The sequence below is a fragment of the Pleurodeles waltl genome, chromosome 6 (genome assembly GCF_031143425.1).
Source record: "Pleurodeles waltl isolate 20211129_DDA chromosome 6, aPleWal1.hap1.20221129, whole genome shotgun sequence".
Taxonomy (NCBI): Eukaryota; Metazoa; Chordata; class Amphibia; order Caudata; family Salamandridae; genus Pleurodeles; species Pleurodeles waltl.
Genome location: NC_090445.1, coordinates 206,499,436 through 206,643,614, shown reverse-complemented (window position 1 = coordinate 206,643,614; position 144,179 = coordinate 206,499,436). Strand labels below are relative to the sequence as shown.

The 144,179-nt window shown below is 48.3% G+C and overlaps 1 protein-coding gene across 4 annotated transcripts; it reads left to right on the top strand.

The window, feature by feature from the left end:
- The first annotated feature begins 81,618 nt into the window (after positions 1–81,618).
- LOC138299537 (peptide YY-like) lies at positions 81,619–132,765 on the top strand. Of its 4 annotated transcripts, none has more exons than XM_069237843.1 (4): positions 81,619–81,735; positions 112,315–112,502; positions 127,775–127,858; positions 132,297–132,765. In XM_069237843.1, exons 2-4 carry the CDS (start codon positions 112,315–112,317, stop codon positions 132,319–132,321), a joined length of 297 nt encoding a protein of 98 aa, XP_069093944.1. In that variant the 5' UTR covers positions 81,619–81,735; the 3' UTR covers positions 132,322–132,765. The 4 variants fall into 4 exon arrangements, with proteins under 4 accessions (XP_069093944.1, XP_069093945.1, XP_069093942.1 ...); XM_069237844.1 differs by lacking the exon at positions 81,619–81,735 and adding an exon at positions 109,263–109,517; XM_069237841.1 differs by lacking the exon at positions 81,619–81,735 and adding an exon at positions 109,263–109,615.
- The last annotated feature ends 11,414 nt before the right edge of the window (positions 132,766–144,179 follow it).

The following is a 144,179-nucleotide window of genomic DNA, read 5'->3' as shown; positions in this document are numbered from 1 at the left end:
TCTCCCATTGATTTACATTGGAAACCCGACGTGTGTTTGCACACTGCACCCGGCCGCCCCCGTGCTGCTGAGGGTGTAATTTCTGTGCTAACTTGTGTCCCCCCCAGTGCCCTACAAAACCCCCCTGGTCTGCCCTCCGAAGACGCAGGTACTTACCTGCTGGCAGACTGGAACCGGGGCACACCCTTCTCCATTGAAGCCTATGCGTTTTGGGCACCACTTTGAACTCTGCACCTGAGCGGCCCTGAGCTGCTGGTGTGGTAACTTTGGGGTTGCTCTGAACCCCCAACGGTGGGCTACCTTGGACCCAAACTTGAACCCCGTAGGTGGTTTGCTTACCTGCAAAAACTAACAAACACTTACTCCCCCTAGGAACTGTGAAAATTGCAGTGTCTAGTGTTAAAATAGCTATATGTGATTTATGTGAAAAGTATATATGCTATTGTGATTATTCAAAGTTCCTAAAGTACCTACCTGCATTTGAAGTATTACATGTAAAATTTGAACCTGTGGGTCTTAAAATAAACTAAGAAAATATATTTTTTTATACAAAAACCTATTGGCCTGGAATTGTCTTTGAGTGTGTGTTCCTCATTTATTGCCTGTGTGTGTACAACAAATGCTTAACACTACTCCTTTGATAAGCCTACTGCTCGACCACACTACCACAAAATAGAGCATTAGAATTATCTCTTTTTGCCACTATCTTACCTCTAAGGGGAACCCTTGGACTCTGTGCATACTATTCCTTACTTTGAAATAGTGCATACATAGCCAACTTCCTACAAGTAGTCTATTAATATTCCCCAACAGACCCCAGAAATCAGTCACAGGGGCAGGAATGTAGTGATCTGTAGCAGCCAGGGACCTGGCCAACTAAGACAGGGACGCCAGGGAGATAGTAATTCTGTGCAGCAGCAGACAATATACCTGTGTGTCCATATAAAGGTCTCGGATGGCAAATATTTGTTCTGAAACATTAAACTGTACATTAAACTGAAACATAACATTACCCCCCAAACTACTCCACCTCACTCTTCCACCCCAGAAGCATCTGTTGCCCAACAAAACCCCTTGGAACAAGACAACATAAGGAACATGGCAGGGTATTAGTTGTTGGCTTCTTCATATACAGGATTTAGTCTCACGTAGTGCCACAGCAGTTATTAATAAAACCAGAGAAAACGTATGTGCAAGTAAATTTTCCACACCATATTGGCTGTCGACATCTCAGAACTCTCTCAAAGCCCAACAGAAGCCACCCCTGCATCCTGGCTCAAGCTCTCCATCCATGTCTCCAGAATTGGGTTCCATAGGTACTCCCTGGGCAGTGGGTGCACAGAGTTGACTAACAGAGTTGGGTCAAGAAGGAATTCTGCCTGTTTTATCTGAGCTGGGTGATTGCTCAAGTAGGCCATAGTCTCTGCAGGATTGTGTTCTCCTCTGTGATCTCGGCTGGGAAAATCCAACGCCTTCCGGCTCTGCTCCCCTGGATCTCCGACAAGACAGGAAGACGCATCACAGATCCTTTTATTGGCCGCCCAATCCTTGAAACTACTAAGCGGTTTCAATTAAGTGGGCCTGTGAGTTACTGTTAGACCTGTCAATGTTAGGGTGGTGTTCCCCAAACGTTCTGCCTTTTCCCCTCTTGTTTTGCTGAATTTGTTTGGTTGGCTTTAGGTGTCTTTGCACTTTCCCACTGGTAACCAGTGCTGAAGTGCTTATGCTCACTCCCTAAAACATGATAAAATTGGCCTATGCCTGATAGGCCAATTTAATTTACATATACGCCCCTAATAAAGTGGTAAACCATATACCCAGGGCCAGTGAATTAAATGCTACGACTGGACCTGCAACACTGATTGTGCAACCCACTAAAGTAAGTGGTAAAATAAATCTTTTGCCAAGCCTATCCACCTTTTGAATACATATGATTTACCTTTAGGTTAGGGCCTAAACAGCCCATAGGGCAGGGTGCATTGCATTTAAAAGGTTGGACATGTACTTTTAAGTTTTACATGTCCTGGTAGTGAAAAACAAACACATTCGTTTTTCATTACTGTGGGGCCTATCTCTCCCATAATATAACACCGGATTACTTTATTACATTTAATAAGTGATCATTTTTGTTTGGGAGCAGATAGAAATGTCATGTTTGGTGCAAAGGAATTGTAATTTAAAATTATTTTTAATGCTTAAGTCGGGTCTTAAGTCACAAATCTGCAAATGCCACCTTTAGAAAGTTGGCTTTTCTTGTCCTAACCATTTGGTGCCTGCAGCCTGCTTCACATGACTAGGCATAGTTGGCAGCTGGTTTCTGTGTATTCGTCCCAGACATCCACTGTTAGAAATGAGGTATCTAGTTGGGAGTGGTTTGCACCCTGTCAAGTAGGGATCACTCTAGTCAGGGTAAGGAAGTCACACAGCTAAGATAACCCCTACTCATGCCCCTGGTATCTTGGCTCAAGCAGTTAGGCTTATCTCAGAGGCAGAAACAGAGTGAAAACACTATAAAAGGACTCCACACCATTTTAGAAAAATAGCCATTATTTATCTGAGTAAAACAAGACCAAAAAGACAAAATTCCAACATACACAAGTCAAGATATTACTTTTTAGAAGTATAAACAAGTCTCAATCCATATGAATCAATTAATGTGTCTCGTTAGCACGAAGTACCTGGGGTGCGTCAAAAACAAAGATGATGCGGGCCACAGGGGATGTGAGGCACCGGAAAAACAAAGCGATATGTCAGTCCCTTACTACACAGGGGAGGTGATGCGTCAATTCTTTCCTCGCAGGTGAGACGATGCGTTGGTTCCATACTGGCTAGGGAGGTGATGCACTGATTCTTTCCTCGCAGGAAAGGCAATGCATCAATTTCTGGACATGGGGCCTCGGTTCCTTTCTGTGGTGCAGGGTCGATGAAAAAATGACACACAGGAACAATGTGTGGAAAATGTGCTGTTTTGATGGGACTGCGGTGAATCAGGCGCTGCATCGATTCTGCAGCCACGAGACAGGCACTGTGTCGATTCTCCAGCCGCAGTGCCGGCACTGCGTCTATTCTTCCGGCACGTAGATGACTTGATCACCAGCTTGCACTTCCAATAGCCCAGGAGCTGGAGTTGGCACTACTTGGCAAGTTAGGACTCTCAACAGAAGAGTCTAGGCACTGGCAGATTAAGTCTTTGATGTCCCTGAGACTTCTAAAAAGGAGAAAAACTAAGTCCAAACCCTTAGAGAACCTTTGGAAGCAGGATGTAGAAAGCCACATTCAGTCCTTTCACTCCCAGGACAAAAGCAGCAAGTAGCAGGCCAGCACAACAAAGCAACAGGCAGGGTGGCAGTCCCTCCTACAGCACCAAGCTCTTCTTCCTGCCAGAATTTCCTCAGTCCCAAAGGATTTTAACTATGTGATGTCGGAGGTCCAGTATGTATATCCATTTCTGACTTTGAAGTATGCAGACTTCAAGGAGACGTCTTTGTGGTGCACAAGGCCCTGTCTTTCCCTGCGCTGGCCCCAGAGACAGTCCAGGGTTTTGGAGACTGCTTTGTGTGAGGGCAGGCACAGCCCTATTCAGGTGCAAGTGTCAGCTCCTCCCACCACTCTAGCTCAGGAAGGCTCATCAGCCTGGAGATGGGCCATCAGGATATGCAGGACAAAACTCAGCCCCCTTTGTGTGACTGTCTAGAGTGAATGTACAAATAGCCCAACTGTCATCCTGACCCAGAATGGTTTAGCAACAAAATGCCCACTCTCTAAAAGTTGCATTTTCAAACTTACAATTCAAAAAAACAACTTCACAAAATGATGTATTTTTAAATTGTGAGTTCAGTGACCCCAAACTCCATATCTCTATCTGCTCCTAATGGGAAATTACACTTAAAAGATATTTCAAGGCAATTTTCAAGTTACTCTCTGGGAGAGATAGGCCTTGCAAACCAAATTTATTAGTATTTCACTATCAGGACATGAAAACACACCATTACATGTCCTACCTTTTAAATGTGCTGCACCCTGCACAAAGGGCTGTCTTGGGCCACCTTTAGGAGTGACTTACACGTAGTAAAAGGGAAAGTTTGGGCCTGGTAAATGGTTGCACTTGCCAGGTCGAAATGGCAATTTAAAACTGCACACACGAACACTGCAGTGGCAGGTCTGAGACGTGTTTACAGGGCTACTCATGTAGGTGGCACAATCAGTGCTGCAGGCCTACTAGTAGAATTTGATTTACAGTCCCTTGGCACACATGGTGCACTTTGCCAGGGACTCACTAGTAAATCAAATATGCCCATCATGGATAAACCAATCTCTCATACAATTTAGACAGAGAGCATTTGCACTTTAGCACTGGTCATCTGGGGTGAAGTACCCAGAGTCCTAAAACCAGAAAAAAATGAAATGCAACACACAGTCAAAAACAGGATGTCAGAGGCAAAATGTTTGGGGATAACCCTTCAAAAAGGGCTATTTCCATCAGCCACACAATAGAAGGACTGGTTGATGGCAGGATGGGCCGTCCTGGCAGGAAGGGGGGCGGAGCTGTGCACTTCAAGCAGCTGCCTCAGCACACACACAAAGAGCTTCTCACTAGTCTTTTGTGACCCCAGACCTAGTGGAACCTGGGCCGGGAGGCAGGAAACACCAACACTATCTGTGGAGGGAAAACAATGGAAGATTTGTTTACTTCAAACTTTTCACTAGGTATAAAACAGGCCCACTCTTCAGTTTACTTCTGGACCTGCAGAGGATTCTCAGAGGATTCTGTGGCCTGCTGTGTACTTCAGAGGACTGCCATGGTGCACCAAGAGGATTGTCCTGTTGCCTGAAGCTTGTCCTGTGCTCTCCGAGAACTGCCCTGCTGCTTGAGACCTGCTTCTCAGCTTGAACTCAGGACTTCAAGAGTGGCTCCAAGGGCTAGTTAGTTGACCTCCTAATCAGAGCCTAAGTAGATAGAAAAGGCTTCCACCATCCTGAACCGGAACCTTGAACTCTTGTAAGTGGTGCTAAAGGTGTCCAGACAGTCCAAATCCAAAACCTGTGACTTCAAATTTTTTCAGCCAAAAAGTGCACTGAGAGGAGGCAGGGACTTACCTGCTTGCGGATCTACCCAAGGCACATCGCCAGTCAGCCTGACTTTGTGGTTGCTTCTGCTATGTTATTCAACTTGTAGAGGGGTATCTAGCCCCATTGGCTACAGCTTGAAACTTCATCCACAGGAGATTTTTGACTTCCAAAAAAAAGATGTTTGAGGAATGGGGTTACTCAGTCACAAACATAACGGATATCCATATTACGATTCCATTTTACCTTATGGAACTCGTAATACATTGGACTGGATATCTGTCACATTTGTGATGGAGTGACCCATCTGCCAAACACTAAATCAGACCCTAAGGCCCATATTTATACTTTTTTTCACCACATTTGTGTCATTTTTTTACATAAAAGCGACACAAACGTACAAAATATAATTGTATTTTGTAAGTTTGCGCCGCTTTTGCGTAAAAAAAAATGCTGCAAATGCGGCGCAAAAAAGATATAGATATGGGCCAGAGGCCCTCATTATGACATCGGCGGTCCTTTTCCAAGACCGCCGATGCCACAGGCACCAACATACCGCCAGTGCTGGCGGTATGTTTGGCACTACATTATAACATTTCCGCTGGGCCAACGGAAATGTCACCACAACATTGAAGCCAGCTCTTAATGGAGCCGGCGGCAATGTTGAGGTGCGTCGGGTGCAGCAGCACCCATCGCGCATTCCACTGCCTGAAATTCGGGCCGTGGAATGCGCGATGGGGCTGTGCATGGGGGCCCCTGCAGTGCCCATGTCAAGTGCATGGGTACGTGTTGACAATTGACAATTGATGGATGACAACTAATGGATAAAGACAATTGAAGGATAATTGGAGAAGTAGTGATGACAATAATAAGTGGTGATCTTGATTGAAATACGCAATAAGACAATGGATGACTTAATCATGGGGAATTTGGAATGTAATTTCGAGAGAATTGTATGAAGAAATTTTGGACTTAATAAACACAAATTGATGGACTCTGGAACTAAATCGACAACAAAGATAATTAAGAGTTTGTTTTTTGCCACAGATTGGATGTAGATATTGTCGATGCATTTGTAATAATTTATAATGACTTGTTTTTGTTTACTGTACTTATATTGGTGGAGATTAACAATTCATGCGAGTGCTGGTATATTTGGAATGTATTGGATAACATTGGTTATCGTATAGGGCGGCGTTCTTGGGGATGGAGCTCTAACATAGCAGCACCGTGAAATATTGTAGGGTTAAGATATGGTGATATGGAGCGCCAGATACCCTTTTCACCCATAATCAATAAGGTGCTCATAGCTCATGAGAGAAGCCTGAGGGAGCAGGGCATCAGAGCTAAGCAAGCAGAGTCCAGGGAGAGGTGAGAGTCACATACCTCAAGACTTGGTGCCCAGCTATGTGGAGGGAGATGACAAAGACAAATGGTTTCCTATCTGTGAGATAGCCCTTAAAATGCAAAAAAGTCCCAGGGAGTGATTGGGGAGCAAGCTTGTGAAAACATATGCCCACAGTGGGAGAGACACTCTTCTAACACTCGAGATTAGGGAGGTGAATGAAGTATGCCCCCATAAAAGCCATTTGACTTGCCACATTTGGTTGATCCCTGAGAGGTACCACCTCATGTTCAGGGACTCCCAAACCCATCTTGGGTAGGTTTCTTGAACTACTTCAGCAAGGTACTGAGTGAGTGTGTGAGGGGCAGCAAAGTTGATATTTTATTGGGCTGTATAATCTGATTTTGTCATATCACATACTCAATACCTGTTTTACAGAGCTGCACCAGCCCCCGACTGAAAGTAAGCTCACTGACCTTAGGGAGCTTGCTAAAGAGGTTGATTTCTGAGTCAACACTAGAGTGCCCAAAAAGGTGTCTGAGGGGAGGGTTTTTTTCCCAAAAGGGTGGTCAGAGACCTCACCAGAAGAAAAAGAGGGGGGAGAAAAATAAAAATAAGAAGTTCTCTCAAGGTCCCTGAAAAAGTTTACGGTGGAAGGAAACCCAGCCTCAATCTGACCCAAAGAACAATAGCTTCTTTGATAAAAATACACATACCTTTGTCGCAAAGTGCCACAAGTGCTATAAGTACAGTCACTCACTGGTAGGCAAACTCCTTAGCTCAGCTGTGGTTAGAGGGGCATGATGCACGCTTGCCCCCTTCTCAAGACAGATGAAAGAAGAGGGGGGCAGCATGAACAGCTGGGGATCACCAACAATTCAGGGCCCGATCAGTGTCCATGCATACCAGGGGGATTTCAGAAGTAGCCCTCAAGAGGAAGAGAGACAAAACAGGTGAGTTTGGGGGAGTGCTTAATTTGAGCCAGTGGCTTCCGTTGTTTAGCACAGGCACTTAATTCTTAGCACCTGTGCTTGTGACAGTCTGCCACATGGCGGCACTGTCTGCCACATTCAAGTAGGAGTACAACAGCTGTTCATTAATTTAATATACATGAATAATCACCAACATGGGCCACTAAAGACTTTCTTATAGCTTTGAGGGCCTTGAAGAATATGAATAGTCACACTTGTAGGTATGTGATGGTTGGTAGTTGTGTAGGTAATGTCATTGACGACGACCCTGGCACTTATTGTTATACAAGTTAACCACTGGTTTGGGGGGCTGAGTCAGGTGTCCAGCTTACTAGCCCAGGCACAGGTCATTCGATCAGACCCAGAATTTCACAATGTTCCCCATGTCTGGCCAAGGGTTAGGGGAAAGGACCTCCCCCGGGTGGTGATGCAGGGTGCACCCTGATTATAGCTGTGGGTGGTTTACTGTTCCAGGTTCCCCCACAAGTAGCCCCCCAAAGTCTAGGTCCAGCTTCAACCAGCACAACTCAGATAGTGTTCACGTAAGCATGGCAGCCAGGCTGAGAAGCCCTTGGGGGTGCTGGGAATCCCACTCACCACCTGAGAGGGAGAGAAGTTTAGTCATGGAGGGTGCCACATGTTACCCCCGGCTTAGTTGATCCACACTAGTTGTCGTGCCTGCCAAGGCCAACCATGACCTGAATCTCAGTCCTCACAAGGGGTCCTTCATCTCACATCTTCACCCCGCAGCATGGCCAGGCTGCAGTCCCTGCCAGCAGCCTGGGGAATCAGGATGTCCGCAAAGGGGGCAAGGGCACCAAGGCCCACAAGGCCTTTAGGGATCTCATAGTCAACCCCAGAGACTAGGCCACAGAGCTGGGCACCGCTCCCATTCAACACCCAGAAGCTGCAATCGGTAAGAAAAGCATCTACGAGATATCAGGGGCCCCAGAAGCCACAAGGGTTGCAGTAGAACAGCAAAATTGCTATGGTGCTGCCAGATGAAGTAGGATTCCTTAGGAGGACCTGGAGCATTACTAAAAAGCACCCCTCTTCTTGGCTGCATTGGGCACACCCAAATCTTTTTTTTTCTTTTCCTAATGTTTTTCAGGATATTTTACTGTTAGAAATGGGCTCTTTGGTTGGCAGTCAGGTTACCCCCTGTCCAAGCAAGGACCGTCACTCTAGTCAGGGTAAAAGAGAATCACCATCAGCTAATCCCTGCTTGCCCCCTTGGTAGCTTGGCACGAGCAGTAGGCTTAACTTCAGAGCGCTAGGTGTAAAGTATTTGTACCAACACACACAGTAACTTAATGAAATCACGACAAAATGACACAACACAGGTTTAGAAAAATGGGAAATATTTATCTAAACAAAACAAGACCAAAACAACAAAAATCCACAATGCAGAAGTCAAGTTATCACTAAAAAATGCAAAAAGTGTGTTCATGTAATTTTAAACACACACTAACACTGTTAGCGTGAAAATGTACCTTGGGTGCGTCAAAAATAACCCTGCATGGACGACTGTGTGTGTCAAAAAGGGCTTGCAATGCGTCGATTTCACTCACGGGCGAGACTTTGGGTCGCTTCTCCTTTCGTCGGGTCGGGCGCGTCTTTTCTTCTCTCCGCAGGCGAGCGATGCGTTGATCCGGGTCCGGGCAGGCCTTGTGTTGTTTTTACACGCCCAGCGGTACTTGAATCAGAAATCCAGCCCCACGATGATCCGAAAACCCCTCAGCGCGGGTTGCGATCTCACGATCCTCCGTCAGCGATGCTGTGTGTCATTTCTCCAGCCCCGGGCATCAATCTTTGGGTCGCATTGCAGGCGAGCATTGATTTTCAGCCGAGAAGCCGGCGGCGCATCAATTTTTCAGCCGCAGATCAGAGTTGCGTCAATCTTTTCCCCGCACGCCATTCTGTGCGTGGATTTCTTCCTCTTAGGCTGCCAGCTTCTTCTTTCAGGGTCCCAGGAACTGGATGGGCACCACTTGGCAGAGTAGGGGTCTCTCCAGAGACCCCAGGTGCTGGCAGAGAGAAGTCTTTGCTGTCCCTGAGACTTCGAACAACAGGAGGCAAGCTCTAAATCAAGCCCTTGGAGATCTTCACAAGATGGAAGGCACACAAAGTCCAGTCTTTGCCCTCTTACTCTGGCAGAAGCAGCAACTGCAGGATAGCTCCACAAAGCACAGTCACAGACAGGGCAGCTCTTCTTCCTCAGCTCTTCAGCTCTTCTCCAGACAGAGGTTCCCCTTGGTTTCCAGAAGTGTTCTAAAGTCTGTGGTTTTGGGTGCCCTTCTTATACCAATTTTCTCCTTTGAAGTAGGCTTACTTCAAAGCAAAGTCTCTCTTGATTGTGAAATCCTGCCTTGCCCAGGCCAGGCCCCAGACAGTCAGCAGGGGGTTGGAGACTACATTGTGTGAAGGCAGGCACAGCCCTTTCAGGTGTGAGTGACCACTTCTCCCCTCCCTCCTAGCACAGATGGGTCATCAGGAAATGCAGACTACACCCCAGCTCCCTTTGTGTCACTGTCTAGTGAGAGGTGCAACCAGCCTAACTGTCAAACTGACCCAGACAGGAAATCCACAAATAGGCAGCGTCAAGAAATGGTATAAGCGGGAAAATGCTTACTTTCTAAAAGTGGCATTTTCAAACACACAATCCTAAAATCAACTTTACTAAAAGATGTATTTTTAAATTGTGAGTTCAGAGACCCCAAGCTCCACATGTCCATCTGCTCCTAAAGGGAATCTACACTTTAATCAGATTTAAAGGTAACCCCCATGTTAACCTATGAGAGGGACAGGCCTTGCAACACAGAAAAACAAATTTAGCAGTATTACACATTACTATATGTCCTACCTTAACCATACACTGCACCCTGCCCTTGGAGCTACCTAGGGCCAACCTTAGGGGTGCCTTACATGTAAGAAAAGGGAAGGGTTAGGCCTGGCAAGTGGGTACACTTGCCAAGTTGAATTTAGAGTTAAAACACACAGGCACTGCAGTGGCAGATCTGAGACATGATTACAGAGCTACGTATTTGGGTGGCACAACCAGTGCTGCAGGCCCACTAGTAGCATTTGATTTACAGGCCCTGGGCACCTCTAGTGCACTGTACAAGGGACTTACTAATAAATCAAATATGCCAATCATGGATATACCAATTACATACACATTATGTAAAGGAGCACTTGCACTTTAGCACTGGTTAGCAGTGGTAAAGTGCCCAGAGTAACAAAAACAGAAAAATCAGAGTCCAGCATACGTCAACAACCTGGGAAACAGAGGCAAAAAGTTAAGGGAGGCCACGCCAAGGATGAAAAATCTAACATTTACCATTCTACAGTGGCCATCAACCATCATTGAATGGTAAATCAATGTTATATTATGTCAAAAACAATTCTAAAATGACCACCCCCTGTGTGTGCATGCGCAGGAAACCACCTTGTAATCCTCTTAGTTATACTTTATGACAGAACAATTACAAGGTAACCAACCACAAATGTCCAGCTAGGTGCACAAACAAGCGAACGTTTTTAAATGTTTTTTGACACAAAGGTGGTCATTACAACCCTGGCGGTCGGTGTTAAAGTGGCGGTAAGACCGCCAACAGGCTGGCGGTAAAAAATGTGCAATTACGACCGTGGCGGAAACCGCCAACAAAGACAGCCACTTTAACACTCCAACCGCCAACGCAGTACAAACAAACAGCGCGGCGGTCACCGCCAACAGACAGGCGGGAGACAATGTACAACCCACACTATTATGACAGGGCAATCCGCTGCCTTCTCCAGGGCAGATTCACCGCGGATAAAAACACGGTGGAAACAGGAATTCCGAAGGGAAAACGCTCACCTCTACACACCCCACGAGGACGCCATGGACCCGGAACTCCAAATTCTACCTGCAATAGTCTTCCTGCTCCTCTACCAGGAGCACGAACGCTGGCGGCGAAAACCACGGTGAGTACTGCACCTACGACACAGGGGGGGCAAAAAACAGGGAGACACACATGCAACACCCCCACCCTCACCCACTACAACACGCATACTAATGCATATTAATACATCACAGTTACATCCCCCAAACCCCCTGGAAGAATGCAAAGACAATAGAAAATGAGTGTAACCATTGTAATATATTAAAAGCAAGTATGCAGAAATATATATTTACACCATGTACATAATATATACCAAGCATAGTAGTCCAGGTAGTGCTCTAAGAAAGTCCGTGGAACACTGGGACCACACGGTATGGGCAAGGCCCACACAAGATCCCCGACCATGACGGAGAGAACACTGCAGGGGCATCATAGAGCAACTAAACAGGCACCTCAAGGGGAGGGAAAGAGGGGGCACCTCAGCTGCTTGAGTGCACAACGCCAAATCCACGAAGGGGCCACATGCCCACTGTTCCATCCTGGGGAGTGCAAAGCCACAGTCTCTCAAGTCTCTACAGTGGGTGGCTTGCCCACTGCCATATTCTGGGGAGTGCAAAGCCACAGTCTCTCAAGTCTCTACAGTGGGTGGGTTGCCCACTGTTCAATCCTGGGGAGTGCAAAGCCATAGTCTCTCAAGTCTCTACAGTGGGTGGTTTGCCCACTGTTCAATCCTGGGGAGTGCAAAGCCACAGTCTCTCAAGTCTCTACAGTGGGTGGCTTGCCCACTGCCATATCCTGGGGAGTGCAAAGCCACAGTCTCACAAGTGGATAACAGTCTCCACTGGTTCTGGAGGGGGCATGGTGCCCAGAGTGCTTCATCCTGCCAAGGATTGGGGTAGTGGATGCTTTCTCCACTGGTTCTGGATGGGGCGTGGTGCCCAGAGTGCTTCACCCTGCTAGGTAGTGGATGACAGTCTCCACTGGTTCTGGAGGGGGCATGGTGCCCAGAGTGCTTTATCCTGCTAAGGACAGAGGTAGTGGATGACAGTCTCCACTGCTTCTGGAGGGGGCATGGTGCCCAGAGTGCTTCATCCTGCCAAGGATTGTGGCAGTGTATACTTTTCTCCACTGGTTCTGGAGGGGGCAGGGTGCCCAGTGTGTTTCTTCCTGCTAAGGATTGGGGTAGTGGATGCTTTTCTCCACTGGTTCTGGAGGGGGCATGGTGCCCAGAGTGCTTCATCCTGCTAAGGACAGAGGTAGTGGATGACAGCCTCCACTGGTTCTGGAGGGGGCATGATGCCCAGAGTGCATCATTCACCCCGTGACGGACTCAGTTGCGTCAGTGCCCTTGCCGCCTATGGGCCAGCGGTGCTTGAGATGGCGGTGCCCTGTTCAGCGGTGCTTGAGACGGTGGTGCCCTGTTCAGCGGTGCTTGAGTTGGCGGTGCCCTGTTCAGTGGTGCTTGAGACGGCGGTGCCCTGTTCAGCAGTGCTTGAGACGGCGGTGCTCTGTTCAGCGGTGCTTGAGACGGCGGTGCCCTGTTCAGCGGTGCTTGAGACGGCGGTGCCCTGTTCAGCGGTGCTTGAGACGGCGGTGCCCTGTGCAGCGGTGCTTGAGACGGCGGTGCCCTGTGCAGCGGTGCTTGAGACGGCGGTGCCCTGTTCAGTGGTGCTCGAGTTGGCGGTGCCCTGTTCAGCAGTGCCTGCGACGGCGGTGCCCTGTGCAGCTGTGCTTGAGATGGCGGTGCCCTGTTCAGCTGTGCTTGAGATGGCGGTCTCCATTGCAGGGTCTCAGCTGCTGGCAGTCCTTCATGGCCCAGCGGGGCTTGTGCTGGCTGTCCTTCATGGCCCAGCGGGCTTTTGCTGGCGGTCCTTCATGACCCAGCGGGGCCAGTGCTGGCGGTCCTTCATGGCCCAGCGGGGCTTTTGCTGGCGGTCCTTCATGGCCCAGCTGGGCTTTTGCTGGCGGTCCTTCATGGCCCAGCGGAATGTAGTGATCTGTAGCAGCCAGGGACCTGGCCAACTAAGACAGGGACGCCAGGGAGATAGTAATTCTGTGCAGCAGCAGACAATATACCTGTGTGTCCATATAAAGGTCTCGGATGGCAAATATTTGTTCTGAAACATTAAACTGTACATTAAACTGAAACATAACATTACCCCCCAAACTACTCCACCTCACACTTCCACCCCAGAAGCATCTGTTGCCCAACAAAACCCCTTGGAACAAGACAACATAAGGAACATGGCAGGGTATTAGTTGTTGGCTTCTTCATATACAGGATTTAGTCTCACGTAGTGCCACAGCAGTTATTAATAAAACCAGAGAAAACGTATGTGCAAGTAAATTTTCCACACCATATTGGCTGTCGACATCTCAGAACTCTCTCAAAGCCCAACAGAAGCCACCCCTGCATCCTGGCTCAAGCTCTCCATCCATGTCTCCAGAATTGGGTTCCATAGGTACTCCCTGGGCAGTGGGTGCACAGAGTTGACTAACAGAGTTGGGTCAAGAAGGAATTCTGCCTGTTTTATCTGAGCTGGGTGATTGCTCAAGTAGGCCATAGTCTCTGCAGGATTGTGTTCTCCTCTGTGATCTCGGCTGGGAAAATCCAACGCCTTCCGGCTCTGCTCCCCTGGATCTCCGACAAGACAGGAAGACGCATCACAGATCCTTTTATTGGCCGCCCAATCCTTGAAACTACTAAGCGGTTTCAATTAAGTGGGCCTGTGAGTTACTGTTAGACCTGTCAATGTTAGGGTGGTGTTCCCCAAACGTTCTGCCTTTTCCCCTCTTGTTTTGCTGAATTTGTTTGGTTGGCTTTAGGTGTCTTTGCACTTTCCCACTGGTAACCAGTGCTGAAGTGCTTATGCTCACTCCCTAAAACATGATAAAATTGGCCTATGCCTGATAGGCCAATTTAATTTACATATACGCCCCTAATAAAGTGGTAAACCATATACCCAGGGCCAGTGAATTAAATGCTACGACTGGACCTGCAACACTGATTGTGCAACCCACTAAAGTAAGTGGTAAAATAAATCTTTTGCCAAGCCTATCCACCTTTTGAATACATATGATTTACCTTTAGGTTAGGGCCTAAACAGCCCATAGGGCAGGGTGCATTGCATTTAAAAGGTTGGACATGTACTTTTAAGTTTTACATGTCCTGGTAGTGAAAAACAAACACATTCGTTTTTCATTACTGTGGGGCCTATCTCTCCCATAATATAACACCGGATTACTTTATTACATTTAATAAGTGATCATTTTTGTTTGGGAGCAGATAGAAATGTCATGTTTGGTGCAAAGGAATTGTAATTTAAAATTATTTTTAATGCTTAAGTCGGGTCTTAAGTCACAAATCTGCAAATGCCACCTTTAGAAAGTTGGCTTTTCTTGTCCTAACCATTTGGTGCCTGCAGCCTGCTTCACATGACTAGGCATAGTTGGCAGCTGGTTTCTGTGTATTCGTCCCAGACATCCACTGTTAGAAATGAGGTATCTAGTTGGGAGTGGTTTGCACCCTGTCAAGTAGGGATCACTCTAGTCAGGGTAAGGAAGTCACACAGCTAAGATAACCCCTACTCATGCCCCTGGTATCTTGGCTCAAGCAGTTAGGCTTATCTCAGAGGCAGAAACAGAGTGAAAACACTATAAAAGGACTCCACACCATTTTAGAAAAATAGCCATTATTTATCTGAGTAAAACAAGACCAAAAAGACAAAATTCCAACATACACAAGTCAAGATATTACTTTTTAGAAGTATAAACAAGTCTCAATCCATATGAATCAATTAATGTGTCTCGTTAGCACGAAGTACCTGGGGTGCGTCAAAAACAAAGATGATGCGGGCCACAGGGGATGTGAGGCACCGGAAAAACAAAGCGATATGTCAGTCCCTTACTACACAGGGGAGGTGATGCGTCAATTCTTTCCTCGCAGGTGAGACGATGCGTTGGTTCCATACTGGCTAGGGAGGTGATGCACTGATTCTTTCCTCGCAGGAAAGGCAATGCATCAATTTCTGGACATGGGGCCTCGGTTCCTTTCTGTGGTGCAGGGTCGATGAAAAAATGACACACAGGAACAATGTGTGGAAAATGTGCTGTTTTGATGGGACTGCGGTGAATCAGGCGCTGCATCGATTCTGCAGCCACGAGACAGGCACTGTGTCGATTCTCCAGCCGCAGTGCCGGCACTGCGTCTATTCTTCCGGCACGTAGATGACTTGATCACCAGCTTGCACTTCCAATAGCCCAGGAGCTGGAGTTGGCACTACTTGGCAAGTTAGGACTCTCAACAGAAGAGTCTAGGCACTGGCAGATTAAGTCTTTGATGTCCCTGAGACTTCTAAAAAGGAGAAAAACTAAGTCCAAACCCTTAGAGAACCTTTGGAAGCAGGATGTAGAAAGCCACATTCAGTCCTTTCACTCCCAGGACAAAAGCAGCAAGTAGCAGGCCAGCACAACAAAGCAACAGGCAGGGTGGCAGTCCCTCCTACAGCACCAAGCTCTTCTTCCTGCCAGAATTTCCTCAGTCCCAAAGGATTTTAACTATGTGATGTCGGAGGTCCAGTATGTATATCCATTTCTGACTTTGAAGTATGCAGACTTCAAGGAGACGTCTTTGTGGTGCACAAGGCCCTGTCTTTCCCTGCGCTGGCCCCAGAGACAGTCCAGGGTTTTGGAGACTGCTTTGTGTGAGGGCAGGCACAGCCCTATTCAGGTGCAAGTGTCAGCTCCTCCCACCACTCTAGCTCAGGAAGGCTCATCAGCCTGGAGATGGGCCATCAGGATATGCAGGACAAAACTCAGCCCCCTTTGTGTGACTGTCTAGAGTGAATGTACAAATAGCCCAACTGTCATCCTGACCCAGAATGGTTTAGCAACAAAATGCCCACTCTCTAAAAGTTGCATTTTCAAACTTACAATTCAAAAAAACAACTTCACAAAATGATGTATTTTTAAATTGTGAGTTCAGTGACCCCAAACTCCATATCTCTATCTGCTCCTAATGGGAAATTACACTTAAAAGATATTTCAAGGCAAATTTCAAGTTACTCTCTGGGAGAGATAGGCCTTGCAAACCAAATTTATTAGTATTTCACTATCAGGACATGAAAACACACCATTACATGTCCTACCTTTTAAATGCGCTGCACCCTGCACAAAGGGCTGTCTTGGGCCACCTTTAGGAGTGACTTACACGTAGTAAAAGGGAAAGTTTGGGCCTGGTAAATGGTTGCACTTGCCAGGTCGAAATGGCAATTTAAAACTGCACACACGAACACTGCAGTGGCAGGTCTGAGACGTGTTTACAGGGCTACTCATGTAGGTGGCACAATCAGTGCTGCAGGCCTACTAGTAGAATTTGATTTACAGTCCCTTGGCACACATGGTGCACTTTGCCAGGGACTCACTAGTAAATCAAATATGCCCATCATGGATAAACCAATCTCTCATACAATTTAGACAGAGAGCATTTGCACTTTAGCACTGGTCATCTGGGGTGAAGTACCCAGAGTCCTAAAACCAGAAAAAAATGAAATGCAACACACAGTCAAAAACAGGATGTCAGAGGCAAAATGTTTGGGGATAACCCTTCAAAAAGGGCTATTTCCATCAGCCACACAATAGAAGGACTGGTTGATGGCAGGATGGGCCGTCCTGGCAGGAAGGGGGGCGGAGCTGTGCACTTCAAGCAGCTGCCTCAGCACACACACAAAGAGCTTCTCACTAGTCTTTTGTGACCCCAGACCTAGTGGAACCTGGGCCGGGAGGCAGGAAACACCAACACTATCTGTGGAGGGAAAACAATGGAAGATTTGTTTACTTCAAACTTTTCACTAGGTATAAAACAGGCCCACTCTTCAGTTTACTTCTGGACCTGCAGAGGATTCTCAGAGGATTCTGTGGCCTGCTGTGTACTTCAGAGGACTGCCATGGTGCACCAAGAGGATTGTCCTGTTGCCTGAAGCTTGTCCTGTGCTCTCCGAGAACTGCCCTGCTGCTTGAGACCTGCTTCTCAGCTTGAACTCAGGACTTCAAGAGTGGCTCCAAGGGCTAGTCAGTTGACCTCCTAATCAGAGCCTAAGTAGATAGAAAAGGCTTCCACCATCCTGAACCGGAACCTTGAACTCTTGTAAGTGGTGCTAAAGGTGTCCAGACAGTCCAAATCCAAAACCTGTGACTTCAAATTTTTTCAGCCAAAAAGTGCACTGAGAGGAGGCAGGGACTTACCTGCTTGCGGATCTACCCAAGGCACATCGCCAGTCAGCCTGACTTTGTGGTTGCTTCTGCTATGTTATTCAACTTGTAGAGGGGTATCTAGCCCCATTGGCTACAGCTTGAAACTTCATCCACAGGAGATTTTTGACTTCCAAAAAAAAGATGTTTGAGGAATGGGGTTACTCAGTCACAAACATAACGGATATCCATATAACGATTCCATTTTACCTTATGGAACTCGTAATACATTGGACTGGATATCTGACACATTTGTGATGGAGTGACCCATCTGCCAAACACTAAATCAGACCCTAAGGCCCATATTTATACTTTTTTTCACCACATTTGTGTCATTTTTTTACATAAAAGCGACACAAACGTACAAAATATAATTGTATTTTGTAAGTTTGCGCCGCTTTTGCGTAAAAAAAAATGCTGCAAATGCGGCGCAAAAAAGATATAGATATGGGCCAGAGGCCCTCATTATGACATCGGCGGTCCTTTTCCAAGACCGCCGATGCCACAGGCACCAACATACCGCCAGTGCTGGCGGTATGTTTGGCACTACATTATAACATTTCCGCTGGGCCAACGGAAATGTCACCACAACATTGAAGCCAGCTCTTAATGGAGCCGGCGGCAATGTTGAGGTGCGTCGGGTGCAGCAGCACCCATCGCGCATTCCACTGCCTGAAATTCGGGCCGTGGAATGCGCGATGGGGCTGTGCATGGGGGCCCCTGCAGTGCCCATGTCAAGTGCATGGGTACGTGTTGACAATTGACAATTGATGGATGACAACTAATGGATAAAGACAATTGAAGGATAATTGGAGAAGTAGTGATGACAATAATAAGTGGTGATCTTGATTGAAATACGCAATAAGACAATGGATGACTTAATCATGGGGAATTTGGAATGTAATTTCGAGAGAATTGTATGAAGAAATTTTGGACTTAATAAACACAAATTGATGGACTCTGGAACTAAATCGACAACAAAGATAATTAAGAGTTTGTTTTTTGCCACAGATTGGATGTAGATATTGTCGATGCATTTGTAATAATTTATAATGACTTGTTTTTGTTTACTGTACTTATATTGGTGGAGATTAACAATTCATGCGAGTGCTGGTATATTTGGAATGTATTGGATAACATTGGTTATCGTATAGGGCGGCGTTCTTGGGGATGGAGCTCTAACATAGCAGCACCGTGAAATATTGTAGGGTTAAGATATGGTGATATGGAGCGCCAGATACCCTTTTCACCCATAATCAATAAGGTGCTCATAGCTCATGAGAGAAGCCTGAGGGAGCAGGGCATCAGAGCTAAGCAAGCAGAGTCCAGGGAGAGGTGAGAGTCACATACCTCAAGTCTTGGTGCCCAGCTATGTGGAGGGAGATGACAAAGACAAATGGTTTCCTATCTGTGAGATAGCCCTTAAAATGCAAAAAAGTCCCAGGGGGTGATTGGGGAGCAAGCTTGTGAAAATATATGCCCACAGTGGGAGAGACACTCTTCTAACACTCGAGATTAGGGAGGTGAATGAAGTATGCCCCCATAAAAGCCATTTGACTTGCCACATTTGGTTGATCCCTGAGAGGTACCACCTCATGTTCAGGGACTCCCAAACCCATCTTGGGTAGGTTTCTTGAACTACTTCAGCAAGGTACTGAGTGAGTGTGTGAGGGGCAGCAAAGTTGATATTTTATTGGGCTGTATAATCTGATTTTGTCATATCACATACTCAATACCTGTTTTACAGAGCTGCACCAGCCCCCGACTGAAAGTAAGCTCACTGACCTTAGGGAGCTTGCTAAAGAGGTTGATTTCTGAGTCAACACTAGAGTGCCCAAAAAGGTGTCTGAGGGGAGGGTTTTTTTCCCAAAAGGGTGGTCAGAGACCTCACCAGAAGAAAAAGAGGGGGGAGAAAAATAAAAATAAGAAGTTCTCTCAAGGTCCCTGAAAAAGTTTACGGTGGAAGGAAACCCAGCCTCAATCTGACCCAAAGAACAATAGCTTCTTTGATAAAAATACACATACCTTTGTCGCAAAGTGCCACAAGTGCTATAAGTACAGTCACTCACTGGTAGGCAAACTCCTTAGCTCAGCTGTGGTTAGAGGGGCATGATGCACGCTTGCCCCCTTCTCAAGACAGATGAAAGAAGAGGGGGGCAGCATGAACAGCTGGGGATCACCAACAATTCAGGGCCCGATCAGTGTCCATGCATACCAGGGGGATTTCAGAAGTAGCCCTCAAGAGGAAGAGAGACAAAACAGGTGAGTTTGGGGGAGTGCTTAATTTGAGCCAGTGGCTTCCGTTGTTTAGCACAGGCACTTAATTCTTAGCACCTGTGCTTGTGACAGTCTGCCACATGGCGGCACTGTCTGCCACATTCAAGTAGGAGTACAACAGCTGTTCATTAATTTAATATACATGAATAATCACCAACATGGGCCACTAAAGACTTTCTTATAGCTTTGAGGGCCTTGAAGAATATGAATAGTCACACTTGTAGGTATGTGATGGTTGGTAGTTGTGTAGGTAATGTCATTGACGACGACCCTGGCACTTATTGTTATACAAGTTAACCACTGGTTTGGGGGGCTGAGTCAGGTGTCCAGCTTACTAGCCCAGGCACAGGTCATTCGATCAGACCCAGAATTTCACAATGTTCCCCATGTCTGGCCAAGGGTTAGGGGAAAGGACCTCCCCCGGGTGGTGATGCAGGGTGCACCCTGATTATAGCTGTGGGTGGTTTACTGTTCCAGGTTCCCCCACAAGTAGCCCCCCAAAGTCTAGGTCCAGCTTCAACCAGCACAACTCAGATAGTGTTCACGTAAGCATGGCAGCCAGGCTGAGAAGCCCTTGGGGGTGCTGGGAATCCCACTCACCACCTGAGAGGGAGAGAAGTTTAGTCCTGGAGGGTGCCACATGTTACCCCCGGCTTAGTTGATCCACACTAGTTGTCGGTGCCTGCCAAGGCCAACCATGACCTGAATCTCAGTCCTCACAAGGGGTCCTTCATCTCACATCTTCACCCCGCAGCATGGCCAGGCTGCAGTCCCTACCAGCAGCCTGGGGAATCAGGATGTCCGCAAAGGGGGCAAGGGCACCAAGGCCCACAAGGCCTTTAGGGATCTCATAGTCAACCCCAGAGACTAGGCCACAGAGCTGGGCACCGCTCCCATTCAACACCCAGAAGCTGCAATCGGTAAGAAAAGCATCTACGAGATATCAGGGGCCACAGAAGCCACAAGGGTTGCAGTAGAACAGCAAAATTGCTATGGTGCTGCCAGATGAAGTAGGATTCCTTAGGAGGACCTGGAGCATTACTAAAAAGCACCCCTCTTCTTGGCTGCATTGGGCACACCCAAATCTTTTTTTTTCTTTTCCTAATGTTTTTCAGGATATTTTACTGTTAGAAATGGGCTCTTTGGTTGGCAGTCAGGTTACCCCCTGTCCAAGCAAGGACCGTCACTCTAGTCAGGGTAAAAGAGAATCACCATCAGCTAATCCCTGCTTGCCCCCTTGGTAGCTTGGCACGAGCAGTAGGCTTAACTTCAGAGCGCTAGGTGTAAAGTATTTGTACCAACACACACAGTAACTTAATGAAATCACGACAAAATGACACAACACAGGTTTAGAAAAATGGGAAATATTTATCTAAACAAAACAAGACCAAAACAACAAAAATCCACAATGCAGAAGTCAAGTTATCACTAAAAAATGCAAAAAGTGTGTTCATGTAATTTTAAACACACACTAACACTGTTAGCGTGAAAATGTACCTTGGGTGCGTCAAAAATAACCCTGCATGGACGACTGTGTGTGTCAAAAAGGGCTTGCAATGCGTCGATTTCACTCACGAGCGAGACTTTGGGTCGCTTCTCCTTTCATCGGGTCGGGCGCGTCTTTTCTTCTCTCCGCAGGCGAGCGATGCGTTGATCCGGGTCCGGGCAGGCCTTGTGTTGTTTTTACACGCCCAGCGGTACTTGAATCAGAAATCCAGCCCCACGATGATCCGAAAACCCCTCAGCGCGGGTTGCGATCTCACGATCCTCCGTCAGCGATGCTGTGTGTCATTTCTCCAGCCCCGGGCATCAATCTTTGGGTTGCATTGCAGGCGAGCATTGATTTTCAGCCGAGAAGCCGGCGGCGCATCAATTTTTCAGCCGCAGATCAGAGTTGCGTCAATCTTTTCCCCGCACGCCATTCTGTGCGTGGATTTCTTCCTCTTAGGCTGCCAGCTTCTTCTTTCAGGGTCCCAGGAACTGGATGGGCACCACTTGGCAGAGTAGGGGTCTCTCCAGAGACCCCAGGTGCTGGCAGAGAGAAGTCTTTGCTGTCCCTGAGACTTCGAACAACAGGAGGCAAGCTCTAAATCAAGCCCTTGGAGATCTTCACAAGATGGAAGGCACACAAAGTCCAGTCTTTGCCCTCTTACTCTGGCAGAAGCAGCAACTGCAGGATAGCTCCACAAAGCACAGTCACAGACAGGGCAGCTCTTCTTCCTCAGCTCTTCAGCTCTTCTCCAGACAGAGGTTCCCCTTGGTTTCCAGAAGTGTTCTAAAGTCTGTGGTTTTGGGTGCCCTTCTTATACCAATGTTCTCCTTTGAAGTAGGCTTACTTCAAAGCAAAGTCTCTCTTGATTGTGAAATCCTGCCTTGCCCAGGCCAGGCCCCAGACAGTCAGCAGGGGGTTGGAGACTACATTGTGTGAAGGCAGGCACAGCCCTTTCAGGTGTGAGTGACCACTTCTCCCCTCCCTCCTAGCACAGATGGGTCATCAGGAAATGCAGACTACACCCCAGCTCCCTTTGTGTCACTGTCTAGTGAGAGGTGCAACCAGCCTAACTGTCAAACTGACCCAGACAGGAAATCCACAAATAGGCAGCGTCAAGAAATGGTATAAGCGGGAAAATGCTTACTTTCTAAAAGTGGCATTTTCAAACACACAATCCTAAAATCAACTTTACTAAAAGATGTATTTTTAAATTGTGAGTTCAGAGACCCCAAGCTCCACATGTCCATCTGCTCCTAAAGGGAATCTACACTTTAATCAGATTTAAAGGTAACCCCCATGTTAACCTATGAGAGGGACAGGCCTTGCAACACAGAAAAACAAATTTAGCAGTATTACACATTACTATATGTCCTACCTTAACCATACACTGCACCCTGCCCTTGGAGCTACCTAGGGCCAACCTTAGGGGTGCCTTACATGTAAGAAAAGGGAAGGGTTAGGCCTGGCAAGTGGGTACACTTGCCAAGTTGAATTTAGAGTTAAAACACACAGGCACTGCAGTGGCAGATCTGAGACATGATTACAGAGCTACGTATTTGGGTGGCACAACCAGTGCTGCAGGCCCACTAGTAGCATTTGATTTACAGGCCCTGGGCACCTCTAGTGCACTGTACAAGGGACTTACTAATAAATCAAATATGCCAATCATGGATATACCAATTACATACACATTATGTAAAGGAGCACTTGCACTTTAGCACTGGTTAGCAGTGGTAAAGTGCCCAGAGTAACAAAAACAGAAAAATCAGAGTCCAGCATACGTCAACAACCTGGGAAACAGAGGCAAAAAGTTAAGGGAGACCACGCCAAGGATGAAAAATCTAACATTTACCATTCTACAGTGGCCATCAACCATCATTGAATGGTAAATCAATGTTATATTATGTCAAAAACAATTCTAAAATGACCACCCCCTGTGTGTGCATGCGCAGGAAACCACCTTGTAATCCTCTTAGTTATACTTTATGACAGAACAATTACAAGGTAACCAACCACAAATGTCCAGCTAGGTGCACAAACAAGCGAACGTTTTTAAATGTTTTTTGACACAAAGGTGGTCATTACAACCCTGGCGGTCGGTGTTAAAGTGGCGGTAAGACCGCCAACAGGCTGGCGGTAAAAAATGTGCAATTACGACCGTGGCGGAAACCGCCAACAAAGACAGCCACTTTAACACTACAACCGCCAACGCAGTACAAACAAACAGCGCGGCGGTCACCGCCAACAGACAGGCGGGAGACAATGTACAACCCACACTATTATGACAGGGCAATCCGCTGCCTTCTCCAGGGCGGATTCACCGCGGATAAAAACACGGTGGAAACAGGAATTCCGAAGGGAAAACGCTCACCTCTACACACCCCACGAGGACGCCATGGACCCGGAACTCCAAATTCTACCTGCAATAGTCTTCCTGCTCCTCTACCAGGAGCACGAACGCTGGCGGCGAAGACCACGGTGAGTACTGCACCTACGACACAGGGGGGGCAAAAAACAGGGAGACACACATGCAACACCCCCACCCTCACCCACTACAACACGCATACTAATGCATATTAATACATCACAGTTACATCCCCCAAACCCCCTGGAAGACAATAGAAAATGAGTGTAACCATTGTAATATATTAAAAGCAAGTATGCAGAAATATATATTTACACCATGTACATAATATATACCAAGCATAGTAGTCCAGGTAGTGCTCTAAGAAAGTCCGTGGAACACTGGGACCACACGGTATGGGCGAGGCCCACACAAGATCCCCGACCATGACGGAGAGAACACTGCAGGGGCATCATAGGGGCATCATAGAGCAACTAAACAGGCACCTCAAGGGGAGGGAAAGAGGGGGCACCTCAGCTGCTTGAGTGCACGACGCCAAATCCACGAAGGGGCCACATGCCCACTGTTCCATCCTGGGGAGTGCAAAGCCACAGTCTCTCAAGTCTCTACAGTGGGTGGCTTGCCCACTGCCATATTCTGGGGAGTGCAAAGCCACAGTCTCTCAAGTCTCTACAGTGGGTGGGTTGCCCACTGTTCAATCCTGGGGAGTGCAAAGCCATAGTCTCTCAAGTCTCTACAGTGGGTGGTTTGCCCACTGTTCAATCCTGGGGAGTGCAAAGCCACAGTCTCTCAAGTCTCTACAGTGGGTGGCTTGCCCACTGCCATATCCTGGGGAGTGCAAAGCCACAGTCTCACAAGTGGATAACAGTCTCCACTGGTTCTGGAGGGGGCATGGTGCCCAGAGTGCTTCATCCTGCCAAGGATTGGGGTAGTGGATGCTTTCTCCACTGGTTCTGGATGGGGCGTGGTGCCCAGAGTGCTTCACCCTGCTAGGTAGTGGATGACAGTCTCCACTGGTTCTGGAGGGGGCATGGTGCCCAGAGTGCTTTATCCTGCTAAGGACAGAGGTAGTGGATGACAGTCTCCACTGCTTCTGGAGGGGGCATGGTGCCCAGAGTGCTTCATCCTGCCAAGGATTGTGGCAGTGTATACTTTTCTCCACTGGTTCTGGAGGGGGCAGGGTGCCCAGTGTGTTTCTTCCTGCTAAGGATTGGGGTAGTGGATGCTTTTCTCCACTGGTTCTGGAGGGGGCATGGTGCCCAGAGTGCTTCATCCTGCTAAGGACAGAGGTAGTGGATGACAGCCTCCACTGGTTCTGGAGGGGGCATGATGCCCAGAGTGCATCATTCACCCCGTGACGGACTCAGTTGCGTCAGTGCCCTTGCCGCCAATGGGCCAGCGGTGCTTGAGATGGCGGTGCCCTGTTCAGCGGTGCTTGAGACGGTGGTGCCCTGTTCAGCGGTGCTTGAGTTGGCGGTGCCCTGTTCAGTGGTGCTTGAGACGGCGGTGCCCTGTTCAGCAGTGCTTGAGACGGCGGTGCTCTGTTCAGCGGTGCTTGAGACGGCGGTGCCCTGTTCAGCGGTGCTTGAGACGGCGGTGCCCTGTTCAGCGGTGCTTGAGACGGCGGTGCCCTGTGCAGCGGTGCTTGAGACGGCGGTGCCCTGTGCAGCGGTGCTTGAGACGGCGGTGCCCTGTTCAGTGGTGCTCGAGTTGGCGGTGCCCTGTTCAGCAGTGGCTGCGACGGCGGTGCCCTGTGCAGCTGTGCTTGAGATGGCGGTGCCCTGTTCAGCTGTGCTTGAGATGGCGGTCTCCATTGCAGGGTCTCAGCTGCTGGCAGTCCTTCATGGCCCAGCGGGGCTTGTGCTGGCTGTCCTTCATGGCCCAGCGGGCTTTTGCTGGCGGTCCTTCATGACCCAGTGGGGCCAGTGCTGGCGGTCCTTCATGGCCCAGCGGGGCTTTTGCTGGCGGTCCTTCATGGCCCAGCTGGGCTTTTGCTGGCGGTCCTTCATGGCCCAGCGGGGCTAGTGCTGGCGGTCCTTCATGGCCCAGTGGGGCTTTTGCTGGCGGTCTTTCATGGCCCAGTGGGGCTTTTGCTGGCGGTCCTTTAGGGCCCAGCAGGGCTAGTGCTGGCGGTGGTCTCCTGGGCAGCTGGGCTGGTGCTGGCGGTGGCCTCCTGGGCAGGTGGGCTGGTGCTGGCGGTGGCCTCCTGGGCAGGTGGGCTGGTGCTGGCCTCCTGGGCAGCTGTGCTGGTGCTGGCGGTGGCCTCCTGGGCAGCTGGGCTGGTGCTGGCGGTGGCCTCCTAGGATGCTGGGCTGGTGCTGGCGGGCCCCTCCAGGGCAGGTTGGCTAGTGCTGGTGGTCCTGTCCTGGGCAGCTGGGCTTGTGCTGGAGGTGGGCTCCTGGGCATCGGGGATGATGGCGGTCTTCTCCACCGTGCTGCTCTTCCCAGACTTGCCGGGTTTCTTGTGGCCCTTCCCCACCTTGGAAGGTGTCACAGCTGACTCCACACTCCCACAGGGACCCCTGGGAGCGGCTTTGTTGGCTAGAGTCTTCCCCCTCTCCCGCTGGGCACTGGCCAACTTCTGATGATTCACAGGTGGGGGACTGTCTGTGCTGTGGCTCCTTGCCACACTGGCTGCCCTGGTGGCCGGTGCACTCCAGATTCCGGAGACTACAGGCACCACTGGTCCCGGAGATGTTGTGGCTGAGGTGCTAGTTTGGGACCTAGGAGACGGACGGGGTGGGGGAGGTGTGGGAAAGTGGTCAAGGGTGGACAGGAAAAGTTTTTTGGACACACTGGGACGGGTAGCTGGAGGGGGTTTGGGAGTGGAGGAAGAGGTGGTGGTTGTAGAAGGTGTACTTTTGGTGACTTTGGGTGAAGGTGCATGCGCTGGAGGCTGTCGTGAGGTGGATGGCTATTGGGTGGGTGTGTGCCAGCGTTTGTGTATCTTGGGAGGGGGCGTCACAGACACACTGGGAGAGGACACAGGGGACGTGTGAATGGTAGTGGGGGTGGTGACTGCACGTGAGCGGGGTGTGGTGGTGGGTGTGCTGGAGAGGGACATAGTGGCTGTAGAGGTAGTGCATGCAGGTGTGAGTGTAGACGAGACTGGGAGGGAGGAGGGAGACGAGGTGGAGGGGGGACACAGTGGAGGCAGTGGATGTTGGTGTGTCTGCATGTGTGTGATGCTTCCGTGAGTGCCTGTGGGATGTGTGGTGCTTATGTTTGCCAGAGCTTCCCTTGTGTGTTGACGTGTGTGCATGCTGGTCTGTAGGTGTGCTTGGGATAGGCTGAGGTACAGGGGATTGGGTCTGGATGGAGGAAGTTGGAGGGGGGAGGCTAGAGACGGGGACAATGGCTGCCATCAGTGCTGAGGCCAGAGTCTGAAAAGCTTGCTGAAGGGCCGCCTGACCAGAAAGAATGCCCTCCAGGAATGCATTTGTTTGTTGCAACTGCCTCTCTACACCCTGGATGGCATTCAAAATGGTAGACTGCCCAACAGTGAGGGACCTGAGGAGGTCAATGGCCTCCTCACTGAGGGCAGCAGGGGTGACTGGGGCAGGGCCTGAGGTGCCTGGGGCGAAGGTGATGCCCACCCTCATGGGTGAGCGGGCACGGGGCAATGGCTGAGGGGCTGCTGGGAGGGCGGTGCTGGTAGGGGGCATGGCGGCTGTACCTGTAGATGCGGGGGGCACAGATGTTGCCGCCACCACAAGGGAGCTCCCATCAGAGGACGAGTCTGTGTCACTGGTGTCAGCTCCTGTCACCGCCGTGGAGCTCCCCTCGCCCTCCGTCCCACTGGTGTACTCCGACTCTGTTGTCTCGCCCTCCAGGGCCATGTGGGATGCAGCTCCCTCCTGCTGCTCCGTTGCCACTGCTCCTCCGCCTGATGATGCTAATGCACACAAGAACAGGGAGACCACAAAAAGGGGGGGACGACAGAAGAAAGAAATGTTGAGTGCATGCATTACCGCTACCTTTGGCGGACACGACAGACACAGAAGCCCCCTGCACTACACTGCGCTCTTGGGGTCCACTGTTCAATTCCTGGGAAATGGCCTACAAGGCTATGGACGACATCTGCACACATAGATGACACAGGGGCATGACTAGGTGTACTTGGCACTCTACAGAGGTGGGGTGGGGTGCCACATGGCCTGCCTTACGGAGGGGCCTTGCCTACGGAACTCGCTCTGGCCTAGGGAAACCCACAGCCCACCTCCCCCACCCAGACACCTCCACTGCGCGCAAAGTCAGCAGAATGAGAGTGTACTCACCCCCTTGTGGCTGCTGTGATGCCCTCAAGCGCCCATCCAACTCCAGGTAAGCCACCGCCAGGATCCTGAACATCAGGGGGGTCATGGTGCGACAGGCACCCCTCCCACGTTGGGAGGCCATCCCCAGCTGAGCCTCCGTCGTCTTCTTGCTCCAGCAGCGAATGTCCTCCCATCTTTTCCGGCAGTGGGTGCTCCGTCTGTGGTAGACCCCCAGGGTCCGGACGTCCTTGGCGATGGCACACCAAACATCTTTTTTCTGGCGGGCGCTGACCTACATGAAATGTACAGGGGAAAAAGAGAAGTTATTACCAACTGCACCATCAAACTGATTGACCCCATCCCTACCCTTGCCATGTGGCACATGCATTCACCGTATTTCATGCACGCAGCACTCTCCCCCCTTCCTTCTTACATCCAGTCCTCTTCACACAGGCATAGCCCATACAACAAGCTCCCTGTGTACTTACCTGTTTGTCTGGAGGACCGTAGAGTAGCGGGTACTGGGGGAGGACCCCATCCACGAGCTTCTCCAACTCCTCCGATGTGAAGGCAGGGGCCCTTTCCCCAGACACTCGAGCCATTGTCTCTTCCAGACCGCGGTCACAGCAGCACATGAGGTAGGTCCTCTCCTGTCGAAGATCAGGTATCGAGTGATTGAACAGATAGAAAATGGCGGTCACGTCCACGGCGGTGCAGACTCTACACACATACAGGCCATCTTTTGTGTATGAATGGTGTTCTGTGTAAACTGTGGGTACGTACCTCTGAGTTGTTTGACTCTGTGCTCGCCGTTGTCCTTCATAGGCACCGTCCGTTGGGACATGTGAGGAGATGGCGGCATCCTCCGGTGTACCAACCGTTGGTGGACCTGACGACAATGGAGGAGCGACATGTGATTATCACATACAGGCTTGACCGTGCCACAATCCAGGAACTCGAAAAACCCAGTTGGAGCCAGACCTGATGTCAGCAATCCGCCATCCCACAGGAATCCCCCCTCAAGTGCAGGTGCTGTCAGTGCTCCATTTCCTTGCAAGTGGGTCTTTTCAAACAACAGTGGCCATAGCATCAGGGATGTCCCAGCCTATGTTTTCCAACGTATTGTCCAGAGTGTTGTCTGCCCTTCTGAAGCACATGCGGAGCTACATCGTTTTTCCTCAGGTGGAGGATTTGCCTACAGTGAAAGGTGATTTCTATGCCCTGGGACACATCCCCAACATCATAGGTGCCATTGATGGGACCCATGTGGCTTTGGTCCCCCCCCACAGGAGTGAACAGGTGTACAGAAACCGGAAGAGTTATCATTCGATGAATGTACAGATGGTATGTTTGGCAGACCAGTACATCTCCCATATGAATGCCATGTTCCCTGGCTCAGTGCATGACGCCTACATCATGCGGAATAGCAGCATCCCTTATGTGATGGGTCAACTCCAGAGGCACCGTGTGTGGCTATTAGGTGAGCACCTGGAAGCAAGTCAGTGGGAATGGTTGTCTGGGTCTGGGGATATCCCTCCAGGTTAGTGCGTGTCTAACAGTTGTCCCTCACCATTTGCAAGTGACTCTGGTTACCCCAGCCTGTCATGGCTACTGAACCTAGTGAGGAATCCCAGGACAAGGGCAGAGGAACGCTACAATGAGGCCCATGGGCAAACTAGGAGGGTGATCGAGCGGACCTTCGGCCTACTGAAGGCCAGGTTCAGGTGCCTCCATATGACAGGTGGATCCCTATTCTACTCACCAAAGAAGGTGTGCCAGATCATCGTGGCCTGCTGTACGCTTCACAACTTGGCTTTGCGACAACAGGTGCCTTTTTTGCAGGAGGATGGTCCAGATGGCGGTGTTGTGGCAGCTGTGGAGCCTGTGGACAGTGAAGACGAGGAAGCAGAGGAAGAAGACATAAACAACAGCGACTCAGTGATCCAGCAATATTTCCAGTGAGACACAGGTAAGAGTACAGACCTGCCTACTACATGTACTTTAACACTACTACCTCTCTACTGTGTGTCGTTTTCACCCAGAGTATGGTCACTGAGTTGTCACTTTCCCTACGGTTTCACAGATGTGGGTCCCACTGTGTGACATCTGCTTAGATTCCTCATGGACTAGAGCTGTGTGACATAGGTATGTTGACATTACAATTGAAAGAGCATTTTGTCACTGTAATTGCTAATACACTATTTCGAAATCACAGACAGACTCCAGATTGTTGTGTGCTTTAAGTGTGTTTATTTAAGTGCTCAATATTGGAGGGGGTAGTGAAATGGTGAGGGGTGATGGGGGAGGAATGTCCATGGCAGAGTCCAGTCTATTAGTCTCACAGGTGCATTGCCCATATGGGCATAGGAAGTGGAGCTGGGGCAGTTTAAGTATGGACAGGGTGACAAAGTGGGACAGTAGGATGACAATCAGGGTGGTCTCATTTCTTGGTGGGGGTCTTGGCATCGTGCTCTGTCTTTGTCCTGGATCTCATGGACCGTTTGCGGGGTGGTTCTCCCTCTGCAGGGGGTGGGGTGCTGGTGTGGTGGTCCTGTGGCGGGGCGTCCTGTCCACTAGCGCCGGCGGAGGTGATGGGCAGTTCATCATCCATGCTAGTATCAGGGGCCCCTTGTAGTGCCACAGTGTCCCTCCTGGTGTTGAGTACTTCCTTCAGCACCCCTACGATGGTGCCCAAGTTGGAGCTGATGGTTCTGAGTTCCTCCCTGAAGCCCATATACTGTTCCTCCTGCAGGCGCTGGGTCTCCTGAAACTTGGCCAGTACCATTGCCATCATCTCCTGGGAGTGGTGGTAGGCTCCCATGATGGAGGAGAGGGCTTCGTGGAGAGTGGGTTCCCTTGGCCTGTCCGCCCGTGTCGCACAGCAGCCCTCCCAGTTCCCCTGTGTTCCTGGGCCTCCGTCCCCTGGACTGTGTGCCCACTGCCACTGCCCCCAGGTCCCTGTTGTTGTTGGGGTGGTGGGTTATCCTGGGTTCCCTGTAGTGGTGGACACACAGCTGATTGACGTGTCCTGGGGACAGAGGTATGGGCCTGCTGGGTGGGTGCTGTGCTTTTGTTTCCAGAGGGGGGAAGGTCTGTGGTGGCCTGTGACTGGGTGAGGGGAACCGACTGTCCCGAGGTCCCCGATGGGCCTGGCCTGTCATCTAGATCCAGTTGGACAGAGCTGCTGTCATCAGTGTGGACCTCTTCTGTTGGTGGTGTGGACATGTGTGGACCCTCCTGTCCTGTGACGTTGGGTAGGGGTCCTGCAGGGGTATAAAAGGATGGTTATTACATCTGTGTGTGTCATAGTGTGCAATGGGCGGGTGACCGTGTACCCCAGTGCTTGCATTCCTGTGTGGGCCCTTGTGTGATGATGGTTTAGGGGGTTGTATGGGTATGTGCAGTGGGCATGCTTTAGTGATGGGTGTCCATGCTTTGTTGTTGCATGCAGGGCTTGGTGTTGGGAAGGGTGGTTTGTGATGTTGGGACATATGTGAGGAGTTGGGGTGCTGGGGGTGAGGGTGGGGGTATGTGCTGGCATGCAGGTAGGGTGGGGGATGTAATAATTAAGATTTGTCTTACCAGAGTCCATTCCTCCACCTACTGCTGCGAGGCCCTCAGGATGCAGAATCACCAAGACCTCCTCCTCCCATGTTGTTAGTTGTGGGGGAGGAGGTGGGGGAACGCTGCCAGTCCGCTGAACCGCCTGGTGGTGTCTTGAGACCATGGAACGCAACTTCCCCCATAGGTCGTTCCACCTCTTCCTGATGTCCTCCCGATTTCTTGGGTGCTGTCCCACTGCGTTGACCCTGTCCACTATTCTTCGCCATAGCTCCATCTTCCTTGCTATTGAGGTGTGCTGCACCTGTGATCCGAATAGCTGTGGCTCTACCCGGACGATTTCCTCCACCATGACCCTGAGCTCCTCTTCCAAGAACCTGGGGTGTCTTTGCCGTGCCATGGGGTGGTGTAGGTGATGTGTGGGGTGGAGTGTGTGGTGATAAGTGTGCTGATATGTAGTGGTGTGTTGTGTGAGGTGCGTGGAAGTTCTGTGGGTGATGGTGTTGTGTGCCTGTGGATGCTGTTGTTCTTGCTGGTGCTGTCTCTCTCTGGCCTTCTTTCGGAATTTTTTGTCGAAGGGGTTTGTGGGTGATGTGGGTGTGTGTTTTATATTCTAATGGGTGTTTGGGAGTGGTGTGTGTATGTGTATCAGGTGTGTGTATTTCAAATTTTCCAATGTGGTAGTGTTTTGTAAGAGTGTGTGTATTTTGAGCGCGGCGGTGTGTACCGCCAATGGAATACCGCGGTTGAAAGACCGCAGCGTGGATTCGTGTGTCGTGATAGTGTGGGTGTTTTTCTGTTTACGTGACGGTGGAGGTTTTGTTTTCGCCAGTTTATCACTGACCTTTGGTGTGGCGGACTTGTGTGGGTGTCTGAATTTTGGCGGATTCCAAAATGTGGGTCATAATAGCTGTGGCGGAATTCCGCGGCCGCGGTGGTGTGTTGGCGGTCTTCTGCACGGCGGTAGGTGGCTTTTACCGCCAATGTTGTAATGAGGGACAAAGTATTCCCAAAAAATCGGGTGCCATGAAAATGCATGAGCTGCCATCTTTAAATGTTGTTTGTTGTTCTATATGACATGGTCAGGCACACATGGGCAGCCATTTTTGAATGTTTTTTGTCATAAGGTAAAACTAAAAACATTCAAAAGTGGCTGTCCATGGTTCTTTGTAGATGCACATGACTGGACGGCCACCCTGGAACATTTTTTGTTTAAGGTGTCCCAAAGCAAATAAGTATTAACTAAGCCAATAGCTCTGTAGCCAGATCTGAACCGCAAGACCTAATTGCTTTACTAATGCTTGTTATAAAGTATTAATATTATATAATAATATAAGTTTTAGGTATAATACATTATATGCTTGCCTGATAGAAGGATGGAGGCATTTTACCTTGTTGCTGTATAGCCTGAGAAAATTTTGTCAAGTATGACATCTGCAAGATGTTTCTCTAACTCTGATATTTCACTCTAAATTCTGAGTGTATAAAATTATCGAAAATGTATTTTCTTGGAGAAAATAGCTTTCTTTCAAGTCTACAAGCTTGAGCTTTTGCTAGCATGTTTGTTTTGTTAGCTTTTTTTGTTGTTGTTAGCTGTTCAGAACTCCTGTAACAATTTAATAATCACATCCTTTACAATCCATTCTCATCCTTAGGGGTGTTTGATTCCTCTCCTGAATTGTGTTCACCATTAGAATTCAAGAAATTGCTAGTTTCATTATCTATCTGCTGCCTCACCATATTACCTTCTGATGGGGATAGGAGGGCATCCCTTTCTTATGGATTACCCGAGTCTTCAGCCTATGATTGCTAATTGGCCTATTTTAGGTGCCATATTCTGACTCCAGTTGAGCTCCCCTTTTGGATCATGTGAGAAAACAGGATTTTTGCAGGTTTCACGCCACTTTTTACCCCCCTTTGGACTGTTAGCTTCCTGGGTTTTTTTAACTCTTGAGAGTGCACTGAGGCCTGCTGTCCAGACCTCAGGGGCAGTGTTCAGTCCCTATACAGTACAAAAGTTATGTTGAATTGGGTGTCCCCAATTGGCAAGTCCTGACTTACTTACAAGTCCCTAGCATATGGTACCCAGGTACCCAGGACATGAAAGGCAGAGTGTCTGCATTGGTTGTGCCACCCTGTGTGTGACAAAGTGAAAATATGGCTCCAGCCTGCCACTGCAGACTGGAAAGGCAGTGTCACACTGTCAGTTTGGCTTTGCCTTGGCCATTAATGACAAATTCCCGAAGTCCCTCAATAGTTCATGTAAGTCTCCTCTAAGGAAGGCCTATCAAGCCCTATGGCAATGAGCTGTATATTTCTAAACAAGATATATAGGGGGTCATTACAACATTGGCGGTAAAAGCCGCTTACCGCCGTGCAGAAGACCGCCAACACACCGCCGCGGCCGCGGAATTCCGCCACAGCTATTATGACCCACAGCTCGGAATCCGATAAAAATTCAGACACCCACAGAAGTCCGCCACACCAAAGGTCAGTGATAAACTGGCGAAAACAAATCCTCCACCGTCACACCAACAGAAACACGCCCATGCTATCACGACCCACGAATCCACGTGGCGGTCTTTCAACCGCGGTATTCCATTGGCGGTACACACCGCCGCGCTCAAAATACACACACATCTCCAAAACACCGCCACATTGGACAATTCGAAATACACACACCTGATACACATACACACACCACTCCCACACACTCAATACTATATAAAACACACACCCACATCACCCACAAACCCTTACGTCCAAAAATGTAGACGAAGGCCAGAGAGACAGCACAGCATAGACAACCCCACCATACAGAGGCACACAACACCATCACCCACACTACTTCCACGCACAAAACACCACACACCACTACATTTCACCACACTCATCACCCCATACACCACCCCACACATCACCTACACCACCCCATGGCACGGCAAAGACACCCCAGGTTCTCGGAGGCGGAGCTCAGGGTCATGGTGGAGGATATCGTACGGGTAGAGCCACAGCTATTTGGAGCACAGGTGCAGCACACCTCCATTGCTAGGAAGATGGAGCTATGGCGAAGAATAGTCAACAGGGTCAACGCAGTGGGACAGCACCCAAGAAATCGGGACGACATCAGGAAGAGGTGGAACGACCTACGGGGGAAGGTGCGTTCCGTGGTCTCCAGGCACAACATCGCGGTACAGCGGACTGGCGGCGGACCCCCACCTCCTCCCCCACAACTAACAACATGGGAGGAGCAGGTCTTGACTATCATGCATCCTGAGGGCCTCGGAGGAGTCGGTGGAGGAATGGACTCTGGTAAGTCAAATCTTAACTATCATATCCCCCACCCTACCTGCATGCTATCACAGACCCCCAACCTCACCCCCTCCCCTGTCACTCCAACTCCTTACATATGTACTACTAACACAAACCACCCATCCCAACACCAAGCCCTGCATGACACAACAAAGCATGGACACCCATCACTAAAGCATGCCCACTGCACATACCCATAACCCCCCCCTCAACCATCATCACACAAGCCCACACTCCAGGAATGCTAGCACTGGGGTACATGGTCACCCACCCATTGCACACCATGACACACACAGATGCAATAATCATGCTTTTATACCCCTGTAGGACCACTACCCAACGTCACCAGACAGGAGGGTCCAGACATCTCTACCCCACCCACAGACGAGGCCCACAGTGATGACAGCAGCTCTGTCCAACTGGATCCAGATGACCAGCCCGGACCATCGTGGGCCTCGGGACAGTCGGTTCCCCACACCCAGTCACAGGCCGCCACAGACCTTCCACCCTCTGGTAACACCAGCACAGCACCCACCCAGCGGGCCCATACCTCCGTACCCAGGACACGTCAATCAGCTGTGTGTCCACCACTATAGGGAACCCAGGATAACCCACCACCCCAACAACAACAGGGACCTGGGGGCAGTGGTAGTGGGCACACGGTCCAGGGGACGGAGGCACAGGAACACAGGGGAACTGGGAGGGCTGCTGTGCGACAGGGGGTGGACAGGCCTAGGGAACCCACTCTCCACGAGGCCCTCTCCACCATCATGGGAGCATACCACCACTGCCAGGAGACAAAGGCAACGGTACTGGCCAAGTTTCAAGAGACCCAGCGCCTGCAGGAGGAACAGTATTTGGGCTTCAGGGAGGAACTCAGAACCATCAGCACTGCCCTGGGCACCATCATAGGGGTGCTGAAGGAGATACTTAACACCAGGAGGGACACCGTGGCACTCCAAGGGGCCCCTGACACTAGCATGGACGAAGAACTGCCCACCACCTCCGCCGGCGCTAGTGGACAGGAGGCACCGCCACAGGACCACCACACCAGAACCCCACCCCACCCCCTGCAGACGGAGAACCACCATGCAAGCGGTCCCTGAGATCCAGGAACAGGACAGAGCACGATGCCAAGACCCCCGCCAAGAAATGAGACCACCCTAATTGTCATCCCACTGTCCCACTTTGTAACCCTGTCCATATTGGAACTGCCCCAGCTCCACTTCCTATGCCCATATGTGAGACTAATAGACTGGACTCTGCCATGGACATTCCTCCACCATCACCCATCACCATTTTACCACCCCTCTCCAATATTTAGCACTGCAATAAACACCCTTGAGGCGCAAAACAATCTGGAGTCAGTCTGTGATTTTGAAAATGTGTATTAGCAATGACAGTGACAAAATCCGTTCTCAAATGTAATGTCAACATACCTATGTCACACATCTCAAGTCCATGAGGAATCTAAGCAGATGACACACGTTGGTAACCACACCTGTGAAACCGTAATGGAAATGTACAACTCAGTTACCATATACTGGCTGAAATCGACAGACAGGATAGAGGTAGAAGTGTTAAAGTACTTGTAGTAGGCAGGAATGTGTTCTCACCTGTGTGTCACTGGAAATATTGCTGAATAACTGAGTCCCTGTTGTCAATGTCTTTTTCCTCTGCTTCCTCCTCATCACTGTCCACAGGCTCCACAGCTGCCACAACACCGTCATCTGGACCATCCTCCTGCAGAAAAGGCACATGTTGGCGCAAAGCCAGATTGTGAAGCATACAGGAGGCCACGATGATCTGGCACACCTTCCTTGGTGAGTAGAATAGGGAACCACCTGTCATATGGAGGCACCTGAACCTGGCCTTCAGGAGGCCGAAGGTGCGTTCGATCACCCTCCTAGTCAGCCCATGGGCCTCATTGTAGCGTTCCTCTGCCCTGGTCCTGGGTTTCCTCACTGGGGTCAGTAGCCATGACAGGTTGGGGTAACCAGAGTCCCCTAATAACCACACCCGGTGCCTCTGGAGTTGACCCATTACATAAGGGATGCTGCTATTCCGCAGGATGTAGGCGTCATGCACGGAGCCAGGGAACATAGCATTTACATGGGAGATGTACTGGTCTGCCAAACATACCATCTGTACATTCATCGAATGATAACTCTTCCGGTTCCTGTACACCTGTTCACTCCTGTGGGGGGGGGACCAGAGCTACATGGGTCCCATCAATGGCACCTATGATCTTAGGGATATGTCCAAGGGCATAGAAGTCACCTTTCACTGTAGGCAAATCCTCCACCTGAGGGAAAACGATGTAGCTCCGCATGTGTTTCAGCAGGGCAGACAACACTCTGGACAACACGTTGGAAAACATAGGCTTGGACATCCCTGATGCCATGGCCACTGTTGTTTGAAATGACCCACTTGCAAGGAAATAGAGCACTGATAGCACCTGCACTTGAGGGGGGATCGATGTGGGATGGCGGATTGCTGACATCAGGTCTGGCTCCAACTGGGTACACAGTTCCTGGATTGTGGCACGGTCAAACCTGTAGGTGATGATTAAATGTCGCTCCTCCATTGTCAACAGGTCCACCAGCGGTCGGTACACCGGAGGATTCCGCCATCTCCTCACATGTCCCAGTGGACGGTGCCTAGGAAGGACAACAGCGACCACAGAGTCAAACAACTCAGAGGTATGTACCCACAGTCTACACAGAACACGAAACATAATCCAAAAAGTTGCCTGAATGTGTGTTGAGTCTAGGCCTAGGTATGTATGACGCAGCTGATAATGAAGCCATGTGGGCCCCTGAAATGGCGGCTGCCTGACCTCTGAAGTGGGACAATGGGATGTGAGGTAACTGCGCTGGCATTGTACACCATCACGGTAGGCGGTAGAAGACCGCGGCGCAATGCTGCATTGATTAACATTGGACCCTATGGGTCCCAGGAGCCAATGACGAAGTGCGCCGGCGGTGATGATATGCACCGCCGCGGACGTCACTGCCGTGGACGTGACTGCCATTTTCTATCTGTTGAATCACTCTATACCTGATCTTCGACAGGAGAGGACCTACACTGCAAGTGCTGCTGTGACCTCGGTCTGGAAGAGACAATGGCTTGTGCGTCTGGGGAAAGGGCCCCTGCCTTCACTGCAGAGGAGTTTGAGAAGCTCGTCGATGGGGTCCTCCCCAGTACACGCTACTCTACGGTCCTCCAGACCAACAGGTAAGTACACAGTGAGCACGTTGTATGGGCTATGCCTGAGTGTAGAGGGCTGGTTGTAAGAAAGAAGGGGCCACAGTTCTGCGTGCATGAAGGACTGTGAATGCATGTGCCACATGGCATGGCTAGGGATGTGGGCCACTCACTTCGACGGTGCAGTTGCTAATGACTTCTCTTCTTCACCTGTACATTTCATGTAGGTCAGCGCCCACCAGAAGAAGGATATTTGGTGTGCCATCGCCAAGGACGTCCGGACCCTGGGGGTCCACCAGAGATGGAGCACCCACTGCCGTAAAAGATGGGAGGACATTCGCCGCTGGAGCAAGAAGACGGCGGAGGCTCAGCTGGGGATGGCCTCCCAACGTGGGAGGGGTGCCCGTCGCACCATGACCCCCCTGATGTTCCAGATCCTGGCGGTGGCCTACCCTGAGTTGGATGGGCGCTTGAGGGCATCACAGCAGACACAAGGGGGTGAGTACAACATCATTCTGCGGACTTTGCGTGCAGTGAAGGTGTCTGGGTGGGGGAGGAGGGCTGTGGGTTCCCCTAGGCCAGGGCGAGTTCCGTAGGCTAGGCCCCTCCGTAATGCAGGCCATGTGGCACTCCACCCCACCTCTGTAGAGTGCCAAGTACAGGTATACATGCCCCTGTGTCATCTATGTGTGCAGATGTCGACCATAGCCATGTAGGCCATATCCCAGGTACTGCATCTGTAGAGCCCAACAGCGCGGCGTAGTGCAGGGGGCTGCTGTGTCTGTATTGTCCACCAACGGTAGCGGTAAGCCATGCACTCAACCTGTCTTTCTTCTGTCGCCCCCCCCCCCTTTTTGTGGTCTCCCTGTTCTTGTGTGCATCAGCAACATCAGGCGGAGGTACAGTGGCACGGGAGAACGAGGGAGCTGCATCCCACATGGCCATGGAGGGCCACACCACGGACTCTGAATACACCAGTGGGATGGAGGGCGAGGGGAGCTTCACGGCGGTCACAGGATCTGCAACCAGCGACACGGACTCGTCCTCTGATGGGAGCTCCCTTGTGGTGGTGGCAAAATCTGTGCCCCCCACTTCTACAGGTACAGCCACCACCCCCCCTAACAGCACCGCCCTCCCAGCAGCCCCTCAGCCTTCGCCCCGTGCCCGCTCACCCAGGAGGGTGGGCATCACCTTCGCCCCAGGCACCTCAGCCCCTGCCCCTGTCACCTCTGCTGCCCTCAGTGAGGAGGCCATTGACCTCCTCAGGTCACTCACTGTTGGGCAGTCTACCATTTTGAATGCCATCCAGGGTGTAGAAAGAGAATTGCAACACACAAATGCATTCCTGGAGGGCATTCATTCTTGTCAGGCTGCCCTTCATCGAACCCTGCAAACTCTGGCCTCAGCACTGATGGCAGCCATTGTCCCTGTGTCTAGCCTCCCCCCTCCAACTTCCTCCACCCAGACCCAATCCCCTGTACCCCAGTCTATCCCAAGCACACCATCAGACCAGCATGCACACACGTCAACACACAAGGGAAGCTCAGGCAAACATAAGCACCACACATCCCACAGGCACTCACGCAAGCATCACACACATACAGACACAGCAACATCCACTGCCTCCACTGTGTCCCCCTCCTCGTCGTCTCCCTCCTCCCTCCCAGTCTCGTCTACACTCTCACCTGCATGCACTACCACCACAGCCACTAGGTACCGCACCAGCACACCCACCACCACACCCCGCTCACCCGCACTCACCACCCCACTACCATTTACACGTCCCCTGTGTCCTCTCCCAGTGTGTCTGTGACGCCCCCTCCCAAAGTACACAAACGCGGGCACACACCCACCCAACATACATCCACCTCACGACAGCCTCCAGCGCATGCACCTGCACCAAAAGCCACAAAAGTTACACCTCCTACAACCACCTCCTCTTCCTCCACTCCCAGACCCCTTCCAGCTACCCGTCCCAGTGTTCCTGAGAAACTTTTCATGACCTCTTTCCCACCCCCCCTCCAATTCATAGGTCCCGTACTAGCACCTCAGCCAAAAAATCTCTGGGACCAGTGGTGCCTGTTGTTACAGGTATGTGGAGTCCACCGGGCACCAGGGCAGCCAGTGTGACACGGAGCCACAGCACAGCCAGTCCCCCCCTGTGAAGCACCAGAAGTTGGACAGTGCCCGGCGGGAGTGGGGGAAGACTCCAGCCAGCAAAGCCGCTCACAAGGGTCCCGGGGGGAGTGTCAACTCAGCTGTGACTCCTCCCAAGGTGGGAAAGGGGCAGAAGAAATCGCCAAAGTCTGGGAGGAGCAGCACGGCGGAGAAGACCGCCATCATCCCCGCTGCCCAGGAGGCCACCTCCAGAGACAGTGCCCAGGAGGGCAGCCCCATCGTCACTGGCTAGGAGGCCGCCGTCAGAGTCAGTGCCCAGAAGGGCAGCCCGATCGTCAGTGGCCAGGAGGCCACCACCAGAGTCAGTGCCCAGGAGGGCAGCCCGATCGTCAGTGGCCAGGAGGCCACCGCCAGCCACAGCCCAGCTGCCCAGGAGGGCCCCGGCAGCCACAGCCCAGCTGCCCAATGAAGGACCGCCAGCCCCAGCCCAGTTGGGCAATGAAGGTCCGCCATGGCAAGCACCGCTGAACAGGGCAAGCACCGCTGAACAGGGCAAAGACCGCCATGTCAAGCACCGCTGAACAGGGCAAGCACCGCTGAACAGGGCTAAGACCGCCATGTCAAGCACCGCTGAACAGGTCAGAAACTACAAACTCAAGCATCGCAGAACAGGGCAAGCACCGCTGAACAGGGCAAAGACCGCCATGGCAAGCACCGCTAGCCCATGAGCGGCAGGGGCAGTGACGCAACTGGGACCGTCACGGGGAGAGTGATGCACTCTGGGCACCAGTCCCCCTCCAGAACCAGTGGAGACATGCATCCACTACGTCTGTCCTTAACAGGATGAAGCACTCTGGGCACCAGTCCCCCTCCAGAACCAGTGGAGACATGCATCCACTCAGTCTATCCTTGGCAGGAGGAAGCACTCTGGGCACCAGTCCCCCTCCAGAACCAGTGGAAAGATCCATCCACTACCTCTGTCCTTCACAGGATGATGCACTCTGGGCACCAGTCCCCCTCCAGAACCAGTGGAGACATGCATCCACTACCTCTGTCCTTAACAGGATGAAGCACTCTGGGCACCAGTCCCCCTCCAGAACCAGTGGAGACTGTTATCCACTTGAGGGACTGTGGCTTTGCACTCCCCAGGATGGTACAGTGGGCAACCCACCCACTGTAGAGACTTGAGAGACTGTGGCTTTGCACTCCCCAGGATGGTACAGTGGGCAAACCACCCACTGTAGAGTCTTGAGAGACCGTGGCTTTGAACTCCCCAGGATACAGCAGTGGGCATGGAGCCCCCTCGTGGATCTGGTGTGGTGCACTCATCCGGCTGAGGTGCCCCCCCTTCCCTTCCCCCTGAGGTGCCTGTTGTATTTCTATCTGATGCCCCGGCAGTGTTCTCTCCGTTTTGATCAGGTATCTGATGTGGGCCTCGCCCATGCATTTTGGGCCCAGTGGTCCACGGACAATGATTGGTGCATTACCTGCACTACTAATCGTGATGTATATTTTGTTTAATGTGTATATATATATATATATATGTATATATTTGCTTACTGTATTTTGATATATTACAATGGTTCTACTAATTTCCTTTTGTCTTTGCATTCTTCCGGGGGGGTTGGGGGTTGTTACTGTAATGTTTGGATAGGCATTGGTGTGTGTGTTGTAGTGGGTGAGGGTCGGGGTGGGGGTGGGGGTGTTGCGTGTGTGTGTCCTTGACTTTTGCTTCCCCCTCCCCTATGTCGTAGGTGCAGTACTCACTGTTGTGTTCGCCGCCGGCGTTGATGATGGTCGTATAGGAGCAGGAAGACTATCGCAGGGAGGATTTGGAGTTCCGGTTCTATGGTGTCGTCTTTCCTCGTGGGGTGTGTAGAGGTGAGCGTTTTCCCTTTGAAATGGCTGTTTCCGCCGTGTTTTTATCCGCGGGAAATCCGCCCCGGAAAAGGTGGCGGATTGGTAGGTTGTGATACTGTGGGCGGTACATTGTCTCCTGCCTGTCTGTTGGCGGTGACCGCCAAGCTGTTTGTCTGTACCGCCGTGGCGGTCGGAGTGTTAAAGTGGCTGTCTTTGTTGGCCGTTTCCGCCACGGTAATAATTCCCATTTATTTACCGCCGGCCTGTTTGCGGTCTTACCGCCGCTTTAACACCGTCTGCCAGGGTTGTAATGACCCCCATAGTTTCATATATGTCTTAGCAGCAAAACTCTAAAAGTTGTCATTTTGCTGAGGAAAGTTAGTAGCCCCATTGCCTAATACAGAATTACTGGCTGGCATCTGAGCCCGGCTAACTTCTGAATGGGACTAACTAACTGGGTGCTCTACGGTATCAAATAAATTGTGGCATTAAATGTGATTGGATGGTCAAGTTGGCATTTATGTCCCTTTTAAAGTTAAGCAACCTCCAAAGAGTTGTCACTCTGTCTCCCAGCTAGTCTAGTGGCCTCACAAAGGCCTTGGCACACAGAGAGCTTTCTGCCCACTGAAGAAGACATGTGAACAGCTCCCAGGATCGGGAACAAAGGCAGTTGCTGCAGAGTGAGCTGTGACATCCTCCCCCAGGATTGCCACTCGGATGTTAGCCCCAAAAAAGCCACCTTTGAAGGGCAGATGGTGATAACACTCCTGAGCAGGCTGCCTTTTGTTCCTGTAGACAAGCTGGAGACAGGGACAGAGAGGGAAACCCAGTGTTAGAACCAGGCTTCACATGGGCGTGTAGTCCTTAGGTAGCGTACATCTGGGGTGGGCTACCAAGCACCTGACAACAAGGAAAGCTCTTACCATGTTGGAAGGGGCAAGAATATTGCACTCTAGGATAGCCAGGTGCCACACCAGACAGGAACTTTGTCACCCAAGAGGAGGGGACCTACTAGCCCATTGGCTATTGACAGCATTGTCCCCATGGGGCACTTTTGTGTGATAAATATGGCACCCCTGGCACCCTCGAACTCAGTACACCATGGATTTGGAGAAAGGAGTGAAGGAGGACCATTCTGCTGGCGCTGAATGTGCATAAAGAGAGGCTGCACCATCAGAAGAACTGCACCTGGTGCATTTTGGGCTAGTGCAGTTTGGATTGTGTCTGTAGCTCCTGGATCAGGCAAAAGTTGATTCCCAGCCCCAAATTGAAGCAGTGTCTACAAGGGTCCATCAGCAGGCCCCCTGAAATAGCACCAGTGACATCAAAGCTGGAAGAGCCCAAACCGCCAAGTTGGTAGTCACTGCAGAGGTTTTGCCACTACCATACACCAGGCACTTCAAGAGACTTATCTGAGAATGAAAAAAGTTGCACTCCTGTATGCTGGACCCATTGGTGTTGTCCGTTTTTGGAAGTGTCGCCCAAGCGAGAAGCTAGCCCCCACCAAAGATTTGCAGCCTGACACCACTGTGTCGCGAGAACCGAACGTCTGCCACAGCTGCCCTTCTACCATTGCAAAGTGGACCTCCAGGGACCCCAAGTTTAGTGACCAAAGTTGTCCCACCTCACTCGTGGACCAAGGGCTCGTCCAGAACTTACCAGGACCACTTCGTTGTGGTCGTTACTGGTTGTCTCCTAAAGGCTGGAACTGGACTGGAAAAGGCTCTTGTGTCCAGGTCAATAGTATCCTTACTGGCCTTCTAGACCTCTGCCCTCTCGCAATTGGTCGCCCAACTTGGGTCGGAGTTGCTGGACTAATTCTTTCAAATGTTCAAATGTTTACAAACTTTTTGTTGACCAATCCTTGTTTGTGACTGCATTTAAAAGTGAGGATATCTTCTGAAATCTTTATCTCCAGAACCCTCTGGTGGATTTTGTTCACCAAAGACTCTAAAAATGAATACAAATATAATGTATTTTTATAAATTGATGTCTCCTTTCTTTTGTTTACCATGACCTTCTTATTTCATTGTTTGATGCTGTTAGATGCTTTGCACATAGTTTCTTTCCTACACTTTACTGCTTGCAGGCACAGGATTGAGCTTAAGTTTAAGTAAACAAGCCTGACTGCACCGAAGATGGTACTTGTGAGTGTACTGTACGATAAGGCCCCACAGCCATATCATATAGTACACCCAAATCCTTACAAATCAACTTTGAATCCAGTTAGATCTCTCCTTTTGGATCAACTTTGCATTCTTGAGGTGGTGCATATGTGTTTCTAGCAATATTATTTTTCCAAAAGGCTGTTGGGATAGAATGAAACTAGAAGGAGTATCCCCTATGTCCCTCTGCTTCTTCAGGGAAGCCTGCTCTGTTTATGAATAATAAGGTAGTTAGAAAGTCCATACCACTAGGGAGTGCCAGACGCTGGAGCTGTAGTGTTCACCCTTTCTCTGAAGTATATGTTTTTTTTTTTTTACTTAGAAACAGTATCTCTGGATCTCAGCTAACAAGACATTATGGAATAAACTTGGCGATACCTGAAAGTGATTAACCCCCCTAAAATAGAATTACTGCTCCCGAACCCAACTCGCTACTTAACCATTTCCGCACCGGCCTTCATGCGTTGTCACACCAATTGTTCAATCAACCCTCCCAGAGGCCCAACAAAACCCTCACCTAGTGTTAGGTAATCACCTTCCTATCTCTTCCCCCTACCTTCTCCCGTTCTACGGTCCTCTTCTACCCTCTCTACATCTTCCCTTTCGTAATTTCCCTTTCTTTCTTTCATTCCTTTCCCACTCCACGTTTGTGCGACACATAAACCATTGTCAACTAAGATCCCATACTCTGTACACTGTTTCCTGCGCCTAACATGACTAATGCTATTTGTCAAGATATCATTTGTGAACGTTTTGTTACTTATGATGACATGCCAACCGTTTGTTCACACTTTTTCTCAGTAAAACTTTTGAAATTAAAAAAATAAGACATGCTATGTGGGGTCTGGTGAATTTTTTGAGCACGTCCCAGTAACAATGTCTGATTTGTGTGCTTTTCAATGTTCATTATTGAGAAATTATGAATCATTACTACGGTGATCATTATCATTTATTACCCACCAGCGGGCTCTGCCAACATAGGGGGTCATTCCGACCCTGGCGGTCAAAGACCGCCAGGGCCGCGAATGGAGGAAGCACCGCCAACAGGCTGGCGGTGCTTCCCTGCCCATTCTGACCGCGGCGGTAAAGCCACGGTCAGAAAACCGGGTCCGGCGGTTTCCCACCGGATTTCCCCCGGCTGGGCAAATCCGCCAGGGCAGCGCTGCAAGCAGCGCTGCCCAGGGGATTCTGACCCCCTTCCTGCCAGCCTGTTTCTGGCGGTTTACACCGCCAGGAAGAGGCTGGCGGGAACGGGTGTCCTGGGGCCCCTGGGGGCCCCTGCACTGCCCATGCCACTGGCAGGGCCCCAGCCTGCTTTTCACTGTCTGCTTTGCAGACAGTGAAAAGCGCGACGGGGGCAACTGTACCCGTCGCACCCCCGCAACACCGCCGGCTCCATTCGGAGCCGGCTTCTGTGTTGCAGGGCTCCTTCCCGCTGGGCCGGCAACCGCCGCCCGCCGGGGTCAGAATGACCCCCATAGTTGGTTCAGATGTTCCTAGCGAACACTGCCAGGTATCTGCAAATTGGTTTATTGATTACACATAGCTACATAAGTATCCTTCATTAGTTTCACTGTAGAAACACACATCGGACATGTTCACACCTACACACACACACATACAAAATACTTAAACACACTACACGGATGAGTCTCTGTAGGACGCTGGTCTGCTCAGAAATGTTATTTGTCTAGTCTTGTCGGGTTTTACTAGCACTGATCCTAACAGTGTGTTGAACAAACACAATATACACCCACACTCAGACAAACACAAAGATCATTCCCGCCAGGAACTAAAGCTTTTCAAGCTCAATCCAACTCCAAGCACGGCCGACAACTGTCTCCTGGTAGAACCCTGGCTCACTCTTTCTTCATATATTCGATCAACCAACCAGAAAGGACATGTATCCACAGTTTGCACAAATGTCATGGCACACACACTCCTCTCTTAACAAAGACAGAAGATAAATGAAGCACCAATCTAGGATGCCACACAGCCTTTCACATCTGTGTTATTGTATTTTTAATTATTTACTTCTAAAAGGTGTCTTGGGTTTCTAATGACATTTCTTCGAGTACTGGTTATGAGTCTTAACTTATATAGGATTGTCAGAATCTGAGTACTGGTCCCAAAAAGGATCTGAATGACCCAATTAAATGGTGAAGCCTTTTAGCACAGCCTGCCTCTAATTCCTTAGTTTCCTGTAGCAGCTCTAAGTCATTGTTCTACATTTTCAAAACAATGTTCACAGCGAGGGTGTAAAAATTGTAAAATAATAAGTTATCTTTTGCAAAAGCTCACAAGATTTAAATCTCAAATCAGTAATGCTGTCTCTCTACTGGGGCATAGTGTAGCCTTCCAATAATATTTGATAATTTGTTTTAATTTCCCTATTCCATTTTCTGCCTTGGAAATATTGGCACTTTTCTGAATATACACAACTCTATAGCCATCATTACGATTCTGGTGGTCACTAGACCGCCAGACTTGCAGTGGTGGTCAGGACCACCACAGCTGTGGCGGTCCAAACTGCCACACTACGACTCTGGCAGTCCAACCGCCAGAATACCGATGCCTCCGCTGGGAACGGTGATCCCGATGGGTTGACAGTGGCAGAGGTCAGAATCAGCCGGGGTAGCGCTGCATTCTCCACCAGCCTTTTCATGGCGGTTTCACCACCATGAAAAGGCTGGGAAGCCACAAGGGGGCCCCAGCATTGCCCATGCACTTGGCATGGGCAGTGCCGGAGTTCCCCTGCCCAGCACCCTTGCCATGTTCTCTGTCTGCTGTGCAGAAAGTGAGCATTGCAAGGGTGCTGGTGCCCCATGCAGGCGGTAGCATTGCCGCTGACACGATTACGAGCCGGTGACAATGCTGCTGCCTCTTTCCTGCCCCGCTGATGGGCAGAGACCTTGGTTTCCACCCGTCAGCCCAGTGGGAATGTCATAATAGGTCCGACTGGGAGGTCGCCAGTAAGACGGCAACCTCCCCATCTGAAGTTTGGAAGACCGGAAGACCCGTCCGCCAAACTCATAATCAGGCTTTTTAAGACTTTAATTTCCACCCATCAAATTCTGGATGTTGGACCTTTACTGGGTAGTCCATGCACATATCTGAATGTTTTTGTGACCTCCCGTCTTCTACCTTTATATATTGTACATGCCTGCTTTGCCACTTCCAGTACTTCTATTGCTTGACTTCTCTGTACCAGCAAACCCACCTACTCGCAACAGGACTTACCAGTTCTTTTTTCTTTGATTAATTTTCTGTCCACTGGTCAGTCCTCTGCAACTAGAACGTAGGTACGTACATGCATTTAGTGGCGTGAAAGTGATCAGAGCCATTTGTTACAGTTCAGTATCTTATCCTTTACACTATCCTTTACAGAATAGATGGGTATAAGTGTCTTTTAGAAAAATACATTTTGCGTATTAGCCTAACATGGTTACTGTAATATTTGTTTGTTACTTTTAGACCTGATTTCAAAGAGGTATATTGCTTTGAAAGTAATACTTCAGCAGTAATGTGTTATATTTTTGCGAAATCCTAGTAAGAAACATAATCAAAGAACTTCAATCAATCATTCACTGATTTGTAAAGTGTGGCAAATCACCTTTGAGGGTCTCAACACATTGGGGCTGATTTCTGCATCATGGTGAACTGTTCACTTGAACAGCCAGGTCTTGAGTTCATTCCTCAATTGCCAGAGCAATGAGGCGGACCTTAGGTGCAGAGGAAGGTGGTTCCAAGTTTTGCCCACCAGGTGTGAGAAGGAGCGTCCTCTGTTGTTTCTTCGGTGAATTTGGGGGGTGTTAGAAATGGGGTCTTTGATTGGCAGTCAGGTTCCCCCCTGTCCAAGGAAGGACCCTCACTCTAGTCAGGGTAAGTCACACACAATCCAAATTATCCTGTGCCCACCCTCTGGTAGCTTGGCACTGAGCAGGCAGGCCTAACTTAGAAGGCAATGTGCAAAGTATTTGTGCAATAAATCATGCAATAACACAGCAGAACACCACAAAAATACACCACACTGTGTTTAGAAAAATATATAATATTTATCTGATAAGATGCAGGTCAGAACGATTAAAATGCAATAAGTATATGTTGAGATATCACTGTAAAAGTGATATAAAGTGTCTTTAGTCTTTTAAAAGCAATAAATGTCTCTTTCAAGCACAAAGTAACTGGTTCGCGTTCAAAATCTCTGCAAAGAACCGCAGAAGAGGAGATGCATGGAAAACAAGGAGGTGTGCGTCAATTTCTCGGGCCGCACATGGTGATGCGTCTAGTTTTCACGCAGGGACGTCTGTGTGTCAATTTCTGACGCTTAGTCGTGGATCCTCTTCGGGTTGCGGGGTTTTCAGATGCCCTGGGGATGATGCGTAGATTTACTGCACTGACAGGACGAAGTCAAAGGGGCTGCGTCGATCCGGTGGGTGTTGCGTAGAAATTTCTACCTCACGGCAGGCGCTGCGTCCATTCTTCTCTGGAAGTCGGGCTGCGTCGTTCCGGCTCAGCTGTGCGTCGATCCAGTGGGCAGTGTGTCTAATTTCCAGATGCTACGCTGGCACTGCATCGATCTTCTCGTTGCGAAGTCGGGCTGCGTCGCTCTGGTTCCAGCGTGTGGTGAATTTTTCACTGCGGTGCAGTCTGTGCATCGTTTCTGGCAGGCTGTGCTTCGATTATCACTGCGCAAGGAGTCCTTCTTGTAGAGATGAAGTCTTTTTGGTACTGAGACTTCAAGGAACAGGAGGCAAGCTCTATCCAAGCCCTTGGAGAGCACTTCTCAGCACAGCCAGAGAGCAGCAAGGCAGCAGAGCAACAGCAAGGCAGCAGTCCTTCACAGAAAGCAGTCAGGTGAGTCCTTTGGGCTGCCAGGCAGTTCTATTGGGCAGGTTGCAGATTCTGGTTCAGGTTCTCCTCTCCAGGAAGTGTCTGAGTTGGTAGGGGCAGAGGCCCTGTTTAAATTCCCAAATGTGCCTTTGAAGTGGGGGAGACTTCAAAGAGTGGCTTAGAAGTGCACAAGGTCCCCTTTCAGTTCAATCCTGTCTGCCAGGGTCCCAGTAGGGGGTGTGGCAGTCCTTTGTGTGAGGGCAGTCTACTGTCCTTTGACATGTAAGTGTCAGGCCCTCCACCCTCCCAGCTCAGGAAGACCCATTTAAAATGCAGATGTATGCAAGTGAGGCTGAGTATCCTGTGTTTGGGGTGTGTCTGAGTGAATGCACCAGGGAGCTGTCAGCTGAACCCAGGCAGATGTGGATTGTAAGGCACAGAAGGATTTAAGTGCAGAGAAATGTTCACTTACTAAAAGTGGAATTTCTAAAATAGTAATATTAAATCCAACTTCACCAGTCAGCAGGATTTTTTATCACCATTCTGGCCATACTAAACATGACCACCCTGCTCCTTTCAGATCAGCAGCTACCACTCAAACAGTATATGAGGGTAGCCCCAATGTTAGCCTATGAATGGAGTAGGCCTCACAGCAGTGTAAAAACGAATTTAGGAGTTTTACACTACCAGGACATGTAAACTACACAGGTACATGTCCTGCCTTTTGCCTACACACCACCCTGCCCTATGGGTTACCTAGGCCATACCTTAGGGGTGTCTTATATGTAGAGAAGGGGGGTTTTAGGCTTGGCAAGTACTTTTAAATGCCTAGTTGAATTGGCATTGAAACTGCACACACAGGCCTTGCAATGGCAGGCATGAACCAAGGTTTAGGAGCTACTTAAGTGGGTGGCACAATCAGTGCTGCAGGCCTACTAGTAGCATTTAATCTACAGGCCCTGGGCACATATAGTGCACTTTACTAGGGACTTATAAGTACATTAAATAATCCAATTGGGTATGATCCAATGTTATCATGTTTAAAAGGAGAGAGCATATGCACTTTATCACTGGTTAGCAGTGGTAAAGTTCGCAGAGTCTTAAAACCAGCAAAAACAGTATCTAAAATGTGGAGGGAGGGAGCGAGGCAGGCAAAATGTTAGGGGTGACCACCCTAAGGCTGTCATGTCTAACAGGGGGTGTCTGCGAGGAAGAGGGAGGTGAATCGTAGGTGTCAGGTCAGTTGTTGGAAAGTCATCCGTTTGTTGATGTATGCTGGTCCTTCATTGTGCCGGGCCTTGTATCATGCAAGATCTTAAACTGGCATCTCTTCTGGATCAGGAGCCAGTGTAGCTTCTGGAGGTGGGGTGTGATGTGGGTCCAGCTGGGGAGGTTGGGGATGATTATTGCAGCTGAGTTTTGTATAGTCTGTAGTCTTTTCAGGGGGGATGCAGTGATTCCTATGTAGAGGGCCTGCATAACGGTCCTAGTGTTGACTAGGAGCCACCTGAATAACTTCAATGTGGTACTCATAACTGCCCAATTAATTATAGTCTAAGTGGTAGATATTCCTGGTAAGAATCAGTGCCTCATTAAGGGATTAGTATTGCTACTAACTCCATTTGGCTCCAACTTGCCACAATGAAATTAAATCCAAAAACTGATGAACAAGGATGAGTATAGAACTGTTCATGAAATGCATTTGACCAGAATTATCCATAGCTCGTAAAGCTCTGGAAGGACATTGCTTGTCATACAATACTTCCATTACCAGGGTAAAAAATAAAGAGGATATCAGGAAGCTGGGAGAGTATTTCTATTTAGTTTACTTGTCCACTTTGTGTCTTTAAGCACAATCTACAGTAAATGTTTCTGCAAAATATTTAGCAAGACTACTCACTTTAACTACAGGAACAGAGGGATTATTTTATGTGACTTAAAACTTGTTAAAACATTAAAATCATAATTTTGCAATGTTTCTAAATCTAGTTTTGAAATTGCTAAATCTGTTTGAATTCTCAAACTATTTTTTAGATGTTTTGGGGCCAGTCATTTGAGGACACTGAAATTAGTTACTTTGAGGAGAGCAATTGTGAGGAGTGTTGTTTTGAGGCAGTAGCCAATTTTGGGATAATTAAGCAATAATTTAATTACACTGTGTTAGACCTGGCATCAGTGGTGGGGTCTACCCTTTCTTTTTGGCCTCTGCTTCCCATGTTGTTGACTGTGTGCTGGACTCTGTTTTTGCTACTCTGGGCACTTTACTACTGCTGACCAGTGCTAAAGTGCAAGTGCTCCTGTGTAAATTATATGTGTAATTGCTTTTCCATGATTGGCATATTTGATTTACTAGTAAGTCCCTAGTAAAGTGCACTAGAGGTGCCCAGGGCCTGTAAATCAACTGCTACTAGTGGGCCTGTCGCACTGGTTAGTGCCACCCACATAGGTAGCTCTGTAAACATCTCTCAGACCTGCCACTGCAGTGTCTGTGTGTGCAGTTTTAAACTGCCAATTCGAACTGGCAAATGTACCCACTTGTCAGGCCAAAACCTTCCCTTTTCATACATGTAATGCACCCATTAGGTAGGCCCTAGGTAGCCCCATGGGCCGGGTGCAGTGTATGTTAAAGGTGGAATATGTCCCGATGTGTTTTACATGTCCCCACAGTGAAATACTGCCAAATTCGTTTTTCACTGTTGCAAGGCCTATCTCTCCCATAGGTTAACATGGGGGCTGCCTTTAAAAAAACTTTTAAATGCAGTTTCCCTTTCGGAGCAGATGGAAATTTGACGTTTGGTGTCTCTGAACTCACGATTTAAAAATACATCTTTTGGTAAAGTTGGCTTTTAAATTGTCAGTTTGAAAATGCCACTTTTAGAAAGTGGGCATTTGCTTGCTTAAACCATTCTGTGACTCTGCCTGTTTGTGGATTCCCTGTCTGGGTCAAACTGACAGTTAAGCTGTTTGTGAATCCCCTCTAGACATTGAGGGAGTTGGGGTGTAGCCTGCATATCCTGATGGGCATCTGAGCTAGAGTTGAGGGAGGAGTGGTCACTTACACCTGAATGGGCTGTGTCTGCCCTCACACAATGCAGCCTCCAACCCCCTGGTGTGTGTCTGGAGCCAGGCCTAGACAAGGCAGGATCCTATGAACAACAGAGACTTTCCTTTGAAGTTTTCCTACTTCAAAGGCACAAAGGGGTATAAGTAGTGGATCCAAAACCCCAGATTTTTAGATTACTTTTGGAATCAAGAGGAACCTCTGACAAGGAGAAGAGCTGAAGAGCTGGAGGAGGAGTATTGCCCCTTTGCCTGTGACTGTGCTTTGCTGGGTTGGCCTGCAGTTGCTGGTTCTGTCTGAAAGAGGACAAAGACTGACGTTGTTGTGCATTCCTGCTTGAGAAGAATCGCCAAGGGCTTGAACTGAGCTTGCCTCCTGTTTTGAAGTTTCAGGGCCATCAAAGACTTCCTCTGCCAGCACCTGGATTCTCTGCTGAGACTCCTGCCCTGCCAAGTGGTGCCCTACCCTTCCCTGGGCCCTTGAGAGGTGAAGTTGGCAGAACAAGGAATTAAATCCATGCACAGAATGCCATGCAGGGACATTTTTGACACACCAACTGCAACGTGGCTGAAAAAAGACGCGCCACGTGCTTCACTGCTCAAATCAACACTCCACCAGCATTGCGGCTGGGAGATTGATGCATCACTGCTGGAGAAACAACACAACACCTGCTTGCGGCTGCTGAAAACAACACAAACCCCACACAGTGTGTTTTTTTGACACCGTGCGACCAGATTTCTCACACATCATTGCTGGGTGTCAAAATCATCGTGAACCTGCGCAGATCCGAGGTGCCCTGTCCCGAAATCCACGCATCGCTCTCTTGCGAGCGGTGTCATGTATATGTTAAAAAGGTTCGGGCTGAGGGACAATCCCTGTAGTACTCTGCATATCAGTTTCTTGGTCTCTGATGTGAAGGGTTGCAGCCTGACCCTTTGGGTTCTTCCCGTGAGGAAGGAACTGATCATGTATGCCAGTCTTATGGCTTCTTCTAATTATGATGTTATGAGAGACAGTGTCAAAGGCTGCAGAGAGGTCAAGCAGGATGAGGGCTGCTGTTTCTCCTTGGTCAAGGATGATTCAAATGTCATTGGTGGCAACTATGAGTGCTGTTTTGGTGCTGTGGTTCTTTCTGAATCCTCATTTAGTGTTGTCTACATGATGGTGAAGTTTGAGGTGAGTTGTGAGTTGCTTGTTGATGGCCTTCTCAATCACTTTGGCTGTATAAGGAAGAAGAGAGATGGGTCGAAGGCTGCTCAGTTGGTTCAGGTCAGCCGTGCGCTTCTTGAGGAGGACGTTGATTTCTGCAAGTTTATATTTATCCAGAAAAGTGGTAGACGTGATGGAGGTGTTGATGATGTGGGTTAGGGTGGTGCTGATTGGTGATATCCCCCGGCTGTGGATGTGGTATGGGCATGGGTTTGTTGGGGCCCCTGAGTTGATGATCTGCATGACTGCCACTGTAGTGTTTCTGGTAAAGATTGTCCATTCAGGGAGGTTGCCATCTTGGTTAATAGTGTGTAGGTTAGCAATGAGTTCTCTAGGATTGGATTGGTGTGCACAGTTGTTGTAGGTGTTTGCGAGTTTGTTGTGGAAGAAGTTGGATAGGTTGTTGCAGAGTTGTTGGGAGGAAGCAATGTTGGTGACAGTGACTGAAGGCGAGGTGAAATCCTCAATGATCGAGAAGATCTCCATGGTGCTGTAGGAGCTTCTTTTGATGCAGTCCACTAGTACTTTTTTCTTGGTGTCTCTTATTTGCTGGTTACAATGTCTGAGTGCAATCTTGTAGGTAGTTCTGTCAGTGGTTTCATGACTGGCTTTCCATTTCCTTTTGAGTTTTTTACAGTGTTGTTTGCTGTCCTGGAGGTCTTCTGTGTACCAGCAGGTCTGCTTGCATGATCTACTATGCTTGTTGAGTTTGATGGGTGTGAGCGAGTCAGCGCAGTTCTGGATCTAGTTGTTGAAGTTGTTGATTTCCTTGTTGAGGTGGTCTGTGGGGCTAGGTTGATTCATGCGTACGGTGCTGAGCCACTCTGCTTCTGTGATTTTGCCCCAGCTGTGGCTTCGATTGCTGAACCTGGTAGGGATGTTGACTTGAGGTGTGTTGATTTGGAAGTGGATTATGGAGTAGTCGGTTTACATAAAGAGTGTGGTGGAGTTGTATTTGATGCTGACACTTGTGGTGAAGGTGGGATCTAGTGTGTGTGGGTTTTTAGACAACCTTGGTGAGTCCTATGTTGTATAAGCTTTCAAGGAGTTCTGTGGAGCAGGGCTCATTTTGGTCTTCCAGGTGAAAGTTGAGGTCACTGAGAAGAATGTAGGCTCCAGAAGCGATGAAGTGTGGAGGGATGAAGTTGGTGAAGGTGGCTCGTGGTCCATATGGTCCATAGGCGAGGGTTCCTTTCAGGGTGAAGTTTTCTGAGATTAGCAGTTTAAAGTGCAGCAGTTCCATGAATGGGGTGGCGTTCTCTGTGGGTGTTGTGCCCTTGATAGATTCATTGTAGATGATAGTGAGTCCTCCTACTGGATTATGAAGGTTGTCCTGTTGAGCGATCTTGTAGACCACTGGGATTGCTCTGGCTATGTCGGGAGCCGGTGAGGGGTTGAGCTAGGTCTACGGGATGAAGGGGATGTCAGGGGCTACTCAGCATGTTCCATATTTTGGTGTGTGATTGCTGAGTGATCGTGTGTTGAGACGCATCCATGAGAGTGGGTGCTGACTTATGGGCAGGGTGGTAGTGTAGACACTGTTTTTGCTTGTGTGGTGTGTGTGTTGGGTGGGGGTGTTGAGGGCATTGTTAGTATTTGTGTGGAGGGGTGTGGCTGCCTGAGAACTGTCAGTGGATGTAGTTGAAAGCTCATATCTTTGTGTGGAGAGCAGCAGTTGGGGGAACGACCTAAGGAATGCTGCAGAGTATTGCTGGGCAGAATCGGAACAGGGTTGCTGGCTCTTGGTGTGGTCAAGGCATGTACCGGCACAGGCAGGCATGCCAGCTTTGCACCTGCTTCACGCATCCAATGTGTCTCCATGTTGCAGCTGCAATTAAGTAGGACCCGGGAAGGGGAGTGCAGGATGCCATAATGTCATTTCCTGTGCTGATGGGTGATGGGAAATGAAATACTCCTGCTGGACTTCTTTAATAGATGGTTTTGGCAGGAAAACCAGTAATGACACTTCCTGTCCAGATGTATGAAGGGAAATTGTGATGTGAACTTCCTGCTCACCGCACCAAACTCACATATGTGCCACCTGGTTTACCTAAGAAGAGTGAGGACCCAACCTTTGCCTACCCAATTCATCTCAAGAGGAAAGACTTGATGAACAAACTTGAACTGAGTGTGCATTTGACTGTTAGAGATCTGAAAAACTGCAACTGGGCTTAATTGCATTTTTCATGATTTCCAGACAAAGGGGACCTGCCTGAAAGAGTACCACTTAGGAGGGAGTGGTAGACAGGAATCAGACACCAAGAAACAGGATAATACCAAGGGACACCATTTTGTGCATTAAATCACTTTGTGTGGTGTTTTTAGTTAGTACTGAGTGATTAAAAGTACTTTCTTTCCCTTAAAAGTCGAGCACTAGGCTGGATATTAAAGTTATTGTGCCTGTTGTTTGATTGCTGAGTTCTTAGCTCGGGCACCTCATGCAACCCCCTGAAATACCTTGCTCTCCCCCAGCTACCCCGAGAGTCAAGTGTGGAAAGGGTTTACATGGCCCCGTTTTCAGAGTCATAGTAGGTTAAGACCAAGAACACGACCCTAGTGACGATGTAAACCACTAAGTTCGAGACAAAATAGCTTCAGTTTGCCCCATGGACCCCTGAACAGGGTCTGACAAGCCTCTTTTAACATTGCATAATGTAATTCTAAATATTTGGTAAGTTTGGTCTTTAACATGTACACTATGTTGTTGCTTGCTTTAGTTCTCTATCATACTGCAATTCCTAACATCCTTCTTGGTGGAAACTTGCATCTCTGGTAGCATGAAACACAGTTCATAGTCCTGGTCATCGGATATGTAACACTCTATGATGTTTTATGGTTATGTATATTGGTGCTTCTTGAACTTCATAATATCTCATTAGACTGAATTGTTGTTCTAGCCATGCACATTTTACCTTGTAAGTTAGCACCCAATGGATAATCTTTCACTCTTCTTTATAGTTGTCACATGAGTAGAGATGTACAGAGCATAGATTTAGTTATATAATTCCCGTAGGTTGGCGTTTTTGCTTCAGTATTTTGCACACAAACGTACACCCTGATCTGCATGATTAATCAGATTGATCTGATACATACAGTCTCCTTCTTGTGTGTTCCTTCATCTACCCCTTTTCCTGGTGGGGAGGCGATGTACACATTTTCTTATAATTGTATTGACTTAATGGTGCTTGGTCCTCCTTAATGATGGATAGCGCCTAAAATCATACAATATGTAAACATAAAATGACCTAAGATGAGGTAATCATGAATATTGTCTTGTCAATTTAGGAAGATGAGATACGATTTGGGGAATTAACCAGAGGAAGTTCTAGGATATCACCAAAAGGGGGAGTAGTATGTCTGGGAATGTCGTAAAGGTATCACAAAACACAAGAATATTTGTTTTCCCAGTTAACGTATAACTTTAGAGACAACAGCATACCCATGAGATGTACCCAATCTTGAAATGAGGGATCTAGGACCGACTCCCTCAATATATTCGCCAAATTAAAAAACATTAAGTTACTATTCCCATCGAAAGGTCAGAAAGATTGCTTTCATTATAACTAAATAGCATTTAACTCTATTTTGAGGTCTGGGAGGTCACTAACTTGATATGACCTTGCTTTGTCAATCTTCCTTTGGTTTTAGCCACGATAAAAGGGAAAGGGGAAAAATGTTTTGTACATTTATAAATGCTCTGCGTTTGGTCTTTGCAATACCAGGCAGTAGAAAATATAATAGAGCAGATGTTAAAAAAGGAAAACACGAAGCGCATTATGAAGTCTGAAATTTCAATAAAATGGGATGGCATTTGAGATGGTTTCTTTATCCTCCTAACAAGACAACTCCAGAGCAAATTGGTTGCTTAATACAGGTGAAGGGTTTTGGACAGTTAGAACATGCAATCTATATAAATGATTATCCTTTCCCTTCTGGATATCCTCTGCATTAGCAGTGATTGAGAAGCTGTAAAGTGCAATGGTGCGGAAAAGGACCCTTTCTAAAGTATAATACTAGATAACTGACATGATTTATCTGTTGGATGCCAAAGAGATAACATTTTAGAAGCCGGACAACAGGTTACTTTGCAATTCTAAATACGGGCAATTATATTGATGTACGAAATGAATGCACAATGTCAATTACACAGTGAGAAAGAGTGGGTCTGACTATACAGCTTGTTGGGTATTGTTATCTGTGATTTCATAGGTCGGTTATCAAATGTATGTTTTTACTAAAAAGTAGTTTTAGTAGGCCCTAAAAGTAAGCTGCCTGGTCCTGTCTTGGCTTGGGTAGCATAACTAACAACGGGATTCCGGAGGTTGTGGGGGTCATTTAACAGAAACAGGGACTTTTAAGAAGTCATTGTTATGTAGTGCCTTGAATTTGCAGGTGAGGAGTTTGAATTGTGCTTTTTTGTGAATGGGTAGCCAAGGGAGCTCTGCGGTGTTATGTGAGTGTGGTTTGGGCGGTTCAGAGTGTTTCTGGCAGCCGAGCTCTGAATGGCCTGCAGCCTCCTGGTGAGGTTTTTGTTGTTAGGAGCATAGAGGATGTTCCCATAGTTCAGCTTGCTTGTGACCATGGCGTGCATGATGATTTTCTGGTTGCTGTTTGGGAGCCACTTCAAAATATTCCTCTGCATCTTCAGGGCAAGGAAGCATGAGGCGGTAACGCCATTGACTTAGGCGGTTATGTTGAGTTTGCTGTTGCAGAGGTTCTTGGTGTGAGTGGTCGGGGTAGGTATCAGTTGTAACTCTGTTGGCCAAAAGGTGGAGTCCCACAGTGATGTTCTCTCTCCAAAGATCATGATTTCAGTCTTGTCCGAGTTTCAGCTTTAGACAGTTGCAGCCTCATTATGAGGCTGACGGGCCTAGGGCCATCCGCCTCACGGTTGCGGTCGGACAGCTGCACTCCAGGCTGTCCGACTGCCAAATTACGACATGTTTCCCGATGTGGTGACGGCAGTTGGGGTTGTACTCACCCAGGGCTGCACAGAACTCAGAGCCGCCTGGCTGATTACAACCCCACTTTCCTCCAGCCTTTTCATGGCTTGGACCCCACCACGAAAAGCCTGGCAGAAAGCCTAAGTGGGGGGTCAAAGGGGAGCCTCTGAACTGCCAATGGCATGGGCAGTGCAGGGGCCCACTGCCTGACGTTATTGAAATGCGCTCTGTCTGCACTGTAGACAGTGCGCATTCCAAGGGTGCTGGAGTGCTAGGATAATGGCCTTGGCTCCCTTAAAGGGAGCCTGGCAGGAACGCGTAATGCAATGTTCCCGCAGGTCAGCTCGGCGGGAACATAGTAATACGCTCGGGAGGACGTCACCACCATGGCAGTGACACCCTCCCCTCCCCACAGCTTTGGAAGTCCCGTGGAGGGACCACCAAAGTCATAATGAGGCCCTAGGTCTTCCTCCAGTGGGCGATTTCAGCCATTCAGGCATTGAACTTGATTTGGGTACTGGGCGTCTTGCCCATGAGGGAGAGAATGAGTTGCTTGTTGTCTGTGTAGAAGACATTGATATTGTGAAAGCGGTAGATGTTTGCTTGAGGAATCATGCATGAGTTGAAGAGGGTTGGCTCACGGTGGGTCCTTGCTGAACTCCGCTGAGAAGGTTGCATGCATCTGAGGTATAGGATGCGAGGCTGACTGGATCCTTCCAGCCAGGAAGAAGCCAATACATCGGAGTACATGTCCTTGGATTCCATTGTTTTGTAGGCGTTGGATGAGGATGGGGTAGGAGACTGTGTCAAAAATGCTGCGGGGAGGTCCAGGAGGATGAGAGCCGCCGTGTCTTCTTTATCCAGAGTCATGCGGATGTCATTTATGGCAGCGATCAGGGCAGTTTCTGTGCTGTGGTTGGTTCTGAAGCCAGACTGAGAGGTAGTGATTAGTTGGTGATCGTTGAGGTATTCAGTGAAGTGTAGGTTGATGATTTTCTCTAAAAAGATAAGCATAAAAACAATGTTTTCCAAAGCTAGCACATTTAGTAATTTTGGTACTGTACATGAGCACACAGATTGTCCTACAAATGGGCACAGAATATTGAAAACTCTCACAATCTATGGGAATGCCAAGTTCATAAGCTATAAGCTTAGTATATTCGTAGACAGGAGTAAAGAGCATTATTCTTTGATCTTCTGATGTTGAAAAATGAAAATATTTGCAATGGTGCACTATAATTACCTAACATTTTGCCAGTTTGTAATTTCATTAGGTATGCAAATCTAAAAGTATGTGAGCTTACACATAGATGTGTAACGTGTTACCTATACTTTGGCAGAGTTTCACAAGAATGCCATCTTCTGAAACAAAAGCTGCCAAAAGGAGAGATGGTTAAAAAAAATGCTGTCAAATTCAGGTTAATGTACGAACGAAATATGCGTATTTTGATCATTCATTGGCAGGCAAGTAGGTAATATATTGATCGGACAAATATGATTAGACAGTCATAGACGGGCAAGGCACCAGAGAGGTTTGGGAAAGGAAAATAACTGCACTTTAATGACAGAGGATAGGGGGAAAACTAGGAGTTGCCCACGAGGTTACAGGAGACAGTGGCTTAACGAAACTTGAGGGCCCCCCCTCTGCAAAGTACATGCAAAGTACATGGAGCCCCCCCCCCCCCAGAACTTACTCAGGCGCTGAGGGGTCCTCCTGGAGCTCAGGGGCCCCCGCAACGGGGGGCTACAGGGGCCTTCCTCACACCACTGATAGAAAACACACATGGTGAGGAGGCAGAGAAGCACACATTCTGTAACAATACTAAGCTCAAAAGACAGCAGTGTGGGTGCTGGGTCTTTCTCAGCACAGCAGAAATATTCGAGTCATACACTTGCCAGGCAAGTTTTTATTTAATTTAAAGTTGAAGCCCCTTTGTGCATAGTCCCTATTTTCTGCATCCATTCACTGCCTTCAGAGCCTTAGGGAATAGTAAGCTCAGAGCAAATCAGCTACAGAAAGATCACTGACTGAAGGGTGTTGGACTACCCATCAGATATTACAGCCAAAGAGATGTGAAGGAGTCAGAGATTGGTCATGTTTCATTAGTTGCCCGTCATCTTGTGTGGTGGCTGCCTTTGATGTGGATTTCGTAAACATACATATCAATCTCTGGGCACATTGCTGTTACAAAGAGCCTCTCTCATAAAAGCCCCAGTAAGACTACACCGTTAAAATACATGCACATGCCTAAATCATCTAAACATTTATTGAGAGCTTACAAATTGATATACAGTAACATGTGCTGTAGCTTCTCTATGGTTCATATGCAAGATTTTATACATCATTTATAGATAAACTTGATTCCTTCAAACCAACCCTGCAGGACATAATGGGGGTTATTCTAACTTTGGAGGAGTGTTAATCCGTCCCAAAAGTGACGGTAAAGTGACGGATATACCACCAGCCGTATTACGAGTTCCATAGGATATAATGGACTCGTAATACGGCTGGTGGTAAATCCGTCACTTTTCCGTCACTTTTGGGACGGATTAACACCTCCTCCAAAGTTAGAATAACCCCCAATGTGCCTACATATTACCATACATACATTTCGAAGACAGTGCAGGTGTCCCAATGTAGCTTGATGCATCACCATCATAAGATGTCATCTTAATTTAAATGTGATATAGCAACTGAGGGGCCGAATTAGAGTTTAATGGCAAGGGTACTCCGTCACAACGGCAACGGAGAACCCTTCCCATGACACGGAAAGTTGGCTCGCCTCATTCAGAGATGGACAGACCTTCATTATGTCAATGGCAGAGATTACTCCATCTCTGCCGGCCCGACAGAGTAAGGGCTGTCAGAGGTTCGGCCACGTGTCTGTCCATCTAATTTACAGTGGATAAAGTGGACAACCATACGGCCAGTATTTACTGTCCGTCACTCCCAGATGAAACCTGATGGTGACAGACCGCAAAAATGCAAAATGCCCCCCTCGCCGTATGAGAAAACTCCCTTGATGACGAGGCACTGTTTTTTTTTATTTTGCAAAACAAAATCCCACTTTGGGTTTTTGTGTAGGAAAGTAGAAAAAAAACTTTGTAAGTTTGCAATACAGCTCTGTAATGTTGAAGGAGCCGTCAAGGAAACTTACAATGCCTTGCTAGGAGCCGCCGTGACTCCATTTCCTTCCAATGCTAGAGATGTCTGCTAGGCCAGCGGGTAGCTCAGAATGTGGCAGGCGGGGACTCCGCCAGGGCGGCAGAGTACTTTACTCCATCACCCTGACGGAGTACACTACCCTCCGTCAAACTCTAAATCAGGCAGCTAATTTGATGAAGTCACCGGAACTATATATTCCACAGTAATCCATATCATTTGAAATCTGTTGTAGTTAAAGATATGTCTCACTTTGCACTACTTTAAAAACTGCAGAGTAAAATAATTTTCAGCTACAGTGTTTTTTCATGCTTGGCTATTTCTTAGTTTAGAAATAGCTAAATTAAGCACCTTCATTTTTTATTCCTTTCAGTTCCCAGTAGTTTGTATTACGTTTAAAATGATGTGTTTTGCTGACTGCAACTGGTCTGTTCAGCTGCAAGATGCCGGCTCATCTGCGCATGTTTCTCACGGCATTATGGAATTGGATTCTACCGGTTGTATTCATCCCATCCGAATGTCGTTATCAAATTAAACTGTTGTTAGTTCTATGTTTTTGTGTAAAGAAACAAAATTTGTTTTCTGGAAAAAGTGTGATTAGGACACAAATCTTGGGTTATAACCTGTGCATTTTTGGATATCAACGTTCGCTGTGCTGTTTTTGCCATGCTTGGGATATTGGTTTTAAAAATGTAATATCAGTGACTGACCAAAAAAAGAGGCTGATTACCTACACCAGTGTTTCTACCCCTAATAAAGGTAACACGATCTACGAGCAATAATCATGCATCTTTCCAGTTCAACATGACAAAACAATTATTTTAAACGTGAGTGTTGTCATTATCTGAATATCCTTCTTTTTGAAATCTCAAAGATACACTTCTGTAAAATATGTTTGGGCTGCAATGACTATCTAGGTTCATGCGTTGGGTCTGGGTTTGTCAAACTATTGAAAAGTAAAAATATGTTTTGCTTTCAGAATAATTAGCAACCATACCAATAATCTCCACTGAAGTTCGTTAATTGCAAAGGTGTCTCACACATATTCATTGTGGATGTTATAACCAGTGAGACAACAAGCTCAATCAAATGCAAAACCCACTGGTTGGATGCTATTGATAACCAGATAGAAAGAACTGGTAAATTCGAGTCTTTCTGAGAAACAATAGGCATTTGAAGGACATTTAATTGTGATAATCTGTATCATGATCTGTCATTAATGACTTTGGGATACACCACTTTTTGACCATTCCGAGAAAGGTGGTCCAGAGATGGGGCAGTTGTCAAAAGGTCATCTAATAATTTTGTTTGACCATTGATTGTTGTTTTAAAGTTCCTGGTGGTTCTGTATAGGAAAGTGACCCAACATCCAGCGGCGTAACAAAGCCCACAGCAGCCCTGCGGTGTGGGGGAGGAGGGCACTGAGCTCTAGGGGGCCCCTCAGCACAGTACACTCTGCACGGGCAGCAGTCCCCTGACTGGGTCTTGGGGGGGGGGCCCTACAAGTACTTTGCAGAGGGGGCCCGTAAGGCTTTGTTACGCCACTGTCAGCATCATCAGCTATGGGAGCTAATGGTTGAACTTATCGCCCCAATGTCGCTGCTCGTGACACCTGTGGGCTGCATTGTAAACTCGATGATTAAACCAATGTGCACTCTGATCTCTTAAACGTAGGTATGTAGTTTCCTTTTGTTAGTTTCAGTCTCTGAGGGTATGTCCCCATGCATTAACACATTACAGCCTCACGTTCTCTTAAAAAGGTACAGTAAAAAGAAGTACGTCAACCAGCATCCGTGTCAGCGACCATGTGGTGTTACTTCATCTCTTATTACTGTGGGAATCAGCAGTCACATGATATCAAATACACTACCCCAAGGATTTTTATGCACTGACATGACTGTAGGTGTCCTCTGTTTCCGTGCAAAAGAAACATGTCCGTGACTTATACTGTGTTTGGCGGCCAGAAGAACTCCCTCCATTGGAGCACTTTCTGCCAATATATGGTCCAGACATGTACGATTATGGCGCCAAGCTCTGTATGCAACCTGCATTGCAACACTGGCAACGCCTAAAACCCAATTGTCCAATGGACTCACCCCTTCCATTCTCAGTGTGCAATGGAGCTGTGGACTTCATTCGTGCAAACTTATTTGTAACTCGTCTCAAAAATCGATCAAAGTAAACAAAATGATAAAAAAAGCAACATAGAAAATACCGTTCTGAATAAAATTAACCAGAGCATCAAAGATAAAAAATATGGCTCATAGCAAACGCCAATAAATGTTTTGGAGCCGGTAAATTTGCATAATCTGAGTCGAAGAAGAGCATGCACAACGGAGGTGGGGATGTGTGCTCGAGTGTTATACAACTATTAGAGAAAGAGGTGACGGTGGAAGTGGACGCCATTTTATGGACTCTGTCTCAAGGGTTCCAGTAATCTCTGTCTGTGTAACGCTGCAAAAAAAACTGTTTTGCATTTTCTGATGTTTGTTACCAGTTGCATTTACTTGGCTCCTGCCTTTAGGAAAGAAGAAAAATGTGAAGCCTGATGGGATGCTTCCGTTCTTGATATTTAATTAGTTCAATTTTTCTTAGTCACAAGTCATGTCGGTTGCTTGTGTAGACAGCAGGGCCTTCTATCTCTTCTTAGGACACTTATTCACGTGCACGTCTGTGCGTTTACGTAACTCTGGCGTTGGTGCTCACCAAGTAGGCCTGGAGTAGGAGGGGCTTGAAGGACGGTTGCAGCGAGACGGTGTCAACAATGGGGGGCTGAAGGTAGAGAACTAAAAGATGATGAGAGGACCCTCATTACAAGTTGCATGATACTGGCGGGGTGGAAACTCAGCACACAGAATTAAGGTTACCATGCAATAAGACAAGAAGGAGGAAGAGAAAGATGGGAAAAAACCAGAGAGACAAAGAAAGATGCAGGGATGAAAAAGAACCCAAAGGAGTGAGATAAAGGGGCAGAAAGCATCTGATGGCGAATAAAAGGGGCATTCAGGACTAGGCAGCCTAGGTATTTGGCACTCCGACATTCAATGGTGTTGGACGTGGCCTTCTTGAGCAAAACTTTGCGGTCCCACAAATTAACCACTGTTTTCATGTCAGGTATATTGTCAATGGTTCTCATACACCGCCAGCTCATGTTAATGGCGCTGGCGCATTGCCATTCATGTTTCATGGGGGAGGGCCTGTTGTTCTAATTATGAGGGAACATCTGAGAGTGTGTTGTGGGACATTTTGAAACAATTGATTCAAACTTTTGTCTGGCAATTGGGTAGGGCATTTCATGATTTGAGGGCATTCCATGTTGATCTTGCATCACTGTAATGGGATTATGCATATTTGGGATGCATTTTATGAGAATCAAATATTCACATTACATGGTGATTTCTTAAGGTGTTCATACTAGTGGGTGGCGGTATGTCGTCGTGATTACACTACGACCACTTTTAGAAATAATGGTGGCTTCCCATGATAATCTGATGACTGTGTCATGTTGAGTATAAAATCACATCTCATGAAGGTATGTAGGTTATTTTCTTTTGAATCCGGAGAACAGTTATGGAGATTTTGCTGTGAATTTGTCCTACAGTTTATTGGAGCATGCCATGCTTTTATTATTATTTCATAATTGTTATGGGACACATTTTATTGCATTAGTAGATCTAGGGTATTATGTGATACCTGTATGTGGGTGTTCTGTGGTGATTTTTTTTTTTACTATGTTCAAACTTTGAGGACAATGTATAATCATTTGAGGGGTTCACTAGTTATCTGAAAGACCTGATCACCCAGTTCACAACTTCACATCCACGATGTGCCTGGTCAGATGCCTACAATATCTACACTGGAGCTAGTAGTGCTTCCATGGAGATATAATAAGCGAGCCATCAAACCTTATAATGGCTGGTTTACGTCTGCCTGCTAGTAGAGAGGTTGGCTCTTCAGCAGGCAAAGAGAAAATGGCTCGATCCACAACTCTGGAAGAAAAGGGATGTCAAAGAGCTCAACTTTGATGCTAACACAAAGGGGGTCATTCTGACCTCGGCGGTAAAAGGCGCTTACCGCCGATCAGAAGACCGCCATAACACCGCCACGGCCGCGGAAAGCCGCCACGGTCATTCTGACCCACAACGGCCAAACCTCCAAAAATCCGACCTCCACTGCAGCCCGCCACATCAGCGGGCAGCGATAAACTGGAGATGACCAAACCTCCACCGTCACGCCAACAGAAAAACGCCCATGCCATTACGACCCACGAATCAACGCGGCGGGCTTTCCAACGCGGTATTCCATTGGCGGTACACACCGCCGCGGTCAAAATACACACACAGCACCAAAACACAGCCACATTGGACAATTACAAATACACACACCTGATACACATACACAACCCACTCCCACACAATCAATCAACTATAAAACACACCCCCACATCACCCACAAACCCCTACGACCACAATTACTGAGAGAAGGAGAGAGAGACACAGCAGACAATCCATAGCAATACACACTGAGGCACACTACACCATCACACACACCACATAGTAGCACAAAGCACCACACACCAACATACTCATCATCACATACACCACCCCACACCTCACCCACACCACCCCATGGCACCCCAAAGGCACCCACGCTTTTTGGACCAAGAACTCCGGGTCATGGTGGAGGAAATCCTAAGAGTGGAACCCCAGCTCTTCGGCTCACAGGTGCAGCACACCAGTATAGCTAGGAAGGCGGAGCTATGGCAGCGGATCGTGGACAGGGTCAACGCGGTGGGACAGCATCCCAGGAATAGGGAGGACATCCGCAAACGATGGAACGACCTACGGGGGAAGGTCCGATCGATGGTCTCCAGGCACAACATCGCGGTCCAGAAGACTGGCGGCGGACCCCCACCCACCCCTCCCGAATTTACATCATGGGAGCAAGAGGTCTTCAACATCCTGCATCCTCAGGGCCTCGCAGGAGTAGCCGGAGAAATGGACTCTGGTAAGTCCAATCTCAACTACTAGATCCCCCCCACCCCACCAGCATGCCAACCCACACCCCCACCCTCACCCCCAACCCCCCAGCACACATCCTCCCTGACAATGTCTCACCAGCACAACCCACCCATCCCAACACCAACTCCTGCATGCCAACACAATCCATGGACACCCATCACCCAAGCATGACCACTGCACTTACCCCCCCCCCACTAACTACCCTCACAACACCTCCCTCAAGGGAATGCCTGCACTGGGGGACGAGGGCACCCATAACACGCACGCTATTGCACACACAGAAACAATAACCAAACTCTCTTACCCCATGCAGGACCCGAACGCCAAAACACCAGCCAGGAGGGTCCAGAAATGTCCATCCCACCCCCGGAACAGGCCCACAGTGAGGACAGCAGCTCTGTCGACACTGAACCTGATGACCAGCCCGGACCATCGGGGACCTCTGGGCAGTCGGTTCCCCTCACCCAGACACAGGCCACACCAGACCCGACCCCCTCTGCCAACACCAGCACAGCTCCCACCCAGCGGGCCCATGCCTCTGTCTCTAGGACACGTCAATCAGCAGTGTGTCTGCCACTACAGGGCACCCAGGCTAACCCAACACCCCAACAACAACAGGGACCTGGGGGCAGTGGGAGCGGGCACACCGTCCAGGAGACAGAGGCCGGGGGAAACCGGGCAGCTCAGAGGACTGCTGTGCGACAGGGGGGGGAGGAGAGGCCCAGGGAACCCACTCTCCAAGAGGCCCTCACCACCATCATGGGGGCCTACCACCACTCCCAAGAGACGATGGCGACGGTACTGGCCAGGTTCACGGAGATCCAGGCACAGCAGGAGGAACGCTACATGGGGTTCAGGGAGGAGCTGAGAATCATCGGGACCGCAATGGGGACCATCATCCTGGCCCTCAACAGGATAGAAGACGCGTTGCGGGACCATGTGGCACCACACAGGGCCCCTGTCACTAGCCCGGACCAGGAACAGCCTACCACCTCCGCCGGCGCTAGTGGACAGGAGGCCCCAACACCACGGCAGGCCACCAGAACCCCACCTCCTCCTGAAGAACAACCACCCCGTAAGAGAAGCCTGAGATCCAAAAAAAAGACAGAGTAGGATGTCAAGACCCCCGCCAGCAGGACATACCCCCTGAACTCTTCCCACTGTCCCACATTGCCACCCTGTCCAACCATGAACTGCCTCTGCTCCATCCTTCCACAGGCAAAAGGACAATGCACCTGTGAGACTGAGAACTGGACTCTGCCATGGACATTACTCCACCCCCACCCATCACCCTTATAATCACATGTACCAATATCTAGCCCTGTAAATAAATCACATATTGCACACAAATCAGTTTGGAGTCATGCTGTATAATTAGCAAATGTATTACATATTACTGTTCAATATCTGTTCTGTCAATTAGTGATGACAACATACCAATGTCAATACGCTGTAGTTCATGGGCAAACCAAGCAGAAGTCAGGCACTGAGTCATACAGCACTGAGAAGGGAAGGGAAAAACAAAAATTACCCAAAAAGATCTGGTGGGAACTACAGAAAGTACAGATGCAGAAGGCTAGAAGCAATTGTGAAATGGCGTGGGTGATTCTTACCTGGGTGTTACTGGAAATACTGTTATATCACTCTGTCCCTATTGTCTGTGTCGTCCTCTGAGTCTTCCTCCTTTCACTCTCCACAGGCTCCACAGCTTCTACAACACCACCATCTGGACCATCCTCCTGCAGGAAAGGCACCTGGCGTCGCAAAGCCAGGTTGTGAAGCATACAGCACGCCACGATGATATGGCACACCTTCTTTGGTGAGTACATTAGGGATCCACCTGTCATATGCAGGCACCTAAACCTGGCCTTCAGGAGGCCAAAGGTTCGCTCAATCACCCTCCTAGTACGCCCATGGGCCTCATTGTACCGTTCCTCTGCCCTTGTCCGGGGATTCCTCACTGGGGTCAGTAGCCATGGCAGGTTGGGGTAACCAGAGTCACCTATTAGCCACACACGTTGTCTCTGTAGCTGCTCCATCACATAGGGGATGCTGCTATTTCGCATCACATACGCGTCATGCACTGACCCTGGGAACTTGGCATTTACATGGGAGATGTACTGGTCAGCCAAACAGACCACCTGGACATTCATCGGTACGCACAGCCGCGGGCGTGACCGCCATTTCTATCTGCTTAATCACTCGAGACCTGATCAACCACAGGAGAGGACCTATACTGCAAGTGCTGCTGTGACCTCGGTCTGGAAGATACAATGGCTGCTGTGACTGGGGAAAGGGCCCCTGCCTTCACGTCTGAAGAGTTGGAGAAGCTCGTGGATGGGGTCCTCCCCCAGTATGCGCTACTGTACGGTCCTCCAGACCAACAAGTGAGTACACCGGGTGCACATGGAATGGGCTATGCCTGTGTGGATTGGGGTGGATGTAAGTTGGTGGGGTGGGGGGCGAATGAGGAGTGCAACGCCCGACAGATGAGAGCATGTGCCATATGGCAAAGTTGGTGGGGGGGGCCAATCACATCTAACATGCAGGTCATTCATGATTTCCTCCTTTCCACCCTGTACATATCAAATAGGTCAGCGCCCATCAGAAGATCGAGATTTGGCGTGCCATTGCCAAGGAAGTCCGGAACTTGGGGGTCCACAGCAGACGGGGCACCCACTGCCGCAAGAGGTGGGAGGACATCCGCCGCGGAACAAGGAAGACCGCAGAAACACTTCTGGGGATGGCCTCCCAACCTAGGAGGGGGGCCAGTTGCACCATGACCCCCTTGATGTCCCGGATCCTGGCGGTGGCCTACCCTGAATTGGATGGGCGCTTTAAGACATCACAGCAGACACAAGGGGGTGAGTATCAGCACATTCTCCTATCTTTCTGCGCAGTGGAGGCGTCTGGGTGGGGGAGGAGGGCTGTGGGTGACATTAGGCCAGGGCGCTTTCTGTAGTGTAGTCCTCTCCCTTAGGCATGGCCCTGTGCCCCCGGCCCCCACCTCGGTAGGGTGACAAGTACAGCCATTGAAGGTCCAGCATCTCCCATGTGCGCGTTTGACGTCTCTTGGCCTGTTGTCTTAGTCAGTAGTACTGAGTAGTGTACCCCGAATGCGCGGCTTAGTGCATTAGGCACCTGTGTCTGTCCTCTCCGCCAACGGTGTTGACATTGCATGCACTCAACCTGGTCTTCTTTTTTCTCCCCCCACCCTTTCTCTTCATCTTCTTGTGCATGTGTGCATTAGCATCATCAGGCGGAGGAGATTTGGCATCGGAGCACGAGGGAGCTGCAGGACACAAGGCCCCGGTGGGCCCAGGAACAGACACCGAGGGCACCAGTGATCCGGAGGGCGAGGGGAGCACCACGACGGGGACCGCTGGTGAGAGCAGCGAAAGCGACACGTCCTCGGATGGGAGCTCCCTAGGGGTGGCGGCAACATCCGTGCCCCCCGCCTCTACAGGTACAGCCGCCACCCAGCGCACCAGCCCCGCCCTCCCAGCAGCCCCTCAGTCTTCGCTCCGTGCCGGTTCGCCCAGGAAGGCGCGCGTCTCCTTCGCCCTAGGCACCTCAGCCCCTGCCCCTGTTGCCCCTGCTGCCCTCAGTGCGGAGCTCATTGACCTGGTAAGGACGCTCATTGTTGGGCAGACGACCCTTTTGAATGCCATCCAGGGTGTGCAAAGGGAGGTGCAACAGAGCAATGCGTACCTGGAGGGCATTCATTCGGGTCAGGCTGCCCATCAACGAGCGTTCACTGCTCTGGCCTCAGCACTGACGGCAGCCATTGTCCCTGTTTCCAGCCTCCCTCTTCTTACTGCCTCCAGCCTTTCTCTGTCTCCTGTTCCTCAGCCTATCCCATCCACACCATCAGACCAGCCTGCACACACCTCAACACCCAAGAGCAGCTCATCCAAACACAAGCACCACAGATCCCACAAACACTCACCCAAGCAACACCCAGATGCAGACATGCCAACAGCCACTGCCACCCCTGTGTCCCCCTCCTCCTCGTCTCCCTCCTCCCTCCCTGTGACGTCTACACTCACACCTGCATGCACCCCAACATCAGCCAGTGCTTCCATCACCACCTCACCCTCCAGTACAGTCCACACTCGTGCAGTCACCACCCCCACTGCCATTTACACGTCCCCTGTGTCCTCTCCCACTGTGTCTGTCACCCCCTCTTCCAAGACACACAAACGCAGGCAGACACCCACCCAACAGCCATCCACCTCACGACAGCCTACAGCACCAGCACCTTCACCCAAAGACAGCACACCTGACTCTCCTACAACCACGCCCTCTACCTCCACTTCCATCTCCACTTCTCCTACCCTTTACCTTGGCCCTAAAAAACTTTTCCTGGCTAACCTTAACCTCTTTCCCCCCGATGAGCTCCCCCATCCATCTTCAAAGAGTCCCAAGAGCACCGCAGCCACCACCAGCCCAGCTTCGGGTGTCACTGTTGTGCCTGGGTTCTGGAGCCCACCCTTTGCCAGCAGTGACACATCGATCAGCAGCAAGGACACGTCCAGCCCCCCCCCCGGCAAGAGGACCCGCAAAAACAAGGGCCGCCGTGCGAGGACCGACAGGGCTGCCCCCAAGGAGCAATGTGCGGCCACTTCACCACCCACACCATCTAGGAGAGGCAAGGGCCCGAGAGCCCCATCAAAGGAGCGGAAGGGCAGCAGGAGCGCGGAGAAGGTGGACCCCACATGCCACATCCCAGCTGGGAAGGAGGACACTAAGGAGGCCAGGAGTCTGTCCCCGAAGGGTCCAGAAACGTCACGGTCCGAGGGCAACTGAGCAGGGAGTCCAGGCCAGGTCTGGCTCCCTTGACCTGCTGGATGAGCACCGCTGAACAGGGCCCGCCGTGCAGAAGAGCACCGCTGAACAGGGCCCCGCCGTGGAGTAGAGCACCGCTGAACAGGGCCCGCGGTGAAGAAGAGCACCGCTGAACAGGGCCCCGCCGTTGAGATAGGCACCGCTGAACAGGGCCCGCGGTGCAGAAGAGCACCGCTGAACAGGGCCCGCCGTGGAGATAGGCACCGCTGAACAGGGCCCGCGGTGCAGAAGAGCACCGCTGAACAGGGCCCGCCGTGGAGTAGAGCACCGCTGAACAGGGCCCGCCGTGCAGAAGAGCACCGCTGAACAGGGCCCCGCCGTGGAGTAGAGCACCGCTGAACAGGGTCCGCGGTGCAGAAGAGCACCGCTGAACAGGGCCCCGCCGTGGAGAAGAGCACCGCTGAACAGGGCCCCGCCGTGGAGAAGAGCACCGCTGAACAGGGCCCCGCCGTGGAGAAGAGCACCGCTGAACAGGGCCCCGCCGTGGAGATAGGCACCGCTGAACAGGGCCCGCGGTGCAGAAGAGCACCGCTGAACAGGGCCCGCTGTGGAGAAGAGCACCGCTGAACAGGGCCCGCGGTGCAGAAGAGCACCGCTGAACAGGGCCCGCCGTGGAGAAGAGCACCGCTGAACAGGGCCCCGCCGTGGAGAAGAGCACCGCTGAACAGGGCCCCGCCATCTCAAGCACCGCTCCGCTGGGCCCTTCCTCTCAAGCACCGCTCCGCTGGGCCCTTCATCTCAAGCACCGCTCCGCTGGGCCCTTCCTCTCAAGCACCGCTCCGCTGGGCACCGCCGTCTCAAGCACCGCTCCGCTGGGCCCTTCCTCTCAAGCACCGCTACGCTGGGCACCGCCGTCTCAAGCACCGCTCCGCTGGGCCCTTCATCTCAAGCACCGCTCCGCTGGGCCCTTCCTCTCAAGCACCGCTCCGCTGGGCCCCGCCATCTCAAGCACCGCTCCGCTGGGCCCTTCCTCTCAAGCACCGCTCCGCTGGGCACCGCCGTCTCAAGCACCGCTCCGCTGGGCCCTTCCTCTCAAGCACTGCTACGCTGGGCACCGCCGTCTCAAGCACCGCTCCGCTGGGCCCTTCCTCTCAAGCACCGCTACGCTGGGCACCGCCGTCTCAAGCACCGCTCCGCTGGGCCCTTCATCTCAAGCACCGCTCCGCTGGGCCCTTCCTCTCAAGCACCGCTCCGCTGGGCCCCGCCATCTCAAGCACCGCTCCGCTGGGCCCTTCCTCTCAAGCACCGCTACGCTGGGCACCGCCGTCTCAAGCACCGCTCCGCTGGGCCCTTCCTCTCAAGCACCGCTCCGCTGGGCCCTTCCTCTCAAGCACCGCTACGCTGGGCACCGCCGTCTCAAGCACCGCTCCGCTGGGCCCTTCATCTCAAGCACCGCTACGCTGGGCCCTTCCTCTCAAGCACCGCTACGCTGGGCACCACCGTCTCAAGCATCGCTACGCTGGGCACCACCGTCTCAAGCACCGCTCCGCTGGGCCCTTCATCTCAAGCACCGCTCCGCTGGGCCCTTCCTCTCAAGCACCGCTCCGCTGGGCCCCGCCATCTCAAGCACCGCTCCGCTGGGCCCTTCCTCTCAAGCACCGCTATGCTGGGCACCGCCGTCTCAAGCACCGCTCCGCTGGGCCCTTCCTCTCAAGCACCGCTACGCTGGGCACCGCCGTCTCAAGCACCGCTCCGCTGGGCCCTTCCTCTCAAGCACCGCTACGCTGGGCACCGCCGTCTCAAGCACCGCTCAGCTGGGCCCTTCATCTCAAGCACCGCTCCGCTGGGCCCTTCCTCTCAAGCACCGCTCCGCTGAGCCCCGCCATCTCAAGCACCGCTCCGCTGGGCCCTTCCTCTCAAGCACCGCTACGCTGGGCACCGCCGTCTCAAGCACCGCTCCGCTGGGCCCTTCCTCTCAAGCACCGCTACGCTGGGCACCGCCGTCTCAAGCACCGCTCCGCTGGGCCCTTCATCTCAAGCACCGCTCCGCTGGGCCCTTCCTCTCAAGCACCGCTCCGCTGGGCCCCGCCATCTCAAGCACCGCTCCGCTGGGCCCTTCCTCTCAAGCACCGCTCCGCTGGGCACCGCCGTCTCAAGCACCGCTCCGCTGGGCCCTTCCTCTCAAGCACCGCTACGCTGGGCACCGCCGTCTCAAGCACCGCTCCGCTGGGCACTTCATCTCAAGCACCGCTCCGCTGGGCCCTTCCTCTCAAGCACCGCTCCGCTGGGCCCTTCCTCTCAAGCACCGCTCCGCTGGGCACCGCCGTCTCAAGCACCGCTCCGCTGGGCCCTTCCTCTCAAGCACCGCTACGCTGGGCACCGCCGTCTCAAGCACAGCTCCGCTGGGCCCTTCATCTCAAGCACCGCTCCGCTGGGCCCTTCCTCTCAAGCACCGCTACGCTGGGCACCGCCGTCTCAAGCACCGCTCCGCTGGGCCCTTCCTCTCAAGCACCGCTACGCTGGGCACCGCCGTCTCAAGCACCGCTCCGCTGGGCCCTTCATCTCAAGCACCGCTCCGCTGGGCCCTTCCTCTCAAGCACCGCTCCGCTGAGCCCCGCCATCTCAAGCACCGCTCCGCTGGGCCCTTCCTCTCAAGCACCGCTACGCTGGGCACCGCCGTCTCAAGCACCGCTCCGCTGGGCCCTTCCTCTCAAGCACCGCTACGCTGGGCACCGCCGTCTCAAGCACTGCTCCGCTGGGCCCTTCATCTCAAGCACCGCTCCGCTGGGCCCTTCCTCTCAAGCACCGCTCCGCTGGGCCCCGCCATCTCAAGCACCGCTCCGCTGGGCCCTTCCTCTCAAGCACCGCTCCGCTGGGCACCGCCGTCTCAAGCACCGCTCCGCTGGGCCCTTCCTCTCAAGCACCGCTACGCTGGGCACCGCCGTCTCAAGCACCGCTCCGCTGGGCACTTCATCTCAAGCACCGCTCCGCTGGGCCCTTCCTCTCAAGCACCGCTCCGCTGGGCCCTTCCTCTCAAGCACCGCTCCGCTGGGCACCGCCGTCTCAAGCACCGCTCCGCTGGGCCCTTCCTCTCAAGCACCGCTACGCTGGGCACCGCCGTCTCAAGCACCGCTCCGCTGGGCCCTTCATCTCAAGCACCGCTCCGCTGGGCCCTTCCTCTCAAGCACCGCTACGCTGGGCACCGCCGTCTCAAGCACCGCTCCGCTGGGCCCTTCCTCTCAAGCACCGCTCCGCTGGGCCCCGCCATCTCAAGCACCGCTCCGCTGGGCCCTTCCTCTCAAGCACCGCTCCGCTGGGCACCGCCGTCTCAAGCACCGCTCCGCTGGGCCCTTCCTCTCAAGCACCGCTACGCTGGGCCCTTCCTCTCAAGCACCGCTCCGCTGGGCACCGCCATCTCAAGCACCGCTCCGCTGGGCACCGCCGTCTCAAGCACCGTTTATGGTTCACTGTGCCCACCATGCCTCCTCCTTGACCAGTGGAGACTGTCATCCACCTGATGGACTGTGGCTTTGCACTCCCCAGGATGGTCCAGTGGGAAGCCCACCCACTGTAGAGACATTGAGAGACTGTGGCTTTGCACTCCCCAGGATGGTCCAGTGGGCAGCCCACCCACTGTAGAGACATTGAGAGACTGTGGCTTTGCACTCCCGAGGATGGTCCAGTGGGCAGCCCACCCACTGTAGAGACATTGAGAGACTGTGGCTTTGCACTCCCCAGGATGGTCCAGTGGGCAGCCCACCCACTGTAGAGACATTGAGAGACTGTGGCTTTGCACTCCCCAGGATGGTCCAGTGGGCAGCCCACCCACTGTAGAGACATTGAGAGACTGTGGCTTTGCACTCCCCAGGATGGTCCAGTGGGCATGGTGGCTCCTCGTGGATCTGGCGTCGTGGACTCATGTGGCTGTGGTGCCCCCCCCCTTCCCTTCCCCCTGAGGTGCCTGTAGTTTTTACATCTGATGCCCCTGCAGTGTTCTCTTGCAAAGGACTCAGGTCTCCTGTGTGGGCTTTGCCCTTATTTCTCAAGACTTTGGCCCACGGACATGCTGAATTCGTAGGATGTGCAGGACTTGGTACTTCAGTTATACACTGATGTGTATGTCATTAGGTTTGTTGTGAATATCTTTCATGGTTGTACGATAATTTTCTGGAGCTTTTTGGTACATAAATATTTATTCCAAATTTGATTATGTCCTAGCATTTTTCAGGGGTGTTTGGGTGGTGTCACTGTGACTTGGTGCTCTGCATTGGTGAGTACATAGTTGGGGGGGGGGTCGCATATGTGTGTGCCCGTAACCTTTCGTCCTCCCCCTCCCGTGTGTCGTAGGTGCAGTACTCACCGTTGTCGTCTGCGCCGGACTTCGTACTCGTGGTAGATGAGAAGGTAGACGAGAGCAGGTAGGATGTTTAATTCGGGTTCCATGCTGTCCTCCTTCCTCCTGGAGTGCGTAGTGGTGAGCGTTTTCCCGTCCGTAGTCTGTTTCCGCCGTGTTTTTATCGGCGGTGCTCCCGCCCCGGAAAAGGTGGCGTATTGGTGAGTTGGAATAGTGTGGGCGGTACATTGTCTGCCGCCTGTCTGTTGGCGGTGACCGCCGCGCTGTTTGTTTGTACCGCCGTGGCGGTCGGAGTGTTAAGGTGGCTGTCTGTGTTGGCGGTTCCCGCCAGGCTCAGAATCCCATTTTTTTTACCGCCAGCCTGTTGGCGGGTTGGCCGCCGCTTTAACACCGACCGCCAGGGTTAGAATCACCCCCAAAGTCTAATTACCGGCAAATTTCACTGCTTTCCAAAATCGGTAAGTCTTGGGGGAAATATATGAATTGTTTGCTCGTGAACCATTTTGCGACCTTTGATATACTGGACTTTGCACAGGCGAATTTTCATACAAAGAGTTGAAATGGAAATCACTCTGATTTTGATGTTAGATGATCTCAGTACAGGCCTGTGTGCAGGGCACTCTGCCACTGTTCCCCCTCAAACTTTTTACTACCTTTACCACAATTAGGGCCACTGGAATTATGCAACGAGGAGAATCAAATTGTGTGGCAGGGCTGACTAAATCATGCAACAATTAAAGGTAAATTGTGCGGTGTAATGTGGCACATTTTATAGTATTACTCCATTATTTTGTCTGTTTTGCACATCTTAACATTGTCTGGGCAAAGGTTCCAACTCGTAAGTAACAGTTTAACACGCCTATATAGCAATAGGCAATTGAAAGGTGGCCAGTCAACTTTTGCAAGGGGCTTATCATTACAATTCCTTGCTGCGTTTTTAGTAACTTTTAATCTGTTTGATATTTTTTTTTTTTTAACATTTATTTTGGTAAAATCTCCAAATTATGCAACAGATGATGGATTATGTGACAAATATGGCAAATCCAAAACTGTGCAGGAAACACTGCGGCTACACAATCACATAATTCCAGTGGCTCTGACTGTAATGGATCATTCCATCTTCTGGTATGTTGGTTCCAGATCAATGTACTCCTCCCTTTTGTCTGGATGAAACCAGCCTATGGTCCTTGCTGCCCTGAACTCAAACCACTGTCTGTGATGTGTGGAGTTCCTCCTTGTCCTTCCCTGCCCTCAACCTATTTAATGTGCAAATGATGCCCATAATTATTGTAATAAATTAATTTAGTATGCAGTCAGTGTCCTGATGACCAGCAGCTGATCCAGCACGAGCCTCCGTCACATAGCTTCAGCACTCCGTCCAGTCCTGTCTATGTGCTATTCAGGCCACATTCAGCTGAATTAAATGCCAGCAACAAGGAAGCTCTGATATGTGACCAGGACAGTTTGTACTGCCATCCTTTATAGTCATAACCAATACACCCTTGCCTTTACAGATCGATAAGAAGCTGCAGAGTGAACTAGGTAAATTCAGTAGCTTGTAAACAATATTCTTCTGTTCATGCCTCAACATCTGGCCATATACTTGGTGGGGCACAGATAATCTCAAGGATAGACTTTTGTAGTGCATGTTTTTTGTGGCTCCTCTCTGGGAATATCCAAAATGATTTCTGGGTGAGCAAAATATTGAACAGAGACTTATGTCCAAAGTGCTTAAAGATTAGCATGTGTAGGTGGTCTACTATGGACTTCATTGGTTTGCTGGTGATCAGCAGTTTTTAATTTAAGGCCCTTTACCTTGCTCATTGGACCTTTTGTGAGCAATGGTAAACCTCCAGCCACTCAAGAATTCATCATTATGTTTCCCTTGAGCCTTGGTGAGCTGCAGTCCATGCTTTAAGTGACCATGTACTAAAAGCAGATCCTTCTGTATCCTTTCTCTGCCCCTATCGACTAAAAGTAGGAGCCTAAAATCCAGACTTGTTTTAAAACAAACTACAAGAACAGAAAACATGAGTTTGAAAAATGTACTGACTGGACTGCCAGATTTCCCAGCATTTCTGAAACTTTTCTACACAAGTTGACCTAAATGAGAGATTGGCATCCGATGAGTTTGTGGTACCGGTAACTGCAGTTTTCCATGTAATGACAGGAAGGAGGCAAGAGGTGACTACGTGAGGGACAGTATAACTGAGAATTGCTGAATTCAAACGGAATGCCGAACAGCATTAAAATTGCAGAATATATTTATATTAGTAGTTACAAGGTATCTAGAAAACATTGACGGAAGATTTTCCGGAGGGGGGCGTCTGACTCTTTAGAGATTGGCCATTTCAGACAGTCATGCAGTAGGGAGTCAAGAAAGATATTAGAGAAGACTCTATGAGCTAACTGACTTCGTCCCACTCACAATGACTCTTTACCCACTCCCTCTGGTTGCCACACTCTTCGCAGTGTAACCCTGCTGAGGCTTGGGCACTGTACAATGCCCCATTGCTACTTGTGCTTTAGAAATACCAAAACGTACATGCATAGGTTTGGGTTGAATGTAATGAGTTAAAACCTGCAATACAAGTAATCATTCTAATTCACCCTCAAGGGTAAAGGGCTTTCAGAAAGATTTTGTTGTAATTTTAAGTATTGGAGTTTGTACTCCTTCATGATGAAGTGCAAGGCGAACAGTATTGGGAGAAAATCATATCCTTAGAGATTGAAAATAAAATAATGTGAAAAAAAAATGTGATTTTTTGGTAAAGTATAAAATTGGGAAACATTAATAAAAATAAAAACATGAGATTTTTTTTTTAAACTTATACTATATGACATTCCCGTTATTCGAGAAGGCATACAGTGAGTGCACTGTGCATACCCAGTTAAATAAAATGTGATTTATTGTAACTTGAATGGGCTGCTGGGTGCTAGAGCACTATACCACTGGATCCAGCAGAAAGTTACAAAAAAGATTAAATTAACGTGTATGCCTTCCCAAAATACATTCAAGAAGAGTGAATGTTAACTACGGGTGGTCTTCAACTCCAGTGAATTTGCTTATGCCACCTGTTACTGGTATGGTCCTTCTTCTGCCTAAACACCTCTTCGAAGCACTGGTGTGATACCACGCCATGAACCTACAGGAAATTCCAGAAATCGCCATTAAATGAGTTGAATGGGGGTCAGTTTTGCAACTATCTGAGAAAATCTAACGTCTGTTGTTTTTTGCCAAAACAAGTGAGTGTGTCTCGTGCTTAGGTAGCAGTGCAAGAATAGCGCCCTCCTTGTCGTGGAGGGAGTGAGGGGGTCATCTTAATGAATCTCTGTTCTGACAAAGAGAAATAGAGACCACGGAGAAGGAAACTGCGTCATCAGCCAATGGCGCGCACCGGCAGAAGGGGGGTGTCGGTGAGGGGGTGGAAATACGTCACGTTTAGAACAAGAACGGAGATTCTCCCTCGCGTGAGGGATGAGGCCGCCAATACTGGGTCACGTCAGCGTTAATGGGGTACCTGTGCGCATCCCCAAGGGGCACCACGCGAGTATCTCATCTGCAGGCCCGTGCCTGCGCCAGGGCTTCACTTTGGATGTGTTCTTCCATTGCTTTGCACTAACATAAATAATAATTGTGAAAAAACTAACACTAAAACTGGTCCCTTTCGGGCCCTATCTTCATGGCCTTTACTCACAACACTGACCTTGACTAAGAGTGTAACAGCGCTTAAAATGATCCAAGTTGGTGGCGTAGTCCAGGTTTACATGCTGTACTTCACGGTACATGCCCCTGTTGGATATGACTTCTATGGCGCATACTGCCCACGGAGGTGCCTGTAGGTGTGTGCGCGAGTTCTGTGTTTGGATGGGTGTTCCTCACAGGGCATGCCTGGGGGTTATAGAGTGGAGGCTGAAGGCAATGAGAGGTTTTCGCAAGGTGTTCCGAATACATGCTCATCCCATGCTTGGTCCCTCAGCAGAGCGCAAAGGACGATGTTCACATATATGCCAGGAGGTGAATGACGTTAACAGCCACCAATTCACCGACCGCGACAAAGAAGAAGAAAATACAGCGTTTAAAGATTGAGGTCAATGTGTGGGGGAGAGGGTCGAACTGGGACTAAAAATAGGCCCGGGTTTCAAAATAAAAGTGTCCCCAATTAATGAATTAGAAAGCTCAAAAAAGTGGCTCATATCTGCAAATTAGACTCAGTTTTGACATTTTAAAACGCCTGTATAAGTATTTTTCAGTTATGGAAGACTGCATGGATGTGTGAGCGCCGCATGCAATGTTTTTAGTAATATCAGAAAAATCCGAAGTTACAAAAACAGCTCATCCGAGCATGAAGCAGGCCCACAGACAGCAAAAAAGCAACAACAAAAAATTAAAAGGGCACACATACTGACTGACCTGTCAGCCCAGCCTGTCGGGCACTGCCTGCTTGCCCCATAGGTCTTCCGACCCTGGGAGGACAAAAGTGAATGCTGGGAAGAGACAGTGATGAAGAGTAAAGAGTCGAGCAGATGAAGGGAGCGATGTGGCACCAAAAAGGGGCGTAAGCAACTAACTCAGAGGAACAGAGACTGCAAAGAAAAGTGATCCGAATGGGGTCACAGGGTTGAATTAGACAGAATGGCAGCTCGCTTCCACAGAATTCTGTTTGATTTTTAATCTTCTATTTGTGTATTTTTTGAGAATGCATTTTCAAAACTGAAACATTTTCAGTTCTAATTGTTTACAGCACTGTCATTGCTGTTACTTGGTTATCGATATTAAATACAAATGAGTGCTAAACAAGCCCTGACAAAGCCAATAGTAACGGTTTTATTTAAGTGCACGTGTTCCTGGTTGTGTGATATATTTAAATGCATTAACAGAAACCAGGCACAGACGGAAGCAAACACTAGTTAGATGGCATGTTGTGCGAGAAGCACAGGGCTCTAGCTCACATGATTTAGGACATCCTTCATTCCATAGGCCATGCCTCTTTTAAAGGGATTCTAGCTGCTTCTTGGCCTTTTCACCCCACACAAAGCACTGAGAACGCCCATTCACCTCTCGGATTGGCTCTTAGGTACATTGATAGACTATGGTCTCTGGAAGGCCAGAAGGGCTCGGGGTGATGCTAGGTGCACGAGAATGACTCTGCCCTGGTTGTGTTCAGTTTAAGCGGCTTTGCTTGGCTATATATGTCAGGATCTCCCCTATGGTCAGTCCGCCTCATCTTGTCTTGAAGTGACGAGTGAATGGGTGGGGTGGGAGCCACCGCCAGACTTACATAGCCCTCAGTTAAAGATGCATTTCTAGCCTCAGCTACAGGCCAGTCCACCCCTGTTCTTAGTTTGTGTAAGGAGTGTTTAGTTCTGCCTGTGCTCCAACAAAACCATCCCACCCCCCTCTTAAACATGAACTTCGGGCACTCCCTAAAGGCCAGTCCCCGTTTCTGCTCTCGTTGGGCTATAAGGGAGTTGCTCCGTCCGGGTCAGCATTCCCGACCTTCCAGATTCTTCTACCTAAAGATGACTGTACAGAACTCCCTATAGACCATTCCACCAATCTTATTTTCGAGCAATGAGTCAAAGGCTCTACCTCAGCCCTGCCAGATACCACCACGAGGCACCTCGCTTCAGGCCAGTCCATCTCAGCTTAGTTTTGAGTGAAGAGTAATTGAGTCTATGTCTGTAGCACCGACCTATCATGGCCCCAACTTAAAGTGACATTTCCAGACCGTAATGGACCCCACTGGTCTTTCAGGTGCCCCATTTAGACATGAACCTCGTGCGCTACTTATATCGTGATCGTGTGTTAGGCTGATGCGTGACCTGCCCTGCCTCGACCGTACCAGCCATGCAGGGCCCCCACTTTATTACACATCTCCAGATCAACCTACAGGCCAGTCCACGCCAGAGTACCTTTCAGCGATTAGTGTCGTTGCCCCAGCCCTACTAGCCTGGCACGGGTCAGGCTGATCCATAAATCTCCCTCCGTGCCATAGGCCAGTCCCCCTCTGCGCAATCCTCGCGTGGTGAGTGAGTGGCTGACGGAGGAAGGTGGAAGGAGCAGTGAATGGGAAGGAGGGGCGCCTTCCGCCCCCCTCCTAATTGTCAGAAGCAGCGGGGATATAAACCCCCATTGAGCAGGCAGGAGCAGCAGCGGCTTCTAGGCAGAGAAGAAAGAGGCTGCAGAGGCAGACAGTGAGACGCACACCCCTCTCCTGCCTCCTTACAGAGGTGAGTGCTCCCCGCGCTGTCAGCTACTCACCCGAGGCAGCCTCGTGCTGGGCGGGGTGGTGGGAGCTGCCGGGGCCAAGGCCGGCTGCACAGGGGAGGCATGGGAGAAGGGCTAAAACGTTCCTATTGGAAATATTTGAATGTTTTCCCTTTTTCAGAGAACCTGCTGAAGGTACGGCGAAGGGATAGTGCCTGGAAGGGCAGCAGAAACTTAATGAATTAATCAATTATTGTAGAAGAGTACATAGCACAGCACTTAACCCCCATCACTTCCATGTGCTACATTATGCATTGCAACAGCTTCAAGACTCCTGGCAAGACCATGCTTGGTTGAAGTGCGTTTTGAGGCGGTCGTTCAACTATGGTCACACAACATAGCGCGACAATATTCGTTTCTAGGCGCTTCATTATTCAACACACCATCTGCACTGTCGAGATGCGACTGGCGTGTAAAAATACTAGTGCGAGGAGGGGGTAGGTTGGAATGAATTAATGAATGACGTAGGGGGGAGTCGCGTGAATTTGCCGCACAATACACAATTTTGCTGAGCTGTGGTATTATGGTGCCTTACAAGCGATACCAGTGAAGCTAGCACTGAATGAATGAATCAATGAACAGTCACCCGCCTTGTGTAGAACATTATTGTACCATATGACAGCCGATGAACCGAGAGATGGGCCATGAACGTGCCTTGTAGAGTGCGTGTTTGGAGATGTTGAAAAAATGAATTAATGGATGAATGAATGAAAAACTTCTATAGTGCAGTACCTCAAACTGTGAACACTCTAGTGGTATACTGCTAAGAAACAGTAGTAGTCTAGAAGCATCCCTACCTTGCTTTATTGATTTAAAATACCCCGTTGAGTAAAACACGTTGAAGCAATGGGGTGGTGTAGTTTGTCACCATAGAGCGGATGGAATTCTGCCTCATTGGCGCTGGAGTGCGCCACAGGCTGAATGAATGAACAAATCAGTTAATTTCGAAGACTTGCATGGCAAAATACCCTCGACTGGGTCCTGTTCAGGTGCCACTTAACGTCCGCGCACAGAGAGACGTGGTGTGGTACTATTGCTGGGGGGAGCGAGGCAGACATAGGGTGGAGAATCATTATGTCGAAATAGAAGGATTGTATAGCAAGCCCTAAATCTATTGGAGCACCGCTGCGTGCTACATTACACTATGGGACAAGAGCAGGGACCGAATACGATAGGTCCGTGCTTTGTTGATGGGATGAGGGAAGCCAGCATCGAATGAATGATTGGATGTGGCTATCTGTACAGCGCGATACTGCATGGCCTCCAGGTGCTAGACGGACAGTATGACCTCTGGAGAGTTGAGATTGGTCAGAATATTGCCTCATTGGCATGTGGACATAATCAAATGCTGGTCAAGCGAACTAGTGAACGAAGAGACTTTACTTATACAGAACCACATCTCTGGGTGCTAGATTGCATTTTAGGGCCACTTAGGTGTCGCAGTGCAATGTTAGCTCGTGGATGGAGGAAGGCTTTCTGAAGTAATTTGTGAATTAATGAGTACATTTGTATATCAAAGTGCTGCAAAGTAAGTGGAACTGTACTAGTTTTCTAGTGCTTGCATGTTGCAATTTCTATACGAGGACAAGTGCATATTTTCTTGTCTCGTGATGGAGCACAATTACAGGAAGCACTATACCCTGAGAAGCATCTCTAGGCGCTAACCCACATGCACCATAAGAGTGGACGTCTCTCTCCACAGCTTGGAAGGGAACTAATCCAACCTGAAGCAGTGTGTGCTTTTCACATGACACACGTGTGAATCGCGTCCAGGGGCTACCAACGGTCACCGGTAATGCGAGTTTCAAACATTATCTATCTTTATATACTGTACATAGTGCACAGTTAGTGGATAGCGTCTTGCGAGGATATACAGCATGAAAAGGCGCAGAAAAACAAATAGTAGATAACACTAACACGTAGCGCCCTTTCATTAGTGAATTAAAAGGTGAGAAGTGAGGGACCGGGGGCTGAGGTGATCCATTTCATCTTGGCTCGTGCTTTGCTAGGCCACAACAAACGAATCTCGTGATCTCAGTGCTTTCCACGTCTGTTCGTGGAAAGTGCACCAATTCCTTCCCTCCTCCCCTTCGAGGGTGCAGCCTAAAGAGGACACGCACCCCATATAACACGCCTGGTTGCATTCTAGCACAGATGTATTAACACCGCCACATGATTGGGAAAATAGGCCATCGTTAAGTGCCCATCTATACATCTCCTGCTCTCCCTATAAATTGTTCATGATGTTTTATTCCGTCAATGCTCCAGTTTTCACGGCTGGCGTAACACCCGGGTTCGGGTTGTTTCTTAAGTGCTCCCAGCTTTGGAGAAAAGACAAAATGGAGTTAAAGAGACGAACTGACCCACCTGCAGAGGGTAACACATTGGGGTCACGCGGGGAACCCCGCACTAGAAATGAAGTTCAGGAGTACAAAACTTTCAACTTAACTGTCAAATGACCTCTTAGGCCACCTTTCGTATTTTCAAGTCTGGTGAAATGAGGACCATTGGGTCGGGGAATTTTAATACTTATTTAAAAGAACCAAGAAAAGATTTTGTGCTCTCTCAGAGGTATACACCAATCCATCCATCCATCCTTGTTATTATGCTGTAGCCACAAGGCGTCTCTCCTCCCCAGTGTAATGGCCCATGTGTGTGCTTCGTTGTGTTTTAAGCACACCTCAGTAGGGCGAGAGGAAACACGCGCAATGTTGAGTGACTAAGGAGAGCACTGCGCCTCTGAAAGCCCACAATTAAATGATTCTTTGAGCCCACTTAAGGTAGCGCGTTATTGCTAAAGTTTAATCAGCGTCAAACATTACGGGTGGCTAACACGGTGACGGTATGCACAACTTAAACTCTCTCTCTCTTTGTATCTGCCCTTTCCCTCTTCCTCTCTACGTCTCACCCCCCACCCTTTCCTTGGTGCCTCTCTCTCCCCTCTCTCTGCGTTTCTCTCTTTTCTCTCTCTCACTTTGTGTAGCTCTCTCCTCCTACCTCTTCTATCTCTCTCCAAGTTCCCCTTTCCGTTTGTCTCTCTCGCCGTCTCCCCACGGAGCCCACTATCACTCCCCATTCTCTCCGTGCGCCGCCTCGCGCTCTCTACCTCCATGTCTCACTTTCACTTTATCTTCGCATCTCCTTTCCATGTATCGACGCTCTTTCTCGTTCTGCGTCTCTCTTCCCTTTTCCCCCCCAACCCTCCCCACCCTGGCAAACTCACACTTGTACACCCACCGAGCGACAGTCTCTTGTCCACACCCCTCTGTTTTCCCGGGATCCCTGATCACACGCCCCCGTCTCCCCTGTACCTGGTGTGTACAGCAGGTACACGAGGACACGGCCGGACCCTGGTAAGGGTAATGAGCGTGATGCGCACGTGATGAATTGCCACCAATGAGATCACAAGACCTTCATGCACACTCGCTGACGGCAACGCCATGTGCGTGTGTGTGTATTCGTACTTGCGTGCGTGTTTCTGTGTGCGTATGTCTCTGTGCACGTGCGTGTGCGCATGCGTGTCTCTGGTTGTGTCGGTGTATGTGCATATCGTATGTAAGTGTGTGTGTGTGCAACAGCCCTCACTGCTTTCTTCCTTCCCCTCTGAGTGCACCCTTGAACTATTCTCCATCCCTTTGCCATAACCTCTCCCACATTTGAGTACACGTCTCCGCCTTTTCCGGTTTGAGTGCATCACCTGCGACCCCCTCCACCTCCGAGTACACTGCCGGTGCCTCTTCTCTTGACTACAACGCCTGCCCCTCTTCACTTCCACCTGTCCACTTGTCAACTTATGAGTATGTCCCCAGTTCTACTCTTCACGTACGAGTGGCATCGCCTTCCCTACCCCCCACCTCCGAGTGCACCACCTCTCCCCAGGCATCTCTACCCATGGGTAGCTTATCCGTCACCCTCTACACCTGAGAGTACGGCACCTCCCTCACCTGTCGCCTGCTTCACCCCTGTGGCATCGCCTGCTTCCTTCTGCACTTCTGAGCACACTACCTGTCCCCTCCTCACCTGTGAGGATGTCACCGACCCTCTCTTCACCTTTGAGTTCAATACCTTCCCCACCACCACTTCCGAGCACACCACCGAGTACACCACCGGGGCTCTACTCCACCAAGTACATTGACTGCTCCCTCTTCACTACTGAGTCCACCACTTGTGCCTTTTTGCACGTATGAGTACGTTATCTGTTGCTTTCTTTACTTCTGTGTCATTGTGTGTTACCTTTTGTTTTTCTGAGTACACCCCCTACCCTCTTTCAAACTCTGGGTACACAATCAACAGTGCTTAGTTTGTGCTGGTTTTGTGGGTGCTCACCCCGGCACCTATTTAGAAACATCCGGCATTTAATTATGACAGTCCACCACATGGAGCTGCTGTCTTCTTGTTTTTTAAAAGGACAAGCAGTGGTTCATAATTCCATATATTTTTTTTTAAAAAAAACTATAATTAACTAGCATATGTACTCCATTCTTAGAGTTCGAGGTGGCCTGGAACAGTCCAGAATGTCACACCAGGATCAGTGTGATGGTTAGCAGTTTTTCCGGAACTGCCATTTGGCAAAAATAGGAGGGGCAGTTGGTAGTGTGAGCACCGGTGGTCTCCTGACCAACAAGGTGGTCCCTGGCACTTTTCTACAGTGTAGCCACTGGCCGCAGGTCCTCATTTGTATCTGAGTACACTTCTTCTGAATACACTTTGTCTGTCTCTTTTCACCCGTGAGTCGGTCACCCATTGCTTTCTACACCAAAGAATAAATACATCACCTATTGTTTTGTTCTCATCTCTGGCATCGTCTGCTCCCTTCTGCACGTCTGAGTACTCCGTCTAGACCTCTCTAAAACTATGTCTCCAGCCCCCCCCATCCAACTTGTAGGGCACCACCTTCCCCTCCCTCTACCTTTGAGTGTCCTACCTGTCCCCTTCATCAAAGGCCCTCATCTTCACATCTGACGGCATTACTCAAACAATTCTATGCCTCTGTAACACCATCCGCCTCTGAGTATATTATTTTTTCCTCTTCTTCATCTCTTAGTACATTAAAGCGTCTTCCCCTCTGTGCCATCATCTGCCCCTCTCTCAAGCTCTGAGTATGCCATCTGTCCTCATCTTGATCTCTGAGTACACCACACGCCCCCATCACCTCCGAGTACTTAATTGAGTACTTGTTTGTTCCTGCACTTCTCTGCCCATCACCTACATGGCCGTTACCTGTCTGGCCCTGTACCTCTATGGCCAGCACTTGTATGGCCTTCATCTCTCTATGCCAATTACCAGTCTAACCGCAGACTTCTCTGCCCATCACTTTTCTGGTCCAGCACTTGTCTGCCCATCGCCTGCCCGACCAGCCACTCTGCTACCATCACATAACTTATTTTTACGTCTGTGCACATCAGCTTTCCCCTGCACACCTGTGGACATCACACAGCCCTGCCAAGTACCACGCATCAGGGGTCAGACTAACGCATTTTAGTGCTGGTGTCCGCATCACTGCACTAAAATGCATCTCTCACGCATATTATGCCTCCTCGAGGCACGAGGGGACGGTACCAGCAATAACAAAAACACCCACTCACTGCCAGCATGCTCTGTAGTTAGCAGCACATGCCAGCACATGCCAGCAATGATGAGCTCACACTGTCGGATTGGGAGGGGTGAGCTATGAGCTGCGTGAAAGCTTTTCGCCTTTATTCCATAAACATATTCCCACCAGGCTCTTCCTGTCAGGGCCACGTAATCATGCGGTGTCAGAAAACATTACAGCCAGTTACGAAGGATCCGGACCCAGCCCCAGGTGCACCCAGCTCCTTCTTCTGTTTTCTGGAGTGCACCCACAGAGCTGCACACTAGTTACCTCTCTCCTGCCGATGCCCAGCCCCCTAGACAGAACTTGGGATAGATTGCAATCCTCGCTGTACCCTCCTTCCCACACACGCCTGTGCCCCTCACCCTACCAGTGAGTGTGCCTTTGTTCCCTGATGCCATGATACACCCTCTGTTCACGGGTTTGTGGAGAGGTGGATCCACAGTTCGGTCCGGCGGCTGCAGTGAGCGTGGTACACACACTGAAAGCACCCGCCAATCTGCACGTGCCTGCCACAACTAGGTGTCATCCTGTGGAGAAAGCTACCAGGCCGACATAAAGAAAGCCTGACAGCAGCACGACGATGCCAGAACAGCTGCCGTCGCTGCAGGCAGCTCAAGGGACAGCGAAGGAATGGATCACCGCCGGCACCTCCCTCCAAGGCCTGGAATCTTGCCGGCCTGCACTCGGCACAGCAGCGTGGCATCTGTGCACCCACAGGTTCTTAGACGCTCTCGGCTGTCTAAGCCTGGAATCACTTCCGGGCAGGTCAGGTAAACTCAGCAGGCTGTGATGTGTCAGAGTGGATGGGGGAGCCTCGAGGTGGCTTAGAATGATGAAATCTGTTTATTTTCTCACAATTGTGCTGGGCTTCAGGTAACTCATATGACACAGATTAAAATTAAAGATAAATGCAAGTTAAATTCATCAGTAAGAAACGCAGTCCTGTACATTATGAAGTTTGTGTGTGTGTGTGATTGTCAGTGCGAGAACAGAGAGAATATGAATTGAATCCTATTTGGCACAGGGGGGTTTACTGACGTGTATTTTAAAAGTGTATTCCACACAATACTTTACATTACCTTTCATTATAGGGGCAGTTTTAAGCACTTTTCAGACTTGCCTTTTGCTCATAAGAGTGTTAGTTCATTTATCTCTCTGCGTGGCCTCCATCGCTTCATTTTACTTGTTATAAAACGTCAGGTGGAATATCACACACTGGCATTGAAATGTCACTCCTGCCACACTGAAACCATGTAAATGTCACACATACGCATTCTGAAAACTTGGCAGCTATGCATCACGGTTCCCCTTTGGCACTTACATGGAGTCCCCCACCCTCCCCCGGTACGCCGGTGTCCATTGTCCCTCACTGCTCCCTTCACCTCTCCAACACGGACTCGATCCGTCGCTTTCTGTCAACATCACATGCCCCTCTTTCTCTCCATCTGCATCACACGCATCGCGTTCCCTTCTTCCACATCTCTGGTCCCGCCCGCACTTGTTTTGGCACCGCCGGTCCTCTCTTGCACCTCTGTGGCCTTACTACCGCCTATCCCTGCTTCATGGGCAGAGGGACGCCCGTAACCTCAGAGTATCGAGCCGAGAGTGGAGTACGTGGAAAGTGTACTAAAGGGGTGTGCCAGCAATGCGAGTGAGTGCTAGACTGAGGGCATTCTGACAGTGTACGTGACAGATTTAGACGTGGAGTGACGTGCCTGGTGTGCCTCTCAGCGAGGTGGAATTCATCACAGACATAAAGAGGGCGCATGGCTGTCTTCCTGCACTGGGTGGCCGGCTGAGCGATGTATGTCGAGGTTGTACATAGGGGACATATTTATGGGAGGCTTGCGCCACCGGAGCGTCACTTCTGTCGACGGTCCGGCGGTGCAAGCCTCTCCCTCATTATCTATGAGGCCACGAAAAGCCACTTTGCGTGGCTTTGCATGGTCTCATAGGTTTGGAGTAAGACAGAGCAGCGCAACTTCCTGAGTTGCCTTACTCCGCGCCAGGGAGGTGTTCCATGGGCGTTGCGGTGGGTTTTCACACACAACACCTATGGATTTTGATGACGCCCCAGATTTACTTAATCACATAAACCTGAGGCAGTGCCAAAAACTTACGCCTCCCCGGAGCTGGCGTAACGAGGAGAAATATTTTTCTTTCTCCCCGTTGTTTCCTCTTTCCATGTGTGCTGCATTTTGCAGCACACAGAGAAAAAGGAAAATGCCTTTCAAAATTGTTTTTGTGGGGGAATGTGTCCCTTCTTGCATAAACACAATCCTGCTTGCAACGCAGGCACCCTTGCTTCAAGGTGCAAGGGTGCCTGTGTTGGCACTAAGCAGCCAATTGTGCGCCAGCGCAGGGGGACTGGACAGGAATGCACCATAATTTGTAAGTACTGTCATTCCTGCCCTTTCACATTGGCATAGGATAGCGCAACAAGAAGACGTGCCGCGCTGCTGTATGCCAATTCCTCATAAATATAGGCCAGGATGTCTTAGCATTGCATATACGTAGTAATATGAGGTGCAGGATTTGGTTGTCTATCTTGGCGCTGAGTGGAATTCTCACACAAACAAGATGGCTGTTTCAGGACACTCTGTAAACCTGTGTTCTCATATTCACCAACACCCCCAACAGTGAAGAGATTGGGGTAGCTGACATATTAAGGGCTATATCATGCCAGGCAGCCATTTTCCACACTTCTGTAGTTATTAAAACGAGTGCATTAGAAGATTCCGTGGTCATTTATTTTGTCATTAACTCTTTATGGACAGTCAATACATCTTGGAATATGAGCAATGAAAAGTTTTGAATTCTTAACAGTAAAAAAGTGTAGCAAGAAGGCCTAACTGGAGACTTCTTTGTCCCCTATCGACCCAGGTCTAATATTGTTAAAATACCAGAGTGAGCGAGAGAACCAATTCGCTCCACTTGGAAGCCAGTTGTAAAATCAGTGATTATCATTCTGGTGTTTCGCCTGATGGAATCATGGAGACTCGGTTTATAAAATATTCAGGGCTTCCGGTTTTACAGTATTCATTTTTTTAAACTTTTCTGTCTACATTAAGCCATATTTATATTTTGACAGTTTTATAGGTATTTATCCATATTTGTTTCAAGTTTTCAGAATAAATGGAGTCATAAAATGGTATATTTCCACATTTATTCAACTGATAAATATGCACTCATACTTTGCTGCCTGTCGCATTTTAGCAAATTAAGCAGCCAAACACTACACCAACAGGTAAGTATTAGCATTATATACAAATATATTAAGATATAATATGCCTGTATTAAAGGGAATCTCATCTGTTTTCAAATCCCCATGTTGTCTATCTGCTAGGCAGTTGTTCTGGAATTCATGAAGGACAACAAGGAGAATCACTCACAAGAAGCACAATTTTCTGTGCTTTTCCACTTTTTAAAATAAACATAGACAGGAAATAGATTGTTTTCTGTCTTTGTTTATCTGTAAAAATCAGTAAAAACTGAAATCTGGAAGCCTTATAAACAATCAAAGAATTCTGCTCAAGGATCTAGATAACTGAGAGCCTCAACAATTTTATTGGATCCCTCTGCTGCTCTTGACACCTTCGAACCTGGGGGCGCCTCTGGACCTTCAAATCAAGGTGCCTCCATACTATTATTATCAGTATTATTTATAGCAGTAAAGTGCTCACTGCCAGCTAGAAAAGGAATCCTGATGCTGGCTATTATGAAAGCAATACAGGGAGAGAAAAACAGGTGATGAAGCAGTGAAGAGATACCTTTGCAGGGCCTTTCTGAAGGCAAACAAGTCAGTGATTGAATGCAGTGATTTGTGCAAACTGTTCCACTGCCGAGCAGCTCAGACCGAGATGGCATGACCTTCCGTTCGGGGCTATCTTATTCTTAGCTAGTTAAGAGCAATTAGAAGGTTGGTGTTGGCTGAGAGCAATGTTCTTTGATGAAGATGACTATGAAATCTGTGATGAAGAAAGCATTGGCCAACATGATCAGAAGCTCCATGGATTATACAGGGAGATTTAAAAAGGACTCTCTTTGGCACAAGACACCAATATAGTCTGTTCAAGGATGCGGAAGAATGACGTGGAAGCGAGAGAGCTAACTTTACTGCAGCCACCTACATGCGATAAAAACAGTTGACTAAATAGGTGGGAGTCTCCAGAAACAATGCATTACAGAAGTCGATTCTGCTCAAGATGGCACTCTGCCCCACTAGCGGGTGAGAATAACTGGGTAGAAAAGGTAAGAATCTGTGAATCATCTTCATTAGAGAAAAACAAGATGAAGAGATTGTGGACCTAAGTGGTGACTACAGGGACCACAAAGACCTCCAGATGTCAGAAATCCTATGGTACCGCATGTATATGTTTCCCCATAGAGCAGCACATGACCTCGGTTTTATCACTGTGGAATTTCAAAGAATTCTTACTAATCCATGCAGAAATGGCACACATGCGCTTGTGAAATGCCTTCATTGGAGACTGCAAAGAATGGTCCAGTGTTAAAATTAGTTGAGCATCATCAGAGTAGTTTATAAAATTATTATCATAGGACCTAACCAGGACAGCCAATGATCGTAGATGGACATTGAACAGTGATGTGGTAAAGGAAAATTCCTGTAGAACTCCCTGGCCAATAGAGTTGAAGCAGAGCAAAGAGGGGGAAGATGAATAGCTTGAACTCTATCCTCTAAGTAGGATTTTCACTTACAGTTAAGATTGAAGATCTGTCGCCAAAATAACCATTTGTTGCTTGTGAAGTTTCTCAGTGGTTCCCTCACTTGTTGAACTTATATGTCTAACCTCTGCTTGAGTTACTCAAGTCATGCGGTGTGTGTTTCACACATATGTCAAAGACACTCACATAAGGACCGATTCGCAGAGATAGCTGTGCACCTGAAGATTTGAATGTGTAAATAGCAGCATTTGCTTATTCAACTTCACTCTTCTGTTTCAAAAATTGCATTTGTGAATAGATGTACTCTCAATTACAGTCATATAAACATGGCTTAAATTTAAGGGTGAGTTGTTTATCGGATAGTTTCCATTTGGACAACCTAGCACAAAGGCATGAACACCCACAAACTCATAAGTTTGTGGGTATCTACATTCTATTTCTGGCTATTTCCCACCATGAAAAGTGTTATGAATGTACTCCTCAACGAGACAGGAGTAAAATCTGTTTTTCTGATGGACGCTCCTAACTGCAGATTCTTCACCTTTTAAAATTCCCCAGACTGGATCCAGAACTTTTCCCAGCAATCGTTCTTGAGCACCAACAAGTGGCATCATCGGAGTCTGCAGCTACCTCACAACTTCTCTTGAAGTGATGACACAAAGTGGTATATATAAAAAAAGAAATATATATATATATATACATATATATATAAGCATATATATATATATATATATATATATATATATATATATATATATATAGGAACCACCACTGTACACTAACACCAGTTCCTTTCTTTCCACGCTCAACGTAGAACCTGAGCTCAGCTCCCAACTTTTGCTGGAGTTTCACTGTCTCTAAAATTGTTTTTCTCATTATGGGAGGAAAATGTCTCCCACCAAAGGCCACAGGTGTCAAGCAATTCTGTGACTGCAGGAAGCTTATATTGGCTATGGATCTGCACAGTATCTGCTTGTAGTGCCCAGGGTCTAGGCACAACTGAAAGTGTTGTGGCAAATGTTCACTGATGCGCTGGACGGCTATCAGAGAGCATGACGTCAAACTGTCTGTCGCTGAACACAAGAAACAGGGCTGGTCATGTTCAAAACAGCTCTAGGTTTCTGATATATGACTTCTTTACAGTCCAGAAGCTTGGACATTCATTCAAAGTTTGTGGACTTTACAGAATCCAGGAACGGTGTTTGTCGCAAAGGAGTTTGTGTCGTCGGTCGGACAGCCTAGGAATTTGCTATGCTGGAAACAACCATTGCATATCAAGTTTGGGACTGTTACTAGGGCTGGAAGCTTGTGTAAACTGGCCTAATGCCCATATATGGCACCTCCAGGCTCTTAGGGCAGTATCATTTTAAGAATGTATGGGGCACAGGACAATATATGTTTAGGGACCCCCCTGTCCAGAAAAGTTTTGAATTTTATTACTAATTTTGTACTAACTGAAGACTGCACAAAGCCAAAAATATTAACCTTTACATATCTTAGCAATGGAATCACACTAAAACATTTGTCTGGGTTCCCATAACTCCTTAAAGAGCCACTGGAGACTGAAAAAGGTTAAAACTGAGAAATGGACAGATTGAGAAAAGTCATTTTGCAATGGGGCCGTTTTAAAGGGGCCGCCTGGCAATTGCCCACTTTGCCAATAATTTAAAACATCTCTGCCTTAGAGCTGAGCAGGGCTAATTATATATATCAATCCTCTGAATGTACATCAGATGTTTGGATGTGACAATATCATCTGAAGAAATATAGTATATAAATATTGTTTCCAAAATATACTTTACAAAAATACTGTACTATTGGGTGTAGATTTTCTATTATTAACTTCAATGGAGTGATGTTTCTGTATATGGTATTCAAAACCGAATATTTATGGCAGACAGCATTCTCAAAATGATAGTCTGGCACCTTCCCAGCGGGCACAAAATAGGTTAACCAGGCTCTATAAACACACAATAGAGCTCATGAACAGAAATATCATATATACATAAGAGCATAAAAGAGCTCATGCAGTGAAGGAGGCATGATCTCATTTAAGCAATGAAGACAGAGAACGTATTTCCCCAAATTGAAGCCTCAATTCGCTACATTAGCAGCAATCTATAAAGTCATATCGAATTGGCCAAGATGGAGTATTCCTCTAATGGTGTCAGACATGCCCCTGATTTTACAATAGAGCTGTAAGGGATCAGTGATGAACTACAAAACCTCGGGGACTATTCAGGCATCACTTAATGCCCCAGCCCAGCCTTGTGAGGATCTGGCATTAATCTTTTAGTATAAGGTCATTACAATTTTCTAGGAGCACACCCGATGTCCACCAAGTTGACCAATAGAATTATGAAGCTCTTGCTGTCTTTGCTGTGGCAGAGCTCCTGGACATCATTATGAAAAGCTACCTCTGGGAGTGTTTCTGTACGCCTGTGTAGGACTCGAAGTTCTCATACTGAATAAATAGAGGGTTCTAAATTATAGATCCCTGTCATAAATCTTTGTTAGAAAAAAACATTGTTGAAAGCAAAGGATCTCATGAACCCCCCAACTGATTTCCCTACTTTTCTTCTAAGGAAAATTTCTGGAAAGGTTGACTTCCACCGAGAGCCAGAGTTTTGCTGAGGGAAAGGGGCTGTTGACCTCCTTTGAGGCAGATTGTGTTAGATGTTCTAAGGCTTGTGGTGGATGGTGCTGGTGTCGGACTAGTGCTGTTATCAGATTTCCTGACTGCTTCAACACCCTTATCAATTCCATCTTTATCGCCAGACTGACCTACTGAAGGGTTACTGTGTTGGATAGGCTGAAACCGTCCTTGGGAGAGGGAAGTCAGTTGATTGTGCTGCCCCCACTTAGTTCAGAGTCAAGCGAGAACAGCATTTGTGTCTCTCAGGGCTCCATAGTGTCCCCATTTCTATGTGGTATATGTCACAGGTTCAAGTTAATGGGACTCGTTTTTGCTATATGCCATATATGTTTGGATATGTATATTAAATTACTCTGTTTAATTCAATATGAGAGAAGCCTCCTTGTTTGTACATTCTGTTGGAACATTTTCTAAAGCTATTATGCTCTGTCTATTAATAACAATGAAGTATTAGCGATACGAATCGCTGTGTTGGATGTAGCCCTTCAGTAGAGACATAAAAATGAAGCTGCTGTGACCACCCCAGTCCACTGTAAACTGGACCACATCAACTAACTCTACTGGTGGCTTCTGGCCAGCTACATCCGGTGTAGAATGCTTTCACATGACTGCTCTTGGGCTTTCAAGATATGACCATGTAAGTCCATCTTTCCTTGTCAAAGCTCTGGTGAACACACAAATTCCATGATATCCCTCTGCCACGGATTTAAAGGCCAACATGTACCAATGGTGCATGCTGGGACACTCTACATGCTTGTCTCAAAGTCCTCAAAAGCAGCACAGTTACCTTTGGAGACAAAGCTTCTTTGGTTGCTGCAGCCAGGAAGTGTAACTGTCTTCCTCTGTCACTTCTGGGCATGTTAGGGTGTGGAAATACTTGAGAACCTTGACATACAGTCAACAGACTGTCATTCTGGATCTTTCACTAAGACACAATGTGCCTTATTACGATTTCGTCAGGCAAAATCCCGACGGGGAGGTTGCCACCTTTGTGGCTACCTCCCGCCGAGCTCATTACGAGTTTCCCGGTGGGTCAGCGGGTGGAAACCTCAGTTCCCGCCCACTGGCCCAGCGGGAAACAGCCTATAACATTATCTCTGGTTCGTAACAGAGCCGGAGGCAATGCTGTAGTGCGCAGGATGCAAAGCAGACAGTGAACATTGTGATGGTGCTGGCTGGGGGGCCCCTGAACTGCCCATGCCCCCCTGGAACCTCCTGCACCATTCTCCGCCAGCCTTTTCATGGCAGTGCTACCGCCATGAAATCAGAGGCCGAGAACGAAGTTGTAATCCTCAGGCAGTGCTACTTGCAGTACTGCCCTGGCAGATTAGGACCGCCACGACCGCCAGACCGCCAGACCGCCAGACCGCCGGGACGACTAATCCCGGATGTGCTGCGGGCCAACTGCTGCGCAATTGCTGCAGTCGGAGTGTTGCGCTCAGATCACTTCATTGGCAGTGGTCCATCCACCACCGTGAACCTGGCGGTCATGAGACCGCCTGGCTCGTAATCAGGCCCAAATTGTCTTCAGATTTGTTTTGGTTTATTCAGTATTGCAGTCATTGTTATGTTAGACCTTATTGACAGGAAGCATTGCATACATACACTTTCCAAAATAAATTAATAAAACATAATAGGCGTGATTACCCAAGAAAGCCTATGTAAAAGATAAAACAAGGATATGGGGGGGGCCTGGTATGGCCACGGAGGAAGATGGTCACCTGTATCGGAGCTCCCCGCACTGAAGGGCCTTAAAACGGTAGCAGAGCCCTCCCAAGCACAGCGGGGGTCACCTGCCATACCACCAGGGACTCTCTACAGCCTGAGAACACCACCAATGAACCAATTGACAGCCCCATAGCCTCCCCCACTATCCAAGCTTGTGACCGCGGAGTCAACCAGAGGAAGAGGCAGCACAGAACAGTGACAGTGGCAACAACATAGCCCAGACACAAGACTCCAACCCACCCCAGCAGCTCAACGGATTAACCCTCCTGCCCTGTCCCCACCACAACCCACCCCTTGGTGTTAGCAGAGGATCGCCCGAACTCTACAGGTACGGAGTCAGCGATTAAACCATGTGGAGGAGGAGGACTCTCACAATGAGCGGCTGAGAGTGCCTGACTCAGGCACGCAGTGCTGCTGGAATCAGCATGCACCACTACCAGGGATGCCCTCCTTCCCTCTCCCAGCCACGAAGAAAAACCCAAAGCTGACGTCCCAGAGTCCCTGCTGTACAGGGAAATAAATAAAGGGCCTTCCATCATCTTTGCAATGCAGCACTGCGCATGATATGAGTGCCGAGAACAGACCAGGCCCAAATCAGAAGCATGGACCACAGCCAGCAGAACAGCGCAGAGACACACGCTGCTGTGGCCGTCTCAGCGGACAAGCCATGCCCCAGCAAAACCACACAGGCACTCCACCCGGTGAGCCCATCTCTCCAACTGAGACAGTAGGTCCACACTGGAGATTACCCTTGTCTTCTACATGGATCCGCACGACAAGGACTGTGTCAGGAGTACAGACTCCCTCATCCTTTGCACAGACTTTCTGGGAGTAATCCCACCCATACAACGCATACTGTGCTGAACACCCGGAACACACTCCATGCTATAAAGTCCCTAAGCACATCATGTACACTGTGCTGACATGTGGGAGAGAATGTAGAACATTAGAGGTGCCAGAGTATTGGGTTCATGAGTTCCATACCCACAGAGTGCTGGTAGACTAGGTACCATTACTGCACAGCCACAGACTAAACAGCTGGGAGGCCCTGACTAGTTTTGATGAAGACTCCACCCGCACCTAGAACTGTCACTACCCTGTCCAACAACAAGAGAACAACAGGTAGCTTCGACCCTCTCCCAATGTGGGTCCACAAAGTCCAGCACAGCTCTTCTCCACCCATAAGATAGGAGCATCTGGCCCCCCTCACTGATGCCAATAACAGGAAGAGATAGGACTTGCCCGATTTGATGCTCGGTGCTCCCTCTCTAGACCCCCTTTCCAGACCTACATATGGACCCGCACAGAAATGCCCATAGACTGTACCACACTCACCACTGAATCTTCAGACTATACTGGGTCTCCTGAGCAACCCAGAAGAAATAAGGGACAAAGACCAGAGAAGGACACAACTCTGACACTGATCACCCACCCTGGCAATGTCACCTGCCAAAAACTCTGGAAAACCCTCTGGTAAACCTGCAAGACAACTTCCCTATTCAGAGGCCCTACTTCTACCCTGCTCCACATCCACTTCCCAGTGACTCCCAACAGCAGGACAGCTGGAGAATATGTCTGAATCAGCACCAGAAAACACAATGGACCGCATCCTCACTGAGATCACGGCAGTGAGTCATCGGCTAGAAGGAATGGACTCCAACATCTCTGAACTAACAGCTGAAACCAAATCCATCCATTCGGATGTAACAAGGTTCCAGAATCATGTGACTAGCTTGGAAACTTGCACCTCATTGGCAGAAGATCGCCTCAACGTATTTCAAGACAGGGACCAGGAGCTCCTGTTTTTGCTCAGTAAAGTAATCGACTGGGAAGACAGGAGTCACTGGGACAACGCCCACTTCTTTGACTTCCCAGAACACCTGGAAGGGTCAGACATGAAAATCTTTCTCGGGGAAACATTCCGGCCTTCACAGGTCTCATCTTTGATCCCCACTGCAGCTGCAACAAGCCCATTGCATAGGTCCAGCGCTCCATGATAGCATGACACAATCTCTAGCCATCATCGCCTGTTTCCTCCGACACAAACAAATATGACTCATAACTCATGTCAGCAGCACACTCCCAAGGCCACTACACATACTAGGTACATGAGATCAGCATTGCAGCGGATATTTCCAGAGATACCAGTGACCACCACAAGGCAATCCTATCTCTCCGTCCCCGACTATGCCAAATGGACATTAAATATGGCTTATTCGAACCAGCAAGAATGTGGATAACCAAAGATGGAAAATCCAAAGACTTAATTGACCTGGATGACCTACACCATTTCCTGAATAAACGTACAACTCAAACCATGGACACAACGTAGCCGGACCTTTCTGCGTACCAGGAATGCCACACCCAAGCATCCCTGTCCCCACCCTCCTCTCAGAGTGCCCGGTGGCCTAGAAATGAAGGACCGCATCATAGAGGGAGGGACCAAGAGAGAATAGCTTGACCGACAGTAGATTGAGAACAAGCACCACAGGCAGTAGCGCACCTCACCCAGCTATAGGATAGGGACAGATTGAGGTCCCCTTTGAAGCTTGCTTCTTCCAGTGCCAATCCTGTCTGACATGGCTGAGAGACTCTGTACCTTTCACATTACTTTGTAACCAACTGCACGAGACAGGGGTTGGGACTGTGGCTCATCAGATGGATGAGTATCTGCTTACATGCCTAAAATTGTTTTGCTCATTGTTTGCATACGCGGCATTGGCTCACATAGTTCGAGGGAAAATCTCAACACTAAGCCCCCCTCCTATGCTCCCGCAACACCCGTTTTTTCCCTTCTGCCTTTTTTTATCAAAACCTAGATGGCTAGGCTGCCTATGCTACATGTTGCGATGTTATGTTTTGCTATGTCTTAAGCACTGTACTGGACGTTAACTCTAAGGATTACCTCTGTTATGTTTTCTTCACACTATGATGATGAGCAAGTAGAGAACCTCCCCCTGCATCCTCTCCAGTGGTGCCCTTCTCCATTCCCTGCCCCAGTTCTCCTCAGACCCCTCCCCCCTCAAATAGGTAAATGAGGCAGATGCTAGAGTGCCCAGACACACCCAGGAGGCCCCACTGACTACCAGAAGTCAATTTTCATTACCCCTACTACCCCAACTACTATTACTTCTACTACGACCATAAATCACTATGCTTTCCTAACTCTTTTAGACATCCTGAGACTCCCCCACGACAAGGAAAATAACAACATAATAGGAATCCATGTTACTTCCCGAGGCCTGGTCCCATCCCCCACTGCACATGCCCAGTGCTCACGTGACTTGATCCTTTCCGATGCCTGCCTTGAATCACTGCCAGGGCCCCTCAGCCGTTCTGGACCCACAGATTTAGACCCACAGGCTACAGATCTAGACCCTTGTAGTTTGCTCCGGGCTAGACCAACTATCCACACACCAGCTCAGTTCCACATGCAATCCCTTGACCTTCCACTTAATCGGATCTCATTCACCTCCTCATTTGTTCCTCTCCCTCTCCTACCTTCCTACCCTTCTCCCTGTCTTTTTATCTTCCCTCTCTACCCTCCTGCCTTTCTGCTCTCTCACTGACCGACATACGGTCCAACCGAGATAGGATGGATGGGAATCATCCCACATCCACATCCCCCCCCAGTAACTTCCCTCCTCCTCAACCACCACCCTCAAAACACCACCACCCCCCCATCAAGGAGGCATTGCAACACTCCAGCTCACATTGTCGAGACACAATGATGACTGGCCCCTCACTCTCCATCATGTGTATACTTTCATGGAATGTCAATGGAATGACACACTATGTGAAGCGCCAGAAGATGCTTTCCTACCTACAATCAAGAAGAAGGGATGTAGCCCTATTACAGGAGACCCATCTGGACAGACCCGAATCCGATAAGCTGCTTAGGTACTGGATGGAAAAAGTGATACACAGTAGCTGCCCAATCAACTCTGAGATAGGCGGGGGAAGATCTCGTAAGTGTACTGTGGTGATTCTGATACTTAAACTCTACCGGCCACCATAGCTAAAACTTGCAATCACCCAGACGGCAGGTATGTATTCGCTAAATTAAAAGTCGGGGACTGCAGGCTATGTGTGGGCTTGGTGTATCTCCCACAGGCTCCAATTGAACCTTCCTCCTTCGTCTCAATAGACTCCTGATAGGGACAAAGGCCTTACACTACCTGATAGGGAGCGATTAGAACCTTGCTTGGGACACCATTCTAGACAGGACAGGACCACTAGACCCGGGCAACAACTCGGACAGGGCCATAATAAGGGACATGATCGAAGACCATGGCTTAGTGTACCACTGGAGACTTGCCCATCCTACGGACAGCGACTACATTTTCGTTTCACTAGTTCATGGCACTCAGTCATGACTAGACTACTTCCTGATTTCTCGTGCAGGACTCCAGAATACTGGAGGCCGCAATTTCTTATCATGCCCCTGTCCTTTTGACAGCAGAAGTGGGCCTTATCTCCCTGGGCCGCAAACCGTGGCACTTAGCCATGCACCAGCATTGTACCCCTCAGGGCAAATCACTCCTGCGCTCCCATGTCTCTACATATCTGGAAGATAACAGGGACTTGGTGGAGTCACAAAGAATAGTCTGGGAGGCCGCAAAAGTAACCATCTGAGCGCAAATGATGCAATATGCAGCAATATGCAAAACACAGACCACAGCACATCATAAAGAGCTAGAGTCAGATACTGCTCCTCACCCGCCAATATATGGCATGCCTCCCCCCATACGAATCCAATTAGAAAAAGTGAGTATGGCACTCAATACCCTCTACACATCCGAAGAACAGTTTGCACTACAATGCCTCAAAGGGAGCAATTACGAGCAAGGTGAGGAAGCTGGGTGCCTTCTGGCAGAGCAGCTATGACAGCTCAAAGCTGTGCAAGTGCTCACAGCTATCCACTCTTCGGTTGGCAGAGTCCTTACCAAGCCACAAGGCATAGTCAACAAATTTGTGTCTTTTTATAAGGCACTGTACACACCAGAAACAATAGTTGACTCTGTCCAGGTGGAAGCCTTTTTGGACAGCGTACAACCCCCCCACCTGACAGACGAGGGACGATACCTCTTAGATGGCAAAATTAGCAAGACTGAAATAACACAGTCAATCTCTAGACTCCCATATCACATAGCTTCCCTGCAGAGTTTTACAAATGGTCGGTGGAGGAAATAGTGGATACCCTTCTTGCAGCATTTCAGGAAGCTCCTTAACGCGGACATCAAGATTCTTGCCAGTGTACTTACTGCCCGACTGTGCAAGGTTATCCTTTCCCTGATACACAACACACAAGTAGGGTTTGTGCCAAGGTGCACCTCTAGTAACCACTTCCGCACACTGTCTAACACTGCTGTATGAGTGGCCAAGGATATGCCAGAAGAAGTGCTGGCCCTATCCCTTGATGCTGAAAAGGCATGCGACCGCATAGAGTGGGATTACCTCTTTGCGGCGTTACAAAGCATTGGACTGGGAGAGCAGTTAATTGCCAAGGTCCATTGGTTAATTGCGGAGGCTTTCTATCTGATCCCTTTTCAATCCAAAGAGGGACCCAACAGGGCTGTCCACTCTCACCTCTATTATTCCTTCTGGCACTGGAACCCCTAGCAGCCATGACCCGCCACTCGCCTGATCTTGCAGGGATACCCCTTAAAGGGGGAGAATCCAAAATCTATTTATACGCGGACAATATCCTTTTAACCCTGACAGACTTGCCACGCTCCCTCCCAGCTTTAATGGAGATCATTAACCACTTCACAGACCTGTCCAGCTACAAGGTGAATTGGGGCAAGTGTGAAGCCCTTACCCTATCTCGAATCACCACACGAGCTACCATTCAAGACTACCTCTTCCGATGGGGCCATCTCATCTCAAATATCTAGGGGTCCTAGTAAACCAGGGCTCAGAGTGCATGATCCCAGACAATCTAAACCCACTTATTTCCCACATGACAATGGACTTTGACAAATGGTCACACCTTGGGCTCTGTATGTGGGGCAGAGTTGAAGCAGTAAGAATGGTTACCCTCCGACGCCTCATATATGTGTGGGGTATGATCCCCCTCCAGGTCCCCCAGTCAATACTACATCAAATTGAGGTGCAAATATGAACCTCCTTATAGGGCTCCTCCTGCCCATGCCTCGCATGTTCCAAACATTTAGTACACCGTTCATTGAGGGGGCCTAGGACTCCCTTCAGTGGATCACTAAACCCTGGCCCTTCACCCCTCACAGTTATCATTTATGCTACCTACAGTACAGGATCCACCTCAATGGGTCATCACTGAGAGATTGACACTCTCCTGTGACCCTGGCCTAGGACCTTTATGTAAGGAAGACCCGTCCTGCTCATGCCTTCGCAATCTGATGCTCCTTACCATGCACAAAGCCTGGAGCAAGGCACACAGGCTCCTCGGTATTCCCCCATGCTTACATGATCGAGCCCCACTTTGGAGTAATAGCAGTCTGTGCATTGGAGGGAAGACCCTACATACATGAGTTGGTGGAATATGTGGGATACAGGCGAGACAGCACATTGTGGTTCATGAAATGGATGGCAAGTGGTGGGCACTCAGCAGAGTTAGTTAATGGAAGCACGTGTGTGAAAACCAAATGGAGTCACCTGAATGGATTGGGTGTGGGTGAACATCTATTGAAGTCATCCGAATGGATAGGATGTGAGTGAGCACCTAGTGGAGTCATCTGAATGGATTACATGTGGATGAGCACCTAGTGGAGTCATTTGAATGGATGGGATGTGGGTGAACATCTAATGAAGTCATCTGAATGGTTGGGATGTGAGTGTGCACCTAGTGGAGTTATCTGAATGGATAACATGTGGATGAGCACCTAGTAGAGTCATCTGAATGGATTGCATGTGGATGAGCAAATAGTGGAGCCATCTGAATGGGTGTGGAGTCATCTGAGATAATGGGATGTTGCGAGCACATAGTGCAGTTATCTGAATTGATTGCATGTGGATGAGCCCCTAGTGGAGACAGCTGAATGGATGGGATGTGGGTGAGTACCTAGTGGAGTCATCTGAATGGATGGGATGTGGGTGAACACATGGTGGAGTTAATGGAGCGTGTGAGATGTGTATAAGCACTCAGTTTAGTCATTCAGATTGATTGGATGTGGATAAGTACTTACTAAATGAATGGGATATGGGTGGGCAAACAATAGTCTGTTGAAAGGATGGGACACAAGTGAGACTAAATTTAATTGATGAGAAATGTGGTGGCACTCAGTGGAGTTATTAGAATTATTGTGATGTGGGTGAGTACCCAATGGCATCGACGGAATAGACGGAATGTGGATGAGCGACCAAGTCAATGGGTTGTGGGTGAGCCCTTAATAGAGTCCTTTGAATAGGTGGGATGAGGGTGAGCAACCAGTTAAGTCGTTTGATAAGATGGTATGCGAGTGAACACACAATTCAGTCATCTTAATAGATGAGATGCTGGTAGATAAAATGCAGGTGATCACCAAATTAATTTAATGCAAATAACAGAATTTTAAGATATAATAATCTCAACAAAACCTCACTATTACCCGATGGTGAATGTCTCGCATTTCTTAAATGAAATGTTTCTAAAAGGCAGGTTTTACTAACTCACTGGTAGCCCAGGAACAAAGCACTGGAATCACTTTTCTTGGCCAGTGGTAATGGGTTTCCTGGCGACAAAGAGTAAATGTCATAAAAACCTGGATTTTTTATGTGCCCCTTTCTTTTGAATTCAAAGTGAACAAGATTGCCAACTTCTGTTTGGCTTGTCTAAGATTTGTAAAAAGAATCTGCCGTTTTTGGACAACCTTCTTTACGTCCGGGTGGCCGAGGCATTAATTCTTTCGAGACTTGAATATGGGGATTCTGTCTCCCTGGCTTCACTAGCTAAACTCATTCATCACGTAAGCTGTAAGTTCAGAGCACTGTTGCCTTTACCCCAGGCTGTGAACACACATCACTGGCACTAACCTCACTTTGCAGGCAGTCTCTACACAAGAGTTATTTTTAACTCTGTGAAAATATTACACAAAGCCACCCTTTAGCCAAATCACCAATTTTTACTCACCAAATTCTCCTGATACGTTCTCAGTCAAGTTTTGCATTCTGCTGATTTCAACTTTCTTTCTATCACCAAAACAAGGACAGTGCTCCTTGGCGGCACAGCTTTCTCTGTAGCTGCCTATAAGATTTAAAAATCCGTGCCTCTGCCCCGCCAGTCCGAAACCTCTTTTCTTGTTTCTAGGAAATGAGTGAACACTTGACAACTTGAGAAAATTGTGTTATTTTGTGTCTACTTTCAGAATTGTGTTTGGGTTGTGTCACTCCTACAAGCACCAAAATACAGTTACCATAATATGACATGATATTATATGATATGATATGACATTGAAGAGCATTTCAAAACTGTAGGATGCGACGGAGTGAATGAGTTAGGTGGGAGGTACCCAGGACGGTTTTGAAAATAGACATAACTAAAGAAAGGAAAAGAATATATTGAGAAGGAGCCTTTTTAGGGGCGAGCGCAAAGCACTCCATCCCGTGGTGTAATCTCTCTTTGGGCTTCAAACCACGCCCATGTCACGTCAGTCTCTTTCATTGGTTCATGGGCTTGCCTTTTAAAATCTGCTTGCCTTCGTTAGTGGAAGGCATGCATAAGTCATGCCTTTTCCAGTGTTTAGCACTCCTCGAGCGCAGCGACCACGTACTGAAAACATACGAGGCTCCACGTTTTCCGTCCGGTTTCTGGACTACTTTTTCTCTTTTTTCGCAGTGCGATCTTCGCTTGGCAGAAGTCAATCGATTTGCATGATATCAACCCTGTTACATAGTTAATTGCACTTTTGTCGGTTACGTAGATAATTGCACTTTTGCCAGTTACATGGATAATTGCACTTTTGCCAATAGGTTTCACTACAAGTGAACTTGTATTTCCCTTTGTGTGTCTGCTTTTCACGGACGGTTGCTGTCAGCTCGCTTATGTGAAACTTTTACTTTTCATTTCATATGGCAAGAAAAGTCCAGTTAGTTATATGAAACTATTTTATTTTCATTTTCAATTTATGGGGCAAGAAAAGTCCGGTTAGGAGTTTACAATGCTAATTGCTCGAGCTCAAGCAAATGCGAGACCCATTGCATTGCAAAAGCTTGTTGTTTCAGCCACCACAGAGTGGCTCCAACTGTACCTGCGCCCTCTTGCAGTTGCACATACAGATAGCCCTGGTGTTCTGCGGTGTCAGGCGGATGTCCCTGAGGACATAACATTGTCCAGATGCCTCGCATAGATCGATCTCCGGATTAGCACCAATTGGATTAAATTGAATGGTACCAAGTCAGAGGTCATCAGTTTCGCAGTAGCCATAGTAGACTCATTTGATAATCAATGGCCTTTGGTATTAGGAAGTCATCCATCTCTCATCTTCTGTTCAGGTCCCTGCGCATTGTCTGTACTTGAGTGGTCCCCGAACCTTCAAATGGCTTCAAATAGCATCAGTAGTCAAACCTTTTCTCAGCTCAAACCATTTCTGGTTACCTATCTATATTTTACAGACCTGAAAGTTGTAATCAGAGCTATTCTTCTCACTATAGTTAAACTCTAGTGGATTTTACTGGAAGCGCCCAGTTGTTCAAACTGCGAGACAGCAGAGGGTACGCAGTAGCCAAGCTGCTATCTAACGTTCCTTCGGCATTCTTCCACTCGTCTCTGTCTATGACTTCAAGATAGCGTGCTCGCTCACTCTTGAAGATGAGGGTTCGGTTCCTGAGTAAAATCAATTAAATAGATGGGAAGTCAGTGTACAGAGCTTAGAACAGGGGTTTCAGAGTCATAACAAGAGACCTCACTGTCAGCAGTCTGCACCACCTACACATCAGTCAATAGACACGTGGGGAGCATAAGATGCCTCAATTGCTGTAGTCCAGCCTTGAACCTACCTATGCTGTAGTAGCTGGGATGTGGCCTGAAGGAATCAGGCAAGGTATAATATAGTGTGCAGAAGAGACCAAAGAAATTTGAGGCTTGTGGCAACGGTCTCAGTCAACCCTAAAGTTCATCATGACCTTGATGACTGTGGCATCTTCCTAGCTCCTGGGACCAAAAGAATAGTTCCCACAATGTCACTCTGTCCCCTGACCCCACTGAATCACCATTTTCATCATGTCAGAGTTAAGCTTGAGCTAATGGTAGCCTGTCCAAAATTTGGCATCCAGCATGCTGCAACAAGTTGCCTGTGGCTGTCCACAGATACCTACCCAGCAATAGGAGGACATGGGACCATCAGCACACAATTAAAGTAACATCCGCAGGATCAAATGAGAGAGGCACAAGACCTTGTGGGACACAAGAGGAGAGTTGGATTTGCTCAGAATGAAAAGGGTAACACAGAAAAATGTGATCTCTACCTGTCAGCAGTGCTTAATTTATGCTTGTTGTTTCTTGTGCAGAGCACCGGTACTTATTTTTGAGGGCCTGCAGACATTTTTCTGCCTGAAGCATTTACTGCAAGCAAAAGACACATATGGGAAAGACGGAGGAAGAGAAAAACGCAAAAGGGTCAGAAGGGGAAAAGCAGAAGCTGCAAGAATGAGCCGATGGGGCAGGGAGTGGCTGTAAATGGACTGAAGAGGCCCAAGATGGCTTCAGGATTACGCTGCCTCAGTATTCCTTGCTCGCACATTTAATTTCAGCAGCCGTGTGTTTAAGAGGAGGGCTTTGGGCAGGGGCACGTTTTTATTTACAAATTAAGCACTGCCTGTCAGCAACGGTTTGTACCACTACACGACTGGCCCTTCCAGTTTGTTGAAGACAACCGGAGAGGATGGAATAGTCTACTGTATGAAATTCTGCTAAGAAATGCAGCATGTTTTAGACACTGACACCTCAAAGACACATGCCCAAGGTCAAGTCATCATGTAATGTTGACATGAAGAAGCCAGTGTCTCAAATGAACTGAAAGGACTTCAGTGTTGCATTGGATTCAACACAGCCTTGCAAGTGAACTGCGACCACTGACTGCAGGACTTTGGAGGCAACAGGAAACAAGCTCATGGGGTGACATTTCCCTAGCTCCTCTTGGTCTAAGGCATGGGTACTCACAAACTTTTTCTCGGGGGCCAAAATTGCAGTATGGTTTGCGGCCGAGGGCCGCACTGAAGTGACAGCGGGGGGCGGGGCTTAGAGGGGGCGGGGCTTAGAGGGGGAACAACCACCCCACCCCCTTTTTCAAAACAATGCCCCTACCCCAGTAACACACACAGCGCGCACACATACAGCGCCATCTGCTCTCACCCCTACCCCAGTAACACACACACACAGCGCACACACACAGCGCCATCTGCTCTCACCCCTACCCCAGTAACACACACAGCGCGCACACACAGCGCCATCTGCTCTCACCCCTACCCCAGTAACACACACAGCGCGCACACATACAGCGCCATCTGCTCTCACCCCTACCCCAGTAACACACACACACAGCGCACCCACACAGCGCCATCTGCTCTCACCCCTACCCCAGTAACACACACACACAGCGCACACACACAGCGCCATCTGCTCTCACGCCTACCCCAGTAACACACACACACAGCGCACACACACAGCGCCATCTGCTCTCACGCCTACCCCAGTAACACACACAGCGCGCACACACACAGCGCCATCTGCTCTCACCCCACCCCAGTAACACACACAGCGCGCACACACACAGCGCCATCTGCTCTCACGCCTACCCCAGTAACACACACAGCGCCATCTGCACACAGCGCCATCTGCTCTCACCCCTACCCCAGTAACACACACACACAGCGCACACACACAGCGCCATCTGCTCTCACGCCTACCCCAGTAACACACACACACAGCGCACACACACAGCGCCATCTGCTCTCACGCCTACCCCAGTAACACACACAGCGCGCACACACACAGCGCCATCTGCTCTCACGCCTACCCCAGTAACACACACACACAGCGCACACACACAGCGCCATCTGCTCTCACCCCTACCCCAGTAACACACACAGCGCGCACACACACAGCGCCATCTGCTCTCACCCCTACCCCAGTAACACACACAGCGCGCACACACACAGCGCCATCTGCTCTCACCCCACCCCAGTAACACACACAGCGCGCACACACACAGCGCCATCTGCTCTCACCCCACCCCAGTAACACACACAGCGCGCACACACACAGCGCCATCTGCTCTCACGCCTACCCCAGTAACACACACACACAGCGCACACACACAGCGCCATCTGCTCTCACCCCTACCCCAGTAACACACACAGCGCGCACACACACAGCGCCATCTGCTCTCACCCCTACCCCAGTAACACACACAGCGCGCACACACACAGCGCCATCTGCTCTCACCCCACCCCAGTAACACACACAGCGCGCACACACACAGCGCCATCTGCTCTCACCCCACCCCAGTAAAACACACACACAGCGCACACACACAGCGCAATCTGCTCACACGCCTACCCCAGTAACACACACTACATTAAAAACAAATAAATAAATAACCAAAGAGCCTTACCTGACTCAAAGCACTGTAAAGATGCCACAAATCTGGAACAGCAGGCAGGCAGGCGGGCAGCAGACGTGGAGCCGGTGACAGGAAGCAGACGACCAAAGCCCCATAAAAGTTAGCTGCAAGCGCTGACTTTTATGGGGCTTTGGCTTCCACAGATCGTCAGGGCAACGCAATAAACAATGGCCGCCGTATGTAAACATAGAGGAGGGCCGCGGGAGCATGCTCCCGCGGCCCTCCTCTATGTTTACATACGGCGGCCATTGTTTATTGCGTTTGGTGTGCGTCTCGCGGTCGCGGGCCGCCAAGTTAGGTCCGTGGGGCCGCTGGCGGCCCGCGGGCCGTACTTTGAGTACCGGTGGTCTAAGGTTTATTTTTAATAGAAAAGTCACTGTGGCAGCTCGTATAATATTGGGTTCCATGCCAGTGGCTCGAGAGCAGTTAAGTGTAGACAGAGGAAGATGTGCAATCTGAAGCAACAATATCTTTGAGGCACAGATTGGGCGGTGGAAAGAGGTGAATCAGATTTTTTACCACCACGAGGAGGTGAAGTGTTCAATCTGCGGGGTACAGAACCTAGCCTGGAAAGGCATTAGCACAGGTAGCTTCGTATGGTGAGTTGGAACTTAGACAGTATATATCTAGTTGGGCCTTACAAGCAAAGAAATGTGACGTGAGTACATTACGAAGAGCTCGAGATGGCTTATCTTGACCAGGCTGCAAGAAGACACCCCTGTAATATTTTAAAATATTTTTATATTTGTCTGTTTTACAACTTGTTGCAATTCAAGATGTTACAGTTAGTTTCGTTTGCATTTGTAGTTCTTTATTGTGGCCTTTAAGGGGTGGGGTCTTTGGATTGCATTGAGATGGTCACGTGTGTTCCGCTGGCCTCGTGTGTGCTATAATGGGGACCTGAGGCGGAAGCGCCCCCACTGAACACAGTATTTGTCCACATAAGTCTGGGCTCAAGAGAGATCAGGCCATCAAGATTAGTAGTCAGCGGAGGCACCAATGGGTCTTACACCACTCAACATGTGGGCACTGGATAAGTACTGTTGTGTTCCAGATTTGGGAGATGATATCCCGATGCCAGTTCATTTTAAATCAGGCTGTTTGTCTTTATACCCTCGGGGTGTTTCTGAGAATCTTCGCATTAGTGTCGCTCCTTGTAGCATTGATACCGTAATTCCTCTGGAATTCAACCCTCAGGATTGTGGCTTGTCTGGTATTTCTGCATAGAAATTAATGGCGAGCAAAAGAGGGAAAACATACATAGGGGGGAGAAGTAGGAAGAGAAAGACGAGAAAACAGAAAGAGCGAGCTACAGGAGCAGTGAGTATCTGAGGGAAGAGCCATGAGGTTGGTTCGAGGCTCTGCAACCTTTGTATTCAGTTCACGACCAATCCCTGTGTGCGAGTTTCTAAACAGAGCTTGTGCCCCGACACTTATTCAATTACAAATGAAGCACTGGCTGGATGCCTGTGTTTTCATATATGGCGTCATGTCCCTGGCTGCCTTAAGAAAGCTGAGGTGCTGTGCCACCATCAGCTTTGATGACGTAAGGTCCAGGTACCTACAGGGTCCTGAATTCAGGCACCTGATTTAATTCCTGACCCCTTTATTTCAATGTTTAAACATTGCCACGTTACTCTCTGTTAATAGTTAGTATACCGAAGAGGAGACATTTTAGTTGTTAATAAAAAAGTGACTAGGTCACCTTTGGTTTGTCTTTATAACAATGCTCCTTATTAAACAACCTTTAAAGAAAAATATACCGTACGGGGCAAAATTAGGTGAAATCACTCCAAAATAAATATTTAAAAAGTCAGTAATTGTAGTGGTGCACAAACAGCAAAAATGTTTTTAAACAACGTCTTCTACATTTTATATGTGAAATGGTTTATTTCCACCCATGTGTGTACCACACGATGTAGGTGACAGGCTCAGTGATTAAATTTAACATCTTCTATAAGGCAAGGGTGGACCTGAAAACGCAAAGAAATAGACTCAGCCTTAGAGATAACCCTTTCTTCAGATACCAGAAAAATATCAGAGGCTGCAGGAAGATTCCACTGCAGGCACAACAGAACTGGGGAACCCATGAGAGACGAATCCAGAATTATCAGAAAAGGTGTAAGGATTAGCAAAAAATGCCATTCTGAATACATCAAGAATTCAGTGGACCATTTGAAAAATATATTCTGTACATCTTTTGAACTGCGAGAAAAAGTAATATTTTGTAAAAGCATGTTTTTGCACAGTTAGGATGAGATTGATTTATGGCTGGTATGTTAACATTATTCGTGAATTAGGCTTGTATTTTCATAATATCAATTATTTCACAGTTACTTCTTGTGAGGCTGTTTTCTACGGAACAGCCCTATAAAGGTAACGAGGAAAAATGACATGATATGTGTAGAATCTCTAAACCACGTTTTTATTACAAATACCATTTATTCCCATGATGCAACGTGCATATTTTGTTACTTGTCATTTAAACAGCCCAGAGTTTCCATTTACAGCATAAACCGCGTCCCTTGGGATTACAGGGGTGCCCTATATTTTCTACTTGCATTGCACACTCTGGCGTGCCCTTCCAGTGACGTAAGAAGATGGTCCCTGAGGCAGAAAGGAAGCTCTTTCCACAGCAATATGTGATAAACATCTGCTTCGTGCACAGTTTTTCAGTGCTGAGAGAGATTCTATCTTTAAAGGAGTGCACGAGGCAAGCTCTGAAACTGAGAGAACTCCCTCACTTTCCCCACCATATTAAAATCTCATCTCCTCTGCAAAGATGTTAACGAACAAAACCTACATTCACCTAATTCTACTTCCATTCCCGGCAAACCGCAAGCATCTCCCCTCTCTGGAGAAGCCATGTAAAATGTCTGGGGTTTAGTTTAATAACCAAATGCATGCTGGGAGTTGAGGTCCTGGCGCACGTCAGTTGATCTGATTGAAAAAACAAGACTAGAAACAATTATTTGAAAAAGAAAAGCCAGGACAGCAGCATTTCTTTCTTGGTGGCCTGGAGTCATTCGGTAACCTTACCCAGCGAAATGACCTGATGGGTCCAGAGCATTCAATTATGGCTGCAATCGGTGCCCAAAATGTGGCTGGGGGGGGGCATTTTCCTTTTATTTAAGGTCACAGCACTGACCCCCTTAGCACAACGGGTTGTTTATATGAGCTTGTCTATAGGATGTCACTCTCATTCCGTAGAGATAGCTTGTCTCTGCTGTGGAGAAAGAAGCTCACGTGCATGAAATGCATCTTAACAAATTCTCCTTGCTTTGTCTCGTTTCCTCAGATGGTCTCCTACTTGAGAACGTGGCCAGCGGTGGTGGCTGTGGCGCTCTGTGTCTTGGCGTGCCTGGCCACTTTAGTAGATGCATACCCACCAAAGCCAGTGACTCCAGGAGATGATGCTTCCCCAGAGGAAATGACCAAATACCTGACGGCCCTGAGGCATTATATCAACCTTGTGACAAGGCAGAGGTAAGGAAAGGAACCGGGATTTATTGATGGCAGCATCTGTGAGATGTGGCTAGCCATTAATAGTAAATGTTCTGCACAGGAAGTGACATCCCTAGTTTCCTGCCAAAACTCTTTAAAAGAAGAAGTGCATACCACGCACAGCCACCTCCCCCTGTGCTCCTCCCCACTTTCTGAACTGATTTAATAGCAGCCACAGCATAGACATACAGCAGACTCATGCACAGGCAGCCAAAAGCAAACCTGTCTGCACCGGTCCACACCTGGACTGTGTTCAGTGCCAGGAACCCTTGTCCTCCCCTACCTTGCCATGCCCTCAACCCTGGCTGCATCTCACCGCACTACTGCCACACCACACCACACAACACGGAGGGAGCCTTACCATGCACCTCCTGCAAGTTCTCATGCACTCTCCCACACCAACCACTCTTGTACCAACAGCACCCTACTCATTCACTCACACAAACCAGCCATCCATTCAAGTGCAGACCAACCACTATCCATGCATCAAGCCATACTCTCATGAATGCTCTGAAACAATTATGCGCTCACTAAACATGCCACGGAAATAAGGGAGCTACTACACACCATGCTCCAGACCTGCTCTTCCTCACAGAAACAAGCCTAAATACAACCTCTGCACTGGACATCCCTACTGCCATCCCCACTGCTACAAGGTCACCAGGCAAGACTGTTAACACAAGCCAGGAAACGGAATCGCCAACATTTCCCAAAAATACCATCAACTGCATCACCCACATGTACACCCTCTCTAGTGGCATGGAACACCTCACGTTCAAGATATGCATCACAGCCAACTTCTCCCTAGGATAAACTCTCAAATGCATACCACCACACTCTTGCACTCATTTCACCACAACACTACAGACCACGTTTCACTGCTCCTCATTGTCAGCAACTTTATTCTCTTTGGAGACCTTAACTTTCATTTACAAGACTTTCATACAAGACTAACAGAGTTCACCTACAAACTCTACTAGAAAACCTTAGCAACCTTGACCTCACCCAGCCTGGTACCAAACCCACACACACCGCCAGACAACTATTGGATCCAATTTTCTCCTCAATGCAATATCACAGTTGACAGGTCAGCAGCTGTCACCTGGACAGAGCATAACCTCATCAGTTTCAGTATAGCCAATCCGCACCACCACAGACCTATTACCACCTGATGCACCCACCACAGCTGGAAAAGTATCACCACACCCTCACCACGCCTTGGCCGGAGCATACCATCAACTTGCAAAAAGCCATCAAGAACCTCAACAGCTGGTTCACAGCATGCACCAACAAATTGGCTTCCCTCAAATGCAACATGGAGGCAAGAGACCAACCTCAGGCCAGCTGGTACACAGAGAAATTTAGCCTAGCAAAACACCACTGCAAGCAATTGGAGCACAAATGAAAAACACAAGCAGATACAGAGCATCAAAAGTGCAAAGCTTTTGCAGACCAGATCGACACCGCCACAAACAGCAGCAAGGTAGTCTTCGCTATCATCAAAGAAGATTTCACTTCACCTCTTGCCACCTCCAACCACATCAGCCCCTCACAAGACTTTTGCAACAAGTTCTTTGAATTCTTCTGCAAAAAAAAATCACCTCTTTATATGGGAAACTCAACCCTCAACCACTGTTACCACTGAAACTGCCACTATCATGAAGACCATCCACTCAGGAGCCCCCTCTGACCTTGCCCCAGTACACCTAATGATCATCGGAGCACTAACACCCATCCTCAACACCTCCATCGACTCAGCCACATCCCAGGATACTTGGAAACATGTTACCTTCACACCTCTGCTCAAGAAACCCTCTGTTGACCGCCAACTCCAACTACAGACCCATCTCTCTCCTAATATCCTGGGCCAAGGTCTTAGAAAAAACTAATTAAACCAACAGCCCACTGACCACCTCAGCAACCACCAGCTCCTCGATGCCATGCAGTCCAGATTCATGCCCAAACACAGTACAGAAACAGAACTCATTGCCGCCACAGATGACATCTGCATGATCCATGACAGAGGAGATATGGCAGCCCTCATTCTCCTTGACCTCTCTGCAGCACTTGCCACTGTCTCCTACCCTATTTTCATCATGCACCTGCACAAGATTGGCATTTAAGGACCAGCTCACCCCCGGATCTGCTCCTTCCTAATGGATAGAACACAGATAGAAGCTGTCAGCTGGCTACCTTACTCCTCAGAAGCTCGCAAACTCATCAGTCCAGTGCCTCAAGGTCATCGCTAAGCCCTACTCTCCTCAAAGCATACACATTATTTCTGGCGTCGGTCATCTGTACACATGACATCAACATCCTTTCCTATGCCGACAATACACAACTTGTACTTTCCCTTGTTGCATTGGCTCTCATTGTACCAATGAAGATTTGGGCGGCAGCATCACCTGAATTGCAGATGCATTAGCAGGTATATATTGATGAAATGTATTAGTGTGCCCATCAACTGCTGGAAAATTGACCCAAGAATAAAATGTTTCTGTTCTATAGGCTGGATGAGCCTCAACTACAAAGGTAACAGGAATCCCCTCAGCTGTAAGGCCATTAGCTAATAAATGAGCAGTGAGGGGAGGTCGCATCTTTAATGCAATACCACCCATTGCAAGTTCACCACGGTAAATATACCTGTTCAGAGATAAGGACACTAAATTAGGATAGATAATTTTAAGATTGAAGCTTGAACAACCTACAGCATCACATAGGTACTACCTATCTAGCTGAGGAGGAAATCCTCAATACCACGGACGTCTGTATATTTAGTACTGAGGTGCCTTTAGTATGTAGTGAGACAGAGATACTCAGGAAGATCCGAAAATCAGTACCTGAACAAATGTTGGCAGCGCCATGTCGCATTGGTTCTCATTGTACCAATGAGGATGCTGGATTTGGGCTGCAGCATCACCTGAATTATGAGGAACTGAGTTAAATCCCACAACATGTGACAGCTGTCCGCCTAATCTGTTTCCGGCCAGTCAGCAGCACCTCACCTATGCCCAAGAGCAGGGGTGATCTGTGGCAACCGGGCGAATGGCATTGTGACTTCTCAGGGAAATCGTGGTAGATTAGATCTCATCCTTTTCTCTCAGTTACATTTGCCTCACACATGCAAAGACAACTAGGAGTGGGAAATGGTTCAATAAGATTTATTGAATCAACTGCGTCCTAGATAAAACAACATGAAGTGCAATAATGAGGATGATGAAACATATTAGAAGCACAATGGTGAAAAGAAAAGTCCCACCATACTGTCACTATACAGGATGTGTGATTCCTACCTATGCCACCATGTTCTATGCTAGAGCACAGCAGGATAAGCCCTAATCCGCCCTTCAGGACCTCCCCGGGAAAGCATCATCCCCCATACCTGAGTATGAAAGTAGTGAAGGAGCGTGTCGTTTATTGAGACACCATCCTCATATAGGCCAGGGAGCCGGTAGTCTCAGCAAGCAGCTGTAGCGAAGTCAGACAGCACGTGATAGTGGTCATCTGGTCGCAACCTCCCTCTAAACTGCTGGGGACAGAGAGATTTATTTATAATAAAACAATTGCTTTCTGAGAACAGTGTCGCATATAGCAGTACTTATGTTTCTGTGAAATGTTAGAGATGCAGGGTACCACTATTTGGCGACAACCCTATCTTGTCGCAGCCTTGAAAAGAGCACACAGTGAAAGAATGTGGTGCTAAGAAATGTAAATGCTTTCCCTAAGCAAAGGAACAGCAAGATAAAGGAAAATAAAACATCACCACAAATATGATTGTTTCTAAAAGAATTACATTTAATAAAATGAAATTTTACTAGGTTAAAGGTCACAGGCAGCAGGCCTAGAAGCTAAAATAATATGCCCACAAACATCAATAAAATGGCTTCACTACACCCTGTCGGACAAGACCCCCAACACAAGAAACAAGTTCACCGCCTGCGTGACCAATATCTCCACTGGATGAAAGCCAACTGTCTCGATCTTAACACTGACAAAACAGAAGTAGTGATTGTCAGCAACAACACCTACCCAGGGGACTCCAGCTGGTGGTTGGTCGAACTCAGACCCACAGCAATCACCTAAGTCACCTACGTTGACCTACGGAAATACCCTCTACACTGGGATCACCAAGAAACTCACCACAATACTACAAACCATCCAGAAATTGGCAGCCAGACTCATCCTCAACCTCCTATACAGAACTCATACCACACCACACCCCAGGGAGGTCCAATGGCTCCTGATGCACAAAGGCACTCATTTCAAAATCGTCATGCACACATTCAAGGCACTACACAACTTAGAACCCCACCTACCAGAACAGTTGCATCTCCTTCCACCAACTACCCAGACACTGCCATTCCATAGGACTTCTACTTGCATACCCGTACATTGATCGTAAATAGTGTAACAATCTCCCATTGCACAAAAGAGCCTCCTCTTCTTCAGATGTGTGAGTCTAGGTTGTGGGTGGGTGCTAAAATGGTGCACAATTTGATCTGTGAATTTGAGGATAAATGCAGTGTGTGTTTCTTATAGTGCCTGACAGTGGGTCACAGAGGAGTGCAGCCTACATGTTCCTACAGTCTGACACCTGGCAGAACCCATCCAACTTAAACCCTGTCTGTGACCTACACCACAGTTTTTGCAAAAGTTATGGGAAGTTCATGGAAAAAACTTTGCAATTTTTCCCACCCCTACTGGTATCAACTTGCATAAGGTATGATGGAAAAGGTTCTCATCCCTGGCGTTTACCAGGCAGACAATACATGTGCTGGAATCTGCGAGTCCCCAAAACAGGTCCACATCCAGTTCTGTGTGCCTACAGTCTCCAGAAAGTGCCCGCCATCCTGTTCAGTGCTGTAAGATTACAGTTGATGTCTCCATTCTGTGCTGCATTATATGAGTCCCAAACCAATGCCCTGTTCTGGGTGCATCTATACCCAATGACTAACTCAGCCTCTCTCAGTTCTATGGTCTAACTTCTATTCACTGCCAAGAACAGTGACTCTCATAGTCTATCTTTCTATCCATTGTCGAAAAAAGGGAGTCCCCCAGTCCAACTTCATATCCTCTGTCAAGAGCAGTGAGTCCCCTGTATGACTTCATATCTGCTGCAGGTCACCATGAGTCTCATAGTCTATCATCCTATCCATTGCAGGGACCAGTGAGTCTCCAGCCTAACTTCATATCGGTTCTGAGAGCAGTGAGTCCACCAGTCTAACCTTCTATTGGCTACCAAGAGCACTGAGTCCCCCTTTCTAACTTTATAGCTGCTGCAGAGAGCAATGAGTCCCCAGTCTTAGCTTCTATCTGCTGCGGGTAGCGATGAGTCTCCCAGTCTAACCTCTTATCCACTGCATTGATAAGTGAGTCTCCAGTGTAACTTCCTAATCTCTGCAGAGAGCAATTAGCCCCCAGTCTAATTCCTGTCTAATGTCGACAGCCGTGAGTCTCATAGGCTAACTTCATATCTGCTGCAGGTCACCATGAGTCCCACATTCTATCTTCCTATCCATTGCAGAGACCAGTGAGTCCCCAGCCTAACTTCCTATCTGATGCCGAGAGCAATGAGTTCCCTAGTTTAACTTAATATCCAATGTCGAGAACAGCAAGACCCATAGCCTAGCCTCATATCCAGTGCCAAAAGATGTTAGTCCCATAGTCTAACTTCTTATCCACTGCAGTGAGTCCTCTAATGTAGCTTTATATCCAATGCAGAGAGCAGTGAGTCCCATAGTCTAACTTCCTGCCCACTGCAGCAAGCAGTAAATATCTAACTTCCTATCCAGTGCTGAGAGCTGTGAGGCCCCAGTCTAACTTCCCGACTACTACTGAGAGCAAAGGGTAACAAAATGAATGCCCCATCCTGTTCTTGGTGCAGTGGGCCTCATCAATGTACTTTTTGAATGCCATCATCCTAATAAGAGTGCAATAACTCTCTAGACTTATTCCGCCTCTGACCGCCTCTTTCTTACATCATCCTATACTGGGAACAGGGAGTCTCCTTCAGTGCCACTTGGCCAGTACTGTGTGATGCCCCTAGTTCTTGACTCCATCCAGATGAGTTAACAATGATTCTGCCATTCTAGGATGATAGAGTTCCCCAGTTCAGCTCCTATCACCACTCGTCCATCCAGTACATGAAAGAAGAGATGTCCACTCATTCTTAGCATCTCTCCCCACACATATCTATCCAGGCCATGAGAGAAGGGATGGCCCCTCATTCTCAGGACCCCTTCCTTACCTCTCATCTCAATAGCCCATTAAGGAAGAGTTGCTCACTCATTCTTGGCATTCCTTATCACTTCGTTCTATGAAAGAAGAGATGTTCCCTTATTCACTGCACCTCTCACCACTTACCTCTCCAGCCTATCAAAAGAAAGGGCATCTGCTCCTTCTCAGAATCTCTCAACCCTCATCTCTCCAGCACATTAAAGCAGAGATGTCCCCTCATTCTCAGCATCCTCTCTGAAGGTCGGCGCCCTGGGCATGGGTCAAGCTCGTCTAGGCAAAAGGCTGCCCCTGTCTGTACCTAGGTGGTGGGATGTCCACTCCCTTCTTTCCGCGTACTGTACTGAGAGGGGTGGGCCCCTCAGCTCCCCCTGCCCGAGCTGGGAGGGGAGACCGCTTCCCAACCCCAGCACCCCCCGTCCCCCGCCCCCTTCTCTGTGCAGCGGTGAGTCACTCAGGTATTTGGAGCCCCAGGTATGGAAGCTCATTGTGCGACCAAATGGCTGTCATGAAACGCGCCATAAACCGCCAGCATCGGCCCCAGAAGGCGATTTACATGGATGTGTTCTACAAAATGAAATTGAAATCACACCGGGGCCCTCTTCACGGGGGTAGCGAGTGGGGGCGGAGGCTTGGCAAAAGGAGGAGCGATGTATGCGCACCAGGGCGGGGGAGGGGGCGCAGTGAGAGAGGGTTTCACGTCTTCGTCACCTCAGCTTGGCACAGTTTACATGGCACGTCTTCACACCTCGCCACCCACAAGTCTCCTCTTCTATCTGGTACCCCCTCCACCCTCGGCTCCGCCAGTCCAACTACACTACCGTGCCTCCAACACCCCAGGCAGATTCTTCGTTTACACACCTTGCTTTTATCTGGCTTTCTGTTTTTAACTTTATTTCTCACCAGGGCACCGTTTAATTAAAAGGACTTCGTCTATATAAGACGAATGTTTGGTGCAAAAACACAAGGGAATGTGTGTACAATGAAGATTTTTTTTCTAAATGAGCTTGGCTATGCACCTCAACTAAGGAATATTTACCGAATAATACTCGTGTCTTTTTATGCAGCAAAGCGTCCACCAATTACTTGGCCTTGGCATATCGCCGGGCTGGCTGTTGTAAATTGTCTTAGATTACTGGGACAAACTTTGAATACAGTCTCCATTTTGCAGTGATCTGCACTCGGGGTTTGCGACATTGCATGCAGGTTCAGATGTACTCGTTTCAGGAATTTACAAACATTTTTCAAGTTACACTGGAGTAATCCCAAAGATTCCGTGAGTTCTATTTTTGCATGCAAAAATATAAACTTGTGTATTCTCACGTAAAGAACAGAAGAGCAAGTTCACATACACTTCCTAACTTTTTTATTTTTATTTAGGGGAAGTATACTTTCCAGTGACCATCGAAAATGATTTACGACCCAATACTGGGGTAAACGTCCTACCTTTTTTAAGGCGGGAAGTGGTCCTAAAATAGGTTGAGACAACTCAAATGTGTGTATATTCACCCATTCCGTTTCGACAGGAGTCCCCTTGTGAGTAAACCCACTTATGAGTACAAAACCAGCTGTTCTGAACTTCAAAAGTGGTTTTACACTCATAAAATGCCATTTGCATGAATAAGCCAAACTTACACACACAAGAAGCTTTACGAATCGTGCTCTTTGGGTTTTCTTTTGGATAGTCCTTGTTGGGGTGCTCCGAGGAGAGGAGTTTTACAGAAGATGTCTGCCTTCTGCTGTGCTTTTCGGCCTGAATTATTTAGCAACACTTTGTAGGTGACCTATCATTTGTATGAATTGCCACAAACCTGAGATGTAGGTAGTCCAAATGGGAAGTGCTACCAAGATGGGGATTGGGCCTTGTATACTCTGAGTCTGTGATCAGTCATGTGGGTGCAGGGGCCTATCTTGGTCAGTAAGATTAGGTGGGTGTGAGCGTCAGGTTTTCCAATAACCATGCTGGCAAATCATGTTAAAATACTTTATACGACAAGCAATGCAGAAGGGGAGATTAAGAGAAGGTGGTTAAGGAAGCAGGGTGCAGATTGTAAGAAATACTTAAAAACAAAATACTTTGTGAAATAACCAACATTTTTACAACATTCAAAACAGAAACAAAAGACATAAGGCCAGATTTAATGCAAAATGAAAGTGCACGGCGCTATGCCAAATTTGGCAGCGTCCTGCACCGTCATTTTCATAACACAGGAATTCGCCATATTTACTAGAATATGGCGCCACCCAATGTTTCCCCCTGCTCCGGCGCTAAATTTGCTACTGTGCGCCAACGCAGCCACCCTTGTATCATAGTGCAAAGATGGCTGCGTTGTTTGAGAGGGAGATTGTTTTTGTGCAGGAAGGAACACCTTCCTGCACAAAAACAATCTTAAGTGGCAATTTGCTCTTGAGGCAGCGCCAAAATGCAATGGGTGTTGCTGGTGCACTCCCACAGCAACACCCATTGCACGCCCCTTCCACACAAACTGCTGCGTTTGAGGGGCCCATATTTACAAAGTCCCATATTTAAGTCACAAAAAGTGGCTTAATGCCACCTAGTAAATATGGAGCAGAGCATAGCACCACGGATCGTCACAAAAAGTGAAGTTCCGGTGGCGCTAGGGGCCCTTAAATATCCCCTATAGTATGTGGTTGTGTGTTTTTTGTCAGTGTATGTAAAAACCCCAGGTGAAATCCGACAGACTCCTCACCATACCAGACTGAAAACACCTGTCCCCAACTATTTACTAGAAAATAGATTTACTAGGGGGGGGTGTAGCACCCCAAACATACCCTGAAGATACGTCCCTATCTGCATGTGTGCACCCGTGTGCATGGCTTTGCGTGGAGGTTGTGGTGATTTGATTTGTCACCTATTCCGGGCTCTTCAGTTCTCTTTCCTTTCTTTGGACATGCTGTGGGGTATTTTTGTAGAATGGCATGGGCAGGATCAAGGGGAAAGGAGAATAAAGGGGTTGGTTTCAGGGTAGAATACTGCAGAACTGGTGGAGAGAAAGGGAGAGGGTGGTGTTGCCAGGGCACAACATGTAATGCCAGTTCTCTGCTGAAAGCACAACATGGCACAGCGGGCAAAAGATTTATGTGCTCGAGTTTTGGCAGGGTTGAAGGCGATAAAATCGGTAAACACCTTTGAGCAGACAGCTGTTGTGATCTGTTGTGCTGGCTATGTTCGGTGCAAGTTTGTGTTTCTTCTCTTCAAGCTGTGTTGTTTGTGTTAATGACTTCTGGTTGTTTGTAATGCTATAGTAAAGTGACATTCCACTATGCCATGCTGTTTATGTGATGACTGCTCACCTCTTGTGTTCTGTTGTGCTGTTGTCAGTGCTTTAGCGTTGCCTAGGGCGGATATATGATGGAACATCGCTTGCGTATATCAATCATGCCTTAACAACACGGTCTCAATAATGACTGCGTCTTTACCATGCACGTCTTTACCACGCATGCCTTTACAACGAATTGCATTGTAAAAGTATATTAAGTGAAGGAACATGCATGGTAACTTCTCCCCCGCCCTACCCCCCTACACCTGATACCATACTCCACCCCATCCAAGCCCTTAAAACTGCCCCTTCCATCCCCTTCCCTGACCCCTAAACCCTCCCCACCCGAGCCCAAAAAGTAACCCTGCCCTGTCCTAAAAACTACCCCTATCCCCACCCTGAACCCTAAAACCTACCCTGTCCTAAAAACGACCCAATCCCGCAACCCGACCCTGTACCCTAGAACCTACCCTGCACTGTTTTAAAAACTACCCTGAATCTCTAGCCCCGCCATGAACCCTAAAGCTTACTTACCCCACCCATCGTAAAAACTACCCAGACCCCCTGCCCTGAACCCTAAAACGTACTCCACCCTGTCCTAAAAACTACCCAGGCCCTCTCCCACCCTCTACCCTAAAACCTACCCAGTCCTGTCCTAAAACTACCCGATCCCCCCTCCCCCGCCCTGTACCATAAAATCCAGCATCAGCCATTACCAGTTTTGACATTGTCGCCAATGCTGAACTGGCAAAACATTTGAAAAGCCAATAGGTCGGCAATGGCAAAGTCAAAAGGAGAGACTGCTGGCTTTGCTAATGCCTGTTAATTCCAGAAATGCATCGTGTTGAATAACAAAGAAGGTTTAGGCTTTAGGTAACACCTAGACTGGCAGAATAAACCAACGTAAATAGCCGTTGTTTCTGGATCATTTCCGACAGGTTTCTCGAGGTTTTACGGTTCTTTGCAGTACATTGAATTGATTGGAGCTGATAATGTGAGATTGTGCTTGCGTTTGTCGTCTGAGCGGGGCCTGCTGACCGCCACAGCTCCAGCTGAATTGTTGGACTCAGCACTCACCGATGATAAACAAAGCAGAATACCATAAACAATGGAAACCAATTACCTGTGCTTCTATTACTTGGATAACCTAAATCCATAAAGCGTGTTAAAATGCAACAGAACGTGTAAAGCCAGTGAACTGAAAGTTGCACATAGATCTCTGCAGTTGGTGCATTAGTCCACTGAGTTAACTTTATGCGCCGCAACTTGCAACCTGTTGGCGTCATATGCGTTTCTTCAGTTAGTCATCCCCCGATCTAGTGTATTTAGATTAAAATGTATCATCTACTAGTTCTACTTACTTTTCACAAATTAAATACTCGCCGTGAAAGCGTGCTTTACCAGCGGTGGATGCAGCCTGCATCATTTATGGATGTGGACTGCGGCCTTCTAAACCAAAATGTCAGCATGTACCTGCTTTTTTAATGAATTAAGCATTGTCATTGTTTCACTGTGTGGAGAGAGCATCAGGGTGGGTGAGTGGAGAATATTCTGATGAGTGTACGGAGAGGTGGCTGATTTTTGAGAAGAGGCATCTGGGGCCTCATTACGACCTCTGCGGTCTTTTTCGAAGACCACTGAGGAACTGCCGTGCTGAAGACCGCCAGTGCAGGAGGTTTGCCGAGCGGCATATTATGACTGCTGGCAGCCCTCCATCCTTTTTCGGACGGAGAGCCGCCAGTAGTCATACTCACGGTCGGCGGGGAAGTGGAGGTTGCTCCACCTCCACCGCCCGTCATCAGAACACCGCCCACTGAATTACATCCCATGATTTGGTGTGGCGGTGTTCTGGTGATGGGGAGCTGGCGGCGGAGCAGCCCCCATGGATCCCGTCCCCTCCCGGAGGATCAACGGACAAGGTAAGTTGATCGTCCGTTAGGAGAGGGGGGTGCTGTGTGTTGTGTGCGTGCATGGGGGTGTGCGTGTGAGTATGTAGAGGGGGTGTGTGAGTGCATGTATGCATTCAGGGGGTGTGTTGTGTGTATGGGAAATGTGTGTGGGTCGGTCTGTGTGCATGTCTGTTTGTATGTGTGCGGGTATGTGTTGTTGCAGTGTATGTGTGCGTGTTGGGGTGTGTGTCTGTGCATGTTGGGGGTGGGGGTGGGGAGGTTGTGTATGTATGTGCATGTTGTGGGTGGGGTTGGGGAGGGTGTGTATGTATGTGCATGTTGGGGGTAGGGGTGGGGAGGGGGGTCCTGCCACCTTTGGGGGTTGGCAGGGGGGTTGGGGGAGGACTCAGGGTGGGGGAGAGGGGTTGGGAGACCCCTATCAGTGCCAGGGAAGGAATTCCCTGGCACTGATAGTGCATACCACCATGGATTTCATGGCAGTTCCAAACCACCCGAAATCCATGGCGGTATGCATGGTCGTGATACCGCCGGCGGTCTGGTGCCCGCTGCCGGGCTGGAGACCGAAGTCTCCAGCCCAGCAGGTCGTCACCGCCCTGGCGGTCGGAGTGGAGAAGTGGCGGATGACCATGCGGTAACCGTCATGGTCATAATTCCATTTTTTTTCCCGCCGGCCTGTTGCCGGTATTACCGCCACTTCTCCCCCGTCCGCCAGGGTTGTAATGAGGGCCCTGGTGTGTACGAGTTTTGTCTGTGTTTGTACATGCAAGGAGAGGTAGCTGGTGTGGACGTATGGAGAGGTACCTGCTGCAGATGTTTGAGCAGCATTTGGTGTGGGTGTGTGCAGAACGACCTGGTGTGGTGTCTGAGAGGTAGGTTTCTGGCAAGAGTGTGTGGAGAGGCATCTAGTGTCTGTGTATGTGTGTGGAGAGGTACCTGGTGTTTTTCTGTATGTACGTGGAGAGATACCTGGTGTGTTGTGTCCGTGTGTTTACGTGTGCACAGAGAGGTATCAGGTGTGGGTGTGTACAGAGGTATCTGGTGTGTGTGTGTGCAGGTATGTGGAGAGGTATCTTATGCAGGTGGGAGGAGAGGCCATTTGGTGTGGTTGATAGAGAGAGATCTGGTGGGGTGGTCGGAGAAGTGTTGTGTGTTTACGTGTATGTATGAAGAAGCAGCTGGTGTGTTTGTATCTGTATTTGTGTGTGTGTGTGTGCACGGAGAGGTATCTAGTGTGCATGTTTGGAGAGGTATCAGATGTAGGTGAGTGGAGAGGGATCCGGTTTGGGTCTATGCAGGGGTATCTTTTGCATATCTGTGCATCTACGGAGAGGCAACTGGTGTGTATGTGTGCGTGTAGAGAGATCTGGTATGTGGAGAGTCAATAGTTATGCAATGTTGTTTTATAGATGGAAAACATCTCTCGCACGCGAAGGGAAGGTGCATGTTTCATTAGTCACACGATAAGACTTATGATGGGGCCATAGAGGGGAACGGGCTGCACCCCAGAGGGTCCCATACCTCTCCTACAGACGAAATCACTGTAGGGCATACGTTGACTCCGTGGATTTATGGTTCCAACCGTGTGTACGCTCTTTCTAAGAAAGGCGGAAATATATGCTTTAGTTCAGTGGTTCCCAACCTTTTGATTTCGGTGGACCCCCACTTTAAGATTAATGGAACCCAGGGACCCCCACTGAATCATCATGGGAATCCGGGGACCCCCTCCTGAGCCATTACTGGAAGCTGGGGACCTAATTTGTCAATATTTGTTAATATTTTTTAATTTTCTAGGCTCTCGCCGACTCCCTGAGAAGGCTTTGCGGACCCCCTGGGGTCCCAGGACCACAGGTTGGGAACCACTGCTTTAGTTCATAATGTGCTCTTGTGGAATTAAACAGTGGAAGAGCTTTCATTAGCTCAGGTGACTCTGACAATGCAAATACAGGATTTTTTCTTTTTTTTTCCTTCTGAACCCTCGTACTTTCGGTCTTGTACAGCAGCAGAACACTGCTCAAGTTGGGACTGGAATGTGACTGGAATGTATAATTAATGGGTTCGATCCTATATAATGACCTTCCATCTGTCCCACAATGCATTGTTTTTATTTTCCTATGAAACATTCTCTCTGAATTCAGACACTATCAATGCGGATGCTCCAGGAGCCTGTCAATGGATCAGCAATATGTGGCAGCAAGCAGACATCCAAAATTCCTCCACCAGGCATTTCAAATATTTTGACGGGCCTGGGTCAAAACATAACGGGCCCCACATATTACGAACACCAGTTTCTAGGTTTACAGAAAATGCTCTACAGGTAAAAGAAAACATGGCAGCTCCAGCATCTGGCGCCATCTAGTGGCTTCAGCTGTGACCGTTGTCAAGAATAACAAATAGAGCCGGCTTACTTCAAATTCCATAAATGAATTTTGCTGCAGATCTGCGGGATCCTAATAAAGGATTGCAGGTGAGGTCGTGAGGAACATTACACCATCTGTCCCTTCCGACCCCCTGAAGGCTCCCCCCACCACTCTGGCTCACCCTGCCCACTTGTGGACTGAAGGCATGACAGGTGTCCGTCAATCACTGTTTGCGGGCACAGCCCTTTTAATTCACCCGTGAGGAGGAGTTCTGCCGCCCTCTCCACAGGTAGGCGCTATCATCTTTATGAATACAAACTTAATATAGAAAGGGCTCACCTGGGTATGTTGTTCATTGCCTCCCGGTATGACGGCGTCTCCTTACTGTGTAGATCAAGAGGCTTGCATCCTCCGCTTTCAGCTATTGACATATGGTTTCTGAATTAAAGAAATTGATTTATAAAAAAATGGTGATTTTAGGTTTTCTGGTTTATCTTAAAAATACACTAAATGAAACAAAATACTCTGAGATTTACCGAGCCTTTCAGTATCAAAACATAGGCCTCATTTGGATAAGAGTGCTTATTAAGGTACTGCACCTGTAACTCTAGTAAAGTATCCTCCGGTGGACATTACACTGACGGAGGGGAAGTACCTGTACCCTGCTTCTTGAAGGATTATATTTACCACTATTCTCTCCATCATATACTTATGGCCTGATTTAGAATTGGGTGGTTATGGAAAATGTACTAAACGTGGATGGAAATCTACTATTGAGGCTAACTCTGCCATCCTGTCCTATGATGGGAGAAATTCGACAGTTTTCTTCCCCTCCTCATTGATCAGGTTCTCCAGAAATTGGAAGATTTCACATTACCTCTTGAGTCTAAATCGGTGCCAAGGTACTTGATTCAGATCATATTTTGCTCATAAAATGCAGAGGACGCTGTTCCTGGTCACACTCGTTCTATTCCAAGATCTGATCCCAAACAATCATGGCGTCTAACTTCACTGCACTGCTCACTATTATAGTACTGTATGGGCTCATTTTAATCTACGCAACACCTTAGTTTGAGGCGGCAGGACATTGTAGTTGGTGAATCCGACTGGGGGAATATTAGTACCACATTTATTAAACCCTATATGTTTTACTGTTTAATTAGGACTTCTGCATCTCTGCATTGGAATTTAACTCGAGAATCCAGCCTTGCCGACTGATAATCCTAATGATTTCCACCTTTCCAACATGTTTTCCTTGTGCAAACTTGCAAAGGCGGAACCTTACGTCAGTGTGCAACTTGGATTTTACTCAGATTTACCAACGCTCTCAGAATAAATTGGCATTTCAGGCTGCCAAGTTATCTTTCAAAACCCAAATCTAGAATCTTCTGTGGTGAGGTCCTTGAGGCAAGGAGGGCGAGGGAAGATTATGAGGTTTATTTCACATGCTTAATTTTGTATTGTCCTTGCAGGTATGGCAAGAGGGCCAGTCCAGCTGAGGTCCTGATATCTGACCTGCTGTATGGAGACAACGTAGACAACCCCACACGATCACGGTAAGCATACAGCCTTCCATTGCAAACAGTGCTCTACAAGATCGCAAACTAGGCTTCATTGCTGTGACTGAGGCCCAGTAGATTATTCAGAAGTTCTTCTTACACTCATGAGTCCAAGGATATACCTAGCTCAAAAAAGGCGAGTGATTGGCAGCACTGTGCACAGGCAATCCAGCTGGAAAAGATAGTAACAAAATACATCAAAGCGATCCATTCAGTGAGATGGTGCCCCAGTCGTAGACAAAATCACACTTGAACAGTCTGCAGTCAACAGCACTTGACTTTTCTCAAACAGATTGTTAGAAATGGGGTCTCTACTTGGCAGTGGTTTGCACTGTGTCCAAGTACTGACCCTCACTATACTCAGGGCAAGGGAGTCACACAGCTCAGAAAACCCCTGCTCACCCTGTTGGTACCTTGGCTCTAGCAATTTGGCTTATCTCAGAGGCACTGTGTAAAGTACTTGCACACACACACACACACACACACACAGTAAAAACAACACAAAAGTACACCACACTAGTTTAGAATAAAAGGCATTATTTATCTGAGTAAAACAAGACCACGATGAAAAAAATCCAATATACACATGTAAAGATACAAAGTTTCAAAAGTTAAATCTAGTGTAGCGCTTAGAAAGACAATAGCTCCAACTGGAACTATCAAAATGTCTTGATGGAGTCGCTTCTAACAATCTGGCGCCACCAGCGAGGGAGCGTAGCCGGCCACAGAGTTGCATAGATCCCAGTTACAGTACCTTGGAAAATGGTGAGGAAACAAAGACATTGCACGGAGTCGGGGAGTTGAGGTGTCGCTGGAGCAGGTGCAGCGTCTGTTCCTTACTGCCACCAGGGAGGTGAGGCATCAGTTCCTCACTGCTATGCAGGGGAGCTGAGGTGTCAGTTCCTTACAGTTGCAGAAGAGGTGATGCGGCGTCAATTCCTCACGACAAGGTGGGGTTGATGAACCCAGCAGGTCAAGACACAAGGCGTCGACTTCCGGTGTCATGATCACACCACGGGGCCTCAGGTGCTGCAAGGAAGTCAGGTGCCACAGACATCAGTGTCACAGCACTCTGGACTGACACTGTGGTGGCACTTAGGAGCTGCTGGGGCAGCATCGGGCCTGCGTTGTAAGATTGCGGTCACTACACTCAGTGGGGACCACAGCTCCGATGCAGGCAGCGGTGCTGGGTCAGAGAGCGGCACCTATTCCGAAGTTGTTCTGGAAGTCGATGCACTAGTTTCTTCCTTGTTGCACCAGAACTCATTCCCAAGGGCATTGGAACTGGATTTGGCACCACTTGGCACGTCAGGACTCACAGCAAGAGAGTCCAGGTGCTGGCAGATGAAGTGTTTGATGTACTAGCAATAAACAAGTATCCCTGCACCTTTCTGCTGGTCACAATGTTGACCGCTTTTCAGAGTTAACCATTGTTGTTTCTTTTTCACAAGAAAATTATTTTTTCTTGTTCAGGGACACTCACACACTCTAGTAGTGGCATTCTCCTTCATCAGGTCCACCCTGGCTCGTAAAGGCCAAGGTGAGCTCAACCGACTTGCAGGAGCACTTTTGAAGATCCTACCGGGGTCTAAAGATGAAAATGCCTTACTTGTCACCAAGGTGTCCCTTTATTCACAGTGACAGTAGGTATGATTAAAACTAAGAACAATAAGGGGTTCTCTAGTTTTTTATTGTCGTATGACCCTATTCTTTATATGTCTATTGTTTATGTGTAGACAAGCCCCTGCATAGGCCATAAAGGCTTTCATCAGGACATATGCGTTTTTATTGCCCTGGCTGGTAGTCAGACAAACAGCATGCATAATACACTGAAACACTGCATGCAAGGCGTGGCAACTTCACTCACCTGTCAGGAAAGAATGAAGCACACTTGTGGTCCCATTTTGAGTAACCACCTTGCTTATCTGAGCGTGTAAGGGTCACGCCCCTGTAGCCACACATTCATCAAGGGGACAGCACAGAGGTCAATACCTATAGGGTGAGAGGAACTATAGGTATTGACCACTGCACAATTCGAAAACCAACTTCACCAAAAGATGTATTTTTAAATTGTGAGTTCAGAGACCCCTAACTCCTTTTCTCTACCTGCCCCCAAAGGAAAATTACACTTGAAAGATATTTCAAGAGAATCACCATGTTACCCTATGGGAGAGATAGGCCCTGTAATAGTAAAAACCGAAATTAGCAGTATTTCACTATCATGACATGTAAAACACACCGGTACATGACATGCCCTTTAAATTCCCTACACAAGGGCTACTTTGGGCCTACTTTAGGAGTAATGTACAGGTAATAAAAGAGATGGTTTGGTCCTGGTAAGTCAGTGCACTTGCCAGGTCGACATGGCAGGTTAAAACTGCACATACAGAGATAGATATGAGCCATAATATGCCATTCATGAAGAAACCAATCACCAATACATTTTAGACAGAGAACATATGCACTTTAGCACCCAAAGCCAACAAAAACAGGTCAGGACCAATAGTAGGAACAAGGTAATACATTTAGGGAGAACCCAGCAAAAAGAGCCAGGTCCAACACAGATGATTTAGGAGTCACCAATCCTACATTGTGCCCAATCAGAGTAATCAACAGTTCTCGACGTTGTACTGTGCCCAGCTGACGGATAGACAATCCCTAATTCTAGAATATGTCCAAATGATCAATTGGCAATCCCCAACAGTAGGCTTTTCTCAGCAGACTGTTCAGCACTAGAGTATGCTCAAACATTGGCAGATTGTCCCAGACAGATTGATTGACAGTCCCCAACAATAAACTATCCTCAAAAGATCAATTGACAGATTGAAACACAAGACTTTGTGCATCATATACCTACACAGGCCCACTGGTCCCAACAGATCTACTGACAATTGTGAAGTCTAGACTATGCTAAGCAGTGTAATCTGTGATCCTCAACACTGAACCATGCCCAGAAGATCTAGTGATAATCTCTAGTGAGTGACTACGATTCTACAGCAAGTAGATTATTCTCCGAGAACAAGATAGTACTGCAAGCCTGTAATACTGCATGTTGCCATAAGGGCTTCAATCAACAACCTGTTAAGCATTACTTCTTTAGGAAAACTGAAACATTCTATACTTGTAAATAAGGAAGATGACAGTTGATCATGGGCTTGGAATCCTTTTTCTAGTACTAGTGGTGGCTAGACTCACATTGCATTTGCAGAGTTCCACACCAAGATGTGGGCAGAGCCAGATGCAAAGCGCAAAATATAGACACTGAGGGCCATATGTACAAAAGCTTTTTCCCATAGACACAGAATGGGTAAAATCCTTTCGTACATCTGGCCCTGAGTGTGAACATGCAGTGCTTGCAAAAGTATTGGGGAGCAAAGAAAAATAATTTCAAATGTGTCTGTCTCATAATGGGCAAAAGAGCTGGAGATAATTGGAACAACATCCACAACTAAGTGGAGGCTCATTTGATTACTCAGTAATTATAGGGAGTGCCAAGAGATAACTGTGTTAACAGACTCAGAGTAAGGTTGTTACTGGTCAATCACAGTAGCTTGAGGAATCAAGTGCTAATCTCTGGAACATCGTTACCAATAACAAACCAATATTGCAAAGGATTAATTTAACTGGTGGAATTTATGAACTCTTTTGCCACCTTAAATCACATTAGCGTGTTTCCCTCACTGACAGCTAAACAGTCTAACTCCATGCCATCAATACATTTATCTGACAGTATGCTGTCAATACTGTAACCTGAGGCATACATCCAAAACCTAAGACCAACTTATTAAGTGTAGGTCCTTAACATCACATATCAGAACCACATACAATTCAAGTTGAAATACAGCACTAAAAACAAAGCTGATGCCACAGATGGATTGCTACATGAGTTGAAATACTTTCAACACATCCAGAAGAAGGCCCTAGAGAATGATTGAAGGCCAAAACATTGTCGATATTTCAAGATGACTTTAGGCAGGCAATATTGTAGTCCTGTATAGCCATTATATTGTGTAGAACCAAATTTGTTCAGAATGTCAAATACAATAGTTGTAACACCAAAGCATACCATATCTGACTAACCGTTTTACATCTATCTATCTATCTATCTATCTATCTATCTATCTATCTATCTATCTATCTATCTATCTATCTATCTATCTATCTATATGCATATATATATATATATATATATATATAATAAACACATACATATATATAATATATATATATAGAGAGAGAGAGATACTGTATCAAAATATTGTGAAGGTAACTAGTGATATTTTAAGTATGACAATACAATGTGTGAGCTTACTCTAGTGGAATACAGGGTGAAGTAAGGACCAGGGGAGATTTGGCACAGTCATTTTATGACAGTTTCTTAATTCTGAACAAACAATAGTAGATGCTTGATCAATGTTTCTCTTTCTGTCTGCAGATATGACGACTCCTACATATGGTGACTGTGGCTCATCCCCCGCTTACCTGTCTTCTTTTTGATGTACCAATTATTGTTTTTATTGCGTCATTTTTCGATTTAATTGACACCCAATGAACCCAATCTGTACAGAGCGTCTTCCTTCTCCAGGTTCCTGTTGACCGACCGGTTTCTGCATTGCCACCCACTCACTGCTACTTAGAGAGAGGATCCATCATGGTGCGGGTTATGGTGTTGAGGGAAGAGCAGAACCCCAATGTGGGACACGTTGGAAACTATCCAATGAAGGCGAAAGGGATTTGGTGGGTGCGTGGCATCTGCTCTCGTTAATATTGTGAAAATGTGTGTGTGCTGTTCCAAAGTGAGGGCCGGCTGCGGTTATTTCTGGAAGGCTGTTTCTGTTGCTGACTCTCTCTGTTTTCCGTGAATTCTCTGATCCACGATCATAATAAAGAGCAAGTTGAACGGAGAGTGTTACTGCTAATTTTATGCTGAAGAGAATGCAGAGGGATTCATATGGTACAAGAGGGCATTATCTCTGAAGAGCTTAGTGACCTGGGTTCTGTCTAGGTGAAAAGACCCATCTTATGAGATAAACACCTTCAAGGACATAAGCGCAGTGAGACAGCATTGAGGGCCAAAGTGTGGAAACCTTAGTGCATTGGTCCTGAAAAGATGGATTGTCTCAGGGATATAAATGCTGGAAGGAGAACCTGGTCTACTGGAAGGCACTGTTATACACATGGATGCTTTCAAAGGGGAGGGACAACCTGAGGGACCAACGTGCTTTAAAAGTGGATGTGCTTGAACTGCAGAATAGTTTATTCCAGGATGATAGATAATGCATCAGGAGGCCCACAGATCCACCCAGGTACAAAATAGCAATTGACTCCTGAGGAAGGCAGAGCACAAAACGTCTTTCACATATAGAACTTTAAACACTACATTCCACATCCATGTAAACAGGTACCACACGCTTGCCAACATACAGTTCCAAATCATCTGCTTGCAGCAGAAAAAACATTCCCTATTGCTTCCCACGTACCTACTGCTCCCAATCCTTTCACATCTTTTATTAAATCAGTAATGTTCTTAATCTACTTCTCCAAATCCTTCCTGTTATCAGGGTTGTAAGTATAGCACTGCTGAACATTTAGCATCTGACAGACTACGCCCTCTTTTGCAAAAAGGATGTCTAATACATCTATTTTGGAAAACCATAGATCTAATCTTTACCACCTCAGTATTTATAACTAAAAATGCTCCATCTTTATTGATGAACAGCGTATCAACGACTCTGTCCACTTTCTAACCTTGTTACAATTCAGTATCACTCCTATAGATGGAATAACTGCACCAAAAATGCCTCCAACAATTTTACTAGCACCTCTTTTCATTCTGCCACATTCACTCCTTGCGGGATTGTCAAGATGTCTCACATGGTAGATTTTCGGAAAAAAACGACTCCCATATAACATGTCCCATACCATATTCATGGTAACCTGTAATATGCATTTTCCCCAGAAACATAATAAACTTCAGGAATAATGGGATCCTCACCATCTAAATATAATTCCCATTTTTTTCTCATTTCAAAAGTGTGATCGCATTCACTCTTGCCTACAAAATTTGTGTCTAATTTAGATTTTCTAGTGAATATATATAATTTATCATGATGTTGCCAATCTAATGCAAAAGCTGCTATATCTCATGCTACTTTACGTTCTATCTCCTCCTTAGTCCATATTGGTGTATGTGTGTGATTTGCAGCTCTAGACATCCTACTACCCACCACTGAATCTATAAATTTCTTTTCCACTAATGCCAATGTACATATTAAATTCTGTCTATTAGCATACACAGTGTCTAAAGTATTAGTAGGTTTAAAGAAGTGTCCAACTATTTCTAGTGTTTTATTATCTGATTGCCGATTCAAATGTTTCAACAAAGGAATTTCAGCGAAAACCAAGTCATAGTTTGAAAAGTAATATTGAAGATATCCCTTTCAAAAGAATAGGCTCAGCAATAAACTACATGATACACCATAAGTCAAAGGAATATGATGACAGGTTATACCCTCTGCAGTGGATGCAAGTAATTGCATACATACACAGCAATTCCTAGCATCCATTGTGTCAACACACTCACAAAGCAATTCAGAATAATATATGCATTTCATTTATATGTAAGTCTTTCTCATCAAATAAAGGCAAACTATCATCAGTGGGTAGTGGTGCTTTAGGAACATCTGTGGGCCTAATCTCTTCTATTCTAGAATGTGTAGGTAACCTCAATCCTATAAGCAAAGCATTTAGGCCCATATTTATACTTTTTGACGCTAAACTGCGCTAACGCAGTTTAGCGTCAAAAAATTTAGCGCCGTCTAACGCCATTCTGAAGCGCCATGCGGGCGCCGTATTTATGGAATGGCGTTAGCCGGCGCAAGCAGACCGGCGCTGCCTGGTGTGCGTGGAAAAAAACCACGTAGACCAGGCAGCGCCGGCGTTGGGAAAAAATGACGTTAGGGCGTCTTAAAATGGGGCAAGTCAGGTTGAGGCAAAAAAATCACCTCAACCCATTTGGGCCATTTTTTTACGACGCCCAGACGCCATTTCATGACTCCTGTCTTAGTAAAGACAGGAGTCATGCCCCCTTGCCCAATGGCCATGCCCAGGGGACTTGTGTCCCCTGGGCATGGTCATTGGGCATAGTGGCATGTAGGGGGGCACAAATAAGGCCCCCCTATGCCACCCAAAAAAAATAAAAAAATATAAAAAATTATACTTACCTGAACTTACCTGAATGTCCCTGGGGTGGGTCCCTCCATCCTTGGGTGTCCTCCTGGGGTGGGCAGGGGTGGCAGGGGGGGTCCCTGGGGGCAGGGGAGGGCACCTGTGGGCTCATTTTGAGCCCACAGGCCCCTTAACGCCTACCCTGACCCAGGCGTTAAATAGTGGCGCAAATGCGGGGTTTTTTGACCCGCCACCTCCCGGGCGTGATTTTTGCCCAGGAGTATAAATACGACGCATTTGCGTCGCCGTCATTTTTTTAGACGGGAACGCCTTCCTTGCATCTCATTAACGCAAGGAAGGCGTTCACGCAAAAAAAATGACGCTATTTGCCCATACTTTGGCGCTAGACGCGTCTAACGCCAAAGTATAAATATGGCGTTAGTTTTGCGCCGAATTTGCGTCGAAAAAACCGACGCTAATTCGGCGCAAACGGAGTATAAATACGGGCCTTAATACTATAGTTAATACAACTATTACTCCTGAAAATATGTGTCTAGGTCTACCATCATTACTATTAGTTTCCATAGCTTTTCTGAACTCAGACCGTTTAGTAAAATGTAGCAGTAGTGACATTTTCTCTGTTGACTCCTACTTGTGCAGTAGTGGCAAAGCAATGTCCAGGTGATGAACTTCAATTTTTATTTACAAAGTCATTGTTTATCTTCCTTTGCCCTATTCTGTGTTCTTCTAAATAAGAACCCTACGTCAAATCTGCAGACTTAGACCTTGGTACTCTTATGTATTCCCTACAAAGTCTATTTAAATGTCTCTAGTAAATGCACAGTTCACATTCACTAATAATCACAACCAAAATAAAGTATCTCAGCCTATGTAGTTGTACCACAACTCCAAAGCTCAATTCAATCACAAAGTTCAGTTCAAGGAGGCTCACTTGAATTCACATTGTTATAACAAAATGTTCCAAATTCTCTTAGTCATTGGCAGCAAAATATGTCCATTTGAATTCAGAATAACTCTGAAAGGGTACTCTTGCTCTCTTTGATCTCCCCACTACTGACCCTTCATCATCACTGTCACTTAGGTCAGAGTCCTCAGTCTCTTCTGGGATAGTGTGTGGTACCCGCACTTCAGGAAAACTCCGTCCTCTTTTTGGCCACTGGTCTCCAGGCACCACTCGCTTTACTGTAGCACTAGATCCTTCACTGTGATCTGAATGTGATGCAGTCCACAATTCAGGATGAGACCCTCTTGTTCCAACATCAACTGTTGACTCACTCAGACCCCCCATCAGGCCGAACATGTGCTGTCCGAGTGTCTTGCTGGTCCCCAACTGCTTGGCTTCTCTTTGTCTCACTGTAACTACCGGCAATTCAAGGAGCAGTGTGGTTATATCATCACGGGGCAAGGGACTTTGAGAGTATCTGTTGCATGCACTCAGTTGAGGAGACCTCCACAATTCACAGCTGTTGTGGTGACCAAGATAACCTGGCACAGTCCTCTCCACCGAGGCTCCAAACATGTTTTATGTACATGTTTCTTCACCATAACCCAGTCACCAGGACAAAGGTCATGGCACTTCTCTTGCTGAGGTGTAGCTGTAGCCTCTCCAGCCTGATGAGACACAGACTGCACCACGTCAGCCAGTACTTTGCAGTAATCAAGAACCATGTCATCTGTAATGTTCACAAATGCATTTGCAGGCACAGCTGGCAACCTCATGTCTCTGCCATGATGATTTCATGGGATTACAATTCTGGTCTCCTATTAGGAGTACAGCTAAGACTCATTAACACAAGGGGCAACACAGTAGGCCATTTCAAAGAAGTGAAAGAACACACTTTAGCCAGTCTGGAATTCCACAGAAAGCCTTGGGTCTATAACTGCAATGTAGCCACTGCTCCGCTTGTAATGCTGCGCACAATAGTCTCAGGGCCTCAATACTAAAGTGGGTTCCTTGGTTGGACTCAAGAGCAGGGGCGCCCCCTCCTCCTAGGGGTGAGAGCATTCGCCCCCCAAGTGGGGCACTAGTGCATGATGTATTATAGTATAAAAATTAAGGGGGTCATTCCGACCCCGGCGGGCGGCGGGCGCTGCCCGCCGGGCGGAGACCGCCAGAAGACCGCACCGCGGTCAAATGACCGCGGCGGTCATTCTGACTTTCCTGCTGGGCGGGCGGGCGACCGCCAAAAGGCCGCCCACCCGCCCAGCAGGAAAGCCCCAGCAACGATGAAGCCGGCTCCGAATGGAGCCGGCGGAGTTGCTGGTGTGCTTTGCAGACACTGAAAATCTGAATGGGGCCCTGTTAGGGGGCCCCTGCAGTGCCCATGCCATTGGCATGAGCACTGCAGGGGCCCTCAGGGGCCCCACGACACCCGTTCCCGCCAGCCTCTTCCTGGCGGTGTAAACCGCCAGGAACAGGCTGGCGGGAAGGGGTCGGAATCCCCATGGCGGCGCTGCTTGCAGCGCCGCCGTGGAGGATTCCCTGGGGCAGCGGAAAACCGGCGGAAAACCGCCGGTTCCCCTTTTCTGACCGCGGCTTTACCACCGCGGTCAGAATTGCCCCAGAAGCACCGCCAGCCTGTTGGCGGTGCTTCCTCCGTCCCCGGCCGCCAGGGTCGGAATGACCCCCTAAGTCCTGCTCGGAATGGCATGGGTTGCGGAGGTGGTGTTACAAGGCAGAGAGGGATGGCCAATCCAGCTGATTGACATTGACGGCGGGTAGCATCAGCTGAAGTCCAGTGCGCATGTCAGACTGGGCAAGTTTCTTACTGTGGCCAACCCGACATGCACACTTCAGGCCTCAAACCAGTGCTTTATTAGGGAGCCAGGGGGAACACAGCACAGCCCCCCTTGTCTACTTTAGAGCGCTGGACTCACCTGTCCTAACCAATCTTTGCTTTGCTGTCATGCAGCTTTAAGTATTAAAAGCACGAGAGCAAAGCCTGGATTGGTTTGGGCAGGCAAGACTGTCCCTGCAGGCCTGCACTTTCACAGCAGCGCAGGGGAGGGATGATGAAGGACATGACCAATCACTCTGTGGCCACAGAGTGATTGGTCATGTATATTTAATGGTGACGCAATGGCGTCACTTTTCCCTTCATGCAAAGCGCCCTTGATGGCATTGTGCACAGGGGGCTGAAGAATATCAATTGCCATGCGTCCTGTTTTTCAGGCCCACACTAAAAGCATGAGTGAGTTCAGGCTTATACACTGTTAGAACACACCAGTAGCTCCGATACAGCATCCATCGAGTCCCAATGAGTCCTGATAATTATTTCTTTCATGTTAGGTAAATAACTTTCATTTATGTTAATCTGAGTTAGTGGTACCAACTTTTTGTAGAGTTCGGAAATTTACAGCTAAAAATCAGCCATCCTGTTAGCTATCTATTGTCCTTTCAATCATTTTCAGTTTTCCTCATTAAAGCTGTTAAGTGTTAATTCTAATCAGACTGCTATAACTAATGGAGATGATGAGCGAAGACCTTAAATTAGTAACGAATAAGTGAAAATACCAAAATGGTCACAGGAGGAGCATAGGCTTCCAAACCCGTACTGAAGAAGAAAAGAGTTTAATTATCAATGTTGTATTGGTGTTGTCAGATGGCTGAGGTGGATGAGATTAAAAGTGGATGAGTTGTTAAGACCAATTTATAAAGTTTTAAGGGAAAACACCTGGTGTAACTTACTCATCTGGTGATTCATTGCTGCTGCTTCCAAAAGTTGGTTCAGTTTCTTCTGCATATGATCGTGGCTTGTTGTACCTTAACGTATGTTATCGGTAATGTATCCTGAATCTTTAAAAGGATGCACACCAGGCTAACACTCGAACAATGATAGCTATAATTCAAAAGTTAAACAAGACTCCGAATGCAACGTGTTCAAAAGGGGCGGGGCGGCTCGTGGCGGGGGGGGAGGGACAAACAATAAATAAATACATTTTAAAAAACTTACCTCCACCACGCCTCTCCTCAATCCTTGTTACAGCAGGCACGGGCTCCCCGCCTGCCCTCCTGCCAATCCTAATGCTGGCAGCATGAAAGCAGCGTTAGGATTGGCTGGAGCGCTCTGATGTACTGTTCTGCTTCAAACTAAAAGGAAAACGATGCCAAGGAATGCAGCACCCAGAGTTTGAGTGATTAATTTTTTAAGGCACTTTCAAGATATCAAATAAAAGTACCCGAAAATATGAACATGAGCATTTAACTTGAATGCAGTAAAACACGTGTAAATGCTAAAATACTCACAGCAGTTAAACAATGACAGGCATAAAAAGTGTAATACATCAACAATGACTATATGCAGTGAATACATACATGTATAGATATATATGTGTGTGTGCGTGTGTGTGTGTATATATGAACTGACAAGGTAGATAATTGAGAATTAAAATGCATCACCATGGGGATCGAATCCATCATCATCCTTGCCAACTTCAAGCTGAGGAACTTCAACAATGGGATTTTGTTTTGTGTAGTGCATGCATCCCCAAAATGAGTTCCTTCTGCCCTAGTGCCAAGCTTCCCCACCTTATATACTTTAAACAAACCCAAGAGGAAGGTTCTGGCAACCTTCCCCCTCCCTACAAAAGTCAAGCGCTGGCTGTACTCAGTCTGCGACGAAAACATGCAAAGGAACGGGCCCTGCCCTGGTGCGCATTCCAGAGGAGCAGTACTTTTCCATAAGAAAACATTGAAAACATTCCCAAGCTGAGACAGTCTTATCACATCTACTGTCCACATCCCCTATGTTATGTTCATGCACAGTGCAACCTGGTGCTGGTGGGAAGAAGCGCAAACATGTTCTGTATTGAAAAGAAGCTTGGTGTGGAAAAATCATGCACCGCCAATGTGATGGCTAGCACCTGAAGCAAAGCTAAGCACAAAATGGAGTCCATGGTCAAGATGGAGTTGGTGTTTAAATACAGATAGCATTTCTCCTGTCTTGGCACTCCGAGGCAGAGTGGGAGCCTCTGCCTGCTGTCTCCAACCCGGCAACACGATGCCAGGTTGGACAGACCCCAGTGCTCATGTGATTGGCAGGCCCAAGACGGCTGGCCAAACTTACATGTGCACTCCCTCTCGGTCCCTGCTATCACCCGTGGCCCCACCCCCTGAAAAATAAAAACAATAATAAACTATGTTTATTATTGTTTTATTTTTCGGTTTTCAGCTGCTGCTGCTGTCGGGGGGTGGTGACACTTCTCCGGCATAGCGGAGGAGCTGCCGCTATAAATAAGCAAGCTTTCATGAAGGGCGATGTGGCTGCACAGCTACAGCTACCACCCATTAATCATGAAAACCTGGGTTCGAGATGGGTTGTTCTGTCAGAGCCCTGGCTGAATATCTATGAGCCACTGGAAATAAACCCACGGAGCCCCCATCACAGTGACTCAGGAGCCCCAGCTTTCTGGCAGCAATATACACAACACTGATGTCAGAAAACTTTGTTATTTCATTTTCTCCACCCTCTGCTAGTGCCAAAACTGAAAAATAAAATATTAGCCCCCTCCCACTGCCCCAACCTCCCTTCACACACGTCCATACCCGAGGATTTCTTTTTCAGAATCTTGATTTTCTACTAGCAGACCAGACATACATTATTTTCAGTGACAATAGCTCAAGACAATAAGAGAAATCAAGGGAGGTGGACGCACAACAGGCCGGTGCTTCTGGAAAGCCACAGGGGTACTGATGGTCACATACAAAGCTTCCCTAAGGACCAGACTGGCAATTTACGGAATATTTTAGGAGGCTGGGCAAGCGATTTCTATGACAACATTGTATGTAGAAACACATGACATGATGTGGACAAGTGAGAGAATACGGTAATTCATTAGCGTGTAAATGTCCTACCTTTTTATGACAGGTAGGGATGCCATGCACTTGACAAAAAAGTCACTACAAGTGGGAAGCTCGTGAAGGGTGTAAAACCAATCCTCTTTATACAGTTATTTGAAAGTCTAAAAGCACAGACCACGTCAGAACACATTTACATTTATGTCGACATTTGTACATTATATGATTGTAGACAACTAGTAGCATAAAGACAACAAAAGCTGAAGTGATATTTGAGAGCAGATTCTTCAGAGTGTTATCTTCACGATGGGTTACCCCTCATCTCCCTTAAACACTGCTTATACCCTTATGTCCCCTCCCCACCTCACTGCAGAAGAGCACAGGTACAGCGAAGGCCTGCAGTCAGAAGTGGTGGCACTTTGGTCCAAACAGAGAAGCCTAGTTGAAAAATACCTCTTTTTAAGTCAATCATGCTCCAAAGCAAAACTAAATTGTTTCTCTCTCTCACACCCTTCTTTTCCTTTTTATAAATGAATGTAGTTGTGAGTGTTCTCTCACCTGTGCCATATTACTATTATGAACATATTATCAAATGGCATTGAATTGGACAGATTAAAGTTGACAGATGAGTCTGGCCCCAATAAAAAATGGCATTGCACCAGAGAATAGGATTTAAATGCTTCCCATTAATTAGTTATAATATTTAGTTTGTAAAATCAAAGCACTTCGCCATTCTCTGAGGTGTCTACTGGCACAGAGTTTGTTCATAGTAAATTTGACATAATGCCACGAGGGTAAAAAATCACAGCTCAATTATTTGGAAAAAAGCATTGAATAACAAGACTACACAGTCACAAATTCCTTATAAACATTTTTCCTTTCTCACAATTTTTTTTAATTTGCTTTAAAATGCACCATTTGCCACTTCTGTTTTTAAACTTTTTGTCAGAGGGAAGAAACACCCAGAACACCATATGTCAACAGACTCGCTTTCTACTTATACCTAACTTTTGCATCGCATCACTTTCACTTGTCACCAGCCGCCACTGCTACAGAGAAGTTGGGAACCCAAACATAGGGATAAGTTCCCTTAACCATATTTTAGCTACTGTGAGGCTGTAATTTCTTCTGGTCAGGTAGGCTTAAACCCAACGTGAGAAGATACACATAATCACCAGGACATATCTGAGCCCATTGCACACAGGTATTTTGATGAAGTCCAACTGCAGTCTGTTAAAGAGTCCACCTGATCTCCCTATGTGACTCAGTGTTACTGCAGTTCTCTTGCCTACATACATCTGTTGAGACCCAACACATCTGTGACATAATGCTTCACCCATCAGTCTCAATATCATCCTCATCTCTTTTGACACATCCAGCTCCAAATCTGCTGTTCTGCGTCTGGCACGGCCTCCTGCAGTCTCCTAAATTCTCCTTAGGTATCTGCTGTATTCAATAAAAGGTTATAATTAGTCTCATCTGTTCCTGCATTTTAATATTCACCATTAAATGTACAAGCATTTAAGACAAAATACTCTGCAATAATCATCTCCCTTGTTATGTGCAGAGCACTTCACAATGGTAATCTGAGCAGGTAACCGTATTGCAGTTAACAGATTATGCAACCCTTCTCCATTTCAAATTGGTGAACCTGTAGAGGTCATAAAACCTCATTGTGACCATAACTGTCCAAAGTCGTGGACAGCACCAAAGCCATACTGGCAATCAGTGTAAGTGGTCACTTTCAGCTGGTCTGAAACACAGCATGCTCTAGTAATGGCGATTAATTCAGCAACTTGTGCAGAAAACACTCATTGAAGCCAGAAGGCTTTGACTACACCTTAGACTGTACAAACTGCATAGGCAGCTCTAAGGCTTCCTTCATGGTCTCATAAACAGGAGCCATCAACACACATTACATGATCTGATTCTGGTAGTGGCACATCTTGTATGTCAGGTCTCAGCTTGGTACACAGTTCAGTAACATCTAGACAGTCATGCTCAACTTCATCTTCAACATCATTACTTCCATGAATTGGCAGTACATTAGCAGGATTCAGCGTTGTACATCTCATGAGTGTGACATTACTCACAGCAAGGATTAATTGCTCATGCTTAGCCAACCGGCGTTAGTAAGATATTGGGTTCAGGTGTGGGTCAACAATATTTCCACAGAGTGGGGAACAAAAAAATTCAAAGGATCACCCATAACAATGCTCTCACATTGTTCTATGCTGACACCTGTCGTGGCCATGGATTAAGAACAGCTAGTCAATGTAGGAAGCTGACCTGGTGTGTGGTGAGCACCTATGGTGCTATCACTTTATACCAGGTCTAGGTATCCCCTATTAGTGAGGTGCAGTCAATGTCTAGGAAGCCAGGCTCTCTGGAGATAGCTGTGGATGGGCAGCCACGACTTATCTTGGAGACATGCAAAGCTTATGCAATACCACTGTAGTCACACAGCACTTACACACATGAAAGAACCACACAGTGTTACAAAAATAAAGGTAATTTATTATGGTAACACAAATACCAAAATACTGTATAGACAATACCTCTGGAGATAAGTAAACACATTATTATATACACATTAGGAGTCAGTGATTAGCATAAAAGGCAATAGAAAACAGTGAAAATAATAGTAAGTATTGAAGGCCCTGGGGGGTCCAAACCATATACTAAGAATCTGGAATGCGAAAGTCGGGCCCCCACCCAAGTAAGTGGAAATGGTAAAGGGGAGCTGGAGGAACTAGGAACCCCAAAAGGAAAGTAACAAAGTGCCCCCCAGCGACCAGGAGAAAGGAGGTAAGTACCTGGTTTTCCCCAAACCCACCAAAAGGGCTTGGGAAGAGGATTGTGCAAGACGGAGAACAGACTGCAAGAACCCAAAAGAGGCTCCTGGTACAGGAATACCTGTAAAGGAAGGGATCCAAGTCCAGTTCACGTTGGAATGTCTGGTTGTCTGGAGCCACTACCCACCCGTCCGTGGATGCAGGACCAGGTCGACGGTGAACAAAGATAGTCAGCAGTGCAGCACTGGAGCAGCTGAAGAAATCCTGAAGTGATGCAGCCGATGTCCCAACGGGGAAGAAGGATTGCAGTCAGTCAGTTGTGTAAAATAAACACCAACAAGCCTTGGCACAGGTAAATGTTGTGGAAGACGAAATGCGGAGCTCCCGGGGACCAGCAAGGTCCAGGGGGACCCAACCCATGGAGGAGAGTCCCGGGTGACCCTCAGCAGTGAGGAGAGTCACAGGAAGAGGAGGCAACCCCCACTGGCAACCCACAGGCAGCAAGGACAGGAGTTGCGGTGAGGCCCACGCAGCACAC

What these genes read in the sequence shown, in the direction of transcription:
- LOC138299537 (XM_069237841.1), top strand. An exon ending in AACCTTGTGACAAGGCAGAG is followed by an intron (nt 112,503 to 127,774) that starts GTAAGGAAAGGA and finishes TTGTCCTTGCAG; the next exon opens with GTATGGCAAGAGGGCCAGTC. An exon ending in GACAACCCCACACGATCACG is followed by an intron (nt 127,859 to 132,296) that starts GTAAGCATACAG and finishes TTCTGTCTGCAG; the next exon opens with ATATGACGACTCCTACATAT.